Source organism: Gymnoscopelus microlampas, assembly GCF_963454915.1.
Source record: "Gymnoscopelus microlampas genome assembly, chromosome: 15".
NCBI lineage: Eukaryota > Metazoa > Chordata > Actinopteri > Myctophiformes > Myctophidae > Gymnoscopelus > Gymnoscopelus microlampas.
This window is the reverse complement of record NC_139952.1, coordinates 40,164,420-40,308,598: the sequence shown is the minus strand read 5'-3', so window position 1 is coordinate 40,308,598 and position 144,179 is coordinate 40,164,420. Positions and strand designations below refer to the sequence as shown.

The 144,179-nt window shown below is 42.6% G+C and overlaps 4 protein-coding genes across 6 annotated transcripts; 2 read left to right on the top strand and 2 right to left on the bottom strand.

Annotated features, from left to right (window-relative positions):
* Positions 1 to 10,006: 10,006 nt before the first annotated feature.
* LOC311061301 (catenin beta-1-like) lies at positions 10,007 to 24,841 on the bottom strand. Of its 2 annotated transcripts, none has more exons than XM_084079880.1 (17): positions 24,680 to 24,841; positions 22,150 to 22,199; positions 21,021 to 21,230; positions 20,650 to 20,900; positions 20,199 to 20,437; positions 18,096 to 18,297; positions 16,999 to 17,143; positions 16,524 to 16,627; positions 16,169 to 16,303; positions 15,171 to 15,374; positions 14,648 to 14,806; positions 13,883 to 14,002; positions 13,593 to 13,743; positions 12,573 to 12,694; positions 12,432 to 12,492; positions 11,522 to 11,714; positions 10,007 to 11,016 (listed from the first exon to the last, which is right to left on the bottom strand). In XM_084079880.1, exons 2-16 carry the CDS (start codon positions 22,160 to 22,162, stop codon positions 11,527 to 11,529), a joined length of 2,304 nt encoding a protein of 767 aa, XP_083936006.1. In that variant the 5' UTR covers positions 22,163 to 22,199; positions 24,680 to 24,841; the 3' UTR covers positions 10,007 to 11,016; positions 11,522 to 11,526. The 2 variants fall into 2 exon arrangements, with proteins under 2 accessions (XP_083936006.1, XP_083936007.1); XM_084079881.1 differs by lacking the exon at positions 24,680 to 24,841 and adding an exon at positions 24,116 to 24,287.
* A 4,993-nt stretch (positions 24,842 to 29,834) lies between these two features.
* On the bottom strand, positions 29,835 to 48,714 carry dync1li1 (dynein, cytoplasmic 1, light intermediate chain 1). Of its 2 annotated transcripts, none has more exons than XM_084079605.1 (13): positions 48,577 to 48,714; positions 48,227 to 48,300; positions 43,755 to 43,871; positions 43,047 to 43,277; positions 41,804 to 41,952; positions 38,974 to 39,067; positions 37,806 to 37,941; positions 37,039 to 37,150; positions 36,766 to 36,825; positions 36,438 to 36,482; positions 35,841 to 35,931; positions 34,474 to 34,599; positions 29,835 to 31,525 (listed from the first exon to the last, which is right to left on the bottom strand). In XM_084079605.1, exons 1-13 carry the CDS (start codon positions 48,684 to 48,686, stop codon positions 31,416 to 31,418), a joined length of 1,455 nt encoding a protein of 484 aa, XP_083935731.1. In that variant the 5' UTR covers positions 48,687 to 48,714; the 3' UTR covers positions 29,835 to 31,415. The 2 variants fall into 2 exon arrangements, with proteins under 2 accessions (XP_083935731.1, XP_083935732.1); XM_084079606.1 differs by having other exon boundaries at positions 34,474 to 34,596.
* Positions 48,715 to 62,606: 13,892 nt separating this feature from the next.
* cpne4b (copine IVb) lies at positions 62,607 to 102,654 on the top strand (the record flags this gene model as incomplete). The annotated part of the gene is made up of 15 exons (XM_084079934.1): positions 62,607 to 62,741; positions 68,454 to 68,633; positions 74,740 to 74,811; positions 75,628 to 75,702; positions 76,124 to 76,207; positions 76,561 to 76,650; positions 80,269 to 80,367; positions 81,324 to 81,410; positions 81,768 to 81,827; positions 87,033 to 87,166; positions 91,246 to 91,300; positions 91,872 to 91,923; positions 93,321 to 93,454; positions 98,039 to 98,275; positions 102,523 to 102,654. Exons 1-15 carry the CDS (start codon positions 62,715 to 62,717, stop codon positions 102,652 to 102,654), a joined length of 1,518 nt encoding a protein of 505 aa, XP_083936060.1. The 5' UTR covers positions 62,607 to 62,714.
* A 7,756-nt stretch (positions 102,655 to 110,410) lies between these two features.
* On the top strand, positions 110,411 to 127,481 carry mrpl3 (mitochondrial ribosomal protein L3). The gene is made up of 10 exons (XM_084079653.1): positions 110,411 to 110,619; positions 111,748 to 111,935; positions 112,845 to 112,936; positions 116,354 to 116,452; positions 120,173 to 120,272; positions 121,402 to 121,462; positions 122,354 to 122,465; positions 123,875 to 123,952; positions 124,227 to 124,304; positions 127,239 to 127,481. Exons 1-10 carry the CDS (start codon positions 110,537 to 110,539, stop codon positions 127,386 to 127,388), a joined length of 1,041 nt encoding a protein of 346 aa, XP_083935779.1. The 5' UTR covers positions 110,411 to 110,536; the 3' UTR covers positions 127,389 to 127,481.
* The last annotated feature ends 16,698 nt before the right edge of the window (positions 127,482 to 144,179 follow it).

Below are 144,179 nucleotides of genomic sequence, written 5' to 3'. Positions count from 1 at the left end.
ACTAACGTAATGGCAGGACCGCCCCGTGCAACGCATGTTAGCCTGCATTATGGTCATGTAGTAATTTCAGATAATTTCCCTCCGATTAGAGCAGTGTTTATCAACCCTTTCACGCCGCCCCCCCCCCCCCCCCCCCCCCCCCCCCCCCAAATACACGTACTTGATCTGGGACCCCCCCATTCTGTTTGACTCCGTTCCACAAGTAAATATTGTGAAAATAGCCGATCTACAAGCTCGAAACGCCTCACGTTGAGAGGCTTTGTAAGCTTGGAGATCGGCTATTTTCTACATTATTGCCTCTTTCTTACATTCTTTGCCAATGTGGCCCATGTTTTCATAGCATAGTTTATTGACTACTTCTGTTGCAGAAATGGCCATTTCCTTTACTTTCGGTTTTTTATTGTCTCCGCCAGGCCGAAAGGCATGGCGCAAGACTATGTTTCACCCCCTGTCCGTCCGTCTGTGATAGCTAATCTCTCACATCGTTGACTTGATCGCAGCAAAATAACAGCCCGATGTGGAGAGTCAGTGAGAGCTGGATAAACGACGTAAAATGTGTCAAAAGGAGTCTGCACGGCTGACGATAAATGAACACATGACGTCGGTGGGAGAGGACATATTGTGTCTTTTGGACAAACAGCAGCGTGGTGCTGATGTTTGTTGTGTGAAGCAGCTTCATGTCAGAGTGTTTGTGTTGAAGCGCCTCAGTGCGGCTGCAGAGTTCATGTGCAACCTCTTCCAGAGAGACACAGAGACACTAGAAACTCTGCTGGGGAAAAAAAACACTGCTGGCCATTGACTTTCCTATGGACATTGATCTACACACTGCAGGTATATCTGCTACACACACAACATCAAACTACACACTGCAGGTATGATGCCGCGTTTGCATTACAGCCAGCATGCCAGCGTAGTTCCCATATGGTTTCAAGGTGGGCTAAACCATATGGACCCCATGTCAGCAATGTCAGCGGCATCCACTTCAGTCCCAACTGCGATGCCCATGCAGGCTATAAGTAGCTTCTACCTGGCCCTTAGGTGGGCCCCAACTAGCCATGTTTATGTGGGACCAAGGCGGGTCCTAACTGGCTTTGCCCATGCAGGCTTTAACTGGGTTCTACCTGGGCCCTAGGTGTACCCTAACCAACCACAGTGCAGTGCCCATCGCTCCAATTGTTGTGACGTCAGGGCTCTCAATACTGCACATTGGTGGAGGAGGAGGGGCCGCAGGGCGACCGCACACATCGCTGAACCAATGGTAGCCCACGGCTGTTTCCTCTGTGGATTTACAATCTGCCCCTCTATGCCACATATCATCCGCACTACAGGGTCTTCACTGACCGAGCCACGGCCCCACTGACCCTCATGACGCTACGCCACTTAAACGTGCGGCAGCATGCGCTGGGTTGCCAGGTTTGCACAGCCTGCGCCAGAAACAAGCAACCACCTTCATGAAAAAAAAAAAAACACCGAAATGGTCCGCAATGTTCCAGGGGTGTCCCGGCGCGTCCCAACACTCCACAGGGGGTCAGTGGACCATCAGGGGGTCCGCGGACCCCTGTGGACCCCCTGAAACATAACAAATATTATTTCTTCCAATTTTTTCCTTTTTCAAAAAAACTTTTCCACAGTTTCACTCCGGCGATTTGGGTCCCCCAATATACACACGGCCACGCTGGGCCCCGTGCGCGGCTGGGGTTGAGGGGGGCGTAGCCCCCCGAAACTCTAGTGTTAAATATATCCCGATTCAAATGAGGTATAGCCTACCACCCTTCCAAACCCTAACTGAAAATGCATTCCAATCAGACCGAATGGAATAGCCTATTCTCTTCCAATTGAGGTGTTTACATGAGCATTTTAATTCTGAATGAGCAGTCATTCCGAAATGAGTGGAATGTCCCCAGCATTGCATTGCTCATGGGACAGGCTTGCACGCCATGCAAGAACCTACAGGAGCACGCGCAGGCACACGCATAGATTTAAAACAACTTTAAATTCACACCTCAACAAAGTTTACAAAGCCTCCCGACTCAATTAACATAGGAAAATTCTGCGGGTGGAAAACGGAATGCTCGTCCTAAAACACAATGCCGCATTTTTTTTCGCGGGCCGAAGCCGCCGGATAGACCCGGGGCGAGGGTGTTTTAGGAAGACGGTTCTTCCATTTTAGAGAGGTGCGCGAGCAGCGCGATGGAGACCCGCCCGCCAATGTTTCCTTTTTGCTTGATGGCGAAATAAATCATGACTGATAGACATGAGAGAAGACCCTTCACAGCTAATAGAGTTTTACATTTTAAGAATCGGTTCAGAATTGAATGAGTAGCCTACAGCTATAGTTAAATAGCGTGAAGTGTCCTCTTTTTGGGAATTTAATTCAGAATATGATCACCCTATCAGTCCACATATAAATAAATACAATACATTATTTTAAAGATAATCTTTGTCAGTCATTTATAGTAGGCCTAGTCCGTGCACTGCTTTGAGGCATACACAGAGAGAAATTAACTGCAGCTTTTGAGACAGAAGTGCACAATCTATATATACAATTTGAATCCTGCGCCATGTCGGTTGTCAGTATGTATGTATGTAGCCAGTGTGACGTCATATGACATCACGGTCGTGACATCACGATGAGACACGCCAGTGTGACATAATCTCACGACAGCATGACATCACATCCTACCTATAAATAGGTAGGATGCACCAGTTCGACGGCTTCCATGATCCATCCTCAACACAACCCACGCCGACGACCCTTTACACAAATAAACTGCTAACTTCATCTCCTGCGATTTCAACTATCTTTTCACATTGTACACCACTGCACACACATTTTCCGCGCGGAAAATTTTGCGGGTTTGGGTCGGGTCGGGTCACCTTTTGGGGGGCTTTTTGTCACTTTATTTCGGTTTTAGGGTTAGGATAGGGTTAGGTTAGGGTTATGTTGTTTAATTCTTATTTCTTACCCTGGCGGCCGGGCCCTCCAGGGTCGCGGGCCGGGAGGCAGCCGCCTCCCTTGCCTCCCCGGACGCTCCGCCACTGCTAGGTTCACATTACAACACCAGACCAAGAGGGGCAGTCCACTCAGAGAGTGGGCGGGGTCTATGGTATGGAACCAGGCTAATACCAGGTCTGAGTAATCACAAAGTGGGTTTTGGTCATTGGAGAGGTGATGCACGTCACCTCTTTCTGAAGTGGGTACTTTCAAAGCCTGCCGTGGATTTAGGAGAGCACAAAACTCTCTCTCACACTGTGAGGTGCCTGTAAGGTGGCACTGCAAAGTGAACGACGCGTCACGCTAGACGTTCGGGCCGCGTAGTGGCCCGAACTTCTAGTATATTACAATGTATATAATTGTATAATATGCTTTATATCATACAACACAATAAAGCCAATGGCTTTTTGCGGTCTTTTCAGTTACTTTATCAGCTCTATAATTCAGCATTAAATGAGCATTAAATGTGTGTCTGTCTTCACATCGCTTTTTAGTTAAGCGTGTGTGTGTGTGTGTGTGTGTGTGTGTGTGTGTGTGTGTGTGTGTGTGTGTGTGTGTGTGTGTGTGTGTGTGTGTGTGTGTGCGTGTGTGTGTCTATGCGTTATCTTTTTACTCCGGTTTGGAGTGGACCATTATAGACTGTATGATAAAAACTTGGAGAACAGGAGGAGAAAAGTTTGTTCTGCGCCTGCGCTACAAACTATTATAGCCCTGCCTTATCGGTAAAGGGCTGGGCAGATGTTGCCATGTCTGCTTATTATAAGCAACGTTTGTTTTTCTGCATAGTTGCTTGTAAATACTGGTAGCATTTTTTGGGCTTGTTTCTAAAGTGTAGTTGCTTAATATTATTTAAACCAGTGGTTTTCAAATATTTTCATGTCAAGGACCCCAAAATTAATGAGTTTCATCTGTAAATGTTCTGTGCCAAAGGAGCCCCCCCCATACCTGGCTTTTTACCAGTAATGGAAACAAGACGGCAAGGACCTTTTAGACAAAGTGTTTTGACTGTACTGTACTTGTACTGTTTTTTACATTTCTGCCTAATAAAAATATTCAATCAATCAATACCAGATTTATGATGTTAGAATGTTTCAAAAATTGAAAATTGCAGATCTACAAGCTTGTAGTCCGGCTAGACTATTTTCAAATATCCGATGGATACAGACTAGAGTATATAGGTTTAAAGTGCTCAGTCATGTGGCCTTATAGTCGTTTCTTTTGGGCTTGTTTTCCTAGACCTGTTGCTTATTTCTCTCACAAAATCTGGCAAGAATCTGTGACAAGATGTGACCATAAAATAAGGCAACTGCTGGCAACATTATTTATTCCAGCCCAGCGCAGCGCAGAGGATAACAATACACAATGCCTCTCGGAATGTAAGTGCTTTAAAATTATGTTAAACGTTCAATTTAAAGTCATGTGTTTATCAATTCCCAGTTTTCTTGGTTGCTTATTTTAGAAGAAAATGCACTTAAGACTTCTGGGGATTAGTTTCGTTCCATATGTTGAATGCACTTATTGTAAGTTGCTTTGGATAAAAGCGTCTGCTAAATGACTGTAATGTAATGTAATGTGTAATGTACCAACAATGGTAATAAAAAAAGAGAATGAAAATAAAGTAGTTTAAATGTTTGTAGCCTATCTTGTAATCGTTGACTGTATTAACTATGTTAACTTAACTGTATTAACTATTTAGGCTACTATTACTAGTTTAGTAGTAGCAGGCCGACGGTCTACCTGATAGACAATCATCTCTGTAAACTGTTACCTCTACATACTGCATAGGTGTTTCCAACCAAGCGCTACAATAATTAATAATCATGGTTATAAGACATATAACCACAATCACATCTCCTGTGCCCCTGCTTCGTTTACAATATTTCATATACCTGTCCATGTAAACGCAGCCTCTAGTGATTGCATCTTTCAACACATAGCATGTGTAACTGAAAGTTCCGATGACTTGATGACAATTTATTTAAAAGTAACAGCAACAACTGACTTTATTTAAAAGTCAGTCGCGTTCGCGCGAAATAAGCAGGCAGCTACTGAGACCTATTGGCCAGTAGTCGCTGTGATGTCAGCTGTGTTCACTGTTCACTATGGCCAATCACAGCGGGGAGTCACCGTCCTCGCGGAACCGCACATCATAAAGCGGCGAAGCGCTGTATTCAAAGCATTGCAACTCACAGACGAAAGAGTGTTTGACAGCATTTAAAAACAACGTCAATTGTTTACACTTTACCCGGACATCCGATCAAAATAGGTCATATATGTTAATGACAAGCAGGTGTGCAATGTAGCTTAACAGTTTACAGCATTGTATTTTGAATGGAAAACTAGTTTAACACACAAGTAAAATTGAATATGTAGCCAAACAGCTTCTTGCACGAATAGATTGATTAGCTACATTAGGCTACAATTTGTGCATTTTGTGCGTATGCTGCGTGTGGACTGCATAATGATTTCTCAATAATGCTGATGATGCATCATCATCAGTTTATGAGAACACATTTTCTTCAGAATAATGAACAATCAAAAGGTAGGCTACTGCACAAAAATAGCCACTTCAGAATAATCAACGTTGATTCTTGACTCAGCTGACAAGTTCAAGCAATAAATCTAAATGGCTACGCACATCAGGTTATTATGATGGTGGTGGGGGCTGTCCATACATGATAGACACTGTCTGCACTCTACAGCTTCGGGAAAGTTGATTAAGCTGGAAGTTGATTAAGCTTTTGTGGAGATCTTGGAAATATTTTGTGGAGATAGATTGTGTAGATCATTGCAAATGAGTCACAGGCTTTTTTGGTTTATCCTTCTCTGCTTTTTCTTTTGCAAACTGTTAATAAAGTATTCAAATTCAATCAATCAACATGGTGCACTTTACCACTATACTGCCTGGGGCCCCACCACCAGGGGGCCCTGAAGGCCAACACGATTTACCCCACAGCAATGTCTCCACAAGAGCATCGCAGTTGCACAGAATCCGGGTGCCGGAAGTAAATACTCAATGCATTTTTCCCATAGAGACACACGGGCGGAAACGGAAGGCCTACAAATTCACGCCCACTTTTGAGACAGCGCTGCTACTCGGGGTCCGTTACAACGATGAACTGCAGCTCTCAATGCAATCTTTATGAGAGGCATTGTAAAATACCGTCATTTCATTGGTTAACTACTGAGGCTGTAGCGACTTTTTTGGTGTTCTAATAAAGTGTCCCATTTGTTTGATTTGTCCTTTTTAATGTCCCATATCTGTCATCTCGATATACTACCCACAATATACTATAATATACTCCATCAGTATGTCAAAACCGCTAGCATCGGAGATCTAGACTTTAAGTGGTCGCATGGTATATACGTCACGGACGCATCCCTTGAGGTTTTCAATACCCAGAAAACTGGCGAAAGTGGACGTTTTCAATATGTTTTGGTCATTATCTCTGGAACAGAAGGTCCAATCTGCTCAGTTCAAAGCTTGTTGGGTGCGTGACGTTGAGGACATTAAGCACGCAATGACACATTTTCGGGTTATTTTTTTTTTTTTAGGGGAGGCGAGATCTTAGTTGGGGAGGCGACCGCCTGTCCTGCCTCTACAGTGTACACCACTGGTCGGCGCTCGGCGCTCGTAAAGACAGTGATGTCACTGAAATGCGTCTGTCTGCCGTCTACCCTCTGCTGTGTTAACATTATGGGTAACTCGTTAAAGTGGCAAATTAAATGTGAAACACATCAACTATTAAGAAAACAAGAAGATATGTTGACAAAGACACTCCATACATTTGGAAACATATTTTTATTTAAATCAATATCGTCTCCAGTTAATGCAGGATAATTTTAAAAGTAGGCTAATTCTCATATCCTCTCATAGGGAATGCATTGAGAGCTGCAGTTCGTCGTTCTAACGGACCTCGAGTAGCGGCGCTATCTCAAAAGTGGGCGTGAATTTGTAGGCCTTCCGTTTCCGCCCGTGTGTCTCTATTGACTTTTCCAAAAATATTTATATCAATGAATTTAAGCCTAGAATCAAGCCATCCAGGATGCTGGTGAATCATGACCATAAAACCTTTTTTTCTGTGATTTTTTAAAATTTTATATTTAATGATATGATATACTATGTTTAATAAATATCCTTTGTTTTGCCGTTTTCAAAAAAGTTTTTTTCACAGAATCAAACGTTTTATGGTCATGATTCACCAGCATCCTGGATAGCTTGATTCTTGGCTTAAATTAATTTATATAAATATTTTCGGAAAAGTCAATGGGAAAAATGCATTGAGTATTTACTTCCGGCAACTGGAAGTGGGCGGGAACTGCGACGCTAAAAATAAATAAATAAATCAAAAACAAAATAGCCACAAAAAAAAAAGCCAAACTTGTAGATATGCTTTTCTCACTGTTCGAAAAAACTGGAAGGAATTCTGGATAGAGTTTTTTTTTTTTTAAATAAATGCAAAAAAAAATGAAAAATGTAATTCACAAAAGTTCTTAATGATTCTTCTCTCCATATTTGACATAGTGGGAGCGCAGTCCTGTCCTTCTATGGCGTTCGTCTAGAATTGACACACCTGAAGGTGTCAGGTACCGCTTATACCCTCGCAATAGGGGCAGCAGCTCTAATAACAGGGGCACTTGTCCAGAGATGTAAGTATTTCAATGGTGGCATTTCAAAATAGTCAGTTAATATTTGTGATGGTTTAATGGTTTCATATTTGCCATAGGATGCAATGAAAAGATGTTATTTGTTTATTTCAGTTTTCAACCACAGAGCAGGGGCAATTGAGGAACGGGAGCCAAAAGAAAGGGATGCAGTGGAACAGAAAGGACCAACAGAGGAGTAGAATGAAGCAGAAGGTACTTATTGTAGGACGTACCTGTAAAGACATGTCATGCTAAACTTGATGTTAGTTAATAGTTAATTAATAGTTGATGTACAGATCGTGAGTATATAGTAATACTGCCCTCAGCAGGTATTGGGATTGCTAATCTACTTTATATGGACAAGTTCAACGTAGTGAGATATAAATGACAAGAGTAGAATGACAAAAATATGTTGGGACATAAATGTCATAATGAAACTTGGCCATCTTGTCCCCACCTGTTGCCCTGTGTATCACCACCTCAAGAACCTTGCTGGACATGTTGGCTAAAGCTGCCCACACATTAATAACTATTTTGTCAGTAATGTTGCCTTCTGTCTGTGTTCTCTTTCATCTAGGCTCTGAACCAGCTGCACATAATAATCAGACCATCAAAAATGTGCAACCGTTCCTCGAAGACGTTAAACCCTTTTCTTTTTCTTTTAAGAAGAAATTATATCTGTAATTTTGTATTTGTTGCCCCAGAATGACACTTCAAATTGCATTTTGGTCACTAAAATTTCTGGTGTTTTAGGAATCTATAATAGTTAAATGGTAATATATTTTTGATGATTAGAATATAGTGTTAATTGTCAAGCAACTACAATGTTTTTACACTTTTATACAGATTTTTATATATACAAGTTTGTATACATTTGCCAATTCTTTGCACCTTAAACTTTATGTACATGCACTGATACTCTTCTTGCACTAATGTCTAGAACAGATACCAGCTGCTATGCTCATGCACCTTTATCGAAATCTCATGTACATAAATGTTTGTATGGATAAGCTGTGTGTAAATATGTAGACGTTGTCTTTTTTTTCTCTTCTTTTTTTCCTGGTGAAAAAAGATCTTGATCCTGATTAAAGATTACAAAGATTGTTAAACCTTGTTTTGTCATCTTGATCATGATGTGATTCCTTGTGTTATTATTGGTTCCACTGAATACAAATTATATTAAATGCACAAAATACTGATCATAACCTCTAGTGATTCATTATATAACTGCACTGTTATAAACACAAGAGGGCAGCAATGGTCTTTACTCAAGTCCCTGTGTCATACCTTTGTGGATGGAAACAAGACATACAAAATGTATCTCCATGTTATCCTCTGATTCTGCGGCTAAGCCTGCCTTCAGCACACAATTAAAAACATGCGCTGTGCTCAGGAAAAAACATCTTGGTGGACACGGGCCTTAGCCTCAGCTCACTCCATTTATATACGTATGGTGTATTGATCTATTTATACTTTTTTTAATCAATGTAATCAGGGAAAATGAAAAAATGCAATGCTTTTTACTAAAATAAAATAAAACTCAACTGCAATTCATAAGTATGATGTGAAGTACAGCTAACACTTCTTACAGAAACATTATAGCTATCAGGGTCAGGATTAAATAATAGTCCATACTTGGCATAATTGTAGAAATAAGGAACAAGTGGTAGGTCTTCTGTCAAGGAACTCATGAACTTGATGGATCTGGCAGCATCCTCACCGGGGAGTTAATTCTCTTTGCTGCTCCCTGCTGTACATTGAACAAGGTTCGTGTCTACAGGTGAAGAGTCCCAGCTGACCTTCCTCTTCAGTCCAACTGTTCTCTCTGTGACCAATGGGAGAGTATTTTTTCCTGGCGTTTCGCCCAGGTGGACAGGGTTTTGAAGTTAGGTTTAGGCATCATTTCTGTGAGGTTAGGATTAAGGTTAGGTTTAAACATCATTTCTGTTGAGGTCCTCAAATATTTATGTCAAGGACTCTCCAAATTAACACGAAATTGTCCACATGTTCCCTTCTGAAAACATTGTGCCAGCCACAAATAGTACATTTACAAGCTCACAACTGCAACACGTTGCGAGCTTGAAGATGAGCCATTTTCAAATATATAAATTGCTCATGTGGCCCATTGTAGTGGCTTCTTTTGGGCTCGTTTTCATAGACCTGGTTGCTAATTTCTATCCCAAAATCTCCCTTCTCACTATGGTCAACTCAGGGAACCATTCCAGGACAGTAGAATCAGATAAATGTGGTGGAATAAACAGTATTTACCTCTAATGGGGCAAAATAAAAGGCTGTGTTCATGCTGCATTGCAATAGGAAATTGCAGGTCAAGAACTGGTAAATTAGAACAAAAGACAACAAAAGTGAAATAAAATGCCACTTTATTGTTCAGCCGTTGTCATAACCATGTCTCCAAAAGCACAGCAGGACTACAACTGGTTCATCATCAACCTATAGCTACCGTTGATAGCACATAAAACTTGGTTTTATCAGACCACCAACAGTGATAGCATAAGTGACTTTTTTCTATCAGACATCCAATGAGAGCATACAAAATAGTTGTTAACCTACCAGTGATACAGTATATAAAACACTTGACTAGATTTATCCCCTGGCCCACCCTCAATTTGACCCCGTGCCCCCCCCCCCTTTAGAACATTTGACAACTGACATATTTTCTTTATGCTTTAACAAGCACATATTAAGAATGCATAATTCTCCATTGTTGAGATTATATAAAAAAAAAAGAACTACACAATGTTACACTTTTAAGTCAGAGTACGATTCAACTGATTAGTGTTCTACACATTCGGCCATAAACCAAAAAGGAACATTGTATAATACCACTATAACTTAACACTACATAACATACGTTTTTAAAAAAAGACAAAAAAGAAAGAGAAAAAAAAAAAAAAGATTACAAATGATTGGCAAATGAAAAGAAAATTAACAGATGGCATAATGCCAAGGCAAGCTGGGTCAGTACCATAACAGAAAATGAGTAATACAAAAAATGAAATAAAAAATAGAATAAGAAAACAGTAAGAAACAAAAACAATAATGATAAGAATACAGGCAAGGCTAAAACATATGTGATTCCATCTTTTAAGATCCAACTCATGTGCACGCATCCGTCTTTAGGCAACCTGCTCCATAACCACCACTGTGTGTTTCCACGCCTCTTACTAATGCCTTATAAACCCCCCCCCCCCTCCCCTCCGACTTGCTCCAACTTTCCCCATGGTAACCATCTTCCATGTGTTCATGTGTCAGGCACTTCCTAAGATCCCTCCCTCTCCATCACCTTCAGCCAATCACCACCGCAGCTTCAGACGATACAGGCCAATCACAATGCAGGTTCTATGGGAATACACCTGCAAATGGGACACAGACAGGGATAAATTAATTGACCGCAGAAATTTCAAGTTTCAAAGTGTAATAGCCCTTTCATATCATACACCTGTGGGAAATATGTTGTGACCATAAAGGGGTATTTCAGCCTTTTGTGTTTTTTTAGATCTAAATGATGGCACTGTAGAGGCTCATATCTATGTAAAGTCCAAGGAAGAGTTATACATACAGGATTCTCAGACTTAACACATTTTTAACAATGAATTTTCAAAACCTCCAAAGTATTTTACCCAATTTCCAAGTCTATAGCAATCATACGGTGCAATGACGAGGCCCTTACTCCAGTGTGCCATCAATGCCCCAAGACAGACTCACGCGAAGGTGTCACGTGACAAAAAGAACAGATCTACAAACCAACACTGTATCACGGTGCAACATGTTGCTAGCTGGTAGTAGATCTATTATTTTTGTCACATGACGTCCTGTACACATCACATTAGCATAATGTAAATTAGTTGTGATTCTTACCTATCCTACAGGTCGGTGTCGAACCAGGCCAGCTGGCTGCTGTCCATCAGGTCCTGGGTGTGGCCCAGGTCGGGCAGCGGGTCGGTGTGGTGGCCCAGGTCGGGCAGGGCGTCGGCGTGATAGTCAGGCCCGTCCATCATGGGGTCCAGCAGAGAGTCCTGGCCGTAGGCAGCAGGGTAGGCCCGGTAGGCATCTGAATAGGAGATTGTCACGCTATCAATACAGCCAACGTACAGGGTGTCTTTTCTAGGTACTCAAAGATATTTTACAAAATATCTTAAAGCAACAATTCATTTTAAATTTGAATATTGTTAAAAATAGAAAGGTTAAAATAACTGAAAGAGTATTAGGTGGGGAAAGAAAGTCTGAAGCGGTGTGTTTTTGAGGGAGTTTCTTTTAAAAGATGAGGGTGAGGGCTGCTTTGATCTGGGTTGGGTGTGGGACCGGAGAAGGCCCCGTCACACCAGGTCTGGTGCTTGGTCTTCCTAGGGACCACCAGGATGTTAGGATGTCACTGGACATGAGGGAGAAGGACCGAAAGGGACAAAATGGTGGAGGCGGTTGGTTGAGGTAGGGGAAAGCTAGGTTGTCGAGGGCCTTGTAGGTGTGGCGAGTAGAATTTTGAAGTGTATTCTGTGTTTCACTGTGAGCCAGTCAAGGTCAAAGAGGACTGGAGCCAAAGTCGCACGGAAGAACATTTTTATCATCTTTAATGACAAAATCTTGTATGCTGATGGACAGCTCAGTGCAACCTTGTGCTGCGGCTGAGAGGAAGTTTGACAGGAAAATGAAAGTCTGACGAGGCTCTGGGTTTCCCCCTTTGATACTCATGAAAAAAAAACACGCTTCAGGGCTGTGATGTTATTTGCACGGGCAGATGGATCATCAGTGTGACGTCAACAACACTCACCGTCTTGACGGTAGGCCAGAGGGTCTCCCTGAGCCCCCATATCCAGACCCAGGTCTCCAGTCTGGAAATAACACATCACAGATGAGCAAAGACACATTGCATTGTGGAGTACAGTAAATTTGAGTGAGAGTGCGTGCATACCTCATTCCAGGCCATAGGCTCAGTTCTGAACAGGGAGCTAGTCAACTCCACTGACAGGCGTTTCTTGTAGTCCTGGGGCTTGTCCTCAGACATACGGAATAGGACGGCTGCCGCGTAGGTGGCTGTGGGAGAACACACACGCACACGTCAACAAATGTACCACTTTATGTACTTAATCAAACAGATTAAAAAGAGGAAGCAACAGATAAAATGTGATTTTGTGTAGTTACACTTAGTTGTGCAATGAGATTAGCTAATCTACAAGCTCACGTGTCACAATGTCAGCAGGGCATTCATTGAGCGTCGCAGCGCAAGATAACGGGGATATTTGGTTCGAAGGGGCAATCAGGGGTGGCATGGCATGCCCCACCACAGCTTAGATTAGGAGCGATTATCGGGCAAGGTTTTCTTCTACGTTTATTTTCTTCACATATTATTTATCGTTGCTTAGGAGGCCAAACATTACACGTATTGTAAAATTGTGTAGAATAAAAGATAAGTTAAAAAAATTCTGCCAACTAAAATTTGCCTCACAGCATGCGACACATTTATTGGTGAGGCGCCAGCCAGGTGGCTTGTGTAAACAAACCGGTGTGATTCCCTGCTACACATTACATAATGGATTCAAAATGCGAAAAATAACTGAGGAAAGCAGCGAATTTAATAGTTTGTGGACAAGTGACATTGACAGTCACTGCTGCTGGATTACCGGTATGTTTGATCTGCTCCGAGAAGTTATCATATTTAATGAGTGTTCGTAAACATGTTTTTGTATTTAGTCATTTTGATAGGCCAATACACACTTAATAGCCCGGGTTGCCTTCATTGTGAGGCTTAAATATGTTTGCGGAAGACAGATTTTGTATTTGGTCCAAAATCCCTTTTGACATCCAAGGTTGCTGACCGCTGCTCTAATGTGAGCAGTTCAAAGATCCAATATTAAACCAGCTCTAGTTCCTAAATGGAAATCAAGCTCACTTGTAGTGCACAGCGTGTCTAGAACGTTTTGTCAACACTTACCCACGCCCTCGTTGCGGGAGTGCAGAAGCTCGGTGAGTGGTGCGGTGGCTCCTTCGGCCTCGATGGCCTCTGCAGCCTCCTTGTCCTGGGCCAGCTCACACAGCACGCCAGCTGCCACGCGCTGGATGTTCTCCACTGGAGAGTACAGCAACTGAACCACAGAGGAAAAACAATGAATGAGAGACACGGCCAATGAGAAGGATGAAATTAACATGGGAAGCGAGGTGAAACATTCTGACCAACAGTAAATATAAAACGTGACACGTTGCAGATAAATGCATTTCTTATACCTGGACAAAGAGTGGAATGGTGTTGAGTCCTCTGATGACAATTCTGTTGTGGACATCCCTGGCCAGGATGTGTAGAGCCCCTGTGCAGCCCTCCACAATCTCCTCCATGCGCACGCCCTCCTGTGTGAGACACAAAACGTCAACCAAATGGACATCCAACTCCCAACTAGGGATGCCAGAAACTGATCAAAATGTGTACGCCCTAGTTATTAAAAATTTGAATATTCTACAGCCCTGGTAAAGACTTTGACTATTCAAAATTGGCATTTAAGATAGTCAGACATTGCCCTCAGTACCCTCATACATGTCGAACTATTTCTCCAAAGTGAATGACACCCACAACACTAGAGGGAGAGACCATGATCTGGTACCACCCATATTTAGAACAAACATGGGAAACTTCTAATTCTACTACTCTGCCACCATAATGTGGAATGCCCTGACACCATACATCCATTAAAAGATGTGCAACACTGGTTTCTTTCAACAACAAAAAAACTCATCAAGAGACTATAAGGGGGGGGTACATGTAATTTTCCTTCCCCATCCCTTTTGTACATAGTGTTTGTAGATGATATGCATTGTTAATTTTGTATACCATGTTGATGAATTGAATACATGGGACCACAATGGAAACAAGCCCCCATGACTGTTTAATGTCATCCTTTTAGCTTTAATGTCTTACTGTACCACATGCCGTTTACATTTCTGACTAATAAAGTATTCAATCTAAAGTTAAAAACAATGTAGTTTGAGCTCCCATACCACAAACTGCTGCTGGTTGCCTCCCATGCTGGTACGCCTCTGGGTGTCCTGGTGGGCCCTGACCAGCAGCTGGACCAATCGGGGAATGGCTCCTTGTTCCCGCAGAGCGCTGTGATTGGCCGGGCAAAGGGCCAGATTGCGGATAAGACCGACCGTGGCCTGTAACAAAGTTGAATAATGAAGAATTAACATTTTGTAAAACACTTAACTGATAACTTATAATTCCACAGACCATGATATTCATTACCATATATTTTGGCATTTCATCCAATAATATACGCAACTACACACAAGAAAATGTAACAATAAAGAGTCTAAGCAAATAACACAAGCCTTAACGGTACACTTAAAAAAATGCTGTCCTGCTGTCCCATGTTTTGACTTTAAATGAATGAAATCAGACTGTTGAACACCACAAAATACGATACAGTTGAATCATATGCTAATTATAAAAAGCTCACACTGAGCTTGTAGATCTGTTATTTTCAGTGATCCACATCAAGTATTAAGTCTCAGGCTTTACCTTGATGAGTGGCCAGTGGGAGGGTGGATGCAGCAGCTTGACCACCACGGGCAGGCCGTAGTGCAAGCGCACGGCATTCTGGGCCATCTCGGCGTCCTGGTGGCGGGAGGTCAGGTGACGCAGGGCACAGACCGCGGGCTCTGTGATGTCCTCCCTGTCGCCAGCACGCAGGACCGTACGCACCAGGGCCTCGATGCCGCCAACCTGAAAACCAATGCCAAGTCAGGGAGCAGACATTAGACCGATGTGGGGACACCGGCGTGGAGAACGCAAATGCGTTTAACAGAGGACTCAAACTATGGTTGAAATCAAATCAATTGCACTCGCATGAATAGTTTCTGACTGGTCACTGAAATTATTAAGTTTGATTATGTTAATCATTACAATATACTCTTATACTATGATTGATTGGGTTTTAGACTACCGTTATTCTATTTAGAAATGCCTCCTGTGGACAGTTGTTGGAAATGAGCACTTGTGCAATATTTAAACAATGCATGTGATTGTCATGTCTATGTCAAATAAATTAACATAACAGGAGCCAATATATCAGTTTAGTCACTCTGAGAAGACACTCTAGACAGCCATCTTGGGATACAGTCTCTTTAAATTCCTGATAAGGCAAGACATCAAAATGTGTCAGTGTGAAATAGGAGTGTGTGTCGCATGGATTAAAGCAAAACAAAATCTTTTGTTAGATCAAGTGCTAATCTGTGATTTGTGAAACAGCATGAAAATAGCCTCCCCCACACGCACTAGTGCTGCGAGCATGAAAGTAGACCCCACACACACACGCACTCCGTTTCATAAACAATTAACACAATATGCAGAATAATTATGTTTTGATGAAGAAATCGCAGATTGATGCTAAACTCCTACAAAAAAAAGATAATTTGTATTTTAAAACTAAATGCCAGACTCCAGAGGGTTAAACCTTTGCCTTTATGAAATATCTTAGATCATTAGGATTTTCTGGAAGATTGTGTGATCATATGTACCTGGCAGACCATCAGCTTGTTGCTGTAGTTGTTACAGGTGAGGTTGGACAGGATGCCAGCAGCACATGTCACCACGTTGATGTCATCACTGCCCAGCAGCTGAACCAGAGTCCCAAGAAGACCCTCCATTCCCTCCTGGGAAAAAGAAAAAAAGAGAACAAATGTGTGAACCAAAGGAATGCGTCATTTCATGGGCTGTTTTGTGCCATTATACCTCATCAGGTGCTTTTGTACATTAAAAAAAAATGATGTTTTTTCAGAATAGCAGCTCACAAGAGATCAGATGGGAGCGTGTAGAGCAGCCACTTTTGCCATTCATTGTACAACCGCGCATATAGGGCTTAAAGTGTTGTACCTGTTTGGTGGCGGCATCCGACAGGTTCCTGAGGGTCCAGAGGCAGTTCTGGACCAGTCGTTGGCTGGGGTCTGTCAGGTGGAGCCCCAGTGCCTGCATGCCACCTGCACCCACAGCAAAAGATACAAGTGTTCTTATAAAAATGCAATCTTCCTCATAACTGACACGGTGATGCTGTGTGATTAGTCAAGGATAACGCACAACGTGAAGGTTGATTACGCTTCACTCTACAAGAGTGCATTGCTTTTTGCTAAACTCCGAGTTGATTATCCCAGACACATTATGGAGACTAAATATTCTCTGAAAAATAATTTGTATCCTCTGGCCCAATCAGAACAGAGTATTTTCTGCGGCCATGGTATGTCTGTGATAAATTCGAGGAGTTAACAGTACACTTTAGTGACAATACAAGTAAAGAAAGCGCTCATACGATACTGTAGCTTCCAGTAATGGACTATTTTGTATGTACACATACCAGCCTCCACGATGGCAGGCTTGTTGCTGGAGCAGACAGAGAGAACCTTGAGCACCCTGCTGGTGGTCCACAGAAGTTTCTCGTAAGTGAAGGTCCTCATGATGTTGACCAGGGCCTGAGGGCCACCACTGGCCAGGATGATCAACTAGGAAGACAAAAACAGAGAAAGAGTGTTAGTGTCACATCCGTGTCAGCGCCACGTTCACTTCCAGTCTATGCAGGGATTAAAGCAAAACAAGAAGACTTTAATCAAATGTAGATTAGGCCAAGTCCTAAACTGTGATTTGGGAAATGGCGTGAAAGGAGCTCTCACACACAGTGTTTCATAAGCAATTAGCACAATGTATAAAATGATCAAGTCTGGTAGCCATACAGCCAACCAAGTTGAAGAAATGCAGATGAGAAACTTTGCCCTCATGAAATATCAGAAAACGGCTCCACTGAGAGGGCTTTAAGGCTGAATAATGGGGTGAAACTAAATGAAAATTCAGGCTCAGTGTCAGGCTAAGGCTGAACATGCAGTCTATTGCCAGTTTGAACACTTCAAATCTTAAACTAACCAATAACCGAAAATAGTCAGTCTACAAGCTCACAACTTATGCCATTAAGACCTGGGAAGCATCGGTGTCATTTTAGATTTCTTTGGCCATTCAAAAATAGCAGATCTACAAGCTCATAGCTCGGCACCGAGTGCCGTGCTATCAGCTTGTAGATCTGCCATTTTTTTTAAATCTTGAAAATGTGTTGAGTCGGCAATGGGGTTGGCGGCCAATTACATATCATTTTGGGTGGTCCTTGACTTGAAAATGTTTGAGAACCACTGATATATATAGTAACATACGTTTTTCAGAAAACTGAGGATCTAGACATTTTTTGAATCTGCCTCAGGTTAATCGATTTATCAAAAATGTAGTTAAAGTAAATAATCGATAGTTGCAGCCCTAGTTGCTGGTGACGGAGTGATCTGGTACAGGTCGTGCGGAGGCTGTTATGCAAAGATGTGTGGCTGCACCGTGCATATGACGCCGTTATGGGGGCTGGAGAGACGCCAACATGCAAATGCCCGCCTCCACAGAGTGTGAAAGCACTCCTCCTACCTTGCTCTCCTGGTTGCCATAAGCCAGGATCTGCAGGCAGTCGGTAGTGATGGCGAGGAACTTGACGTTGGTGTTCGCCAACAGCGCCACCATCTTCTGCAGACCGCCGGCCAGGCGCACGGCCATCTTGGCCCCCTCCTGGTGCAACAGTAGGTTGTGGAGGGTGGTGATGGCGTAGAACAGGACACTGTCCACCGGTGAGCTGATGACAAACGGAGAAATCCCCATTTACAATGTCAGTTTCAACAATAGTGTTTTCCACCATGTTAGCGTGAGGCTTTACCACTTAAAACCCCTGTAGACTTGGTAAACTGGACAGCGTTGGCCCTGTACTTACTTGGACCGCTTTTTCCCCAGCCTACAACAAATCTTGGCCAAAAATAGCTGATTTACAAGCACAAAATGAGTGTGCATTTGTTTTGTGAGCTTGTAGATCTGCCATCTTTGGCTACTGTTCCCCCCAGAATATGCATTCAACTGGGTTTTATTGTCCTCCCATCAGATCAAAAACCCAAAGAGACAGACGTGATGTGTTCATTTAACAAGGTGTGAAGGATTTCCTTGTGGTTGGGCAGACGTTCCCGCCTTTACCTGCATGCAAAGCCTCAGTGACTAAACCTTCAGCATCTACAGTAACAGGATCATCTCAAGTTTGGATAGTCCTTCCACCTGAAATAGTTTCTCCATCTCCATCACAGCACTTCAATAACACAGATTCCTACTGCACCGTAAGATATAGCAGCCATGTATCTGCAGAGTACCCATAACCACTTAAAACCCTAGATATACTTCGTCGTACGACATATTACTAAAAGCAGCTGCCGCACAAGCTCACAACCCTGCGATTCGTTGTGAGCTTGTAGATTTGTAATTTTGAAAGTCATTTATAAATGTCCACCAATTATGAAGAAAAATAAGGACATCAGGTTGAAAATTGCCAAGAGCGCTGTGTACTCGCCAAGACTACAATTCAAGATCCACCGGTGAACATGTCAAACACAGTTCCTGGTATACTGATGTAGATAAGAACCTCCACTAATGTATTTTTGTTGCTCCACACACACACACACACACACACACACACACACACACACACACAAGACTGTCAGACAGAGCTACAGTAGCCATCAGGAACACACATGGCTACAAAGTGTATATTGTGTACCTGTGCATTATACAGTGAAACCACTAAAACAACCACGTGACCACAAACTTTAATAAATAAATAGTTAATTACTGGAAAGGTAGGTAGAAATAACTGACTGAACTGCATATTGAAAAAGGGATGAGATGTTTTTAGCCAAGCGGAAGCCAATTAGTTAGTTAGCAATATACACAATGAAAAGGAGTATTTCCGACAGGCATTTTATCACTTTTCCTTAAAATCTGTGTGATTAATCATGCAAGGGTCTCCGTATCTGAAGTCGCATCCAGAGTTGTATATCAACACACTATGGTCACAAAACTGAAACTAGACCAAGTTCCACCTAGAGGCCTGTGCATACTACAAAGAAGAAGGCACAACATCGAGTCTTGTTGCTCCAAATGTTTGACTGCTAGCCCAATACTTGAGCCATTAGCATATTAACACAACCGAAATGCGGCTTTTAATCAAAAGCCCATTGGTCTCCAAACTGTTTTCTATGAGGTGCTCCAAAACATTACCAAGCCTGTGCACGCACAATCCCCAAACATTCATAAACAAACGTCCATGCCTCTTGTTTCCTGGGTTTACCCATTAAAACCGGGAAAGCATCCATGTCATATGCATGAGTGGGTGAGTGAGTGAGTGAGTGAGTGAGATATCTATATCACATGTCCATTGTCGAAAACTGTTCATTTTCAGGATTAAAATTCGAACATAGCAAAAGTAGCAGATCTACAAGCTCAAAACGAGCTTGCAGATCTGCTACTTTTGAGTGACGCTGTAGTATGATCAAGTAGGGCATTAATTTACCAAAAAATAAAACACAAAAAGTATAAATATGGAGATATGGTTTCTGACCAACAGCAACGATATACATAACATACATGTTTTTTCAGAAAAGATTTGAAGGCATTTGTAAAAATCGTCCTCAGGTCTTAATGGGCTATGTATCTCACCCCAGCATCTTGACGAGGGCAGGGATGCCCCCGGACTTGAAGATGGCGAGTAGCCCCTCGCGGTGGTGGGAGAGGTTGTGCAGGGTGCCGGCGGAGCAGCGGGCCGTCTCCACGTCGCCGGTGTTCTGCATGGCGCGCACCACGGCGGAGACCATCTGGGGCGAGCGCATCAGGGCGTGGCGCGACGCCTCCTTCTTGGACAGCTGGTGAACCATCACCGCAGCCTTGTTCACCACAACCTGTCAGAGAGAGAGACGGAGTGTTGGTTTATAATTTAACCAGTGTCTAGTCATCCACGGTTTCGCAATTAACCCATTTGAGATTTTAACCTTTAAATACAAAAGGTTATGATGAGATTTGCTCATTTTGGTTTGTGTTCAAATTACTGAAATCAGTCGCGGCGACATCGAACTTTAATCCATGCATTAATTCGTTTCACTTGTGCACCAACCTGGTCCTCGTCGTTGAGCAGCTTGGTGAGCTCAGGAATGGCCCGTGTCGCCAGCTCCGCATCGTCCTGGTAGTTGATGAGGTTGACCACGGCGTGCTTCAACATCTGGGAGGGCTCAGCCAGACGCTGCACCGCTGTGGGGTGAGCCGCGTCCAGCTGGGTGGGCGGGATCTGGATGCCCTCCTCCAGTGTCTCGGGGAACATGGCGGCGCGCACACGCTGTGCCCGGGTCATGGCATAGCCCTCCATGTCTGGCAAAGAAGAGGGGACGATGGATTACCACTACACGTTATACAAGTGAATAAATTCAAAGATGATGACTTCGACTGATCATTTGGTTGTGTTCGTGTGAGAGACGGCAGCACGCATACCTGGAGCCTCGGGGGTGAAGGGCTGGTTGAACTCCCAGTCGTAGAGGCCGGGGTCATCCTCCTCTGCGTCTGGGTTGCCCTTGCCGCTCAGAGATGGTGCTGTGGTGGTCACGCCAGACTGGATGCCAGAGTCCAGGTAAGACTGCTGCTGCCACTGGGTCACTGCAGCCTTGCTGTCCCCCATGGCCATGTCCAACTCCATCAAATCAGCTACAAGGGGGCAAAGGAAAGGGGTGGGGGGTCGAGGAAGGAAAAGAATCATAAGAATTCCAGTTGAACATAGTCAAAAGCTTAAATGTGTATGCATACAATATCGGGCCCCATTTAATACGTCATTGTACAATGGGTGTTTTTTGCAGATTCACAAGCTCACATGACATGTTGAGCTTGTAGATGGCAATAGCGTTTTTGAACATTACACACGTGATTTTAAAATTAATTGGATTAACTGTTGCACCCCTACTATTTGATTGAATACTTTATTAGGTCAGAAATGTAAACCTCAAGTGCTACAGTAAGACATTAAGGCTAAAAGGATAACACAAAAAAGTCTTTGGGACTTCACTTGTTTCCATTGTGTTCTAAGTATTCAATTCAGCAACACTATAATATTTTGACTCAAGCACAGATATTTCTACTTACTTTGTATAATTCTTAAATATTTCTTGTTGCTACAATGTTGAGGAACCAAAACCGAAGAATTTTACTCTAGTGTACTCATATGAGACGCAACAAATAATAAAAAAAACATGAACAAGTGCATGCAACTAGGTAGCACATTTGTCAGCAAACAACTCACATTTATTTGATATACCCAGGTGTTCCGTTTTAAATTGGGTGTGTGAACATCAAATTCCATTTAAATGAATCAAAGCTTTTATCCTCAACTTCAAAAGAACCCAAGTTGGCTAAAGTTTGCTCACTTCGGGCTAGAGACAGATATTAATTCCACTTAATTCCATGTTTTTTGAGGACTTAGAGCTTACCTGAACACACGTTCAATATATTCATAAAAACACAGATAGCGTATTAAGTGTAATTAAAGTATTTTTCAGAAATGTAAACACACCCGAATTTCTACGGAATGCACCGGGAGATCAAAGGGTCCCAATTTTTTTTTCATACTCACACTGGGTAGCCATTGTTCTCGCTTGCCCTCAGTCCGCACAGCTTCGAAGTCTGTGTGTGTAAAAGAAAATTAATTCACACGTGAGAGCGGTGTCTCTAATCGTGTTTGCCAAGGCAAACCTAATGTTTATACATTTCACATCCACACGGGGCTCCGACTGAATAGTCCCAATGTCGTCTTCTGGGGCTACAGTCAAATCCTCAGTGTCATTTATTTATCCATCCAGTTCTACACTCGCAAGCATAAAAAAACCTGCACTTGAATACAACGTTACTTTAACCAGTATGTTAATCCAAATCCAATATAACTAAAACATCTGCAGTGGTTGGAGGTGGTCCAACTAACTACTCTCCCATCGAGAAAGGGTAGGAGAGGACACCCACTGGTTGCCAAGCAGTACTGTCTGAAGCTCATAAGCCCAATGTCTCCCCTGGCAAAATCAGGGATTCCCTCTTGGAAGGAGCAAAAAAGGAAATGTGGTCTCCCACGCAGGGCACCCAAATTCCATAAACGAATAAACATAAACGAATGATCACAGATTTAAACAAACAACTAAGGATCTACCTGAACCAGCTCCCTCAGGTTGATATATTAGTCCTAATGTTGTCTTGTGGGCATTTGCAGCTCTGAGTGATAATTAATTGTATTTGTAACACACTTTATATATTTGACACAAATTATGTGTGATATATGGCATAAAAAAAAAGTAAATGAAAAAAAGATTAAAAATGAGACCCTAAAAAATAAATGAATATTCAGAGCAATGGCAAGAGACCCCCTCCCCGACTATGAAAAAGTTCTAGGCAAATGTCTCGTTAAAGTTTTTTTCAAAGTCCCCCTTTTAAAGACAGAGGAACAAAATGAGTACCTTCTCAGACTCAAATGTGTACCTGTCCTGTGCCACAGTTCTCCCAGACTGATCTCAACTTTGCTTGTGTTTTGCCTAGTAAACGCAGCCCTCTTTGAAGGGGAAATGCCACCTCCTCCACCTCCTCGGTAAGGACGGAGAGGAGAGAGGAGGAGAGTAGTGTGGGGCGGTGGGTATTTCCAGGCCAACGTGAACACAATTCACCATTCAGCGGCACAGAAAAAAAAACATCAAAGGCATATTTGTCCCCCTCCCCCCACCAACCAACAGCTCCACCACGGCCAAGTTCCCACTGAGCAGCAGCTTGGGTTTCCACACAGAGAGAGAGAAAACCCTAAACCCCCTCAATCACTTCCACTACTCCTCGCTCTTAACGTTAACTTACAATGATAATACTATATGCTGAACCTGGTTATGGTTGAGTTAATTCACCCATCATCACCTCCATACGAATGTTTAACCATTTCTCAAGCCCTGGTAAAAACGCATACAAAATAGCAACAAAAAAACACCCTAAAGCCCCCTCAATCACTTCCACTTCTCGCTCTTTACGTTTAACTTCGATAATAATACTATGAACCTGGTTATGGTTGAGTTAATTTACCCATCATCACCTCCATAAGAATGTTTTTAAACCACTTTAAGTCCCGTTAAAAAAAACTAAAAAATAAGACCTAAACCCATGTCGTGATCTTGTAGATACATAGGGCTATTAAACAAATAATAATTACGCATGACAATAATAATACTATGATTAACCTGGTTATGATTGAGTTAATTCACCCATCATCAACATCACCTCCATACGATTTTTTTAACCACTTCATAAGCCCCGTTATTATATGTTTTATAATAGCAGACCTAAAGGCTAATTTGAGCTTGTTAGATAGGGCTAACAAACAAACGCCGCCTTACAATGACATGTCCCAAATAAAGGGACGCAAGGTTGAAAAGTGGTCAATTCAACATTGAACGTTATCCTCCATTAGCAAGCTAACAGGTTAGGCTTTAGCTAACCCGTAGCCAAAGCTTAGGCTAGCTTAGCATTAACTAGCTAACATAAACAAACACTGCTTATAGATCCAAACTCCAGCTCACCAGTTCAACACGACCAAGACGTGTCGTCAAAGAAAAGCAAGAGGGCGACACGCGTATTTAGAATGAAGTGTCTTTCCAACGACGTAGTCAAGGGTTCTTTACATCCACGCTCCAACCAAACAAATGTTTTTTCCCCTTCTAAAAAGGTGTGTTAGCTTAGCAAGCTAGCTCGTTGTGAAAAGTAGATCCAGAACCTGCTGCCTGCCTGCCACCAGTGTTGCCAGATTCTGTGAGAGAAACAAGCAACCAGGCCAAGGAAAACCAGCCCAAAAGAAGCAACTATGGCCCACATGAGGACTTTAACATGTACATCAGCTATTTGAAAATATCAGATCTACAAGCTCTCAACGCGTCGCATCGCGACGCGTTGTGAGCTTGTAGATCGGCTATTTTCAAATATAATCTTGCGGGGAAATTATAATAAACAGATCTGGCAACCCCTGCCTTGCCACCCCGTAGCCCCACAGCGGACAAACGGCGGCTTTTTTTTCCTTTGATGAAGACACCGACTTCTTTTTAATAAAACACGCCGCGAGACAAGCGTACAACTCCGCGTGTTCTTACCAGTGTCGAGTGGCTCCTCCGTCTTGGTTGTCGGGACGATTGTCCTCTTTTCTCCGGGGTTTAAAATTAAAATGGGAGCAAAAAGAGCCTACGACGAGGAGGTAAACCACCCGTAAGAAAAACTGTCCGTCCGCACCACAACCGCGTTGCTGCCTGTGCTCTGCCGAACTGAACTAACTGGGATCCTTCCGCCGCGTGTGCATAATATACGCTCCTCGCAACCAGCGTTGCCATGTCTGTTTATTATACGCGACTTTGGGCTTGTTTTCCCTGTAAAGTCGCTTGTGAATATTGGTAGTTGCAGCAAGTTGCGTTTTTTTGTGGCTTGTTTCTAAAGTGTAGTTGCTTAGTTGGGCTTTAGGTTTCCTAAATGTTGTTTAAACCAGTGGTTCTCAAACATTTACATCTCATGGAAAGGACCACCAAATTAATATGTATTTGTTCCAGACACCCCCCCATAGATATTTTCTTAATGAAAAATAAATAAATAGCAGATCTACAAGCTCACAACGCGTCGCACTCGCATCACGAGAAGTTGTGCGCTTGTATATCTGCAATTTTCAATCAGCCTAGCCCCTAGTAGCTTCTTTTTTGGGCTTGTTTTCCTAGACCCTGTTGCTTATTTCTCTCGCAAAATCTGGCAACACCGCTCGCGACGTCAAGATGGCGAATGTGGAAAAAAGGGTTCTGCCGCACTCGGTTAATATAGGGCGTACTGTTAAAATTAACTTTATTGAGACCAAATTGTCCGTTTTGCACGGATGTCACACTGACCGCAACATCATCCACCGTGTTATTTTGCCGAGAACAATCGAGCATTCAAACTTTAATGTTTTTTCGTCACTTGGTTAATAGCGGTTAATAGTGGGGAGGAAAAAAAAGAGCAATAGTTGCGATTACTGTTGCCATGTCGGCGTATTATAAGCGACTTTGGGCTTCTTTTTCTGTGAAGTTGCTTGTAAATACTGGTAGTTGCGTTTTTTTGGGCTTGTTTCCAAAGTGTACTTCCTTATTTAGGCTTGCTTCAAAATGTGTTTTAATATTATTTAAACCAGTGGTTCTCAAATATTTTCAAGTCAAGGACCCCCAAATTAATTATGTATTTGTCCATAACCCATATCTGAAAATGTGCAAGGGAGCCCCCCGTACCAAATTTGTGTTGTTAGAATGTTTCAAAAAATCTTCCAAATATTCCACATTTTATTGAATTTTGTTGTTGTTGAAAGCATCTACTGTGACCTTGTAGATCTGCTACTTTCAAGCTCAAGTTGCTTATTTTGGGCTTGTAGATCCGTTTGCTTATTTCTCTCACACAACCTGGCAACGCTGCGTTGCGATAGTGCTGTAAAGAAGGGCGAGGTGCATTCATTACATTGGAATGTCTGTGAGCCATGGTGGGCAGTAATCTGAGAAAGGATGAGAATTATGATGCTGTGTAACTCACTCACAAAGACAGTTATCTTCATTCCTGTCATTACTGTGGCAATCATTGGCGTTACTACCATGTCAATCAATTCTCCCCCCCTTCTCTCCATCTCTCTCTCTCTCTCTCTCTCTCTCTCTCTCTCTCTCTCTCTCTCTCTCTCTCTCACACACACACACACACACACACACACACGCACGCACGCACGCACGCACGCAGGCAGGCAGGCAGACACACACACACACACACACACACACACACACACACACACACACACACACACACACACACACACACACACACACACACACACACACACACACAACTTTAATGATTGGATGTAAACATGCTCGCTCTCTTTTTTTCCCCAAGGCCTTGAACTCACATTTGTATCAAAAAGTAGCCCACAGGTGAAGGCTACACTGTCATATCACCTGAGAAACAAATAACACCAGAATGGCTTGAATCAACATGAAATGTATGATGAAGAGACACACATTGACACAAGAATGCAAAAATCACAATTTCAAAATCACAATTCAGTGAGAAACTCAAGGTACCTTAGGTAGGCAATAGGTCATTTAAATTGAGGCAACAGAATATAATCCCATCGTCTTTTATTAATTAATGAATTGATTGATAGACCAAGAAAGAGTGATGTAGCCTAAACCAAAGCCCTATTTATTACACTACAACAAACAGTGAAAAGAGCCAATCTACAAGCTCACAGCAGGTCGCATGGCAACGTGTTGTGAGCTTGTAGATCTGCTATTTTCACCACTTTTGTAATAACATGCATGTTTGTCCTGATGAAGGTCTAAGTAAAAGAACTAAACGATGCTTTTGTAATGAAGATTTTCTTGTAAGTTCTAGAGTGTCTAGACAGTGTGTGGGATCTTTCATAAGTGGGGTCCAGAGACTCTCAGGTTTCCTTGAGCCGTGGGTTCTAAATTGACCGTTACAAGTTTGTAACTGACATTATACAAATGGAACCATAACAGGTCCATTTGGTTCCATTTGTATATTGTCAGAGTTATGGGGGATCTTTGAAATGTAAAAGTTTGAGAACCACAAGGGTAATGACGTAGCCAAAAAATAAGGACGCCAGGGTCAATGTGTTTAAAGCACTGTCAAAATATTATTTTCAGCTATCCATATGTGGTGTGTGTATAGCTCAGCATTTGTTCATCCAGGATAGGTCAAAGTACAGTCACTATCTGAAACGGGGGGTTAATACATTCTAAGTGCAGCAGGACAAGGACACAGGGATTTAGTCTGGCTCATTAATATTACTAGGCCTACGTTATTCACGTAATTCCATCCATATCAATGATAATAAAAAATAGTATGACTGAAATGTGTAGTGGCGCGTGACAAGGCAGAAAATCATGAGTCACACATTTGCAGAGGGAATAAATATAGACACACAGAGTACACATTGTAATGTAAAGGGTTTCAACTCTACTACTTGTTTATAATACCTGAAGTTACTCTACTTCTTGTTTTAATCAAAAATATTAATACTTGTACAGCAGTTTTTATGATGCTTGAAACCAAGGGCCATTGTTAATCGAGCCATTGAAAATTTAGCAAAACTATTGTAATGAGGCAGTCTATGTATTAATTGCCCAAAATGACTCAATACACATTTTACCAATTTAACATCACAACACAAGGTCATTAAACTTGCTATTTGGTGGGTTAAGTTCAAGGTTGAGGTCAGCACATTGCATTAAGCGTAGGATGAGATTGAGTTCATCTGAAAGCTTGTCTCGAGCCATTTCACATCTTGCATTGTTACCTTGAGATGATGCAAGTTAATGATGTAAATTCACATTGACGTTTGGCTTGAGTTTGATTGATTTTGTGGCCAACACCTTAGTTTTAGGCTCTTTTTTATATATATTAAAAAAGGTTCAGAGCCTTGGTTTCGTTTCACTAGTCCACCTTGGAAACAAGCATATAGAGACCTTTGGTGTATTTACTGGTTGAGAACTGCTCGCAGCCCATTCAGGCAGCGAATCGAACCACAGACCCCTCTCAAATGCTTGTTTTTGCAGTACTAATAACCCCATCGGAATATTGCCTAAGCTGGACCTGTCACCAATCAAGTAGTTGCAATTAAGACAGTTCATATTAGGTTTGCTTTGTCAAGATGGTTTATTGTAAACAAGACAAGGAGGGCCAAATTTGCAGATGCTGTGATTTTAGTCACTTTAGTATGCCCTTAGTATGTTTGCATTATCAAAGTCCATTGTCATGCCAGCATCTCTGGTATACAAAATGTAAAATGATATTCTAATGTGACTTACAGTATACACAGTATATGGAGCCTTTCTCAAAGAAACTATTCAGAATTGACAAAAATGGAATAAAGGCATGGCTTATTCAAATGCAAACCTGATGACACATTTCCTTATTCAAAGTCCTAATCTTATGGTGAATGAGACACAACAATTATCAGGTAAATAGATGTGTTTTAGCATGAAGAACACCTACAGCAGCACAAGTTACTTAACCAGATGAACCATATAGCGCCCCTGTTCTGGGCATGTCATACAAGGCCGAATGTTCAGCAAAGCTTGGTAAACATTCGCCAACAATAGCCACTCTACAAGCTCACAATACATCGCAAAACAATACGCTGTGAGCTTGTAGATCGGCTATTTTTGCTGAAACTATTTGGTATCCCTACTGTAAGTATATACTAGGGTGGTTAATTCAACCTAATCATGATGTACATCAGGGGCGACGTACCGTGCAAAGGAGTATTTATTAGTTGAAACATTGGATTTGTGGTTCATATTTCCAGAGTTTAGCATTTACACACAAAGAGATGAGGCGTTACTGTACATCCTACTCCTATACCTAACTGAGCATGGAATGGAACAGTCATGTGCTTGAAATGTTAATGAACCCAACTTAATGCAAAGTCACATGTTGGCAATCATTATGTAATTTCATGCATTATGGACATATTTCATTACCCCCTCGAAAGAAGCGATGCGGGCGCCCATTTAAATAGATTTGTGATACGTGTAATTCACCCAAATGCGCTGCAGCATGGCCTAGAATGATTGGTGGGTGAAATGGATTCATCGTGTCAAAATGATTCACTCCAGATATGTTTTTAGCACGGGTTATTAATCATACACAGCACTGTGGAAATATCAAGAATGCAGCCTGAATAAGCTACCCGTGTGTGTTAAAGAGGCATCCGCGTTGACAGAGACGGGAATTCATTTTTCACGTTTTAAAGGTCGCAAGACCTAATAAATAGCTTAAAACATTTGGAAATGTCATATTAAACAAGTCGCTATCTAGAGATCATCAACAATGAGTACAACAAAGTAGGCTGTTTTTCAGAGACGATTTGGAGCTAATGTGATCGGTTCACATCATTGATGGTTCTGTGTGTATGTCCAAACTTCCCATCAATGACAGTAAAATCCACATGGCTTTTTGCTACTTAAGGTGTTCTGCAACAGAGATAAAGGGTCAAAGGACGAGGAGACTGGCTTGTTGAATCCGAATAAATACACCTTTTAATTGACAGATCTGATTATACAAACGCCAACACGGAGCTCTGAAATAACAGGACCAATCAGCGAGACAATGACTGTACATTCTTGTTGAACGTGACACCCCCCCCTCTCACCCCCCCCCAACCTGAGCCCCCCCCCCATCCTAAGCCCGCCCACCCCACCCAAAGAAACTATGCAGTTGCATCACTAGTGCTCCTATCTGTACAAATAAAGCTGGGCTACCCATCCTCCCTTCCTTCCCTCCCTCCCTCTCTCACCCATCTTTTCTTCAGTGCACCGTCTTGTTGTCTAGAGGTTGAAGCCTTGTGTCGCATGGGGAGACTTGTGTCGCAACTGGGTGCCATAGACCATATTCACGCGGCGGACGGCCATCTTTGGCCGTGCGGTGTGATTATGGTCAATGTTGGACCCAAGGCGTGCACCTTCCACGCGAGACAAGTGCTCGTCAGTTGTGTGCTGTAGTGTGTTTGTTTGTTTGTAGTCATTGTCAAGTTTGGTTCCTGTAGTGGTGGTGGAATGCTGCGCATGGAGAGCAGAGCAGTGTAATGATTCTAATAGTGATAAAAGTGGATGCGCTGTTGTTGTAAGAGCTTGTAGTGTAAAGAGCATTAAGCCATGTTATCTTTTTTTGGTCGACGATGCCAACAGCCAAAATCCCTTGAAGTACAGCTCTAGGTCAAAGTAACTTTCCCCCCATTTTCAGGCGCTCACACACACATTCATTAGCTCATACACACATGCAGGCGCACGCGCGCACACACACACCCACACACGCACACACACACACACACACACACACACACACACACACACACACACACATTCACTCTCTCACATACACTCACTCACTCACACACTCACTCACACACTCACTCACACACTAATACTGGTATGTTTGTTAATCCCTTCTGCTAGCAAACAAGACAAGTTTTGTTTCAGGCAATTTCTTTTTTGTTCTTTCATAATTTCTATTTTCTCAGTCCAAACTACTGGCCAGGTATACAGTACCTCGACCCACATTATGTAAAACGCGTGCGCGCACGCACGCACGCACACACACACACACACACACACGCACGCACACACACACACGCACACACACACAACCTTCAATAGCTCCTACAGTAAAAAGACTAACCATACCATCACACCAGATGGATGGATAAAAAGCATCTCCTTCTCCCCCACTCACGTTCAGTCCTTCCCTCTCCATCCATCCACTTGTCCACACCCCCCCCCCCCCTTTCTCTCTCGCAACTTCATCTTTCTCATCTACCTTCTCAATCCATCTGCCTTTCATCTTCCCTCCTTCTCACACTCTTATTATCCCCCCCTCCAACCCGTACTCCCCATTTCGTTTACATCTTCCCCTCGGAGTGATAAACAGTTCTTCATGTAACAGTGACGGCTGCTCTCCCTCGGTCTTACAGAAGAAAAGAGAGAGAGAGAGAGAGAGAGACAGAGAGAGAGGTGGATGGATAGAGGAAGGTTTGGAGGGGGGGGGGATATGTGGAGGAGGGGAGGAAATGATGCCGCCGCCTCCTCGCGGTCCTGCAGGGTGAGTGGTGGGGGGCCTGGGGGTTTGCAGGAAACCCCCTTCTCCCACGATCCATCTCCGTCTCCGTGATGAGAGGAGGTTGCATGGGAGATGGGGAGGGAGGAGTGGGTGGGTGGGCGGGGTCAGGGATAGAGGGGAATAGAGAGAGGAGGGGAGACGGGGCGGACAGGGCAGGCGGCGGGGCGGGGGGGGGGAGGAGGGGGAGGTTGTTCATGTGTCCTGGCCGTCCACGGCGTCGTTGGGCGGCGGCTCGGAGTCCGACTCCCGGTTGGAGATGCGGTCCAGCTCCGCCTGCACGTCGCTCAGGCCCAGCTTCGAACCTGCACACACACACACACACACACACACACACACAGAAAAAACATCAGTGTCTGATGATCACAGAGGAGACGTGCAGAATCGAGCATGCATATGCAAACACCGCTGTGCATACTTCAGTTGATGCCGGGTCGGGTCGGGTCGGGGGGGGGAGGGGCAGGGGAGAGACGATGATGATGATGCACGGCTGGCTGGCGTTGCGACGTACGAGACAGATGGTTATGAGTGATGTGATGCAGCATGCAGGGAGACCCGGTATGGGAAACGGACCGGGTCGGATTTCAGAGGGAGGGAACTTTGAGATGGGGAGGAGTTAGTCGATCAAAGGTGGTGAGGTGGCGAGGTAGTATTAACCAGTTAGAAGGGTCACTGGCGCCGTAAGAATCTGATATTAGGGAAGAATGGCTATGAAAGAGCAGAGGCCAGCGTCTTATAGACTGTCTTTGGAGCACGGCTCTGAGCGGCGAGCTGGCCACACTGATCCCAGATCCTCACAACTGTATTCTGACCAACAATTTAGGGGACCCCAACTGTTGGGAATTCTTGTTATGCTTGTGTGTCATGCACTCTGAATAGGAGACTCCTGTCACAGCGCTGACTTTCTTTTCCCCCCCTCGCCTGGTTCCAGACCCCAGGAACGCTGTCAGACATTTCCCGCATTGTTTGCATTCACGTGTGCAGCACTCCTTTGTGAACTACAAACCAAAACTAACCAAATAACGAAAAAAATAGATGTAAAAATAATAGTTAAATGAAATAAGTTCTATTGTTTACAATTACAAAACCAACTAAAACAAACTGAGATCGTGGGAAAATGTTCTTGGTTTTCGTCTCTACGTAAGCCCAGTATTCTGTCAATGCATTTGTAAATGGTCCGGTGTTTTGTTGAGCTTTTATTACACACTAATTTCCGGACCTTTTTGAATCTCAGCCCTGACAAATGCTCCTTAGGCCATTTAACCAACATTAAAACTAATACAAATTAAACTAAAACTAAGCCTTTTAACCAAGCCAAAGAAAAAAAAAAACTAGCAAACCCTCTTTGAAAAGTAATTAAAACGCAAAAGAAAGTAAAAGAAAAAAGAATGAAAAATGTAAAACTGTAATAACCTTGCTTACAGACCAGGCCCAGAAGCAGACATTGCTGCCAACGTCAGCCCGCTAATGAGACTGAACTGTATCCTCAAAAGAATCTGCAGCCTACAGCCACCCCTCCCTGAAGGATGAAATTCTAAACTGCAGATGTGGTTCACGGGTCGAGTCTAAACAAAAGTTAATTTGCCGCCAGAGCAGAGGGTGGACCCAGGCGGTGACAGAATGCTGGGGACCAGTGTTAATGTTGCTGGGGACCAGTGTTAATTTAGACAGCAATTATTTTTATTTAGTTTAGTCACAGTCTTTTGAAAAAAAAAATCATTTAGTCATAATAGTCATCTGAAAAGTTTTAGTCTAGCTTTAGTAGACTAAATATCAGTTGATTTTGTCGACAAAAATGTATTTTGGCAGTGCCTTGATGGCGTTGTAATGGCTGATTTTACACTTGGTTGCATGCTGAAATTAGCTGATTTACAAGCTCACAACTTGTCGATCTGCTATTTTCAGAGCGCAACACCCGAGCGCAAACAAACATAAAATGACTCGTCTTTTAGTTCTACTGGATCTCTTCTCCACTAGTCCCTCCCTAACATTTTAGTCTACCGGTAGTTTTTATTTGTTGACGAAAATTGTCAATATATTTAGTCTTAGTCATCATAGCTTAGTTTTCATTTAGTTTTTGTCGAAAAGGTAGTCGACGCACATTTTGTGTCATAGTTTTAGTCGACGAAATTAACACTGCTGGGGATAGTAGGGGGGGAGGGGTTCATGAGGCTGAGGTGGATCAAAGGGTTGGTAACCAGGGTATGAGATGCACAGGCAAACGATGAGAGCGTCCCACACACACAAACACACACCTTAACGTGGCCAGCATCCTCTGACTAGCACATATACACACACACACACACACACACACATTATGAATGATGTTAATGACATGGCATTTTTACGAACACTGTGACTTATGTTGATGAATAAATGGAACTGTCACACACAACAATCACAAATCAGGCATAGAGACCTCATGATGGGTGTGTGTGTGTGTGTGTGTGTGTGTGTGTGTGTGTGTGTGTGTGTGTGTGTGTGTGTGACACAGACAGACAGACTGCCCCGGTCATGGGCCCCTTTACCATGTGTCATTTTCATAAATCTGGAAAACAAAAACAGAACAGGACAGTTGGAAAAACTAAATTGGAGAGTGTGATGGAAGAGGGGGAGAAAAAAAAAAGAGAAGCTTGGCGATGGAGAGAAAGATTGAGGAACGAGAAATCGGACGATTCTTTCAGACACATGCTAAATGGGTGGAATGAATGACCCCTTTTATTTCCTCTGTCATACAAACACATAAAACTTAAGTAAGCAGAACAGCATATCTTAAATCTGCAATCCATAACCTTTTAGTGAATAAAACATTATTTTGACCACGCTATATGGCAGAGTATGTTAATAGATTATAACAGTGGTGTGTAACGGTACACATACCCATACCGAACCGTTTCAGTACGGGGCCGTTCGGTTTGGGTACACGCCCGTGCCAAACGAGTGGCCAAAAAATAAAAATAAATGTTTTGGTGGTTGTAGTTGGTCTTCCTGCTCTTCTATTGAGAATGTGTGGGGAGGTACAGTAGGACCACTACTATTTGACAAGTGGTATTACATGAAGCTCAAAGCACAATATTTCCTGTGCCCAAATGGGCCTTCCTTAGTTTTTCCTTTTTAATTTCGGCGCTCAACCCAGATTTGAATCCTGGATAGGACATAAAAAAAAGGTGCAGACTGCAGCTTTAAACACTTGTAATAACTCTGTGTGTGTGTGTGTGTGTGTGTGTGTGTGTGTGTGTGAGAGAGACCGCACCTGACTTGCGTACAGTCCCTGGAGTGCTGTTTCCCCCGCCGGGCGTCCCAGGACCGCCCGTTCCGGCTTTCTTCGTCAGTAGGCTGTTGAAGAAGTTGGCAAGCACCCCCTCACTGGTCTGACCTGCTGGACACACACACACGTAAGGTAGGGTAAGTGATGGTTCTTCCAGAGTGGAAATCATTGAGAACGCTCCACCTCGCGTCTTGCAATGCGGGGGAAACAACAAAACTTGTGACATCATGAAATGCCAGGAACCGTCAGCTCACGGCGCGTATGCTATTACATCGGTGTAAACAAACAGCTGTGATAGGAAGTAGAACGGAAGTGGTTCTACGCGTGACTGGTCAATCAGGCAGCGCGTCTCAAGTGAGGCCACAAAGAAACGAGCAGAAACACTACAATTTAAGCTGATAAATGGGTACTCTCCTAATTGGCTGAAAATGTGCAACCCACCTGAACATTTATTTTCTGTTTATTAAAGAGCTGGAGAGACAGGGAGACCCCTGTTACTGAACAAACACTCTCACGATTAGTATCATAATATAGAGCTTTCACCTTTTAACAAAAAATCACACCCTGTGTGAAGGAAGCGGTGCCTTTGGGGCGGGGCTTAACTCATTTCAGTTCGTCCCTATTGGTGGTCTGAGTCCACTTACCAAATTTGTACTTGGTAGCATGCTGCAAACTGGAATAATGGCTGTTTAAAGCCCAGCCAATGGGCAGACAGAGGGGGCGGGGCTTAAGTAATTACAGTTTGTCCCTATTAGTGGTTTTAGTCCATGTCCAAAATTTGTACTCCGTAGCATGCTGCGAACTTGAGTTATGGCTGTTTAAAGGCCAGCCAATGGGAAGACAGAGGGGGCGGGGCTTGAGCAATTCATGCTCGGCCCGTATTGGTGGTCTAAGTCCACATACCAAATTTGGACTTGGTGGCATGCTGCAAACTGGAGTTATAGCTGTTTAAAATCCCGTGCTCATCCCGTGCTCATACGGGCGGACGTCCCTGGGGGTCCCTGGACCCCTCTTTGATAACCGGTGGCACGTGTGGCAAATGAGAGGAGAGATGGCATAGGCAATCTCCAAGTCTGTGTGTGTGTGTGTGTGTGTGTGTGTGTGTGTGTGTGTGTGTTTGTATGTGTTGCTTCTTTGCCGTGCTCATCCCAGGCTCATACACACAGACACACAGACACACAGACAGACACACAGACAGACACACAGACACCGAGTCAAAGCCACGTATAGAGCGGTTGGCACCGCTAAAAACAATTCACCTTACCCTACCTTTAATCTGGTGAATGGGTGCTTTTATACAATAGGTAAAGACATCAACATGTATATAAAACGTACACAAACGATTTTAGTACCTGACTGAGGCATTGCGTTGGCTACGTTAGCCGCTGCTGAGCGGGGCGTACTCGTCCGGGGTGAACCGCTGGGCGCTCTGCTAGTGGGGTCCTACGATCAGCAAGAACAAGACATCACTGAGTTCCTTTTAAATACACAGTAAAAACACACAGGCTGCAAGCAGACACTGCCTGTGTCATTTTTAGATTTCAGCTAAAAAGCATTATTATACACTTTTGCTATTCAAAAATAGCAGATCTACAAGCTCATAGTGCGGCATCGAGTGCCGCGCTATGAGCTTGTAGCTCTGCTATTTAAAAAAAAATTGTGAACATTGGTGCAAATCTTTGAATATATATATTTTTGAAGCGAACATTGGTAACTCAAATCTTAGCTTCTGGGGGTCCCTGGAACAAAACATTTTGAAATGGGGGCGGCGGCCAAATACATATAATTTTGGGGGTCCTTGACATGAAAAAGATTGAGCACCACTGATATAGAAACATAAGTTTTTTCAGAAAACTGTTGGGATTTAGTAGACATTTGTAGAATCGGCTTCAGGTCTTAAAGGGTTAAGGACACACTCTAGAGACATAAATGGACGTGAGATAACTCACCACTGGTCGGCCTGTTGTCACAGCAGGCTGTTTGGCTAGCAACGACTGAAATGGGAAAATACACATGGGTGTACACACACATACAACCGGCGTTAAATTAAGCGTGTACAGAACTTTTAAGATATTTCATTTAATTCTCATGTCAACCCAGAATGATCTTAACTTACTATTAACAAAGAGAATACACGGTAAAATCCTCAGTGTAAATCTTTTGAAACTCCAAATTAATTTGTAACTCCAGACCCATAATGGGTCAGAGTTAAATGAACACTGAAGATTTTACAGTGCACACGCAAGACAGACAAAATGAACAGCAAAGTTCTTTCACCTGCAGTTTGACCAGAAACACCTGGTCGTCTTCAGCCTGAATCTCCTTCTCATGGACAAACTGGTGAGATCCGAGCAAAAACAAAACAGAAAACAGAACAAACTCACTTTCATTTCCATCAGTTACAATACAGTAAAAATGGCAAGTTTAAAGTTAATGATTACGCCATATGATAGCCTGAAATAATCTAGTGTACTGTACGGCAAGTCCCAGATTTCTTGCAGTGTCAAAGCGAACCTTGTCCAGTACGGATGGTCTGATGGGCGTCCATACCTTTCTGACTGGAGGTTTGACTATTACTTCCTCAAAATTGTCGTCTGCTTTGAGCGTCTGGAAGTTCTCGTGGAGGATGGCGATTTTCTTTTCATTGTCCCACCCTGATGGACTGGTAAAGGAGAGAGAGACAGTTACATCACACATCTCTCTCTCACACACACACACACACACACACACACACACACACACAACAAAATTCACAGAAACATGCAACTTCTGTGAGTCCTGTCAATCAGCATCAGAATCGAAATGAGATGGACACTGAGGGCTATAAAATTATCTTCATAAATTCTGTTTAAATAATTTATCATTTAAACACCTAGTATCTCGTTTCTGGGCATGTCTAAATAGGCGAACATTTACATTTACAAGCTCACAACGGGTCGTAGCGTGTAGATTGGACATTTTCACAATTTGATGTAAAACTAAGTATTTAGGGTTTAAGTGATTAACAGCTTTCATATTAATATGATGTTATTACACCACACTGTCAGCAGCAACTCCAGGTATAATTAAAGATATTTTTATACACTAATCACTTTATTATAAACCTATGTATCAACTGCCCCTAGAATGTTCACACAAAGGGGAAGATTTGCCCTCAAATTGTTTCACGTGCACACACACACACACACACACACACACACACACACACACACACACACACACACACACACACACACGTAATGCAAAGAATAATGCAAAATAATCTAATAAATCGTACTCGTCCATCCTGAAACAACACAACACAGACAGTCTCTTACATGAAGACTGCGTCTCTCTCCACCACCTGTGCAGGGCAGTGGAAGGGGAAGCCGTAGAGTCTGTGAACCAGGTATTTGTACAACACGTCCAGGTTCTTCATCTCCTTCACCGACGTATAGAGCAGAGACGCCCCGTCTGGCAGGCCTGTCAAGGAGTTTCACTGGCACCAGTGTTACCCAGGGCAGTCAGTAATGACACTGACTAAAAGGACACTATTCCTGCATCATCCAGAAGTATACCTATATTGTTTTTGAGTTTTCACATTCAATAATTGTGGCGACCTGATAGAGGAATAGTTACACTTTACAATTTAGAATTTAGGCTGTCACTTCATCCAGAGCGACTTAAAGTAAGCAAGATAAAAATAACATAACATCAAATGCATAGAGACAGTGTAGTGCCTCAGTAATCTAGGATCACAGGTAAATGAAGAACCTAGTATCAGTCTAACCAGTATAATTTCAAAAAATAAATAATCATTATAAATAATCTGTACATTGAAACTATAAAAACTATAGGATTCCAGGTCAACAATGAATCTGGCATCTGTCTAAATAGCATGTTATCTCAATTACATTTTAACCTATGCATAAGACTGCATGGTTAGGATGCATGGTTAGGTTTTCTATGGAAATGACAACACTATAGAACTTGCACGAAAACAAATTCACCCACTTTTTTACTTCTGTAAACCTGTGATGTGACAATAAAGCTGATTCTGATTCCCCATGGGCTCTAATGCCCGACAGAGCGAGTTCCCTGTTCTTGTCTTTCTGTGTTTCCCGTCTCACTACACTGTATACCTATCAAAGAAAGGCTCAGAAAATGCCCGCCAAAAACACCTCTATGCCGCCCAGACGCCCACAAAAATAAAACGTTTTTTGAAAACTAAAATAAAAAGACACTCAATAGACACCAAACCCTGTTCAGGTGAACACCAGTCAAAAAATCAGCTTCTCTCAACCTGCGGTTTGAGACACAAAAGTGGGCCGTGAAATGCTCTGACTGGGCTACAAACAACCTTTAACAATTAAAAAGGAAATATTGTACTATCCAATACACTTCGGTCCTGACTTCATGGTCAGGGCATAATCCGGGTTCCGGTGCCAATACCAGCTGAGAGCCCCCAGGTGTGGGCACGAGCGCCATGATGACAGCGAAGGATACACTGGAGACAGAACTGTCTGATGTGGGATTGGATGAAGTCCAGGTGTTCATCTCTGTAGTCGTGCTCTTTCTCCAGCGTGCTGATGGCATCGCACTGAGGACACACAGAGGATCAGAGAGTGTATGTTTCAATGCAGTGCATCTGCATAGTGCTGCCGTAGGCTGAAAACCCTAGCTCCAAAACAAAAGTATGATTTCCTTGATGCATAAAACTGAACATCATGTAGAATTCACAAATAGACAATCTACAAGCTCCCCAACACGTCACATCGTGCTAGATCGGCCATTTATTTAGAAATGGTGAGAAAAAGTGAGTCCGAATTTGAGACATTTTGGGATGCTAGGGCTAAAAGGTGTAGTTCACCTAAAAAAAGTATTTTATGTCGCATTCCTAAGCCAATCATTTCATTACCGGTGGAAAGACGCTAATGTATCCGGTAGGAGACTCAAAGGAGACTCTTTGAGTCTCCTACCGGAGAGACCGCCGGTCATCAAATTATTGGCTTAGGAATACGACAAAAACTAACAGGGTGTGTACAGTATGTGTAATTGATAGAAAATAAGTAATTTTTTGGGTGAACTACTGAAGTGGTTAATACAAAAGTTATTAGCACAAAGACAAAAAAAGTGTCTGACCTCGATCGCAACGACCCAAAAGTTAATCACGGCTTTGGTGCAGCCTACTCATTATTCCAACCAAGTTTCAAGAATATCTGCTATGGCTGCACAATACTGTATAATAATGTTTCAGCATCGACCCTACAATGTAAACATATACAATAGTGACACTGCAAAGGATGGCTAAGGCAAATAGGGTCAGTCACATTGTAATAATGTACTTCTTGAAAACTAGCAATGTTCAAATTTATGACTAATAATCTGGAATAAAAACAGTACAGTCCATCTGATAAAATAACAATAATTTAAAAAGTGTAGGGTACGTGATATTTTGTGGTTAAAACAAAAAGTGTTTTGTTAAAAGGTTAAAGCACTACATTCTGAAAGTAATCATTGCTATAGTGTTTGTTCAGTAACAGGCTCCCAGTCTCCCCGTCTCTCTTTGTCGCTCTTTGATGAACAGAAAACTCATTTTCAGGTGGGTGGCTACATTTCAGCGATTTAGGAGGGAGTACCCATTTATCTGCTTCAATTTTATAGTGTTCCAGCTTCAATTTTGTCTGCTCATTTCTTTGTGTCATCACTTCCAATTTCACTTGTTTAATCTGTATTCTGTGCGAGTTCTCTCTCCTAATTGGATATAAAATTGGAATCCTGACCTGAAAATGCATTGTCTGATTTCTAAAAAGCTGGAAACAGGGAGACTCTTGTAACTGAACAAACACTGGAATTTCTACACAACGATTACTATCTATCTGAACATAGAGCTATTTAACACTTATTTTAACAAAAACAGCATCACTTACACTACCTTTAACCCATTAAGACCTGGGACGCATGTGTCATGTTTAGATTTGAGCTAAAAAAGCATGATTTTACACTTTGGCTATTAAAAAATAGCAGATATACAAGCTCATAGCGCGGCACCGAGTGCCGCGCTATGAGCTTGTAGATCTGCTATTTTTGAAAAATCGTGAAAATGTGTGCAAATCTTTGAATATATATATTTTTAAAGTGAACGTTTTTAACTCAAATCTTTGCTTCTGGGACCCCCTGGAACAAAATATTATGATTTGGGGGTCAGTGGCCAAATACATATAATTTTGGGGGTCCTTGACAAAAGATTGAGCACCACTGATATAGAAACACGTTTTTCAGAATACTGTACATGTAGAATCGGTTTCAGGTCTTAATGGGTTAATGACTTCTTGGAAACAAACACATTTTGTGTCATGCAGGTGTTATGTTGAGTCAACCACACTGAAATGTAGAGAAACCAAAATTCCTGCAACACTCCCCCACAATGCAGAGGCTTTTTAGGTACACGGCCAAAGAGTACAATAAAAGAATAGGGAAGCCAGCACTCAGTAGTGTCCGTTCACTAGTTTATTAGCCACAACGGACGCGTTTCGTCTTCATCAGCAGACACACAACGCACCCGTTGTGTGTCCCGGTGAGGCTAATAAAACAGCAAAAGGTCTTCTCTCTTTTTTTCTCACCCGTAATGAAATGCCTAATCATTGCTAGAGTGATACATTCTTTCCAAATGGAGCTACTAAGGTTTAGATATAATTACGCAAATCTGCATAATATCTGGTGAAATTAAGTAACTCCTGCTTTTATACTGCAATGCGCATTGCACAAAACTAAAATAATGCAATGTAAATTTTATTCCAATATAATTCAGGTCTAATATCCAAGTTTTGACCTTGATGTTGATTGTGTCCATACTTTTACTGCACTTCTAGGAGGCGAGCCGTCTAGAAGTGAGTCAGTGAGTGAGTGAAATATACTGAATGAAAGATACAGAATACAGTATATAGCCACCATCTTCAGTGAGTACGCAAGCTGGCCAAGTACCAACATGTAGGTCATGAGTTTACACCTCTGCTGTAGCCACATGTCCTCACAAAAGCTGCATTGTGTCCCGTAGCAAGACACTCAAATTCTACTTGCAAGTTGCTGTGGAGAGTCAACTGAAGTCCTGAAGTATAACATGTAAAAGTGTGCGTGTGTGTGTGTGTGTGTGTGTGTGTGTGTGTGTGTGTGTGTGTGTGCGTGCGTGCGCGTGCACCTTGGTGCAGACCACCACGATGGGAATGCCCAGGGTCTGTGTGAGCGTGAGTGTGAGTGTGTGTGTGTGTGTGTGTATGTACCTTGGTTCAGACCACCAAGATGGGGATGCCCAGGTTGTGTGTGAGTGTGTGTGTACCTTGGTGCAGACCACTACGATGGGGATGCCCAGGTTGTGTGTGAGTGTGTTGTCTCCCAGAGGTAGTAGCACGCTCTCCTCCTCGTCGCTCCTCCTCTGTGGAGTGCCCTCGTCCCCGGGCTCTGTGTATTCCTGGAACTGCCTTACCACTACAGACGGACACACACCCACACACACACAAATGTACAAACATGTAATGCCCTGATTTATACTTGGTTCGGCTGTTTTCCTCCCTTAAGAGTTCATTTTCTGGCCCGGATGGCTAGGGTAGCGGTCCGGGCACCTAGGCTGCTGATGCAGCCTGACAGCATGTTGCGGGTTCTAATCCCGATCTTCCCGGCCTTTGCTGTGTGTCACGCCTCATCTCTCTCCTCATTTCCTATCAGATTACTGTACTATCTAATAAAGGCAGAAAAAGCCCCCCAAAAATATCTTAAAGAAAAAAAATAAGTACATTTTCTTTAAATTAAGTTCTCACAGCTCATTATCCCACCTATACCACAACCACTTGCAAAGTCTCTGTAATGGGCAAAACATTAAATGTCCCGTTAGAAAAGTCTTCCGTGATTGTCTTTCATTCATTCAATATGGCTTTCTGTCACCAGGTGTCGCTAATTATGAACCAGTCTACTGTCTTCCATGAATTAGAAAAACATTGTACAGTATGGTGTTTGCCCATGTGCACATGATGTTTTTTCAGCTGTGAACAAATTCTACACGCCTGTTCTCGTTAGCAGTTTTATAAATAATGAATGTACCTCACACATGACACTTCTTGGCCAACTACAATGACGTAATAATACAAGACTTGGCAGTTTACAGTCACATAAGGTGTGATACTACAATTGTTTTCTATTTGTACGCTTGATATTAGTGTGTTTTCCGAGGGGTTAAAAGGGATTACTCACCCCATGGAGACTTGAATTCATGGATAGTTGGCAGCGGTTCCGTATGGGGACACAAAGGAGACTCTTTGTGTCTCCATACGGCGAACGACGAAAACAAACAAATATCCATGAATTCAAGTCTCCATGGGGTGATTAATCGATAGAAAAAGTTATTGTTTGGATGAACTATCCCTTTAAGTGCATTCACTTCCTCTGAAGAGCTGGGCAGCACTGCAACAATCAATAAGTTACAGTCTCTCTCTCTCTCTCCCAAGCACGTGCACACGCGCACACACACCTGTATAGAATTCCCCCTCCTCCTGTTCTGTGTCGCATTCTATAACATTCTGACTCACGTTTGTGCTCCAGTTCCCGCAGCGTTTCCGGGGGGATGCGCAGTTTGTCGATGTGTTCCCTGGCAACGGCGCCCCACTTCTGCAGCGAGTCCAGCGCGTTCCACGGCCGCGACATGTCCACCGTGATCACCAGCAACGTGCTGTCTATGGAGTCCACGGGCACGGCCACGCCCTGAAGGCCCTTGTGGTACAGGTCCCCGTCCAACACCCACACATTACACCTGGTGTGGTCTATAAACACACACACACAGAACACAAGAAATACATCAGGAGGGTATATAAATACATACATTCACATCATTGCTCTTGGTTACACTATTGTCACAGAGATGATCTAATCTAACAATATTGCAAGTATAAAATATAACAGGGTCTGATAGAATAGTATTTCTTCAACTATTTTCAGATGTCAATGTATGACACGCCATTTGAAAGCATACAATCTGCACTTCCGTATTCTGTAAAAAAAAATTAAACTGTAAAAATGGCCAAGTCCTACTTGTGGCATATTTGATGGCGTTTCCATTTTAGCTTTAAGGAAGTGGATTACTTAATTTATACTTATCTCACAGCGAATATAGCTGATCTACAAGCTTGCATCGACGCATTGTGAGCTTGAAGTTTGGCTATTTTCGCCAGGCAACTAAGACTAAGACAATGAAATCAGGCTTAAGATACAGTCGGGACATCATTCAGTTGCTTGGTTACCGTCAATGTCATCGTCATGGACACTGAAGTAGAGGTATTCTAGGCCACGCCCTTTCATGTACTCTTCGATCCCTTGCAGTTTAGCAACAAGTGTGGTTTTCCCCGATCCGACTTCACCTGCACATAGAAACACACACAAGTAAAAACACACAACGCTTAATGATGATGTAGGGCAATGCGCTCGTCTGAGCATTCCAGGTAATGCTAGAGCAACCTTGGATCAAGACTATCATGTATGTATTTTATTGAGTCTGACTTTTGCTTTCTTATTTTATGCCCTATAGACACTAGAAATCCACGTGCAAAGCCTGACCAAAACCATATAAAGTGTTGACCCTGTAGCCACGGATGTTAACTCGACATTCGGAACCTGTGTGCACTGTATTAGTCCGTATTTTTCAATAGATATGTGTTTTAATCCTGTATGTCTGTGTCTGATTGTGTTACCTGTATTCCTAAGTGGGTGGTTGGGGCGGGGCGCATCAGGTGAAAGCCGGCATTACACTCGATGTAAACAGGACGTTAACGAGGAAATAAAACGGCGTTCAGGCATAGGCGGTGTTAAAACGCATATCTATTGAAAATATGGACTAATACAGTAAACACAGGGTCCTCATGTCGAGTTCACATCCGTGGCTACAGGGTCAGCACTTTTGCGTGCAGGTTTCCAGTGACTATAGGGCCATAGAGAACAAGACAATCATAGATACGAAAGCAAAAGTCAGACTCGATAAAATACATAATATGATAGTCTTGATCCAAGGCCAATGCTACAGTACAGTAAGAGCAGTCCGTTACATAACATGTTATACATCGGCCCAATGCACTTCCCTCTGCTGCAGTCCCTCGCTCTAGATTCCTTCAGCTGTGTCAAGTCTTTGTGCCAAACAAACACCCCTGTGGGAAAATATCACCACGCACATGGTGATATTGTTTTGGTATGGCTGAGATATTGCCTGCTCTGCCAGTGACCTTGGGAGGAAACCAATCACCATCTAGACAGGTCTTATCCTTTTCTGAACATCTATCTAACCTGGCGTCAACACCAGGCTTTCCGCAGTACTTGTGGAAAGCCTGGTTTGTTTCTATTCTGAATCGGTGATCGGTATAGACTCTAGAGCCTGCCTACTCTAAAATATTCTGTGTCCGGTTTGTGCAGCAGTGTTATTGTTCCCCCATGTAAGTGTTGAAACGAATAGTCTCACCAGTTGCTATGAGTTAGAATAAAAACCATGGACATACCAAACAAACTATTCCAAGTAGTACTTCTACCATGAGGCCGGATTCATAAGATTGCATCTTGATCAGAACAAACAATAACACTGCATCTACAACCTGCCAAACAAAGTGATCCCAGTGTCTACCTCTACAGTACCTAATCTCTCAAGACAGATTCTACTGCCCTAAAAACCTAGTGTTGTTGTTAGTAGGAATAAACACAGAAGCACCCAGGAGGAAGTGGACTAAGAAAGGGGAGGAGCCAAACAGAGTTCCTGTTTCTACACAAAAAATAAGGTGGTGCCTCCAGAGTTAAAAACAAAGGAATAGAACATATATATTTATATATTTTTTAACCAAATGGGTTCCCAGATTGCCTGTAGACTGAAAACTGGTGGAAAACAAACCAGAAAAAGCCATATTTTGATTTATGCTTTACACCACAACTGTGCAAGGCCAGGATACATATACAACTAAAACTTGAATGTTGAATTTGCAAAAGGAAGTGGAAGGGACCCATACCCAGACATTAGATTCACAAATCATATGCAATCCATCCACCATGCTCCCTAGGAAGACCACCTAACCACTCACCTACTATACTGTCCAGGTTAAGCGTGATTTTCTTTGGTACTGTGGTTAAAACATGGTTATATATATTGTTTAATTGGGCGTTGTTGATGGGTATAATATTAAACACATTATTATTATTTATTTATTAAGATAATTTGGGGGCCTTTCTGACTTTTACTATTATTATTAGATAGTTACAATACAGTGGAAGAGTGGCAGGAAACAGGGAGTGACACGCAGCAGAGGCCATCAGGCTCGGGAATCGAACCCACGTCTCGCTGTCAGGCTGCATTAGATAGAGCCTATACGTAGTATGCGGCTTAACCACTAGGCCATCAGCGCCCCAACACTACATTATTTTAATCCAAATTAAATGTCCCAAACACTGATAAAACACACCAGATTCAGTTTATGCATGCATAATTAATGCATGCATAACTAAGGATAAATCTAACATATGCATGTCAGTGATGGCATCAAATACACTCTTCGCGCCATGTTTTGAGCTTGTAGATCTGCTACTTTTGATGCTTTTGTGTAAAGACGCTGTAGTATGATCAAGTAGGTCGTTAATTTACGAAAAAACGCAAAAAGTTAAAATATGGAGATAAGACGTTTCTGCCCAACAGCAACGATATATATTTTATATAACATGTTGTTTACGTGCATCACAGCATCGTGATAAGAAATATAGCAGAGCTGTCCTGATGTACCTAATAATTGCTGTAATGCGTTGCCATGGCAACCATGAGCCTGTGTCTGTCAACACCTTCCACATGTGCTGTAATATCTATCATGTCATGTGTAATAATGTGTATCCACAACTAACTAACATCTGTTCTATTTTCTCATGGTAGACTATATTATCTCTCTCTCAACACACACACACACACACACACACACACACACACACACACACACACACATCACACACATACACCCCCACCCTGGGAGAACAGCCACATAGCTTGAATAGTTTGGATATGTTAATAATCCCATGACCACCAGCCGACCACCAGCCATAAGTTTAGTTATTCCATTATTATTAGAAAAAACATGGTAAATTGTCATTCTACTACTCTGCCACCAAAATGTAGAATGTCATCCATTAAAAGATATAAAGTTCTTAAAAAATAAAACAAATAAAAATCATTTATCAGGAGACCACAAGGGGAGATAAATGTTTGTTATTGTGTTATTCTTTTTAATGCTATGTTGATAAATTGAATACATAGGACCACAATGGAAACAAGTCCCCAGGACTTTTTTGTGTTATCCTTTTGGCCTTAATGTCTGACAGTACCACATGCTTTTCACATTTCTGACTAATAAAGTATTCACACACACACACACACACACACACACACACACACACACACACACACACACACACACACACACACACACACACACACACACACACACACACACACACACACACACACAGAAGTTATCAATGCACCTTATTATTGTAAGGGGGCTGAAGGGGCTTGCCATTAGGCCACAGCATTTCCTGCACCATGACAGAATTATGCTGACAGGGGGGGTAGGGTCAATGCATTAGTAACGCAGAAGCCTGCTGCTGTTCTGATAGCTACTCTTACAGACAGGACTGAGATGGCCTGAGATACTGTATAGATGGTCAACCAATGCTGATTAGCTGCAAAAGGCAGCCGAGCAGACAGAGGATTTACCCAGAGAATGATGATGCTACCGGGGGTGGATGAGGTATACTGTATCAATAGTCAAACAGTGATGTAATAAAATAAGGCATAATAGAGCATCTCCAACAGTTAAAACATTTACAGCAGTTAACCTAAGCAACACAACTGTATATCCCAGAAGTTCATGTGCAACTGTGCCGGTAAATTTAGTATATAATTTAAATGAGATGGAGAAATTATTGTATTTATTTGTGTACAGCAGATCTACAAACTCACATTTAGATTTTGTCTCAGTGGTTAATGTAGAAATAGGCTACTATCATGTTAAAATGTGTAGCACTTTGGAATAAACATATGGGCTGGCACACTAGGAGTCCATTAGAGAGAAGATTAAACAGGGATATATTATATATATTATATTATAGACATAAATAAAATCAACAAATAATTCAATGTATACAATTCATATTGTATACATTCAAGTCAGGGAGCAAACAATATCCACCTCATCCACCTCTCAGCATCATCATCACACCTCACATCTCCACGCTGCACATGCATGCTTCGTAAAGCATCAGTGGCTAGAATGACTTGCACTGTTTCAAAGCATCAGGGCCTACAACAGCCCAGTATCATCATCAACAAGCTAGAGGAGGAGGCTGGGCTTGCCGTGGATGGACGGATGCGCTCATATAACGCACCTGTCCCCCGTAGCAGCCCAGGGCAGAGAGAGCCTCATAATATACACTAGGATGGATGAACGCCTTATCAAATCACCATGCAGGCTGGGAAAACAAAAGCACAGCCTGGGCGTGTGAGCTGGCACACACCAAGCTTTACGCTTGCTTTAGCTAGCGATCAAGCAATATTATGGTATAATATGGCTAATGATCGCCAGCTACTGTCCTATATTACCATTATTATTATTGTGTACTTGGCTATGGAGGCCAGCCGAAGCGTCGGCAGTAGCCTATAGCCACCAGACAGACAGGGAGACAACAGACAACAGATACCCACCCATGACCAGGACATTTTTCCCGGACGGTAGCTTCGACCTGGAATGGGTCGATACTTCACTGAGGATGGTCGACCTGCAAAACACAACAACAACAACAAAAACAACACGCCTTTAATCAGAACAAAGAAGCAAAGAACATGGCTCATCATTCATGAACAAAAACGACCAAGGAGCTTGCTTGCTTTGTCACCATCCAGCCCAGCCAGGCTGCTGCTACCCTGTTAGCTAAAGCTAGCTGTCAAACCAACCATCCTCTCCTCTCCCCGCTAACAGGCACAGCCCGCTCCTTCTCTCTTATAATAAACCCTTATAATAAAAACCCCCACACATCTTCCATTCCGTCACCCACCATAGGTTCTGTCCATCGTCGTCCTCCGGGTTGTTCTGGTTCTCCAGCGTGCTCTTATTAGGTCCTGCCGAGGTGGAGGATAATAACGCACTCCTCCCTGAAGTCGCCATCTTCGCAGGCTTGTCAACCCAACCGGGAGCCAGACGCCCGGATGTAGTGCCGTGTTGGCCCGCTGCTTCACACGGCCATGGGGCGTGGCCCTGCCTGGGTCTGGGCTGGGGGGGCTGCACAATGCAATGTTCCATGGAGACCCCAGACAAACACAATTATCACGTCATCTGGCAAAGTGATACATTTATTGGTAAAATGATCGCCTTTTAAAAATATATATTTAAAGATTTGCACACGTTTTCAAGATTTTTCAAAAATAGCAGATCTACAAGCTCTACGAGCTTGTATATCTGCATTTTTTTTTATATAGTCAAAGTATAAAATATGGTTAAAGTGGTTAAAATGATTGTGACACTGTATTAACTAATTTTGCCACTAATTTAGGTGCGAACAATTCTTGAACATACATGTCATGAACATGAATAAACTGGGTTCTCTTGTTGACTGCATGGCTGTTTAAAAAAATATATGATAAAGCACTACTTGTTGACCACTGTCTGCTCATGTCCTGGCATTGTTAACATAATACTGTTCTGTTTTATTGGATTTTATGTTTTTGTTGATTGTGTGTGTTCTTTTTATGTGTAACTGTAAAATAAACTTTTAATCTCAATGAGACTAATCCTGGTAAAAAAAAGGGGAAAAATATATACTGCCTTGTTTATTCCCATGTACGGATATAACTGAAGAAAATTGTCTTAATTTCTTTTAAAATGCTATAGCAGGGTATCTGTCATATATTTGGTCTTAAAGAAGAAAAAATACGGCTTTCAAATCAGCCGAGAAGACGGAACTATTGTCTTACAATATATGTAAAAAGTGCGTTGTCAGCTTTTCCTCCAAATCAGTTGTGTTGACTTGGAATAAACAAACAGAGATAACGGTCCTCCTATTTCAGGACCGTTAAAAAAATTGACTAATAATTGCAGTTCTTCCCCCGAGCCACAAGATGCCGCTATCGCACCGTGTACTGCGGCCACCACCGGTATTCCCTCAGAGCGCGGTGCCCCGCTGGGGCGAGCGGATTACAAACTCCTGTTAACTGGCTGCACTGTCCTCCTCTCCTCCTCCTCCTCCTCCTCCTCCTCCTCCTCCTCCTCTCTCACCAAGAGACACTGTCCTCATCCTCCTCTCCTCATCTCTCACCAAGAGGGAACACCAGGAGGAACAGCAGCACGGACCGGACCGCATCTTCACGTCTGTTCTGGGGGTTGTTGGTGGGGATTTTTAGGATTCGGTTGCTGTCACCATAAAACCCATTGCGAGCTTTGTAGTTTAAACTAAACAACAAAAAAAGGGGGTGCCGAGAAACAAACACCAAAAAGAAGGTGAGAGAGGGAGATGCCAGGGTCCTCCGGAGACTGGGAGACATCATCCGTGATTGTGAAGTCCACCACGGCTGTGAAGTTCTCCTCCTCCTCCGGCTTGGCTCGGATCCTTTTCCCTGGTCTCTGAGGTGAGTTCCTCCTCCTCCTGACCGCATACATGAGATCCTGTTCTCAGGACAGGTAGAAAGGTAGATGGTCTCCTCAGTGCATGAGAACAGGAGCATCATTGGTTGGTTGGTTGGTTGGTTGATATACTGTAATGCAGGGGTCTTCAACGTTTTCAGGCCAAGGACCCCTTGGCTGAGAGCAAGATAAAGCAGGGACCCCCATTATATATTGTATAAAATATCTATTTTTTCCATAGATTTCATCGGCAACTTCATAGACTTGTTTCACAGCACTATCATGTTGGATTCATGTTAATGTGTATTTTCAGACATTTAACCATGCACTTAAACGATACTTAGTAAACCTGACCTTTTATTCTGTACTTTAGTCTGCTCTTTTTTTCCCCCTACACCAAACCACTTTGCCAAAAATAGCAGATCTACAAGCGCACAACGCCTCGCAGCGTTCTCCTCAGAATAGGGATGCTTGGTTGAAGTGGTTAATGTAAAAATAACACGAAGATTTGGCGGACCCCCTGTATTAACTCTGAGGACCCCCTAGGGGTCCCGGACCCCCTGTTGAAGACCCCTGATATACTGTAATGATTAATAGTCATTATTTAAGTCTGCTGTAGATACAAGACAGTGACAAAAAATGCAAAGCCAGAATTTTCTTCTATTTGACACTCCTTATCGACATTTGGCTCTTGTGACGTTATTTATTTTTCAATAATATTAGGATAAGAAGAACACTGGTGATGAACTTGGTTTCTATATCAACCAATAAGTGTTATTATTCAGTAATCCCATGCAGACACATTGTGTTGTTTTTTTCTCTCTGAGAAAAAATATAGCCAAATATTATATTAATCATCACACCTTTCTAATCACCCACTAAGGAAGATGTCGAGCACGGTTACACAAGGAGTATGGGACTATTATTGCACTAAAGAAAGTTGTTTGACCACAGGATGCAGCACGGGTATTATTCAAAAATAATAAATAATATGTTCTCTAAGACAGTGGTTCTCAAAGTGGGGTCTGGGGACCCCAAGGGGTCATTGAGGGGGTTCCAGGGGGTCCCCACCCAGCAAAACGATTGCATCAAAATGCAGTTTTTACCAATTTAACCCTACTTATACAGTACTTTGGCTTGGCTGTTCGAAAATAGCCGATCTACAAGCTCACAACGCCTCTGCGTTGTGAGCTTGTAGAGCGTCTATTTTAAAATTAATTATTTTTAAATATAGAAACATTTGAAGTCATTTTGAGGTAAATAAAATAAAATACACAAATCTTCTCTGATGGGGCCTGGGGGTCCCTGACACAAACTCTTTTCAGATGGGGGTCCGTGGGTAAATGAATTCATATCAGTTTGGGGATCCTTGACATGAAAAATATATGTCTGAGATCCACTGTTCTGTAGGACCTCCATCTATCTCTGAGATAACATGAGGAAACGGCCGGGAAAGAAAGATTCTATCTCTCTGTTCCTCCCTCCCTCACTGATTAAACCTCTATACCTCCCTCATCCTCATCCGCCCTTTCCCATCACTTCCCACTTCAGGTCTTTCTCCCGTCGCCTGTCATTTTCTCTCCTGTTTCCTCTGGTCTCACTCACTCTCCTTCTCTCTCTCCCTCTCCCTGTCCCCCTCTCTCACCCACTCCCCTCTCCACCCCTCCCCCCTCTCTCTCTCTCTCTCTCTCTCCCTTTCTCTCTCTGTCTCTCCCTCCTTCTCCCTGTCCCCCTCTCTCACCCACTCCCCTCTCCACCCCCCCCCCTCTCTCTCTCTCTCTCTCTTTCTCTCTCTCTCTCTCTCTCTCTCTCTCTGTCTCCTTCTACCTGTCCCCCTCTCTCACCCACTCCCCTCTTCCTTCTCTCTCTCTCTCTCTCTCTCTCTCTCTCTCTCTCTCTCTCTCTCTCTCCCTCCCTCCTTCTCCCTGTCCCCCTCTACACCCCCTTCTCTCTCTCTCTCTCTCTCTCTCTCTCTCTCTCTCTCTCTCTCTCTCTCTCTCTCTCTCTCTCTCTCTCTCTCTCTCTCTCTCTCTCTCTCCAATAGTCTCTGTGTCAGATCTAATAACAGTGTGTTATAGGAACACTAGACTGCCTCACTTCTTCTTCTGATAGTCTTCCTCGCTGCATTCTCTCCTGTGCCTGCAGCCCTGCACTCATGCAGCATGCAGCACAGCAGCACACGTTGGAATTGAGTGTTGGCCGTCACTTGTCATGATTTATATTCCAATATCACCTTCACAGTAGCCTGTATGTAATATTACATGCTATATGTGAGGTCACTATGTACTGTATATGTGGCGTTACACCGTTGTCGTATCAATCAATAGCTGAGTAGATAGTAGTGTGTGTGTGTGTGTGTGTGTGTGTGTGTGTGTGTGTGTGTGTGTGTGTGTGTGCGCGCACGCACGTGTGTGCATGCATGTGTGTGTGCGTGCGTGTGTGCGTGTGTGCGTGTGTCGCATGGACCTCCTTGATCTCTGAATCATTAATAAAACACTCACAGCGACACATGCACACCACACACACACACACACACACACACACACACACACACACACACACACACACACACACACACACACACACACACACACACACACACACACACACACACACCACACAGAGTTATGTCAAAGGGTCATGGCGTGATTGAGCTGTGAGCACTGAGCAGTGATTAATGCTGCAGAGTGTTGGAGTGAGGAGTCAGAAGTGACACAGTAAAGAGCCTTGGAAGCGTTTCTTAGGCATCTTAGATCGCCCGGCAATCGGTCAAAGTCACCCTGGTAATTCAATTACATTGATTTACACACCAATTCCAAAGCACACTAACCTTTGGGCCCGACACTACTACAGTCTTGTGTTCTATTCCATGCTCTACCAACTAGGCCTACTGTGACAAGCACTTGGAATTGTAGAATTTAAGAGTTGAGGCAGTTGAGTTAGTTTGACTCGGTTCCACAGATAAAAATTGTGAGAATAGCTGATCTATATGCTTGTAGATTTACTATTTTCAGAATCTTTGCCTCTTTCTCAGGAAATATTTCACAATTTGGCCAATGTTTGACAATTTTTATAGGTATAGTTTGTTGATTACCTTTGACACAGTAATGGTCTTATTTTTTGTCCAAAACGGGGGTGGACCCGTGGTTAATGGGCCCCCATGTGATGGTTTGGTTCAGTTTTATAATGTTATTATCCCCACATTGATAAACGATGCACATTTGAGAGAAACGCTAATAAACATTGTGATAATGGGTGAGATTGTAATTCTTGTCACCTGACCTCCCAGTCAACGTGGGCTAGACTGTTCGCTCACTGGCATTAGGGTGCCTTCACACTCAGACGCTTTAGTTCGATTAAAACGAACCCTGGGGCGTATTGTGGGAAAGTGCGGTTTGTTTGCGCTGGTGTGAACGCTCATACGAACTCTGATACATACTGTACCAACTCTGGTCCCCCCAAAAAAACAGGGTCTTGGTTCACTTCCAGGCGCACCAGAGTTCGGTTCACTTATAGGTGTGAATGCAATCCGAACCAAAAATAGCAAGTGAACCGAAAAACAATCAATAATAATGATTATAGTGCACATACTTTATGATTGCAGTTGCAAATTGAGCTGAGTAAGACTCGAGCAAGAGCAGAACATTCTCATTTACAAAGAGGTCGGTTTATTGTATCAGAATAGAAAGAAAGAAAAAAGTTTCATGTTCAAATGCAATAAAAGGCCATTTTCAAGATCTCGCCCAGTGCCTCATATAGACCAGCTCTGGTGGCTGGTGAAATTCAGGTCTGAGTCAATGACTACATCCAATATTTCTGGCTTGGGTCGTGGTTTTTAGCAATACCGAATCACAGATTCAAGCTGAGCACTAGACCTCTAATCATTTTTCCTTTGCTCCCAAAACTTAACTTAACAGTTTTTGTGTTTTTTTTAGTGTAGAAAGGTCTGGCACATCCCAATCGCTGATTTGCTCGTTGTTCCCAAAGGCTTGTTGTTGCTGCTGTGTTTGCAGGTTGACTCGATCCATTGTCCCCATGGTGACATGTTTATGTAAATTTGTGTTTCATCTGCATAATTATGGTAACATTCTTTATCCCATAATTTGAGCCAGTGGCGGCATGTAGATGCTGAAGAAAAGAATAAAATATGTAGATAAGATGCTGAAAAGAAAGGTCATCAGAATCTATAGTGCTCAAGTCTAGAGCCTTGGGGAACTCATTTTTGTCCACTCAGATTACCTACAGCAGTGGTTCTCAAACTGTTTCGTGGCCGCGGACCCCCATCTCAAAATATTTTGTTCCCAAGGACCGTCAGAAGCTTTTTCAAAAATAGCAGATCTACAAGCTTTGTCAGCTGTTTTTGAATTGCAAAAGTATAAAATATGGTTAATATGGTTACGCTAATTATGCTGGGGACCACCTGGAACCCCTCCAAGGACCCCTGGGGGTCCCCGGACCCCACTCTGAGAACCAATGACCTAGTGTGAACAGGGCCTATATTATATATTGTGTCTGTAACACAATATAGGCCCTGTTCTGATTCAAACCAGTTTAGTTCCGTACCAGAAAGTCTCACCCAGTTTTACAGCAAGTCTAGTATCACTAACTGCAGTATTGAGATCTACTAATACTAGGACTGAAATTCTGCCACTTGTTTAATTGAAGATGTAACTTTATTTTAATGAATAAGATGTAAATTTGTCCAATCTGTATGGTGTTAATACAATATAACTTATATACAATTGGAGTGGTTGTATTTTATCTCCCTGCTTTTCTATTGAGACATTTAGATCGTGTCAAAGGTCATGTCTCACAGGATCTGACACACGAATTTTGACCTGATGGTCAAGATTCAAGATTCAACAGCAAGCAGGCAGGCTCTATTAGCTCAATGGTAAAAATGTCAGCACTTGCGCAGGAAACCGGGTTCAAATCGGAGGTAGAAGAGGAAAGTCACATAGTGTAGCTTTAAGTGGATGTCATTGAAGACCTTAAAGGAGTAGTTGACTCAAATAATGACTTATTTTCTATCAATTACACACCCCATGAAGCATTGAATTTATAGAGATTTTGTCGCATTCCTAAGCCAATAATTTGATTACCGGTGAAAAGATGCTAATGTATCCAGTAGGAGACTCAAAGGAGTCTCTTTGAGTCTCCTACCGGAAATACACCCGGTCATCATATTATTGGCTTAGGAATGGGTCAAAAACTAAAAAAATCTCCACGAATTCAAGGCTTCATGGGGTGTGTAATTGATAGAAAATGAGTCATTTTTTGGTTGAACTATTTCTTTAACAAGGGCAAACTCAGTACTGTTGGTGTGGTCGAAATAATGACTGGATGACATCAAAGTGGGTGTCTCTAGTGGAAAGAACTTGTTCAAGTTGTTGAAAATTTGCTTTTTAAATCATCTTACTTAACAGGAGTTCATCAGTGAGGTCTCAACAGTCTTTTAAAGAAATGGCTCGATGATGATGGCAGTTTTCATGGCGTGTGGGAAGAGACCCGAGAGAGGAGATGTGTTGAAATTTGAATTTCTTTTTTAAAAAGCCTGTTGGCAGAATATCAAGGCAGAGGAGGATTTCAGAAGTTATTCGTAGACCTTCATCGGTCATCATTGGGGAGATTAAAAAACATGAGCATCAAAGGATATGGAATTATAAACCATCAAAACAAATTTAGCAGTCATTTATTGCATATTATTCATACAGTACTTGTCGTGACTCGTGACAGTGTCAGTGGACACTATGAGATTTAAAATATTCCACTGCAGTGGTTCCCACATTGGGGGGGGGGGGGTTCCGAAATTATTTTTGGGGGTCCCCAGATGATTAGCTTAATGTGCAACATTGTTTTCTCACTCAACAGTAAACAAACCAACATACAGTATATATGTGTATACAGGGTATATCTGCACATTTCTAAAGGTATAATTTAATGACTTTTAAGACCTTTTTAATACCATAAATGGTCAAATATTACGTAAGAAAGAGGTGAAAATTGTGAAAATAGACGATCTACAAGCTCACCACGCCTCGTTGTGAGCATTTTGACAATATTCATCTGTGGAACCGAGTCAAACCAAATGTAATGCCTACAATACAAATGCTTGTCAGGGTGGGGGGTCCCTAGTTCAAATATGATTATTTTGGGGGGTCGCGGCACTGACAAGTTTGGGAACCCTTGGTCTACTGTAGGGGTCTTCAACGTTTTTCAGCACAAGGACCCCTTAGCTGAGAGAGAGAGAGATGAAGCAGGGACCCCCAACCCATATTGTATAGAATTGTGTTGCAGATTAAAGTAAATTTGATCTTTTTTCCCTCTGCACCGAACCTCTTTGCCAAAAATAGCAGATCTACAAGCTCACAAGGCGTGACAACACAATGCGTTGTGAGCTTGTAGATCGGCTATTGTTTCTTGGCCAAATATTCACCAAAGAATAGGATCTATGGGGGTTAATGTGCTTAAACACCCAGTAACTTGAGTGCTTATCTAATAATAGGGAGATTAATACCCCCTCCCACCCTCCAGTCATTGTTCTCCCCCCAAAAAAACATTGTTGTTCAAAGTGTCATTTGAAAGGGTAATTAATTCTATTTGAAAGGGGGATTATACGGTGTCAAGACTTCTGGCTTATAGACAACAGTTGACAAACCATTGTCTAATCATGAATTTGTTATGGTAGTTTTTATGAGTGAGACGTGGCTTATATAGTGATACAGCGTTTAAGCATTTAAACGTTTGTCCTGCCTTTGGGGAGGAATTATTAAGCGCTCGGCGGGTGATATCTGATAAGTCTCAGGCTGTATGCCAGTAGGCGAGCTGCAATCTCCTCTCAATGCCGACCACAAATATTCCACTTCTTCCCCCGTCTTTCTCTCTCAGAGTCATCTGCTGTCAACCAGAACAGACAGGCATCTGCTGCTTCCTGCACACGCACACACACACACACGCACACGCACGCACACACACACACACACGCACACACGCGCACACACACACACACACACACACACACACACACACACACACACACACACACACACACACACACACACACACACACACACACACACACACACACACACACACACAGTGTGCATACTGTACGTGCATGCATTAATGCACACACGCACACAAATACACACACGTGCATGGTTATCGGTCATGCACATACAGTACAGTACGCACATTAATGCTTCATATAAACGCACACATGCCCACATGCATTATCGTCTCTGTCGGGTGGAAAAACCTCATATGTCCAAAACTGTTACTTTTCAGGATTCAAATTCAAAAGCATCAAAAGTAGCAGATCTACAAGCTCGAAACGCGTCGCTTCGCGCCACGTTTCGAGCTTGTAGATCTGCTACTTTTGACGCCTTTGTGTGACGCTGTAGTATGGTCAAGTATAGGGTGTTAATTTACGAAAAAAACACAAAAAGTTAGAATATGGAGAGAAGAGGTTTCTGCCCGACAACAACAACGATATGCATCCATATGCATACAGATGTAGTGCCCCCCCCTCCGGACAATACCCGGCCTCTCTCTCTGCCAATGGAGCTCAGCTCTATTGGCACAGTGGGTTGTTTGTGCGTCGGCTTGCCGTGTGGGAGAGTGGGGCTCGCAACCAAACATTAAATGACTTGTCTTAGTTCTACTGGATCTCTTCTCCACTAGTCAATCCCTAACATTTTAGTCTAGTTTTTATTTGTTGACGAAATCGTCAATATATTTAGTTTTAGTCATCATAGCATTAGTTTTTATTTAGTTTTCGTCAGTGAAAAAAGGTAGTCGACGAACATTTTTCGTCATGGTTTTAGTCGACGAAATCAACACTGATGCATGGCCGTTGCGTCCTGTGTCGCCTGCCTCCTCGTGGCGGTGCTGAACGCTGGCTTCTCCTCCTCTTTAAACACGACCACTCAGCCTGCGTGGCTAAAAATAATCACTCAGCCAACACATACACACGGTGGAGCATGAATTATGGACGAGAGAAGAGCTTGAGGTTGTACTAAGAGAGTATACGTAGACAGAGAAAAACCACAGAGGGGGGAAAGAAGGGTCAAGAGGGAGAGAGAGAAAGAAGGAAAGGCGAAGGAATGAGCGAAAGAGTGTGTGAGTCAAAGAGAAAAAAAGACAGGGAGAGGCGACAAAGGTGTGAGACAATGACGTTGATTGATTGATTGATTGACTGATTGATTGATTGATTGATTGATTGATTGATTGATTGATTGATTGATTGATTGATTGATTGATTGATTGATTGATTGATTATTTTATGGATACAGAAGACTACAAATTTTAGGGATAATATGTTAAAATGCAATCCCTTGTTTTCAACATAGTCCTTGTTAGAAGGATATGGATGGATGGGGGAGAGAGAAGGTGGGGGGGGGTGAAGAGAGAGCAAGAGAGAGAGAGAGCGAGAGAGAGAGAGCAAGATAATGAGTACATGTGTGAATGTGGGAAAGACAGCGACAAGAAGGGAGAAAGATCGAACTCTTAGACACACTGAGAGAACGGGAGACCAAGGAAAGGAACAGTGAGAGTAAGTTACCAGCAAGTGCAAGAGAGAGAGAGAGAGAGAGAGAGGGAGAGGGAGAGAGAGAGAGAGAAAGGGAGATGCTGAACAAAAGAAAGAAGGGACAGCTAGTGCACGAAGATGAAGGGAGTGAGACAGACAGACAGAGAAAAAGGCAACGAGACAGAGAGAGAACAACACATGCAGATTTGACGACCATGCAGTCTTATGCAAAAGTTAAAAAGTAATTAAGATACAGTAGCGTGTTATGTAGGCCGATGCCCAGTGGCGTAGCGGAGGGGTAGCAAGTGACGCACCGCGGGGGGGCCCCGCCGCGGGGGGGGGGGGCCCATTCACCGCACCGTACCCAGCACCATCTCCATTGCCGTTTGCGAAAGGGCCCCGCCCTTAGACTGATGATAGGTTCCTGGTTTTATCTATGATCCTACATTACTATCTCTATGCATTTAATGTATTACCTCGTGTTTACCTTGCTTAGTAGACAGACGGACGGACGGACGGACAGACAGACAGACAGACAGACAGACAGACAGACAGACAGACAGACAGACAGACAGACAGACAGACAGACAGACAGACACACACACAGACACACACACAGACACACACACAGACACACACACAGACACACACACACGGACAGACTTTTAAATACATTGAGGTCAGATGCAGACCCAGTTCTACCGTTGTGTACACTATCTCCCAGAGGAAGACACTCCACCACTCCAAGGCATTAATATTCAGCCTCCGGCAGCCAGGCAGCCGGCTCACCACACCATGGGCTCCAGTCTAATCCCCCAGCTCAGAGCTAACTGGTCCAGGGATTGTGCTGGTGGATTCAGAATCCATGCTCCACACATCATTAGCTTACAGAGGACGAGGGGAGGGGGACCCCTACATGAATGATGCATGTTACTGTATATCGTCGCTGTCGGGGCGTAAACCTCCTATCTCCATATTCTAACTTTATGTGTTTTTTTCGTAAATGACTACTTGTTCATACTAACAGAGTCACACACAAAAGCATCAAAAGTAGCAGATCCGCACGCTCGAACCGCGGCGCAGAGCGACACGTTTCGAGCTTGTCGATCTGCTATTTTTTGCCATTTTGGGAATTTGAATCCTGAAAAGTACATAGTCGGACATGTGAGGTTTACACCTGACAGAGACGATATGCAGTGTTTTCATAGTAATAGGAGGATTGTAGCAGTGTCAGCGAAGCCGTGGATTTAGAGAGTGTAACGAATGAGAGCGATTTTAGAGGATGTTTAATAATTATTATTGTAATTTATTTGTCTTATTATTTTGCATAGTAGTAGTAGAATTACTGGTAACCTATTGCAGCTTCTCCTGCTATAACTACTAGTAGTAGAAGGGGAGGCTCTATCAAATATTCAGATTGACTCACAATACGTTAATTATATATTTTTTATAATAAGACATTTACATTCAGTGACTTTTTGTATTCTTTTTTTTAATAATACAATTTTATGCTACATTACAGATGTTTGTCTACCCCTGGGCTGGCACACAACAACACAAACTCCAATCAATGTTTTCATTGACATGGAAATAAAATATTGAATCTTGAATCTTTAAGGCCGGCTGCAGTTCAAACTTGAAGAAGTTTGTGAAACAATTGATGGCTTGGAAACTATTGTTTCAGATTATCCCCACCAGCACTGTGCATGTTTGTTTCTTTGTTAGTTTTTTTTTTAATCTTGAAGGCCCACTGTTAGTGCTGCATGTACACCTGATTGGTTTTAGACTTAATTAGGATTAGGCATTTAGAAGAGTGTGTGTGTGTGTGTGTGTGTGTGCGTGTGTGTGTGTGTGTGTGTGTGTGTGTGTGTGTGTGTGCGTGCGTGCGTGTGTGTGTGTTTTGTATGTGCACACCTTTGTATTTTTTCTGTGAGTGTGTGTCTGTGTGCGTTTGTATAGTGCTTGTGTTTGGATGGCTGTACTGTATTTGTATTCGACTTTGTGTGTGTGTTTGTGTGCGTGCGTGCGTGTGTGCGCGCGACTGCGCGTGTGCTTGTGTCTATGTGTGTGTGTGTGTGTATGTGTGTGTGAGTGAGAGAAAGCATCAGGGACCTTGGCAGAAGCTTCGGCGTGCCTTTGGAGGCCTGACCTTGAGCAGTGTGTGTGTGTGTGTGGACTGCTTACTCAGGGCCACAGAATCTGCTCCAGTCAAAACAAAGCGTTCAGATGAACTGCAGCGCTGGCCATTTTCAGTACAGTAGCTCGGCAGCAACAATAATAAAGACATATCTCTGACCTACAAAAATAACCCATTTCATATCATCGCTGTCAGGCAGAAACCCTCTATTAATTGATGTCTCCGTCTCTGACAATCCATCTTTTTTTATGTCTAACACAGTAAAATCCTCGGTGTTCATTTATTCTTGTGTAACTCTGAGCTTGCACAACTGTATCCAAATGGGTCCTTATAGTTAAGGGTCCATTTGGTTACATTTTGTACAAGCTCAGACTTGCCTGTGTGCCCCTCATCACCATATCTGCATAATGAGTGTATCTGCTTCTCTCTCTCTCTTTATGTATCCACCTCCCATCCATCCCTCCTTTCACCCATCTCACCCAAATTAACCTTGTGGGATTGGTATTTAACCCATTAAGACCGGGAACGCATCTGTGTCATTTTTAGATTTGAGCTAAAAAGCATTATTTTATACTTTGGCTATTCAAAAATAGCAGATATACAAGCTCATAGTGCGGCACCGAGTGCCGCACTATGAGCTTGTAGATCTGCTATTTTTTTAAAAAATCTATAAAATGTGTGCAAATCTTTGAATATATATATATATATTTTTAAGCAAACATTTTTAACTCAAATCTTTGCTTCTGGGGGTCCCTGGGACTAAATATTTTGAGATGGGGGTCCACGGCCAAATACAAAAAAAGAAAAACTGTTAGGATTTAGAAGACATTTGTAGAATCCCCAGAACCAAAGATTTGAGTTAGAACTGTTCGCTTTAAAACATATATATTCAAAGATTTGCACACATTTTCACGTTTAAAAAAAAAAAAATAGCAGATCTACTATATATGTATGTATATCTGCTATTTTTGAATAGCCAAAGAAATAAAAAAAAATTACGCACAGATGCGTTACAGGTCTTAATGGGTTAAGATAGTCAAAGGGACATTTCCCTCAGCGCCCTCAGTACCCTCATACCTGACTAACTGCTTCTCCAAAGTGAGTGACACCCACAGCCACAACACTAGAGGGAGCGTCCATGCATGATCCGGTACCACCCAAATTCAGAACAAACATGGGCAAGTTCTCATTCTACTGCTCTGCCACCAACATGTGGAATGTCCTGAAACACCATCCATTAAAGGATGTGAATCACTGGTTTCTTTCAAAATTGGCCTGAAAAAACATCTATCAGGAGACCACAAGGGGAGCTAAATGGAAATTCCCATCGAAAGGAGGTGTCATTCGACTGCCGCCATTTTTCCTTTTTCTCCTTCATACATACAGTGTTTTGTATGTGTTGATGACATGTATTATTGTGTACATCTTTTATGCTATGTGTATTTTTGAACATTTTTGAAAAACTTAGAATAATATTTTTTCCTTATTTCTTTTTTACATACATCTTCTTTTTTGGGGGTCCCTACTCCCCGGCACAAAACATTTTCAGCTGGGGGTCCGCGGCCAAATATATATATATCAATTTGGTGGTCCTTGGCATGAAAATGTTTGAGAACCACTGCTTTATGTATGCACCTCCCCATCCCTCCATTTACCAATCTCACCCAAATTAACCTCTTCTGTCCGTCCGTCTCTCTCTCCCTCTCTCTCTCTCTCTCTCTTCTCTGCAGTGTGTGGAGGGACAGCCTGTGTGTCCAGCATCATGAGTACTAACATCTATGAGTCCGCCGAGGCCACGCTGGGCTTCATCAGCTCTCCGTGCCTCGCCAAGGTGGAGCTACGAGTGGCTTCCAGGGGAATCTCCGACCGTGACGCTCTGTCTAAGCCTGACCCCTGCGTGGTGCTCAAGATGCAGTCGCATGGCCAGTGGTTCGAGGTAATGGCGCGCCGAGGGACTGACTGAGGTCGGCGGGGGTGGGGGGTGGTCGGTGGGGTCGATGGAACGGGGGGGAGATGGATGTGGGAGGCTATGCGTAGTGATGGGTCGTAATGGATGTGGGCGTACCGTATGCGGTGGTTGAGTGGGTGGGTGGTAGTGCCTGTCGCGATCGGTTTGTGCATGTGTGTGTGTAAGTGTGCGTGTTAGGGTGTTAATGTATAGCGTTTGTATGCATGTGCATATTACCGTATTCACGTGTTGCCAATCAATCACACACACATTACATTACATTACATTACATTACATTACATTACAGTCATTTAGCAGACGCTTTTATCCAAAGCGACTTACAATAAGTGCATTCAACATAGGTAGGGAACGAAACTACTAATCACCAGAAGCATTACTCTTCTAAAACAAAGCAACCAAGAGTATACCTAGCGCTAAAGTAAAAGTGCAATATATCAGCTACCTAATTTCATAAACAGATGAGACAAAATAGGAAAATCAAATGAGCAAGAGCTAACACGCACTCACACGTGCACACACACACACACACACACACACACACACACACACACACACACACACACACACACACACACACACACACACACACACACACACACACACACACACACACACACACACACTTCATGTGGCTGTGTAGTCCAAGCAATCCGTGATCCACACTGTCCCCCACAAACAGAACAGCTAAAGGCCCTGACTGGGGGTGTGGGTGTCATGTTGGCTTCATGTTTCCTTTGACGTTTCCTGGTCCGTCGATCACCTCGGTCCTCCTCGAGCTTGTGCACTCCTTGTTGGAGGAGCTGCCGACCAGATAGAGCGTTGAGCTGCAGTGTCTGTACAGGCTGTACAGGGTCCACGCTTCATAGCTGTAGAGGAGGGTTGTCATAACAACAGCCAGGTAAATCTCTACCTTGGTATGGAGCTTAGGGGGCGGGGGGGTGACCCCATATCCACATTGTCCCCCGGTCCCTGGTTCGATTCCCGGCCCGGCCCGAATCATTTGTGCATGTCATTCCTCTACTCTCTCTCCATGTTTCCTGTCTCTCTATCTACCCCTCCCCCCCACCAAAAAAATAAAAAGAAGGGGCATGTGGTCCTATAATACCTGATGTATACTTGGTTGTGTATTGAGTCACACAACCGAAACTAACCAATCTACTAGCTTACAACGCGTCTCACACCTTGACCGGGTCGTGAGCTCTTAGACAGGCTAGTTTTTCCAATGGCCTGACCACCTGCGCATATCTAAAGGTACATCAGGCTTAACTGCCTGAACCAGCAGTCACCCTGTCATTTTCCAATTTGAACACGTCCCTGTAGGGATTCTACCAGACTCCAGCACCGCCGGGAAGCCCTCAGGCGTGATATTGGATGGTTGATTGGCAAATGACACAAAAAGTAAACAAGGGGCCGTGACAAGTGTTGCCATGTCCGCTTTTTATAAGCGACCGTGGGCTTGTTTTTGTGTAAAGTCGGTTGTAAATATTGGTAGTTACAGCTGGTTGTGTTTTTTTTGGGCTTGTTTCTAAAGTGTATTTGCTTATTTGCCCTTTGTGTGTGTGTGTGCGTGCGTGTGTGTGTGTGTGTGTGTGTGTGTGTGTGTGTGTGTGTGTGTGTGTGTGTGTGTGTGCGTGCGTGCGTGCGTGCGTGCGTGCGTGCGTGCGTGCGTGCGTGTTTTGGAAGTGGGTTGTACATTCGACCACAGTCTGGAAGAGGCATTCCTTACCAAGGTGCTAAAGTACCAACGTCTTAAAGATGCTATTATACTGCTTGGTTACAAGCGTAAACTGCTTGTGTTCATATTTGGAAGCCTCGGTAATGCCTCCATAAATTTGTTGTGAGAGGCCTGCAGATTGCAGGAATGCCCAAGCCAAGAGCTAATAAGGCATTGGCAAAATTCTGTTCAGTGTCTGTGATAATTGGCATCTGTGCCAATTATCACAGCGTCTGTGATAATTATCACAGCGTCTGTGATAATTGTCGCCACATATGGAGGAGACGATGCTTCCTGTATCTTGAAACACTTGTTGTTGAGTTTCCCAAGCTTGTGCATCTACTATAGTTTGTGTTCAAGAATTTCTTGTTAAATTTGAACGCAAATAAATATGTTAAATGTGTGTGTGTGTGTGTGTGTGTGTGTGTGTGTGTGCGCGCGCGCGCGTGTGCGTGCGTGTGTGCTCGGATACAGTCAGAGTTAAATCATCTTCTGAATTTAACAACAGAGGGTTAGGGTTGGGGGGGGGGGGGTGTTTGTATGCGGCTTAGGATAAGCCCAACGGGGCTTATCGTGATGGATGATGGATAGATGTTATCACTCCCTATCACATCCAAAGTTCTTTAATCAGATAACGATATGTGTGTGTACAAGAGTGAAGATAGAGAGAGAGAGAGAGAGAGAGAGAGAGAGAGAGAGAGAGAGAGAGAGAGCGAGAGAGAGAGATGGTGGCAGAAGACAACATGGCTATTCATGCCAACTCCAGACGCAAGGGGAGAGACCGAAATCATTCTTATAGTCCAGGGGCCAAGCCATATTTTGGTACCACCTAAGGTGACCGTAAAGTTTTTGTATTTTTGTCTTCCTTCCTACATGTCTCTAGTTTATATTTTGGTATAATAACCCTTCCAATCTTGTAGCTTAATGGCAGTTATCACTACCTACCGGCTAATGTATCCGGTAGGAGACACAAAGTAGAATCTTTGTGTCTCCTACACCCAGGCATCAAATTATTGCGACAAAAAACTAAATATATCCATGTATTCAAGGCTTCATGGGGTGTGCAATTGATAGAAAATAAATATTTTTTTGGGTGAACTCCTCTTTAGGTTTCCCAGGGGGACTCTCTACCCATTCAGCTATGACCACCCTGGACCGAAGGAGGGTAAACTTTTACAAGCGGAAATGGAAAGCAGTCTTTTTGCAAACACCAAAAATCTGAGAAGTTATCAATTGCACACCCCATGAAGCCTTGAATACATGGATATATTTCGTTTTTTGTCGCAATAATTTGATGCCCGGCTGTAGGAGACACAAAGATTCTACTTTGTGTCTCCTACCGGATACATTAGCCAGTAGGTAGTGATAACTGCCATTAAGCTACAAGATTGGAAGGGTTATCATACCAAAATATAAACTAGAGACATGTAGGAAGACAAAAATACAAAAACTTTACGGTCACCTTAGGTGGTACCAATTTGTGAAAATATCAGTGTTGGCCCCTGGACTATTATTCGTTTTCCAATAATAAGTCTGTGAGTCACACTATAAGCATATACTGTAGGCTTATGTGTGCTAAGCGTTCAAGTCACTGGGTTATCATCAGTACAAAAGACCCAGTTGTTTGTGCTCGCGCTGGATACAGCGCTGAATGATTTTTATTTGCTGTGCTGCTTACTAGACTTCTGGCTGGCTTTACTGTTCGTTTGGTATTCCAAGCAGGCAGCTATAAGGTCCCGAAGCTGGCCAAGAGAGAAGATGAAAAAGAAAGTTGCGAGATCAATGCTATCAGCTGCTGTACCCTCCTCTATTTATAAGTTTGAGGAACAGCTTGCCTGCAGCACGACTTTGTCCAGCTAGGAAAAAAAATCCCCAATTATCACGTCGAGAGGTGCAAGCCATGCGATAATGACTGGGTGTGGGAAATGGCTCACGCTGAAAAGCTACATCCGAGGTGCAAGATTATTCCAAATGAGCTTGGTTGTTTAACACTCATAACACTTTATTGGGGGAAAAGTCAACATTTGTGGGGGGAATGAAAAGGAAAAAAATATATATATATATTATGCTTATTTACTTTGTTTTATTGATTGATATCTTTATTGGTCACGAAATAAATCATTTGTCACATGTACTGTAGCCTCGTTCCCACTCCCAGCCTTTACTCATCTCTGAGGAGAAAAGCCTGGTCACGACCTAATGCAGAGAGTGTCTATTCACCTGTTTCCAAGGCTGTGTGTTTTCCACTTCCTGTCGATTTGATCCAATGAAATCCAATGAAACTGGTCAGATGACCAATGATATCCAATGAAATTGACAGGAAGTGGAAAACACACAGCCTAGGAAACAGGTGAATAGGGGCGGGACTTCCATTGCAGGTATTTCCCCCCGGAAACAATCTTTTACGACCAATCACAACACTAGTTTAAGCTTCAACGTCATTTCCTTGGGCGGTGCTTCCGGCAAATTCCGGTTCTTCCGTTTAGACACTCAACCGGCAATAGCTCTTGCCCAGCGTGTGTCACATGTAACATAAATCTGACCCACCATAATCAAAAGAATGACGCAAAAAATGCATACAGCTTGTTTCCATTGCGGTCCTTAGTATGAGGTTTGTATGATGTCATGTAGTGTGGTGCTGGTGAGGGCATGAATTAATATAGCTCATGATGTGCTAATGTGCTAATGTGTTCCTGGGTACATGGTGAAGAAGGCTCACAAGCTCAAGCTCACAAAAGCATCGTATCGGCGAGTGTGTCAGGAACCCGGGTGTTTTTTGGACCCATGTGCAGTAAACTCAACATCAAAGTAGACTCAGGAAACCAAGGAGGACAGTTAAACAACGACTTTACTTAATAAATGAAGAACAAACCAAGGCAGGGGCGCTGGAAGTCATTTATTCCAAGGGGGGCTGGGCTGGGCTGGGCGGGGGAAAATATTTGTTTGAAATAGGTGATTTCTTCACCTTTTTCACATTTTTTCACCTTTTTCAACAAATATTTTATTCCCCAAAGTTAAATACATCATTGTTTTAATATATATGTGTATGTATAGACTTTTATGTCTATACATACAGAATTATATGTATTTTTTTCATTTACAAAAAATATATATATCATTTTTTATTTGTTTTTGCTTCCCACCACCAGGGGGGCTGCAGCCAAGGTACACCTCACAGGGCGAAACACATAGCAATGGGGAAAATACGGGGACCCTGACACAAGGCCCATATGACACTACAATGATCCAGCATTGAGGGCAGTCACAGACAGTCTTAAATAGTCTCTGAGGCTCGTTAGCCAACTAGGCACGGCTGCCACCTGCAGCTGAGTCCACTCTAGGCAATCAGAGACCAAAAGGGAGAGGGGAGGGGCTGGGGACAGACTCAGCCAGGTCGTGACAGAGTGAGCTTGTACTGTACATCTAGCTCTGATCCATAGCCTAGATTAAGGAGTTCTCCTTAAGGCTATGGGACTTTCGAGTCTTTGCGCCCGCACCACAGGTTGCATAGCCTCTCGTCTGCAGTAAAAAATAGAAAAGTTCCATTGTCCGGATCTGTAGATAACGGAGTAACTTAATAATGTTTTCTTTCCCGTGAAATGTTTAACATTTTGGCCAAAAAGTGTATTTTAGACGTCATGTACGGGCTCAAAGTGTTCCTCAGAGCTCAGAGTTGGCTTTCAACTCCATGAAACCGTCTTTGTTTTGGTGAGTAGCGGAAGCATATTTTTTATTTTTACTGCAGAAGAGAGGCTATGCAGCCTGTGGTGCGTGCGCAAAGAGTCAAAAGTCCCATAGCCTTAAGGAGAACTCCTTCTAGGCTATGGACCAGAGCTACTGTACATCTACCATTTTAGGCGTGTGACAATGCAACAAAATATGAATCAGGCTTCAGTACGATGGGTTGTGTGTTTTTTCTTTTTTCTAAAAATGTTGGTGGCCCGCTCTCTGTTCTGTTCACACAGGTGGACCGCACAGAGGTGATTCGGAGCAGCATCAACCCCGTCTTCTCCAAGATCTTCCTGGTGGACTTCTACTTCGAGGAGGTGCAGAGGCTCCGCTTCGAACTCCATGACATCAGCTCCGGACACAATGGCCTCCGCGACGCCGACTTCCTGGGAGCCATGGAATGTACCTTAGGACAGGTCAGTGCACCCTGGGGGACAGGGGGGGTAGCGTGGGAGTAGGGTTGAGAACCGAGAACCGGTACCGTACTAGAACCGGTATCACCACATCCGATACTCCTGATACCGTACCGAATGGGTACCGTTTTGTAGTGCTGTGTAAGTTGTGTGATGATTTAGGCTGATCTAGAATTAGCACCGGTATTGGATAAAACCCAATCGATACCCACCCCTTCGTGGGGGGGTAGGCGTTGGTATGGGACAGACTGTCGGGTAGAAACCTTTTTGTGTTTTTTTGTTAAATTAACGCCCTACTTGATCATACTACAGCGTCAAACTAAAGCATCAAAAGTAGCAAATCGACAAGCTCAAAACGCGGCTCAAAACACGACTCGAGATGCGTTTTGAGCTTGTAGATCTGCTGCTTTTGCTACTTTTGAATTGAATCCTGAACAGGATAACAGTTTTGGGACAAATGAGGTTTCCACCCGACGATAGGTAATACAAATAATAGTAAAGAAAAAAGACAGAGAAAGAGAAAAACAGGAGCACACATGAAGGTGCCTGCCTATATGCATGCAGACATGTTCTATCAATAATAAATTTCAATTTGTATACAGAGCATATTTAGTCTGGGACAACAAAGAAACAGAAAAATTATTATTCACTGTGGCAAATGCAATGTCGTTATTTATTTTCTTTTTTTAATCTAACAAACAATAAAAATGCAAAACGCACATTGCACAGGCTATGGTTTGCATTTCCTGGGTAAACAAGACCAGACCTAGGTTTGCATCCAATTACAACTGTGAACCTGCCCACAGCCTCAAACTCCAGAAAACTCTGTTCACAAGGTCAATAAAAAATGTATGGTGCATTGAGTGGGCGCGGCACGCTTGCACGGATGGTCACAGCAGCGATAGACAGCATTGTGCGTGTTGTCTATTGCTGACAGCATTATTAAAAATCGAAAAATGGCTATGCATGAAGAAACACACAGTAAAGTGCACATGTTGACAAGTGCACTTTACTATTAGCCTATCATTTATTTCAGGAACCTAAATGTCTCTGCTGTCGGGCAGAAACCAACTAAATTATGTCCAAAATATTAACTTTTCAGGAAATGAAAAAAAAAACTCGATACTGCCTCATCAAAGTTGGTATTCGTGTGACTTTATACATGGTCAGATACTTGTATGTGTCCTTATATTATCGTCACTTTACCCAAATCCATCTCAAGTGGTGTTAGGAGGTTTTCGACCAGTGGATGTGGAGATAGTTGTTACGTCAATCATTGATTAGAATGACAAAGTCAGACGGGGGGGAAAAGAAACCTGGAGTTAGGAGGTTTAGACCGACAGTTTGAGGATCATTAATAACAACACAGAGATTACAAAAATCAACTGAAAGCAAGAGCGAAGAAATAGGTCTTGAGCCGTGCTTTAAAGCTATCTGCAGAGGCTATGTTCACATCACTATCATTACATTAGCCTTGAGTGAACGTGGAACGCGTTAGCCACAAGTGAGTGCGCATGCAAATAGGCGAGTGGGTGAGTGAAGCATGCACGTCGTCGATAAAGGTGAGCACACTCATGAATACAGATGAAGAGTGCATGATAGTGCAGGTGAGCACAGCCAGGACACATAAACACAGCTGCTGTTGATGAGTGCATGATGCTTCCACAGCTGAACGCACGGAAACGCCGTAAAAAAAACGATGAGTGAAGCGGAGCACGCTCGCCTGCATCCATGGTGCATCTCACAGGTTGCTTTGATAAAAGGGAGCGTGTGTAATGTATGCAGCATGCTGGCTTGTGTGCATTGTATGATAATAATAATAATAATACAAAATTATAATACACTTTATATTTGACAAAATGATGTGCTACAGTACATGGCATAAAACGTCAAGAAAATAGATGCAAAAATAAATAATAAATAAAAACAATGAAATGAATGAAATTCAGATCAATGGTACTGTAAGACATTGGTTCTCAAAGTGGGGTCCGGGGACCCCCAGGGGTACTTGAGGGGGTTCCAGGGGGTACCCAGCAAAATGTGTTAATATAGCATCACAATAATTATGACCTTTTATACTTTGGCTATTCAAAAATAGCAGATATACAAGCTCATAGCGCGGCACCGAGTGCCGCGCTATGAGCTTGTAGATCTGCTTTTTTTTTAAATCGTGAAAATGTGTGCAAATCTTTGAATATATATATATTTTTAAGCGAACATTTGTTGCTCAAATCTTTGCTTCTGGGGGTCCCTGGAACAAAATATTTGAGGTGGGGGTCCGCGGCCAGATACATATCATTTTGGGGGTCCTTGACATGAAAAAGTTTGAGAACCACCGCTGTAAGATACCCGCCCTCCCCAAGAATACTACAGCTAAGAAAAAGTAAAAAATGTAAAAACACACAAAGGCATCAATAAGTCCATCTAGGCAAATGCCTTGTTAAAAAGAACTGTTGGAGCTCTCAGCTGGTCAGGGTGAGCATTCCACAGACGAGGAGCAGCTGAGCAGAAGGCCCGGTCCCCCATGGTGCAGCAGAGCTTCGTTTCAGTTTCAGTGTGTCAGAATCTCCAGAGCGTAAGGGAACGGGTGGAGGTCGGTGGTTTGAGGAGTTCTTTTAGATGCCAATCATTAGTGTACAGTACAGTATGTACGATGGTGAGCCGCCCCCACCTTCCATCTGTGTCGCTCCTTCACTAACTTCTTGTCAACTTTCCCAGCGTCTGACTCAATAAAGAGAAAACACAGTGGTCTTGGTTTGGCCACTCTCCCCCCTTTAACCACTTAAGACCGATTTTACAAACGCCTTCTAAATCTAAAACGTTTTCGTGCCGAGGACCCCCAAAATGATATGTATTTGGCAGCGGACCCCCATCTGAAAATGTTTTGTGCCAGGGACTTGTTCGATTTGTGTAAAAAAAATTCAAAGTGATTCAACATTTTTCAAACACTTTCAAGATTTTTCTAAAATGTAAAAGCTGTGAGCTTGTAAATCTACATTTTTTGAGAACCACTATTCTAAACCTCTGTTCTAAATCAATCAATGTTGCTATAGATATAGCTAAAATCTAAAATGACAGAGATGCTTTCCCTGTTTTAATGGGTTAAAGGAGTAATTCACCCAAAAAATGCCTTTCTTTCTATCAATTACACACCCCATGAAGCCTTGAATTCATGGAGATTTTTTTTGTTTTTGACGCATTACTAAGTCAATAATTTGATCTGCTTTTCCGGTAGGAGCCTTTAAAGAGACTCTCTGTGTTTTATACTTTGTCATAATGCGATGAGAGCTTGTAGATCCTCTTTGTTTTTGGTTGCTATTTCTTTCTAAATTTGAGAAGATTTGCTCCCAAAAATGCGAGCGCCAGGCTAAAAACTTTCACAGGAGTATTAGTTACGTAACCTAATGTTACTGTCTGATATAATTGAGACGACACAGTGTGACTTTGAGCTTTGAAGTGGCCTAACCTCTAAAGTGTTTTGGATCTGGATGGATGTTATATCTGGAGACCTGTGGGGTCAGACTGTATCACGTACGTCCACACAGTGGTGTAGCGGGCCGGCTGACATGCCGGGACAAATCCCACTGGGCCGCAGCGTCGGTGTGCGTGGTGAGCTGTCAAAAAAATCCATAGTTTTTATACCGGCTGTCCGGGCCCTGTCTGTCTATCTGTCTCTCTCTCTCTCTGCCGGCCCTCTCTCTCTCTCTGAGGGCCTGTCATTCGAGGTGAGCATGAGAGCGTGTAGCATACGTACGTGTTCTGGGACTGACAATCACAGCCACGTTAACTCTTTAACAGTGGTGGAAAAAGTACTCACATGTTTTACTTGAGTAAAAGTATCAATACTTCAATGTGGAAGTACTCTGTTACAAGTTAAAAGTCCGGAATTCAAAATGTACTTGAGTAAAAGTATAAAAGTATTGGCATCAAAATGTACTTAAAAGTACCAAAAGTAAAAGTTCTCATTGTGCAGAATGTCCCATTACAAGTTTTCAAAATGTATAAAACGGCTCCACCGTAGCCTACTCTGTTGCTACTGTGTTGTGGCTATAACACAGTGGATGCATTGTTTTGAGCTTGTCGCTGCTGTTTATATACTGTGTATGTGTGTTGTATCAGTGGCCTTGTAGTTAGAGTGTCCGCCCTGAGATTGCTGAGGTCGGGGTTTCGATTCCCTAGCCGGGATCATCATACCAAAGACTATAACAATTGGGATGGGTCCCGATGCCTCCCTGCTTGGCACTCAGCATCAAGTGGTTGAATTGGGGTTATGTCCCTGTGGTATGCTAGCGTCATGTCCAGGGGGGGGTGTACTGGAACATCAAGCCGCCTCACGCTACAGAAACAGGAGATAGGCTCCTGCCCTGTGGGCCACATGGCTCGGCAAGGCTTATATTATACTTATTATTTATGCAGCTCTATCATCTGCTGTTTGTTTGTTTTTTATACCCTATACCCGTACTCCCTCAAGAGGCCTTGCTTTTGGCCGGGCCGCCATTGTAAATAAGAATATATTCGACTTAATTGTCTGGTTAAATAAAAGTAAAATACCCCACTGTCTAGACTCATTGAAAACACCCGTCCTTGGTGATCTGGTGACAGATATTGTCCTTCTTCAATTACTTTTTGAAATTCTTTTTATTGTATTTTTAAAAAAGAAATGGAAAAAGTTAAAAAAAAAAAAAAAAAAAAACACGGCCCCCTCACACATTAGAAGGCCAATATCAGTCACCAGAACCAAGGACGGGTGTTTTTCAATGAGTCTAACATGGTTAAATAGAGTTTGAAGTTGCAATGGGTTTGTATAGGAAGGGGGCGTGTCTGATCAAATGAATATCAAATATCTCATTACTGAATCAAGCAACTTGAAAACTGTCTGGGGTGCTCACATAAGCCTGAATAGATGTTAAAATGACCCCAATGTTTGAAAGTTAAATATCCCTTTAATAAAGTGCAGAGGCCCTTTGCATGGGTTTTTACAGTATGTGTGACTGAATATGCTACAAGCATTCCCCAAAAAGGGCGACAAACAAACCTCTATCATTCTTTGACCATGTTATTTGCTCTTTGAAAATTGGGTGTTTTGCTGCGTGCCCAAGGACACACAAGTAAGGGTAAATTGTAAAGAATTGAGACCAGCAAACGAGGGAAGTATGGTCTGTTCAATGACACGAGAGAGTAATTCCTCGGATTTTATTACAGCTGAATTCCAGACTTTGTCAGTTAGAGGTTGTTTAGGAGAAAGTAGGAGAGTTCCAGAGCGGTAACTAAAAGTGCAGTCCCCCACAGTGTGTGGCGAGAGTTTTTTTTTATATTATTAAGTAATTTTCCCGCTGACCCTCAGGCAGGGCCAGAGGGCCAGCGGGCAGAAACAGAGGGATTTTGAAGGTGATGCAGGACGTGATTTTGAGTCAGTGAGTAGCACATAGAAATGGGTCGGGGGGTGCGGGGGTTGGGGGGGGGATTGCACTAAGTGATTTATGGACTTGAGTCATGAATGTACACAGTGTACTTTCCAAATGAAAATTAACTCGAAAAAGTGCTCCTCGGAGCACAGTTCTCCGCCAGGTCAAGTAGAGGTATTGTAGGTTATTGTGGGCCAGCAATGCTCGGAATTCGCCAATCAGGATGGAATTTTAAAAATGTAGTTTCCGATGTCGTCTAAAAAGTCAAATACTGGCGGGAATGAAGGAAGTCAATAAATAAGTAAAAAAAACGTATAAAGAGAGAGAGACTGTACATTGTTACGGTATTTTTATTTGAGTAGTATTTGATGTTTTATTGTACAATGCACTGTTTTTGAACTGTGTTTTTTTTACTGAGGACTTTTAACTTTAACTTTTTTAACTACCAGATTTTTAACTTTTATGTGTTCATCATGCTTCTTTTTATTGACAATCTGTATGAATGGATTGCAACTGGAGCTGTTGAACAGAATACATTTCCTTCGGGATTAATATAGTATGTATCTATCTATTTATCACTACAGTATGGTGTGATATTTTTCTGTGTGTGCGTGCGTGTGTGTGTGTGTGTGTGTGTGTGTGTGTGTGTGCGTGCGCGCGTTTGTGCTCGCACGTGTGTGTGTGTCTTTTGATGTGTATTTCAGATCGTCTCCCAGAGGAAACTGAGCAAAGCTCTGCTCAAGCAGGGAAACACTGCTGGCAAGTCTTCCATTACGGTAGGTGATCAACTACACACGCACGCACTCATGCACACACACACACACACACACACACACACACACACACACACACACACACACACACACACACACACACACACACACATAAGTCTTCCATTACGGTAGGTGATCTACTCCAGTGGTTCTCAAACTTCTTCATGCCAAGCACCCCCAAAATGATGATGTTTTTGGCCGTGGGACCACATCTGAAAAAAATATTGTGTGCAAGCAAAGATTTGAGTTAAAAATGTTCGCTTTAAAATATATATATATATATATTCAAAGGTTTGCACAAATGTTCACGATTTTTCAAAAAATAGCAGATCTACAAGCTCACAGTGAGCATGTATATCTGCTATTTTTGAATAGCCAATGTATAAAATGTGGTTAAAATGATTGTGACACTATATTATCTAATTAACTACCCCCTTAAGGACCCCTGTAGGTCCCCGGACCCCACTTTGAGAACCAATGATCTACTCAACAGACACATACACTCACCCACACACCCACACACCCACACCCACACCCACACACACACACACACACACACATACACATACACGCACGCGCGCACGCACCCACTCACATACGCACACGTCCTTGGCATAGGGATAATTAAGTTGATGATGGTATGTTCCTTTATCATCTCATTGCCCTTCGTGTTCCTCTCCCCCCTTTCACTATCTTTAACTATCTTTTCATCTACCCCTCTCTCTCTCTCTCTCTCTGTCTCTCTCTCTCTCTCTCTCTCTCTCTCTCTCTCTCTCTCTCTCTCTCTCTCTCTCTCTCTCTCTCTCTATCTCTCTGAAGGTAACAGCGGAGGAGCTGTCTGGTAATGATGATTATGTAGAACTCTCCTTCAGCGCTCGCAAGCTAGATGACAAGGTTTGTGTATGTGTGAAAGAGAACTAGCCTGGCATGGCCAGACTAAAGAGAACTAGAGAGAGACAGAGAAAGAAAGAGAGAGAGACAGACAGACAGAGAGAGAGAGGTGGGGGTTGTGAAGGGCTGTGGGACTCAGTGATGTAGCAAACACAGGCACGCACGCACACACGCACACACACACACACACCCCCCCGATTAATTATCTATACATGCTGTGCTTGGAGGGAATTAAGAGTGACGGTGAGGGTATGTGGATGAGCAGATAAACAGGTGAGGACAGACAGGAGTGGAGGTTCATGTAACAGGATTTAAAGAGAGGCCTTGGAGTGTGGATTTGCAGTGATCAAAGCTACCGCCTCTGGGATGATGTGCCTTATACTTACATCATGCCTGCGTTTCCTTCCGTCCTTCCCCTCTGAAGGATTTCTTCAGCAAGTCAGACCCCTTTCTGGAGATCTTCAGAATAAACGACGATGGCACCGGCTCCCTCGTGCACAGAACCGAGGTAACATAGACATCTACGTGGACATGCACTTACTTACACAACGTTGCTGTCGGGGCAGAAACCTCTTACCTCCATATTTTAACTTTTTGTGTTTTTTCGTAAATTAGCGCCCTACTTGATCATACTACAGCGTCACACAAAAGCATCAAAAGTAGCAGAACTGCAAGCTCGAAACACGGCGCGAAGCGACGTGTTTTGAGCTTGTAGATCTGCTACTTTTCCCGTTTTTGAATTTGAACCCTGAAAAGTAACAGTTTTGGACATATGAGGTTTCCACCTGACTGAGACAACATACGTACATGGCGGTGCTGTTGGTTAATTGTTTGCGTGTGTGTGTGTGTGCTTGCACGCAGACGGTGATGAACAACCTCAGTCCAGTGTGGAAATCCTTCAAAGTGTCCTTGAACACACTGTGCAGCGGAGATCACGACCGAGAACTAAAGGTGAGCTCAATATTTTAGACAATGCATAATTTCCTCTGAAACAGGTCCGAATGTCAACCTTAACGTCCTTCCTCCATCCTCCATGCCTCTGTCTTGCTTAGTTTGCAATTTAAGTCCTGCGGTGTCTTCAGTGCAAGGTTGTCAAACCGTATTAAATGAACTATTCCCACTGACATGTAGCCACCTGCTGTTTCCTCTGTGTGCTGAGAGAATCTTAATAATATAACCAGTGGTGGACAAAGTACTCGAGTCAAAGTATAGATAATCTTTGTCTTGGCTTTGTATTTTTTCTTTCTCTTTGTTCAAGCTTCAAGCTTCTCTGTCAAAACAAACACATAGGAACAGACTGGCCTCATGACATAATAGGACGATGTACCTCGAATCACATTGATTTAATATTGACTTGTGTCGACTCGGCACAAAAACATAGACGTGTCGTTTCGAAAGTGATGTGAATGCAGCTGAACAACCAGAAAATGGGAAAGTACTCAAGAGAATGCTGATGTCTTAGTTGCACCAACATTGTGGTTGCGAAGCAGTTCTCACTAATAAGTGTTTAAAATTGCTATTTCCAATAGGTGCAATAGGTGGTCACAAAGTTCAAGCTAGTAATGAGCTGGTGGATGTGTGCAGAGAAATACAGATTTTTAACTCATTTGCTTTTCCTTTTTTCTTTTAGTAGCCAATTATTTTTTGACATCAATTCGTTTTAGCCTTTTTTTCCTCCCAATGTAGTCGTTATTCTCCCCACACATTTCTTTTTGTTTTGCCACTGCTCTTCTCACCTGCCAGTGAGCTCAAGATATGAACATGGGTTGAATATGGGCGAAGTCGCCCTTTAACCAAAATAACGTATCATCTGGCAATCTAACCCAACAGGAAGCTATAGTAAATGACCTAAGATAACCCGCGGTTCATCTTATCTGACCCTATACCATCCATCTCCCTGAAGTTTCTCTGTAGCAAAGTTGTAAACATCTCCGCCGCAGCACTCGCACGGTCCAACGGCAGCGCAGCCACGCTTGCAAATTAAATCTGGCCAGTCAGCTGTGAACGCCCCCGACAAAGATTAAATAACAGTGACTCCAGTGAGGTGCACAAATACGTTTAGCGTGATCAAATGGAAGTGAGATTACAAGTATGAGCCGCCGCCTCACGTCAGAGCGTATCCAATTCCCGGTTATAGCCCTAGCTTGTTTTAACCCATTAAAGGCGGGAACGCATCTGTGTCATGTTAGATTTTAGCTGTGTACCACAATACGTTTTTCAGAGAACTATATAGGATTTAGAACAGTGTTTTACAACAGTAGTTCTAAAAAAAATTGCAGATCTACAAGCTCACAGCGCGTCACTTCGTGCCGCGCTGCAAGCTTGTAAATCTGCTATTTTTTAACATTTTTGAAAAATCTTGAAAGTATATATTTTTTTGCAAGTGTTTTTTTTAAACGCAAATCTCCTCATCTGGGGGGATCCCTGACACAAAATATTCTCAGATGAGGGGGCCACTGCCAAATACATATCATTTGGGGGAAAACAGATTGAGAACTACTGATTTAGAAGGCATTTGTAGAATCGTCCTCGAGTCTTAATGGGTTAAAAACCTCTCTAAAAGTCCCCCAAAACAGCCCAAGGCTGTCTGTCGACCCTGCCCCGCGTGGTTCCGTTAGGGGGCTGGAAGTTCAGAGTCAATATTTTCAGTCTGAATCATGCGCTGTGCCTTTCAGACGCCTTGTTGTTATTTGCCCAGCAGTAGGCCTATAAACCCTCACCTTTTCCAGTCCATAATGTCCCTGCGTGCGCGTATGAAAGAGAGGTGACCGAGCTCACCCCCCAAACAGTTATCCTATTTTTATTTATTTTATTTTTTTGCCATGAATAAACATGAACTCGCTCTTTACTATTCAGGAGCATCTTAACTCTGCATGGCTTCTGACAGCAGGCGAAAGGGCTGTCTCTGCACCACACACACACACACATGCATGCACACGCACGCACGCATGCATGCGTGTGTGCACGTGCGCGTAAACACACATACACACACACACACACACACACACCATCACCCTTTCCAAGGTTTTTCAAAAGTAACAGATATATACAAGCTCAAAACGCAGCACCAAGCGAAGCGGCACATTTTGCGCTTTCAGATCTGCTACTTTTGCTATTTTTTTATTTGAATCCTGAAAAGTAACAGTTTTGGACAGTTTTTCGGTTCCCCCCCGACAGAGATATATCAGAATCGATCTATCTTTCTTTCTTTCTTCCTTTCTCGTTGCTCCGCTCCAGTCTTGTTTTATACTTTGCCTCTACCTGCTGCTGTTCCCATTTATCTCCATGCTCTCTCTCTCTCTCTCTCTCTCTCTCTCTCTCTCTCTCTCTCTCTCTCCACCCATCAGTTAGTATTCACTGAACGGAACGGAGGCCCTTCACTTTTTCATTACACTGTCTAACAGAGCTCTGAGCTCTTGAAGTGGAGGCGAGACTGAATACACACACGCACGCACGCACGCACCTACACCCACAGCCACTCACACACACACGCACACACCCACGCACGCACACACACACACACACACACACACACACACACACACACACACACACACACTCGTGTGCGTGCGCTAATTTGAAATAATATACACACAGTTGTGGACAAATCACACACACTCTAGAAGATGTAGGTAGGCTTAGATCGAGTGCGGAGACAGGAAATAAGGGGATTAACTGCCACTCCTTTCCTGTAATCAGCTATCGTTGAGTCGGGTCTGACTGTCCCTCTTAGCCGCTCAAAAGGTCACTGAGCTGTACAAGGAAATGTCTTGTTTGAAAGCATTCCAGGTGGTTCATTGAGTGCAGGGACGTGTGTGTGTGTGTGTGTGTGTGTGTGCGTGCGTGTGCGTGTGTGTGTGTGCGTGTGCGTGTGTGTGCGCGTGTGTTCCAATGTGCCGACTGCTGTGTTTCTATTGACTCAAGTCATGACTTATCATCGATCGTAGAATTGAGGCCTGATTTATACCTAGTCGTGTGGCGGGTGTCGCACACACACATAAAATAGCACATCAACAAGTTCACAACGCGTGAACGACACTTTGTGAGCGTTGTAAATTGGCTGTTTTAGGCGCACGACACCGGAGCGCGGCTAAAGTGTAACTCAGGCTCCTGTGGCCTTTCAGAGAGCTGTATAGATACATTGTGTCACAATGCTCGCTGCGGTGCAGGCGGCGCTCATTCAAGCCATCAATCTTGTGTTGTACAGTACATCCTGTGAAAGAAACAAACTGTCACGCCTATGTGCACGCACGCACACGCACCCACACACACACACACGCACATGCACACACACACACACACACACACACACACACACACACACACACACACACACACACACACACACACACACACACACACACACACAGGTTTCTACAGCTGAATTCCTCTTCAGATTAATTTTTCACTGCTCCTTTGCCCCCCACCAACACTCGCTCATCAATCATTCAACATGGCATTTCCCTGTGTGTGTTCGTGTGTGTGTGTGTGTGTGTGTGTGTGTGTGTGTGTGTGTGTGTGTGTGCGTGTGTGTGTGTGTGTGTGTGTGTGTGTGTGTGTGGTTTGCAGTGCACAGTATGGGACTGGGACTCTAATGGAAAACACGACTTCATCGGGGAGTTTCAGACCACCTTTAAAGAGATAAGGACGGAACTGGAGGGCAGACAGGTACACAGACACCTGCATACTGCACACACACATGCACGCACACATGCACGCACACATGCACGCACGCACACACACACACACACACACACACACACACACACACACACACACACACACACACACACACACACACACACACACACACACACACACACACAATACCCCCCCCCCCCCCACACACAAAACCCACACACACGCACAGAAAACACACACTATTCTGGCCAAACTAGAAGGAATGTGAGTACAAAACTCCAGTCAATAAAAACGATACTGTAAACTCTCCGGGTGCATGGCTCCAAAAAGTAAATCATGTACAGAATGATTCCCAGCACTCACATTCTGTCCATTCAGGTACTTCACATTTCATGAATGAGGCAACATGACAAAGAAACATGATGCGTTTTGGCTACAAGCCTTCCTCAGCTTGAGGAAGGCTTGTTACCAACACTATTCAGGTGTGTCCCACATGCTGATGTAAACACCTATGTGTATATATGTGTATACTTTCACACACATGTGCATTAATTAGTTACCGGTAGTTAGGTTTGGAGGTTTGAAAATATGGTCACTCTAGTCTGAGGTCCCCACAAAGACAAATAGTAAGACAAATGGTGATGTGGGTGAACGGAACTATCCATGGTTCTGACCTGTACTGAACTGTCCATGGTCCTGACCTGTTGTCCAATATTACTGTACTTTCCTGCAGCTTTGTGTCCTGCCCTTGGTGGCTGGCTTCCAGAATGGTAGACTTATAAATATGACTCTGCTGCACTGTATGTCTGGGACCTGCTTCTGTGTGCGGGCGCGTGTGTGTGTGTGTGTGTGTGTGTGTGTGTGTGTGTGTGTGTGTGTGTGTGTGTGTGTGTGTGTGTGTGTGTGTGTGTGTGTGTGTGTGTGTGTGTGTGTGTGTGTGTGTGCGCTTGGGTGCGTGCATGTGTTTGTGTGTGTAATTACAGATGCAGTGGGAGTGTATAAATCCAAAATACCAGGTGAAGAAGAAGAACTATAGGAACTCTGGTACTGCCATCCTCAACCACTGTAAGGTGAGGAGACACTGCGACACTCTTTTGCTTTTTACATCTACTGTATGCTTCCATTGTATCTGCCATATCGTCGCTGTCGGGCAGATCAACCTTGTATCTCCATATTTCAACTTTTAACGTTTTTGTCCATAAATGAATGCCCTACTTCATCATACAAGTCTGTCTCACAAAAGTAGTGAAAATAGCAGATCTTGCAAGCTCGCAATGAGACGCATTGTGAGCTTGCAGATCGGCTATTTTCACTATTTTAAATATGTTATTAAAATAATAATAAAAAAGGAACGGTTTTGGACATACAAGGTTTTCGCCCGACAGGACCATAGCATGGTCTAAAGTTTTCTTTTTTTCTACTGACAGATTATAAAAATGTATTCCTTCCTGGACTACATCATGGGAGGCTGCCAAATTCAATTCACTGTAAGTATGCATGTGCCGTCTCATTTAGATTCTGCTTTGGTGTGCCCAGAAAGTTTGAAAACCACTGACTTAGATGTGCTGTATAGGGACAGGAGTAACAGGATCAGGGCAGGGCAGTGAAGACTAGTGGGAGTGAACTTGCGTACTGTACTGTATATAGGAAATCCACAAAGATACTGGTTCTCAAGGACGGGTCTGGGGGGACCACTAGCGAACCAAATGGACCCGCAATGGTCCATAAGGGTCCATAAGGGTCCATTTGGTTCCATTTGCTTCCTTGTGTACACTCTCAGAGTTAAATAAGCACTGAGGACTTAAGGGTGTAGATTGGGGTTCCAGTCAGTGATTCTCAAGTCAATCTTTTTAATTTCAAGGACCCCCAGTTTGATATGCATTAGGCCTCGGACCCCCATTTGATACCTATTTATTTTTTCTTGTAACCAAATTGTACACTCTCAGAGTAACAGACCTCTTGTAAGGGTTCATTTGGACCCCTGGTGGTCCCCGGACCTGATGTTGAGAACCAGTAGTCTTAAGATTAGATTGATTATTGGAATGACCTTATGATCGCTCAAACGTGTCACGCTCAGCTTGGGTGATTGGGTGAAGCTCCTCCATCATGACCCCTGTGCTCCGCACAGCACATCAATGCCTAGAAATATGTCTCAAATAGACAGAATGCTAATTTAGCCTTTCCTGTGATCGATGTACCTTGGCAGCATAGCAACTGTTGAGGTTCTTGGCAGCGGCATTGTGGGTAAACAAACGGAAGAAATTCGAAATAGAAACCTGTCAGAGGTAAGAAAATCATTGGTATTGAGTAGGTTGCTGGTACAGGAGTGTGCTGAGAATATTTAGTGAAATGGCGTACAGGCCAGCGTATGGAACTCCAACCTCCCCCGCCAAATCAAACTCAGCTTCTTCTATGCAACGGTAGAGTCTGTTGTCCTCTATGGCAGTGAATGCTGGACCCTGAAGCCAACCCTACAGAAGTCTCTAGACGGGTGCTACACTAGAATGTCGCGTGCAGTACTTTACATCAGCAAGAGTACACATGTTACCAACAATATGCTGTATGAGGGAATGCCAATGGGGAGCGAGAAATTAGCAGCCAGGAGAATGAGACTAGCAGGACACTGCCAAAGACATCAAGAGCTGCTAGCCAGAAAATTGGTGCTGTGGGAACCAACGCACGGACATCGGTCACGAGGACGTCCCACACTAACATATGTGGATGTACTCAAGAATGATGCAGGAGCGCAAAGTACCAACGTACTGGCCAGATGCATGGAGAACCGTGGTGACTCGAACCAACGATGGAGGGCTCGTCTGAGGACAACCTAGAGAGAGCACATTCTGGAGCCTGCAGCCTTCTCCTAATGCTGCGTTCATAAATAAAGCTACAAGCGTGCAACCACATTGCTACAGAGTCGACGAGTCGTCCGTTGAAGCTCAAGCCACAGGGAAATGGTTGACAGCAAGAGTTTATATAAAGTTTTTATAACTGGTTATTGCTTGTTCTTTTATGACATGAATTTATTTATTTAGATTGATACAGTTTTTCTTTTTTGCACTATTTATTTATTATTCTATGAATAACTTGTCTTTAACTGGGAGAAACAGGGAGAAACATAATTTTGTTTTTTTTCCCGTAACAAATGACAGATAAAGCAATCAATCAATCAATCAATCAAGACTAAAAGCACGGTGAAACAAAAACATATATGATTGATTGACGCTTCTCTGCATCACTGGAGCGAAGATTTAAAAAAAAAAGACAACTGAACTTTATTTTGTGGCATTTCACGTTCACGCCTGTCACACAGTGACAAGTTGTTGGGTGTCAGGTTGTAGCTTTATGTCACTGGTTCCCATTGAAAATGATGTGCAGCTTGATGCTTTGTCGACCACTAGTGTGAAGGCAGCATAAGATGACACCTGACATTGGCTTATGTTCAGCTGACTGTTCATTTTATTGCGCTCACTGTCCAGATAGCAAGATACACAATCTCAGATACATTCAACTAGGCAGCCACTGAGCGAGAGAAATAAAGTAATTAAGATGTATTTGCTTCTGCGGATTAGTAGCTATCCGTGACAGGCTTACTCAGGTGGTTAATTAGTGAGCAATATGGGAACCCATCGGCAAAAAGAAGAAAAAATATATAATTTTTCTCCTTTGAATTTGCCCCTGGGGGCACCGCCCAATTCCCTGTGTAGAGACTGGATGTCGGCCCGTTCGTTGTCCTTCAGCCCTCCTGGTCCGGTGGTGCTCCTGTGTTTTCATTCCTAATAAAAACAACTATACACGTTGTAATAGGAGTTGCCGACAGATTCAGCTGCGGAGCTCTGAATCTGTCTTGAGAAATTAATTAGTGAGTTATAATCGTTGTCTATATCAAACCACAAAAGCAACTCCTCAAGAGGCTCAAAATAGCGGCCGGCGATTCTGGTTGTAAGAAAATGTTCGGCACTCTGCCAAAGTGGTGGAAATCCATTTCTCTTCATATTTGTACACAGTGTCTATTCGTCGACTTGATTTCTGCAAACCTAAACAGGTTTTTTCAAAGGTTTCGGACGTCCCATTAGTTTGTGATTGTCAGGTACGACGCGTTTCCGAACGACTAAGCGGGCCATTTCAACCCGGAAGGGTCAGCTGTCACGTTAATCTGTTGCTGAGATCAATACTGAGGTCATTGGTTCAAATGCTGTGTAAGTCAAATGTCAGGGTCTTTATTATCATTCATGCAGAGATGAGGTTAGGTTTGGAATCAGTTTGGGGGTCGTCTTAGGGGAGTGGCTCTAGAGCATACTGGTGGGCTGTGAGGATATTGCAAGTGGACCCCCAACTACAGTAATTGGCGATACACGATTTTACATACGATTTTTATGACATGACATAAAAATATAAAAAAGCTGCACTATGTAACTTTCCTCTTCTACCCCGGATTTGAACCCGGTTTCCTGCGGAAGTGCTGACATTTATACCATTGAAAGTACCCACTTCAGAAAGAGGTGACGTGCATCACCTCTCCAATGACCAAAACCCACTATGGAAGCCGTCGAACTGGTGCGATCTGACGGCATCCTAGAATTTATAGGTAGGATGTGATGTCATGCGTGATGTCATGCTGTCGTGAGATTACGTCACACTGGCGTTGTGTCCATATTCGGAGTGATGCAACGTACATACAACATACTGACAAACATACTGACAACATGCTGTACGTCACACTGGCGTTGTGTCCATATTCGGGACGACCGTCTCATCGTGATGTCAGATTACGTCACACTGGCGTGATGTCAGATTACGTCACACTGGCTACATACATACATACATACAGACAACCGACATGGCGCAGGATTCAAATTGTATATATAGATATTGTATTAACATACTCTACCATACAGATTGGACAACATTTCATTTTATTAATAAAAAAAAAATCTTGTGAAAAAAGTTCCAAAACAAGTTCCACTGATCCAAGCCAGAACACAAATAAATAACCACTTAACACGGCAACCGTGTTAAGTGGTCAGATGGGTGGCCCGCGAACGCTTTTTGAGATTTTCAAGAGGGCATAACCAACTGTTCTAGAGAGGTGTCGTGGATCTATTTCAATAGAAACCAAACCGTGATACGCAGTCCCTGCCTGTCATCTCCCATATCACGGCTACTCTCTCCTGTAAATGAGGTTTCTGCATGTAGGTGCTCCATTTTAAACAGCGCAAAGCATTGTTCAGTCAGACACTTCTCCTCGAGATGAAAACCATTCATATTGCAATGATATTGGATTGTATTTGGCGGCGTGGCTCTTTGCTCCCTTGATAATGCAGAATAATTTGCACAAGCATGACAGACTATATGAGATAGCAAAACCTCCTTGAAGCAGAGCCTAAAGACACACAGTTATTACATCTACACAATATGCATAAAAAACCCTCGTATAGGGCAGAACATAAAGACATACAGAAATGAATACATGATGATACTATACATTTTATGAACCTGGGTTGAATTAAATGTTTTCATTTAAAGGGATAGTTCACCCACAAAATGTCTTTTTTTCTATCGACTAGTCACCCCATGGAGACTTGAATTCATGGATATTTTTTTGTTAAGCCAATAAGCCAATAATTTGATGACTGGCAGCGGTTCCGGTAGGAGACACAAAGAGTCTCCTTTGTGTCTCCTACCGGAACCGCTGCCTACCGGTCCGCTGGTCATCAAATGATTGGCTTAGGAAAGAAATATCCATGAATTCAAGTCTCCATGGGGTGACTAATCGATTATTTTGGGTGAACTATCCCTTTAACAGATGACATGCCGTCATAGAGAGAAAACCTAAATGCTACTGCAGGAGGAGGCTGGGGAGGTGGAGGGAGTTTGATCACTGATAAGCTGTCATTGCGGTAGCAGCAGCGAGATATATTTAATATGAAAGAAGTGAATGTCGGCCCTCCTAAATAGACGTCATAGATTGAACCATTAGGATTGTGGCTGTGTGATGATGTGTGATTAGGCCGTTATGAGTGTTCTGTGCCTGCCTGAACTACAGCGATTGCCGCATTTTCATCACAATGTGCGTTTTGATGAATCTGCACATTTGCCTATTAGCACAGTGAACAGTCCTCTGTGACTCCACATAATTTACGTGGTCATTCGAGCTGTGTGTGTGCCTGTGTCCATCAGCCCTGTGTGTGTGTGTGTGTGTGTGTGTGTGTGTGTGTGTGTGTGTGTGTGTGTGTGTGTGTGTGTGTGTGTGTGTGCATGCGTGCGTCTGTTTTAGAGATAGCCTGCACTTTCGACCCTAGCGTAGAGGAAGCTTTTATGACCAAGGTCATTAAATACCAACCACTTCTACATGCCATCTCAGAGATTGGCTTTTTATATTTGGTAGCCTAGGACATAACCACAGACTGGTTGTTAGAGTATTTCAACAACTTGGGATTCCCAAAAAGGAGGCAAAGAGGCTGGAAAAGTACTGTGCTATCCCTGCCATAATTGGTAGCGCCACATATGTCCGGAGACACTACTTATACCCATACTGAGTGATATGCTTATTTTATCATGAAGACACATGCCATGATTTTGTGAAGGTAACCTTAACTGTACATATATAATATTTGTGTCCTTGAATGCTCTCCTTTATGTGAACACAAATAAATTGTTAAAATGTGTGTGTGTGTGCATGTGTGTTCCAGGTGGCGATAGACTTCACGGCATCAAACGGGGACCCCAGGAACAGCTGCTCCCTCCACTATATTCACCCCTATCAGCCTAACGAGTATCTCAAAGCTCTGGTGGCAGTAGGGGAGATCTGCCAAGACTATGACAGGTACAAACCACTACAACAACCTTAAAAGCCCTATTTTATGCTTTGTCACTCGGTTCTGCAAGCAACATCATGTATCACTCTCAAGTTGTACTACAGTCACGAATTGTGGCAAAATCTGACACGATGCGATTCCCCTGTTTTTAATTTAGTCATTTTTCAACGCTCGGGTAGTCGTGCCGTTTTTTTCACTCCCAACTCGCAATGGGTTGACACACACGTCCGCTCAGAACATTTAAAACAAGGCAGGCGCGCCACCAGAAGTGCGTTGGAGGCCCGAGCAAGCCGCTGTGGTGAGCGAGTAGTTGCTAATCAGCGCCTTTGGAGTTGCATACCTATACGCTTGGAATTGTAAATCAACCGTCCTCGTCAACATGCTACGAGTTAGGACCGTCCTGTTGCACCAGTATCTGCCGCATTTTTCAAATCCTGTCCCAACTTATCACCCATTTTGATGCAATGTGTGAGAATGTGTTGCTGCAAGCTAAGTCTGTTTGTCAGTGTGTGTGCGTGCGTCCGTGCGTCCGTGCGTAATTTATTAAAACGCTTATCATGAGGATTTAAAAAAGACTTTAAACTAGTGATTGAAAACATTAAATGTTTACTAAGTATAATAAAATAAAGTTTAAAGTCAGGACAAAACCTCTTCCAGCTCTATTGAGAGATTATATTGCGACCGGTAGAAGTTGAAATAGCGACATCTGCTGGGCCATTAATGCATGCTGTAAGAGAACCCGGAAGAGAGCTTCAATTCCAGCGCCGATTCCTCTGGGCTTGGTCCAGAGATGATATCCTAAATATCCAGGACATGTTCACCTACAGTATATGCCCTCCATGCCCAAAATAGGGACTCCAGGTTGGAAGTGTTTAATCAATCATCCTGTCACATAGCTGTTGGAGCCACATTTGAGACATTTTAGAGGCATACTGTATGGCGTATGATATTGTAGTCCTGGGAAGGACAGGTGATCTGTTTTCTGATTTTAACAAGCGTCATCCTACTGTATACACTGTCAGCTAAGACATTATTTTCAATGAAGGTGAGATAAGATGGACCTTAACAACTCAACTATCAACTTAACGTATTGATCGCCCAGGTGAAATTGGGCATGGTAAAATGGGAGACATATCCCTGTCAAGGACAAAGCTTTATCCATTCACTGTCTCTGCAACCAGGTGTCCTTCAGGCTGTGCCCTGCAATCCATCAATTATCACTCAATAATATCAACATGATTGATTGCGGTGTCTGAAGGACACTCGGTTTCCGCTACACTTAAATCCGGTATTGATTTTCAACACTCGATGTTGCGGTCAAAATAATACCCCCCGGCAGTAATTATTGTCACGGCTAGGCGTGTTGAAGGGCAAAGGTGAAACATTCAAAATCACTTGGCTCTCGTCTCTCTTGTAAAATAGCACTTTTTTCCCAAGAGCACTTCCATTCTTTTTAAAGTGAAGATGTTTATGCTTATTTCTTTAATTTTGTATTAAGCACTTAAAGCCCGATATACTTCGTCGTATAGATCAGTATGACAAAATTAGTGGTTAATAATTGTTATTATAATTTTCACCAACATAATTGGGGTTATCATTTCAGTCATAACCGTGCAGCTCTACAGTACATGTAAGGGAACAGGGTGTTTTTCCCCTTTCATCTGGTGATCAAGGCTTGTTAATATGAATTGTGAGAGAGGCACTGTAATAAAACTGTAATGTATTCATAACCGATAATATTGACATTGTCAGCACTGTCAGCAGCTTCCATTAGGTATCCGTTCCGATGCATAAAGAATAGTATAATATTCTCATCATGAACTCTGGAAAAAACAGTGAGACATACCTCACTCAATATTTGAAGTATAAAAATAACACTTCTTTGCCCCCAGTGCGCAGAATTCAAAACATGTTTTCAGAGATATGGCAGCTGATTTGTGTGGAGAAACGATACGTGCTGAAGTGCGCAGCACATCCATTACAGTAGTCGTATCTACTGACAATAAAACAAGGACATAAAACACATACTGTCTGCCTAGAATTCGATCGGCTGAGTCTCAGCCAGAAATTGCTTTGCTTCTGGAGAGTAGGAATCCAGCTGTGAGCTGTCAGCTGAAGGCTACTGTTTCATCTGCAACACACACGCACGCACGCACGCACGCACGCACGCACGCACGCACACACACACACACACACACACACACACACACACACACCGAACCGCAAACCAGCACTCTGCCACTTCCAGTGGTGGACGCTAACCAAGTACATTTACTTGAGTACTGTACTTAACTTTACTTGAGTATTTGTATTTTCGGATACCGGATGACTTTCACTGCACTACATTTCAAAGGCAAATATTGTGTACTTTTGTCTCCACTACATTTCTAGGAAGGGAAAAAGTACATTGTGAATTAACCACTTAAGCCCTATTTTAATGATAGTGAAAATTGCAGATCTACACGCTCACAACGCATTGCAATGCGACGCGTTGTGAGCTTGTAGATCTGCTATTTTCGCTCTTATTTATATTATTTGAAAATGTCTGGAAAATCTTTGAAGGTTTCGGGGGAAATGTCAACATTTGAATACAGCAATGCATTGACAATAAAAAGAAAATGTACTTTGTAATTTGTACTTTTGAATACTTAAGCATTCTTAAAAGCAAACACTCCAGTAGTTTAACTCAAGTACAAATTTGACAGAGCAACTTTCACTTAATATTTGACCAGGAGTATCTATACTTTGACTCAAGTACTGGACTTGAGTACTTTGTCTACCACTAGCCACTTCTGTGACGGTGTGTACTGTATCCACATGCACCAAGAGGCCATTAGAATGACCCCAAGCAAGGCTCAAGTTCAAACCACTTAAGCCCTAAAGACTTCCCTCACGATAAAGTACATGGCCCACTTGCCCCCTTGTCTCAGGTCCTGGCAGTGTTATTTTATAGTTTAGTCTTTGAGCACTTAGAAAAGCGCTATATAAATCCCAGATATTATTATTATTACAAAAATAAATACGATACGATATTACCTTATGATCGGCTCACACTGAAATGTGTCTTGTATGCCATTGGTTCTCAAAGTGGGGTCCGGGGACCCCCAGGGGTACTTCAGGGGGTTCCAGGAGGTCCCCAGCTAAATGATGGATAGTTAGGAACCAAATGGACCCTTATTGGTCTGTAACTCTGAGAGTGTACAGGTCCATTTGGTTCCATTTGTACACTCTCAGAGTTAAATTAACATTGATTTTACAATATGAGATTGGGGTCTCAGAGATAGAGATGCCATTAAATGGGGTCCGTTGCCAAATGCATGTCAAACTGGGGGTCCTTGAAATTAAAGTGGTGGAGAATCACTGCTAGAGCCGTGATTCTTCTCTTATGGGGGTCCGCGGGCTAATAAGTGTCAATGGGGGGGTCCTTGACATGAAAACGTTTGAGAACCACTGTTGTATGCAACACATAATTGACACATTTGACATAACACAGAAACACATACTGTACATAAAGACATGAAGACAAGAGCAATGTCAGCCTACCCCTACAGACTCTATAAATTAAGCCTCAAAGTCGACTGATGAGGACAAAGGACTTCTTCAGTCTGACCATAAAATGTAATAAAAAAAAACGCTGATGGAACGCTCTGTGTCTTCAACACTGTTTAGAATGCTGTGCAGTAGGACGATCAATGAGATTAATTTGATTGGCGTGCGGTGTAATGGAGTGTCAAACATCGTTTGGCGTAAAGTATGGTTTTTATGGATGCATATTGGCACAAGTACAGCATTCATAAACGCCATTCGATGAGGCGAAATATTCCAGAGTGTTCTCCCTTCCCCTCCCATCTTAAACTCCAGCCTGTGGCATCCTATGTGTTTCCACCTGTCGTGAAATTCTGGATCAATCAGTAATTGCTGAGGCAATAGGAGGACACTATTCTAGGTGGTGATGGTTATGCACAGATCAGTGGTAAGGTAGTTCATATCATAATGTATTATATAAGTACTATAAGTGATGGTAAAATATAAAACACCCATAATAGCATAACATAATTTCTTCCTCACACCCCTCTCTACTTTCTAGCGATAAAATGTTTCCCGCGTTTGGTTTTGGAGCACAGATACCGCCTGATTTCAAGGTAAGTAAAAGACATGTGTTGTTTTACATCTGCATGTGTGTCTATTGAGAGATGGTTCTCAAAGTATTCAGCAAATTTAATTAATTTAGCATCATAATCATTTTAACCACTTTATCCATTTATACATTGGCTATTAAAAAATAGCAGATGTACAAGCTCACAGTGCCTCACCTTGTGCCGTGTTGTGAGCTTATACAGCTGTTATTTTTGAAAAAATATTTAAATACAATTTTGAATTATTTTTACATAAATCTTCCTGGCAAAACCTTTTCAGATGGGGGTCCGCGGCAAAATATATATCAATTTGGGGGTCCTTGACATGAAAAAGTTTGAGCACCAGTGCTGTATAAGAGGTGGTGGGGGAGACCGGGGGTGATGATGTTGAACTGTTATTTTTTGGGGGGGAAGATCTGTGTGGGCTCTTTTGGATCCACAAATGAGCGTGTAGCCTGTAGTGAGATTGCACCTGTCAGCCTGTAAATTGAAAATGTTTGCGTGTTGAATGTTTTGGCCTGGGCCATTAATAACACACAGCTGTGATCTCCATCCATCCCCTGCTTCCTTCCTCAAGGTGTCACACGATTTCGCGGTGAACTTTGACGAAGACAATCCAGAATGTGCTGGTGAGTGGCACACATGCGCACGCACACCCACACACACACGCACACGCACACGCACACGCACACGCACACGCACACGCACACGCGCACGCACACGCACACGCACACGCACACTCGCGCACACACACACACACACACACACACAGCTGTCACTAACACACGTTAATGCATATTAAGATGTCGTGACGCCACCTATCTCATTTCTCTCTGTCAACCCCATACCTCTTCCTCTATCTCTCTCACGCACATTACAACACACACACGCACGCACGTGCACGCGCACGCACGCACGCGCACACACACACACACACACACACACACACACGCATCACTCACACGTTAACGCATAATAAGCTGTCGCCGAGCGGCGTCTCTCATTTCTCTCTGTCATGGCCGTATCTTTTCCTCTATATCTCTCTCTGTCTCCTTTCATGTGTCTTTCTCGCACACTAGAGTGAGTGTACCGCATACCACACACACACACACACACACACACACACACACACACACACACACACGCACACACACGCACACACGCACACAGACCCATGGACTTCTGGGCGATTTGTCCTTATGCAGCAGGAAGTCCTTTTGGCTGTAAAAAGAGACAACACTCATCTGTATGTGTGAAATGGACCACTCTGCTCTCACACACCGCCACAGAGGTGTGTGTGTGTGTGTGTGTGTGTGTGTGTGTGTGTGTGTGTGTGTGTGTGTGTGTGTGTGTGTGTGTGTGTGTGTGTGCGTGTGCGGCGTGCGTGTGTGTGTGTGTTACTAAATGTAATATAGAATTTCAGAAACAGAAGTGAGTGAGAAGTCAACCATTTTCCTTGTCCTCACAAGAGAAATTGATTGTTTTATGGTTTTAAGGATTAGTCAGTTAGAGGTTATAGGTTAAGACTGTTTGATCCACAGAGGCATTAACCCATTAAGACCTGGAACGCATCTGTGTCACTTTAGATTTCTTTGGCTATTCAAAAACAGCAGATATACAAGCTCATAGCGCGGCACCGAGTGCCGCGCTATGAGCTTGTAGATCTGCTATTTTGGGATTTTTTTCAAAAAACTGTTAGGATTAAGATTTTTTTTTAAGAATCGCCTCAGGTCTTAAAGGGTTAAAGTCTCCAGTGTCCTTGGGCATAATCATGTACCGTACAAATCGTTGGTGTCGGGCAGAAACCTCCTATCGCTCCATATTTAAACTTTTTGTGTTTTTTCCGTAAATTAACGACCTGCTCGATCATACTACAGCGTCACATAAAAGCATCAAAAGCAGCAGATCCACAAGCTCAAAACGAGCTTGTGGATCTGCTGCTTTAGCTATTTTTTTATATGAATCCTGAAAGTGTGTGTGTGTGTGTGTGTGTGTGTGTGTGTGTGTGTGTGTGCGCGTCTTGCAGGGATCCAAGGAGTGGTGGAGGCGTACCAGAACTGCCTGCCTAAGATCCAGCTGTACGGACCCACCAACATCGCCCCCATCATCCAGAAAGTGGCCTCGTCCGCCTCCGAAGAGATGCACACCAAGGAGGCCATGGTGAGAGACAGAGATGACAGAGCCAAACAGACAGACAGATAGATGACAAAACATTTAGATGAGACGAGAGAGAGAGAGAGACAAACAGACTTTGTTTGGTTGCCTATGCTGTTTTTATGCCATGTTTTTAAACCCTGTAGCACTCTGAGATTCGCAAGAATATAAAGTGCTTTATAAATAAAATGCATTATTATTATTATTAGATGAGAAGAGGTAAAAGAGGGAGGGGGTGAAAGACAAAGAAAGGCAGGACAAGAAAAGTGTATTTGCAAGGAACATTCAATGGCAATTGAAAGTATGCTTTACACCTGCTGTTCCCAAACAGATTAGAACATTGTTTTCTCTCTCAACAGTAAACAGACCAACATATACAGTATCGTAGTAGTAGTAGTGTGTACAGGGTATCTGCATTTATACATTTCTAAAGTTACAATTGAATGACTTTTAAGGCCTTTCTAATACCAAATTGTCAAATATTTTGTAAGAAAGCGGCAAACACTGTGAACATAGCCGATCTGCGAGGTGTAGCGGCTAGTTTCACAATATTTATCTGTGGAACCGAATCAAACTAAATGCAATACCTAAAATTCCAAGTGCTTGTCAGGTTTGGGGGCGGGGGGGGGGTCCCCAGTTCAAATGTAATTATTTTGGGGTGTTGCTGCCTAACAAGGTTGAGAACCACTGCTTTACACTATTGTACTTTAAGCATTAAGAGTTAAGACACAGCATTAAGAGTATAATAAGTGCAAAAGAAACACATTATAAAAGGACATTTGAGGTTATTAGATTTGAAAATAAAAATAAGCTAATAAAACTGAGAACAGTGGGCTCAAGAAATGTATCAAAAACCTCAGCAAAAAAAGCAGTGGCAAAACAGAAAAGTCAGCTTTAAGCTTTGTTGTAGAAGAACTGAGAGATGTACTGTATCAGATCAGCAGTTTTCTGGGAGTTTGTTGCAGATACGTATTGTGTGGTGGTGCATACAAATGAAACGCTGCATCTCCACATTTTGTTTTGTCTCTGGGTTCAAAGAAAGCAGATGTCTGGGTGGTTCATAACAAGAAAGATCAAAAATGGATTTGACCCTGAACCATTTCAGTGCTTTATAAACCAACAGTAGTATTTTGAAAGCAATTATGAACTGGTCGAGCTCACTGTCCTGTCGGAGGGGTGGGGAGGTGGGGTTGGGGGGGGGAGTTGGAGGCTGCTAACGAGCGAAAACAAGCCAAGTTTGCCGACCTGGGGATGGAGTGCGGGGAGGCTGGCAGTGGTGTAAAGTAACTAAGTACATTTACTCAAGTACTGTATTTAAGTACAATTTTGAGGTTTACTGGAGTATGTACAATTGTCTATACTTTTACTTCTACTCCACTACATCTCAGAGCCAGATATTGTACTTTTATTCCACTACAATTATTTGAAAACTTTAGTTACTAGTTCCTTTGCAGATATACATTATTACATTATAAAACATACATTAACCACTTTAGCCCTATTTTATACCAAGGCTATTTGAAAATATACAAGCAATCTACAAGCGCACAATGCATCGCATCGTGACGAGTTGTGAGCTTGCAGATCTGATATTTTCAAACGTTTTTGTACTTTTACTTTTGGTACTTTAAGTACATTTTGATACAAGAATGGCATTAATTTGGAGCGTGACTTTGGCTCTGCCTCCCTCAGCATCTCCCACGCCTCTCGAAGTTAAATTAACTCTCAGGATTTCACGGTGTACCAACTACAAACATCACAGTCGCTCTCCAGTGTACTGGTGTGAGCTTTATTCAAATTGGAATACAAATAAGTCCGCACTGACAGCAGCTAATAATAATAATAATAGTGATAAACTTTATTTGTATAGCACAAATAAAGTGTCACTTTCATGACATCAAAAGCAGCCCAAAGTGCTTTACATAAAAAGAACAAAATGAGAGCAAAAGAAAATTTTACTCAACATAAAACAACAATCTAAAAAAACTAAAACATGATCAAGAATAATAAAATAGATAGCAAAATCAAGTTAACACTAGGAGAAAATAGTAAGAACAAAACAAAGGAATCAACTAAATCTAATTAATTCATTTAATGGAGATTGTTCCAAACCGTCGGCCCATTGAAGCAGAAAGCTGCTGTGCCATGTTTTTTTTCTATAATTCATATTTGGCACAATGAGTCAGCACTAGCTGTCTGTGCAGACTTATTTTATTCTTGTTACGTATCTTTTTTTGTCCTGCACCAGCGTTCACATGGATGTGTTGTGCATAACAACTGCTTTTGATTCTTTATTCAAATTAGCTTGACTTACTTAAGCCCTTTGCTCCTCCAGGGTACATCAGTTGGTTTTTAGCGGTTCTTTCGAGATCTCCCCAGTTGAGCCCACTCTCTGCTATTTCTGCCTCGACACTTCTTCTCCAACTGTTCCTGGGGCGACCTCGTTTTCCTTTTCCCTTGGTGGTTCCATTTCAGGGCTTGTCGGGTGATGTTTGTAGCAGGTTTTCTGAGGGTGTGGCCAATCCAACTCCACTTTCTCTTTTGGATTTGTAAATCAATGGGATCCTGACTTGATCTTTTCCACATGGTCCACATTGCTTACTTTGTCTCTCCACCAGATGTGTAGGATTCTCCTGAGACAGGTGTTGATGAATGTTTTTTGTTGTTCTCCAAGTCTCAGATCCAAATTCTCAAATTAGCCCTCAGGGACAATGACCATGCCACTTTCAGCGACATCAGAGCCACATAGCAGCCATTTCTTTGCCCACCCTTCCTATAGGGCTGTCACGTTGGTCATGTCATTTAAAATTGCAATTCATTGTCATACAAGACTTTGACAGGGGAATTGCAGCCTCCTGAAGGTGTTTTTTTAGGGCAAATTCCACATTTTTGTTGCATAGCATGAGAAAGAGTTCATTCCCTTGTTTGTGCCAAATCTGGGTTGAACATGATCAATGGAGCTGCTTCTGGTGTCACCACCAGTGGGCTCTGCTATTAGTTCTGTTCCCCATGGTGGGGTTGTTATTGTATATCTATCTCCCTGCTCTTAATGGTTAATGATGGTTGTCTAATTGTGCTGAGCTGGGAGAAAAATGTAGCAGAGCCTGAACGCCAAGATCAAATATTATATTCACACTGTATTTACATTCTATAATAAATGATTGGTTCAATCTATTCGTGAGTTATCTGACTGAATTGCGATTAATGATTCATAGTTAGGGTAAGTGACATTTTCTCATTAAACTAAGTGTTAAATAGCTCTATATTCTGATAGTAATCATTGCTATACACAGTGTTTCTCCAGTGACAGGCGTCTCCCTGTCTCTCCGGCTCTCTTCAGTAAGGAGAAACTGCATTTTCAGGTCAGGACACCAATTTTATCCAATCAGGAGAAAGAACTCAGGATAAACAAGTGAAATTGGAAGTGGGGACACAGTAAAATGAGCAGACAAAATTGGAATTGGAACACTATCAAATTGAAGTTGATAAATGGGTACTCTCTCCTGATTGGATGAAATAGGCAATCCACCTGAAATTGTGTTTTCTGTTTATTACAGAGCTGGGAGAAGGGGAGACCCTCTGGACTCTAGTCTATAGCAATGAATACTATCAGAATATAAAGTTTTAACTTTTAACAAAAACAACTTTTGGCATTAAACTTTGGAACATACAGTATAAATACAAATTACTTTTATGCATTGTGAACAAAACTTGCACAGGGCAGATATGACAAATAAATTGTAAATGCAAAGCCTATAACTTTTTTTTTTTACTTAACATTTTTATCCCACGATTTTGTAACCCCATTTTTTACACCCAGTGCCAATTGTCTATGTAATCCTGGGCACTACCTTCCCTCTGCCAACCTAGGGAGGCCAGGGCCGAGCTCATGCCTCCTTCAATGCATGAGAGCCAACTGACCTTCTTGTCACCTGACAGGGGGGAGTTTCCCTGGTTGGACGTAGCGCGTGGAAGGAACACGTTATTCCAACCAGTTCCTTTCCCCTCCATCAGGCGCTGGCCAGGGGGAGGCAGTAGAGTGACCAGGATTACTGCATGTTTTTGTGAGGGTACCTACCCTAGGGAACACGGGGAGAACATGCAAACATGTTCACAGAGCAAAGCCTATTACTGAAATAGACAGACAATAATCCAAAATGAATAATATACCAAAACAGTAATAATGATCTGGAAAAATGACAACACTATTAATTCCATCCAACTGTTCTTATACAGATTCATGGAAATTATTGTAACGATTATGCAAAAATCATTGTGATCAGAAGACTATGTAATAAATCGTGACAGGGCTACCCGTTCCCTATCTCTGTCTCTCTCTCTTTGATTTGATTTGATTGATTTGACAGTATTAACCATACAAAATGTCAAGTGTACAGGTTAAAGCCATCGAGGATAAAACACAGTGAGGACCACCTTATGTGAGGTGGTCCTCACATAAAAACAAGCCTAATACAACTAAGTACGTTAAATAAACGCTTTCGTAACAAAAGACGTAACATATCAGAAGAACACAAAAACATATGTCTCGTCATCTCTCGTTCTCTCTCTCGCCCATTCATTCATTCACAGGAGTACTTCATCCTGCTCATCCTGACGGACGGCGTCATCACGGACATGGCGGACACGCGGGAGGCCATCGTGCACGCCTCCCACCTGCCCATGTCCGTCATCATCGTGGGCGTGGGCAACGCCGACTTCACCGACATGCAGATCCTGGACGGCGACGACGGCATCCTGCGCTCGCCCAAGGGCGAGCCCGTCCTGCGAGACATCGTCCAGTTCGTCCCCTTCAAGGACTTCAAGCATGTAGGTGACATCAAGGCTATGTGATAGAAGAAGGTATAGGGTCAGTCCACGGGCCAGTCAGGCGCCATTGACGCGCATGGGAGGCAAAACTGGATCCGGAAGTTCGGTGAAATACATTTGAGTCAATGTATTTCAAACACTATTTCTGAACGATTGTGTCCTTTGTCAGTTAATCGGTTCAGGAATATAAAAGAAGACACATCACAAGTCCTTTTCTAATCACTTGTTTCTCAATGTGCACAGTGTATAATTTTATCGAGGCTATCTAAACAGCGCCTTGTGTCGCTTCTGGCTCGGCAGTATCGCGAGATTTAGTTGTCAGGCTTGCGTTGTCTCGTGATACTTTGGCACGTTCAGAAACATAAGTTGTGCTCTTTAGATACCTCAATAAAATGATACAGTGTACGCATCGAAAAAGCAACACAGAAGAAAACAATGTGTAATATGTCTTCTTCTATTTTCCTCCGCCGAGTATTTCACAAAGGTCACAGTCGTTCAGAAATAGTGTTTTTTTCATGAGCTGGTCCACCTGTCTCTCATTGACTCCAATGTATTCCACGGCTGCAGTTTGCCTCCCAGTGCGAGGAAACTGCCGGCTGGAATTGCTGGATAGCGAAAATGACGTAGATGACCGTACCTTCTTTTTAAGTACCTTGGGTGACAGTGGGAGGGGACAGTGGGGTGCATGAGGGACTGGTAAAAGAAGAAAAAAACATAGGGATGGGGGACATTTTCTTAACCACTAAAGCCCTATACTATATATATACTTCTTTGTACAACAAATAGCAACAATAGCACTGACAACGCATGCTGACAATGCATGTGATGCGACCCACCAGTGTAACCATATTATAAATGTATGTGATGAATGTGTGTAGTGGAATTAATGTGTGCGTGTGCGTGCGCGCGTGTGTGCGTGTGTGCGTGTGTGTGTGTGTGTGTCCACTGGTTTATACTGTGTGCATAATGCATATACTGCATGTATATAGTACATGTATATAGTACATATATACTGTATATACAGTATGTGTATAATAAGCCAGCCATTGTGGAAGCCTGCTGCTGCTGCTGTGTCTATCTCTTGTTATTCTGCAGGGTTTCCCAAACATCTCCTCAGGGAGGAGCAGAGCAGTAGTGCAGCAACAGCATATGGAAAGACAGTGGTCTGTCTGTGTGTGTGTGTGTGTGTGTGTGTGTGTGTGTGTGTGTGTGTGTGTGTGTGTGTGTGTGTGTGTGTGTGTGTGTGTGTGTGTGTGGTGTACAATGGTGTAAAAAGTACTTAAATTCTTTACTTAAGTAAAAGTACCAATACTGCAATATAAAAATACTCTGTTACAAGTAAAAGTCCAGAATTAAAAAATAATAATTGAGTAAAAGTACAAAAGTTTTGGCATCAAAATGTACTTAAAGTACCAAAAGTAAAAGTACTAAATATTTGAAAATAGCCGATCTACAAGCTCACAACGCGTTGCCATGCGACGCGTTGTGAGCTTGTAGATCTGCTATTTTCAAATAGCCTATGTATAAAATAGGTTTAAAGTGGTTAATGTATGTTTCATTATATCATAATTTATATCTGAAAAGTAACTAGTAACTAAAGTTTTCAAGTAAATGTAGTGGAGTAAAAGTGATGTAGTGGAGTAGAAGTAAAAGTATTGGAAATTGGAAATACTGAACTAAAGTACAAATACCTCAAAACTGGGGACCCCCTGGAACCCCCTCAAGTACCCCTGGGTGTCCCCGGACCCCACTTTGAGGACCAATGGTCTACACATGGGATCAATCGATCTTTTTTTTTTTTTACTTAAGTAAATGTACTGTGCTTGTTGAGCTAGTCAGAAAACATCAGCTCGCTGTGTGTGTGCGTGGGTGTGTGGGGTGTCTGTACGTCTCTCTGGAGGCCTTAATTGTCACTGACTTCGACAGCGCTTGGCTGACTCTGTTATGGTGACTCTGGTCTGTGACAGGGTGAGAAAACAACCAATTACATCCAGGCTAAATGGCGCGAGAGAGAGAGAGCGAGAGAGAGAGAGAGAGAGAGAGAGAGAGAGAGAGAGAGAGAGAGAGAGAGAGAGAGAGAGAGAGGGGGGGAGCGAGAGAGAGAGAGAGAGAGAGAGAGAGAGAGAGAGAGAGAGAGAGAGAGAGAGAGATCATGGATGTGTGCCAGATGAAAAAGAAATAAAAAAAATCCACAATAAAGGGATGGAAGGAAAGAAAACGGATACAATCAATAAACAGAAAGAATTAGAAACAAACAGGAAGAATAATTCGTCCTCCACTGGGCGAATGGAGGAATGATGAGGAGGTTTAGAGGGATGGAGAAAGAGGGGGGGGGGCTGAAAGGCAGCGGGCGAGACAGAGAGAGAGAGAGAGAGAGAGAGGGGGAGAGGGAGAGAGGGAGGGAGAGAGAGAGAGAGAGATGAAGGCGACGAGAGTCGCGTATTAAAAAGAGGAAACAGGACACATCTGCTAAAGACAAAAGGGAGCGAGGGAGTTTGTGACAGAGGTGGGGAGGTAATTTTCTGGTCCGTCGTTCCTTTTCAGAGGGGATTAGCAGGACAAAGTGGCCGTGTGACAGGCGGAGTGAGGGGAAACAGGTAGATAGGGGAGAGAGAGAGGGGACAGGGGGAGAGAGAATGAGGAGAGAGAGAGAGAGAGAGAGAGAAAGAGGCAGGAAGGATGGAAATGAGAGCAGGGAATTATGCGATGCAGCAAGCATCTTGGGTGTGTGTGTGTGTGTGTGTGTGTGTGTGTGTGTGTGTGTGTGTGTGTGTGTGTGTGTGTGTGTGTGTGTGTGTGTGTGTGTGTGTGTGTGTGTGTGTGTGTGTGTGTGTGGCCTGCATGCACGCACAGAAATGGAGATGAAGGTTTTTGTTTTTTAATCCCATTCATGTGCTGATGTGTCCTTTATTATGTATTGGTGGTACTTGAGCTTTCAGTCGTCCATTACCAAGAAATTGCATATCTTTGCTGTCGGGGCAGAAACCTCGTATCTCCATATTCTAACTTTTTGCGGTTTTTTTTCTAGTAAATGAATGCCCCTACTTGATCATACTACAGCGTCACACAACAGTATTAAAAGTAGCAGATCTGCAAGCTTTTGAGCTTGCAGATATGCTACTTTTGATACTTTTGAATTTGAATCCTGAAAAGCACGTAGCAGTTTTGGACATATGAGGTTTTTCCACCCGACAGAAGAAGCGATTTCCTGAATGTTGCAGTTTGAAAGCAAGTGTTCTGCTGCTTTTTTCTCATACATTACAAGTGATTCAGGAGGACCGCAAATGTTGATCACCTTCTGAGCCATTACTCCATTGATTACTTTGATTCATTGAATAATCGAGAATTATGTCAACAATTCAATACGAAAAAAAAAGCAAAAATAGCCGATCTACAAGTTCAAGGCGTCACATCGCAACACATAGTGAGCTTGTAGGTTGTCTACACATGGGATCAATTGATCTTTTTTTTTTTTTTTTTTTACAACCTTTATGATTTGAGAAATGCGGCAAATGCGGCATGTAACCGGATGACTACTCCAACAAGTCACCTTTAGATACATTTAATACCAGGTTTTTGAACATGCATATTTGAGCAAAACAAAAGAAAAGGAAGCACTGCCTGGGTTCAGTCACAGTGGACTCAAAAAACAGCTGCTCTTCAGTGGAACAGGTATAGGAATAGTAGCAAAGAAACCCAAAGTTCTGCTTGTGGTGAGGCAGACTATAGGGAAAAAGTACTGAGGCACTCCGTCTTCAGGTGAAAAAAAAATATATATATTTAGCAGATGAGTAAGGCAACAGCTGACCATGCATACTTGTGTGAGTGCGTGCGTGTGTGCGTGCGTGCGTGTGTTTTCGTGTGTGATAGGGAGAGATAGAGAGAGAGAGTGTACGTGTAGCATAATGTTGCTGTATCTGCATTTCTTTGTTGATGCTGCTATTTGGATTTTAAGCAATCTGGGAACTCATTCTGTTAAAACATAATTACAATAAATTCCCCTTTGTTTTTGCCTCTGGGGACACCTACTCCTTTTTTTGTGTATGTTCCACACAGTGACAATAAACATCTTATCTTAGAAATGCCATGCTGCTGCACTGTGCATGTGTGTGCATCATGGATGTGTTTTTGCACTGTGCATGTGTGTGCATCATGGATGTGTTTTTGCACTGTGCATGTGTGTGCATCATGGATGTGTTTTTGCAGTGTGTAGTGACCTTTCTCTCACTCTTGTGTTTTTTCCCCAGGCCTCTCCTGCTGCGCTGGCTAAGAGCGTCTTGGCGGAGGTCCCTAACCAAGTGGTGGATTATTACAATGCTAAAGGCATCAAACCCAAGTGTTTGTCTGACTTCGAATCCAACAGGCCCTTCAGCCCCTGATGACCATGGACTAAACACACCAAGACACACAGTACAGTACAGTACAGCAGTGGTTCCCAAACTGGGGTTGGGACCCCCCCCCCAAATTACCTTGGGGGGTCCCCAGATGATTAGCTTACTATGCACTCAACAGTAAACAAACCAACATACATATAAGTGTATAGAGGGTATCTGCACATTTCCAAAGTTACAATTTAATGACTTTTAAGACCTTCTTAATACCAAATTGTCAGATATTACGTTAGAAAGAGGCAAACAAATAGCTGAACTACAAGCTCACAACGTCTCTGCGAGGCATTGTGAGCTTGTAGTTGGGCTATTTTCACAATAATATATCTGTATTTTGGGGGGTCGTGGCCTAAAAGGTTTGGGAACCCTTGCAGTACAGTACAGTACAGTACAGTACAGTACAGTACAGTACAGTACAGTACAGTACAGTACAGTACAGTACAGTACAGTACAGTACAGTAAAGTACACACACACACACACACACACACACACACACACACACACACACACACACACACACACAGATACTGTACATGCGCAGTGCATAGACAGCGTACAAGCAAAAGTGCTAAAACAGACACTTGCAAAATGCACAAACATACATACGTATACCTACCTACCATACTTAACAGTAGCCTAGCTCAGAGAATAGTCTTACGGTGATTTGAAAACTATTCCATTTATGACTATTGCATGTTTGGCCACGACGATGGCGTCTCCTGGCAAAAAAATCATTACTATGTATATGAGAGATATCTTTATAGAAATAAGAGCAGCATGCAGAGTGAAACTATAGCTGGCACAGATAAAATGACACTCTTACCTTATTTAGATAACTAGCAAGTACAGTACAGTACAGTGCAGTACAATAGAACGATAGCTCTTTGAATAGCAAGCCAAATTACTGTGTTTGTGACTGCATAGCCTCCAAAAACGTAGAATTAGCATCCCAAACTGTAAACAAATGGGATTAGTAGCATCCCCCGCTAGCTAAAGAAACAAACATGCATGCATAATGCAACTATTAATCAAATTTACAGTAGCTGCTTGCTAGTTATGAAATAATGTATCTTTGTCATTTGAGAGACATCCGGGGGTGCATTGGGTTCTTTTTTTACCAATTTGTTGAGATTTTGCTAAAATGAAAGCGAATACAAAGAAAAAAGAATAATTGTAATAATTTCTTAACCTTCTTACATTGTAAAGAGTTTGAGGAGGGAGAGCCAAATGTGTGTGGTATAGACACTCATCTGTGTGCTGAAAACAGACAGTTTTTCTCTGTATTCTGCATGTTTATTATAATAAAGACACTGGTTTTCTCCCTTGGGTGTTGTATGATGTTTGTGTGTGTGTGTGTGTGTGTGTGTGTAGGGTGGGGGGTGGGTATGGTGCCTATCTATCCACACATCTCTGCATAATGGTCCTCCTGTGTGCCTGCATTGATGAGGAGAAGGGCAGAAAGAAAAAGTGCTTCTCGGGGGACAGGTCTCCGCCAGCAATGTTGATGGAATATGATTAATCGGACAGATTCATCTTGATCACACATGTGTACTGATTTGCATGATGTTTGGACACAATTTGTAGGAGTAATATTTTAAAAAAAAAGGTTTCGCAGAAATCGGCCTCCTGGTGGCACTATAATAGGGCAATGTTAAAAGGGTGGCATTTGTTCCTCAACGTAGTGCGAATGTATGTGCAAAGTTTCACCGCAATCAGATGCTGCATTCATGATTTGAGACATTTTGTTCAAAACTCCTGCAAACTTTAGATGTCAATCTTAGCCAATCAGGATGGAATATGAAAATTCCAAATAATAATAATTAAAAACATTTAAAAAAGTGAAATAAAACAGTACCATAATTAAAAAGCTACAGTAAGGTGCCTTTTGGCCAGAGGGTGTTGCTGGAGGAAAGAATGTGAGGTCATTTAATGTTTAGAGCTCATCCTCCAGGGGGCCGGGGTGAATACTAAGCAAGATTCATGGCAGTCCGCCTAATATATTTTGACACATCTTGCATGCAAGTGGAAAACTTGGACTATGGTTGGCACTAGAGCAGGTGTCTTCAACGTTTTTCAGGCCAAGGAGAGAGAGATTAAGCAGGGACCCCCCACTACGTTGCATAAAATGATGTTGCAGATTAAACTTTTTCATAGATTTCATAGATTGCTTCATAGACTTGTTTGACAGGATGTTGGATTCATTCATGTTAATGTGTATTTTCAGACCTTTAACCACTTAAAGCAGGGGTCTTCAACGTTTTCAGGCCAAGGACCCCCTAGCTGAGAGAGAGATGAAGCAGGGACCCCCTCTATATTATATAAAATTGTGTTTCAGATTATACTTTTTTTGTTTACTTGATCTGCTCTTTTTTCCCTCTACACCTATATACCTCTTTGCCAAAAATAGCAAAGTAACTCTGAGGACCCCCCCTAGGGGTCCCGGACCCCCTGTTGAAGACCCCTGCACTAGAGTCAAGGCTATGGTGCCACCAAACTATAAGTAGAGTTCATCCTCTGTGGAGCATGACGGTGCGCTGCACAGCAAATTTCATGGCAATCCGGCCAATAGTTTTCCAGCTATCTTGTTGGAGACCTGCAGACCAAAGCATCGGACAAACTGAGTGAGCAGCATTTCAATTCAAGCCCCGCTGCCTGCCATTAGCAGGGCTGAAAGGAAAGCAGGTTGCAAGTGCAACCTAGTGGTTGGGATGGAGGTAATTTGACTCTGTGTCTGCCTCTGTCCTACTCAGTGGTGAAAGTGGTTGACATTTCTTGCCGGAACTGACACACGTGCGCGCGCGCGAAGCGCGCGCGCGTTTTTTTTGCGGTTTCGGGTCGAAAAATGTGCGGGTTTGGGTGGGTTTTGGTACTTTTTTTCCTTTACTTTATTTCGGTTTTAGGTTTAGGGTTAGGGTTAGGTTAGGGTTACTTTATTTAATTCTCGTTCTCATAAATAAATCCTGTCCCTGGGCCCACCCATGGCTGCACCCCTGATACACATGATGAAAACAGAGCTATATTGTCCAACTTGACCATACTGTACAATATGTACATTTTCAAAAAGCCAAAGATTAAATGGGGCTGAAGCGGTTTATGTATGTTTTGTCATAATAATTAAAATCCACAAAGTAACTAGTAGTATTAAACTAAAGTTTTCAAATAATTGAGGTGGAGTAAAAGTATAATATTTGCCTATGAGATGTATTGGAATAGAAATAAAAATATTGCAAATTGGAAATACTCCAGTCAAGTAAAATTACCTTAAAATTATACTGAAGTACAGTATTTGAGTACATGTACTTAGTTACTTTCCACCACTATCAGCATTAGATAAGATGAATTACTCACCTTCTGAAAAGATGAAAGAAAACACACTTTTGTTCCATAGCCCCACATTGTCTTGGTTTCAGAGATCATGGTTGTAAATATGTCGAACTTTTGCCACAAAGTATTTATATTCCATAATGTCCCATGACCCACGTCCGTGTTTACATTTTTTGACGATGCACGTTAGTGTGGAGCTGTGTTCCGTGAGCAGAAAGCTGTCAAGTGGCCTCCAGAAAATAAATCTGGTTTCCTTTCAAAACGATGTGCATTTCAGAATAAGAGTTTTTTTAAAACTCTATCCTTGTTTTGTTACAATTCAACACACGTTTTATTTTGAAATCATACTACTGGAAGTAGAAGTACCCAGGTAGCCTAGTTGAAACTACTTAACTTCACGCGAAAGCAACAGTTTATGCGGAACGGGGGGAGAAAAAAAAAAGAAGTCAGGGGAAATCACGGATCTGTGAGAGTGTCCCGTCGTACGCACAAATTAATGAATGGTTGTGACGCCCTGTATGTTAATCTGACGTTAGTAGATTATGTTTTATTCTTGAACATGGCCGTGGGTCTCCTGGCAGGTTATTTAATATGGGATTTTCACAGCTGCCTTTGACTTTTTCTTAACGGAACGGCGTTCCGGGACCGAATCTTTTACCGGAACGCCGTTCCGGACCGTTCCGGCCCACTTTCACCCCTGGTCCTACTGAGTATTCAGGTTGTGCTTCTGTTACTGAAGGGGAACAGGTACATCCAGCTAATACCACTCTTATGGACATGTATTGTAATGTGAATGGACTCCATAAATGCTTCAAATGACAGTAGCTACTCATCATGTGTGCAAGTGTGCACACTCACAGACAATCATGCTTTCATCACACCATGTTTTCTCCCACACACTCACACTCTGACACATGCTATTAAGGACATGCATTGTGATGTGAATGCACTTCTCCATAAATGCTTCAAATGACAGTGCTCATCACGTGTGCAAGTGTGCACACTCACACACAGACAAACATGCTTTCATCATACCATGTCTCTCTCTCTCTCTCTCTCTCTCTCTCACTCTTCTCCCACACTGACACATGCTATTAATCCATTAAGACCGGGAAAGCATCTACGTCATTTTAGATTTTTAGTGTTGGCTATTCAAAAATAGCAGATATACAAGCTCATAGAGTGCCGCACTATGAGCTTGTAGATCTGCTTTTTTTGAAAAATCGTGACAATGTGTGAAAATCTTTGAATATATATTTTTCAAAGCGATCATTTGTAACTCAAGTCTTTGCTTCTGCGGGGTCCCTGGAACAAAATATTTTGTGATGGGGTCTGCGGCCAAATACATATCATTTTGGGGGTCCTTGACATGACAAAGTTTGAGAACCACTGATATTATAGCAACATACGTTTAAAAAGGTTTTAGGATCTAGAATACATTTTGTATAATCGGCCTCAGGTCTATAGGTCTCTGTAAATGTGTTAAATGCTTGTGTAGGAATAGCAAGGGTAACAAGTTGGGGTTCAGGATCCCTATACAGGTGCTTCGGCCTCTGACAGCCATCAGTATTCCAATCACAGACATGTGCTAACTGCTTTTCCCATTCTGCTCATCTCTTCGTTTCTCTGCCATCAGAAATGCCTCCAGAGTAATAAAAATCGAAATGGGAGTTGGTACTTCTTGTGGCCTCTCGCCTCCTTATCAGCCGACAAACTATTTATATCCAGACACATGAAGCAGCTCAGCAGAGTGTGCTGCAGATCAATTTCCATGGTGTTTTTGATGCCACTCAGTCTTTTACCCATACAGCAAAGAAATATGTGTATTTCAGTTTTTGTAATCTTATTATTATATAATATTTACACACATGGGAGAAAATATATGTGTAGGTGGACAGAATTTATGCTACATATCGTTGCTGTCGGGCAGAAACCTCTTATCTCCATATTCCACTCCATAGGTTTTTGTGTTTTTTTCTCGTAAATTAACAGCCCTACTTGGATCATACTACAGCGTCACACAAAACCATCAAAAATAACAGATCCACAAGCTTGAAAAGCGGTGCGAAGCGACGTGTTTCGAGCTTGTAGATCTGCTACTTTTGCTACTTTTGAATTTGAAACCCGAAAAGTAACAGTTTTGGAGTTTTATGAGGTTTCCACCCGACATAGACAGTTGAATTCTATACATTTTGAAACATTTTGTGGTACGAGCTTGTTTACAGCATGTGTTAAGGGTGGTGGAGAAAGGGGGACAAGTCCTCAGAAAATGCAAAAGTAATCCTGAATTTACATTTCATATTGCTATAAGCTGATTCTTGGCCTACTGGTAGTGTGGTGTGCACAAGACATTTGGTGCTGATCAGTCCAGCAGTTTGCAAGATTAGGCCCGGAGACAGACAGACAGACAGACAGACAGACAGACAGACAGACAGACAGACAGACAGACAGACAGACAGACAGACCATTTGTAGATGGTTTGCCTCCTAGGTAAAGAAATAAAACAAAGCCTTATGCAAACTGCATTTTTGTGTTGCTTTTTTTATTCCATTATTCTTTTAAAGGCCTTTTATGTCCTTTAATGCCCTTGTATGCCCTATATCACTTTCAGTGGTGTAAAGTAACTGAGCACATTTACTCAAGTCTGTACTTAAGTACAATTTTGAAGTATTTTTTACTTTAGTGGAGTATTTACAATTTCCAATACTTCTACTCCACTACATCTCAAAGGCAAATATTGTACTTTTACTCCACTACAATGATTTGACAACTTTAGTTGCTAGTTACTTTAATTGAAGATTTAGATATTTATTACTAATCATACATTAACCACTTAAGCTCTATATATATTTTGGCGATGCGACGCGTTGTGAGCTTGTAGATCTGGTATTTACAAAAGATTTGTATACATTTTAAAAACTTGAAATGGGAGATTCTGCATAATGTACTTTTACTTTTTGTACTTTAAGTATATTTTGATGCCAATACTTTCTTACTTTTACTCAAGTAAATTCTGAATACCAGACTTACTACTTAACGGAACGGAATGAGTACTTTTTCCACCACTGATCACTTTGAATTGCGTGCTATAGGCCTACAAGTAAACTTGCCTTGCACATCCATAGATCCAACTATCCATCTTCTGGCAAGTTTTAGGTGCAGTCTGAACACATATTGCTGTCGCTGCATATGCCTGCATCACAGACAGACAAATCCAAGAACCAGTCAGACCCAAGACCCAAGGCATCATAATTTCACTGAAAAGTTACTTTGCTCATCATGATAGATTAGATATCAAACTAATAAAATAAGTCTCTTCCTACATTTATTCTGTACTCAATGGAAAAAAAATCACTTGTGCCCTGCATGGAGCTCAAGATTGAAGGTGCTCAAGAAAGAATAATAGTTCCAATTCACAAGGCTGATGATCATCATAACTTAACTATTAACCATACATACAGTATTTGTATAGCTAATGTACCCACTGTGCCCAAGCTCCTAGAAAAGAGTTTTATACCGTCATTATGCCTCATCTTTCAATACATCTATAAATCCTATCACGTTCAATAGACTTTTGCCATAACATGGCCATCTGGCCTTTGGTCCTTAGGGATTTAGGCACGTGCCACATTTAATGGTAGTTACACAACTTTCCTGGCGTCAGACCTTGTTTGTTCCCTTATTCCCTGCACCATCTAAAGTTTGATTAGGCACGCTATGACCTTCGTCTGGCGTGCCACCCCATCATTAACTACCAGACGTTCATCTATCTGGTGAGGTCCACCTGGATCCCTTGATAATTATAGAGTAATATTATTACTCTATTTTTCAAACGCTTCCAACCTTGTTCTCTACCAAATAAATAAACTACAGATTGCTCAGTTTATCCCTAGATGTTTTTATTTTGACTTTGATTAAAAACATCAACCTTTCACAAACAATTACCATCAGCTTTGTCCTGACATGTCTACAAAATAACATGCCAAATTTTGAATCTCTCAGAAGTCTCTGAATGACCCTACACAGTCAATTTCTCCTGATTAAATCCCCCCCAAAATATGTAGCCAATTAAATGTATCTTTATCTCTCTTGAAAAAAGAAATCTTACTTTTAATACACACATAATAAAATGTATTGTACTCAAGGGTAAGCTTCTTTTTTTGGTATTGTGAGAATAAACAAATAATTAACCACTTAAATCCCAGCATCAGTATTGTGGGGAAAGCTTTCGCTGAAAATAGCCAATCGACAAGTGAAAGCCTTCCCCACAATAACATAAAACATAAAATACACTAGTATTGAGCCCCGAGGGACTGCAGTTGCCCATAATGGGATTTGAGGGGTTAAGCGGAACCTTTGTCGCTATGCCCCCTCCCAGCATCGGACGTATTTTCATGCCGTACCGGATGCGCCGTGACTGAGGAGGAGGGTGACATTTCAGGACAAGTTGGAAGGCATGGGTCTCGTATAGGACGTCAAAACATCTTTATTCTTTACAGAAACGTTGTATTTATTTTTTATACTTTAAGTGTGTACATAGACAACAGAATGGCGGCGTGGACGTGTCGACTGCTGCTTCAGCGAGGAGGAAGCCGTGTGTTTGCTACGAGACTGAGCACTGCGTCTGAAAGGTATCTAGTCTAGTGCTAACATTCCCATAGTGCAGAGGGACGGCTGCGCTTTGATTGGGCCAGTTATACAATTGAAAACTATTATTTCTACAGAGCATTTCTACATTTCAGGATTGATATTTTTACTTTACTTAAGAAAGAAATGTGAGTTTTTTTCTCCCCACCACTGTCGTGTCTATTTATCCTGATTATTAGCCTGAAGCTGCGTGCGTGCAGTACACTCAGAGAGTGGTTGGGATGGTTTGGAACCAGTCTAGTTGCATGCAGTCCATTGTTGTCCATGACAACCAAGTAGCCAATCACAACTTGACCGTCCCTCCAGGCAATGGGATGTAGACTCCAGTCAACTGGATGCTGCTAGGTCAACTACTGAAGCTAATTGTAGCATATTATACAGTAGATGCATGCAAGTTACATCATTTACTTTGTTAAATATAGTCTGTTTATTTGTTTTGTTTTGTTTGTTGGTAAATATTGACAGAAACCTCAATAGCTCAATTATTGAAGCATCTTTAAAAAAAATAAGATTTGCATTGACTTTTTTTGTAACCAAAATTACATACAGTACACTATCACACACATTCATACACACATACCCTTGCACTTGCATTATTATCTAAAAAATAATAAGAATGATAAATAGATTAGATAAATAATAAAGAAATAACATTGTTTACAATGTCTTTACCATATGAAATATAGTTTTCAGTTTCCTTTTCTTTAATGGTCTCCATAGCATTCATGGGTGTTTCCCAAAGCTGGACAAAATCGTTCTGTTTACCCCTAACTATATATGTTCCAGACCGATACAGTTCATGAGTTCCCTGTGCCACATCCTTAATGTTTGGGCATCCGTTCAAAGTCCAAAGTCCAAGATTTTAGTCTGGTTTTCTGTTTGTGTGAAGTTCTTTTGGATATGTTCCAAGTACACAGAGTTCAGCACTGTAGTTTTACAAATTCTGACACTTTATGACTTCATTCCAAAATACTTACATCTTGGGACACTCCCACATACACATTATTGAAGCATCTAATGAGAATAGGACAGACATTTTGGGAAAGAAGACTCATAATACAGGATATCCATACATACATTAAATTAATCGTGTTTCTCTCTCTCTCTCTCAGTCCCGTGGCGGTGCTGGGTTGTGTTCGGACAGTCACGACAGTGTCGAAAACGTTTTTCGATGAACACCTCACAGAGGAGAACCAGGAGTACATGAGGAAAAGCATGGGTCAAGAATACAGACAACAGTTAGCCGCCAAACTCAACCCCCTCAAAGACGAGCCCTGGCCGAGGCATGACTACGGTGAAGGTGGGTGTCATTGCGCGTGCGTGCGTGCGTGCGTGCGTGCGTGCGTGCGTGCGTGTGTGTGTGTGTGTGTGTGAAAGGGCTTTGGTAGGTCTGAGTGTGTGATAGCTCTGTAATGGTACTTCCAAGTTCTGAGAAAATACAGTATCTGCTCTGTTCTAACAGCCCTGTGTCTGAACATGCATTTATTGCGTAAAAAGGACCACAAGCCACGCTAAATAAAAAAACATTTATTAGACTTAAAGTCTAATAAATGTATGTCTAATAAAACATTTAAATGGTCTTTAGAGTAATGGACTTCTCATGAACAAGAACGGTGCATTTTATGTTCATATCGATATTCAGTAATCTTTTAAAAGCCTCTAAAAACGCAGAGAGGTACATACTAGACTAGTGATAATAGCCAACATTGCTTCGGTGTTTATGTGCCCAGCATCAACAAGGAGATTAATGGCCTCTACCCTCACTAGAACATTTTCCTCAACACCAGCTTAATCTTTTCATGATGATGAATTGAGTACAATGGACCACAACAAGATTACCCGCCTACAAAAACCTCTGTTAGGCTACTTTTTAGCATGGCTTGTGGAAGTTTTTACTTGATAAATACAGGGCGGGGAGGGTGATATTTGTCATCACACGTAATACTACGGGGCTGGGGTGGGACCTGTCAGCTGGCAGTGTTGGGCGGGAGGAGTGCTAGGACGAAAGCTCTACGTCCTCCTGGTGGGGGCTCCTCACTGGCAGCTCAGTCAGTAGGATACAACCGAACCGCAGTGACAACACACATATGTTTGTGTTGGGAGAAATCAATTGGCATAACGACTAAATTGAGGAGAAAAAGTGTGTGAGAGTGGAAAGAATACTTGTTTTCGTAATTAATAGAAGTTCTGTTGACCCTGTTCTCCTCAGGTAGCAGAAGAGTTGGGTTGTTAGCGGTGAAATTGGGAATGATTCCCGTGTGGACGAAAGAAGGGGAGAGACATGCAGTGACCATGTTACAGGTAACACACATGCATACATTTTTTGTAATTGTATGCTTTCTATGGAGCATGAGTCTGCAATAAACACATTAATTAATTCATTAATTTATACATACAGTATTTCTACTCCTGCATAGTGTGTGACTAAATGTGATTTAGTAAGGTTGGACTAAAGTATTGGCTATATATGGACATCAAAAGGTGCAATAATTTCTATAATGTCAAACTTTATTTTCCATTTTTCCTGGCCAGGTTTGACACATGTAAAGACAAAGCATCCACCTTCATTTTTTAGGAATTTCAATTAATAGAAAACAAAGGCTTGGCTTTGCAGTACAGTGAAGAAGCAAGTTATCGTCCAAACGGACATAACTAACAGGTCATAGCAACAATCATTAAATTGGATTGTTTCGAGACGTGTTTCGTATTCTATAAAATATTGAGCTGGTTTGAGTTTGACCCGTAGCCTTTCATTCTTCATTATGAGTTTGCCGTTGTAGCGTGACGGCCTATAGCCCCCTCAGAGGCAGAGCAAGGTCTGGATGGAGTGGGATTTAGTCTTTTATTTCACACAATCGAATGCTGCTCAAAGCTTGATGGCCATTGGCCAACCGACGGGCAGCGTGATAGAATGTATGTATGACCTTTCTTTGCATTGTCAAGAAGGAACGAGTCGAGAGAGGGAATAATAATGTGATCAAAGTCAGATAAAAAGAAAAATAGAAGTCTGCACATTTGACTTTGCAAAAGCTTCCAATCAAGGCTTTATTGTAGATAAACGTTTCGACACAGTCTTCTTTAGAATGAGGCTTAGGACAAACACACCACTCCTTAACTCTTTAACTGCCAGAGTAAAAGTGTAATAGTGTCACCCCAGTGCCAGCGTGTTTTTACCTACCTAATCCTGGAATATTTTCCGTTAACACCGTCCGCACGGAGATCGCCTCATTACACGCACGTGCATCTCGGGAGTCATCTAGGGATTTTGGTGGAAAACCACTGAAAAGCCCCAACACGTCTTAACGCGTCCATGGCACTGTGGACTAAGTGCCAACGGACGCGTCTACACGTCCATGGCAATCAAAGAGTCAAGTAGTAACACCCCAGACTAGCCTCCAATCAGTGCTGTGCTGCAATGATCACACGGATGCAGTCAGTGTGCTCCGAGTGTCGGTTGACTTACGCAAGTTCAAAATAGCCTATAGTAAGACTGAACTATTTATATATAATTATACAACATCTAGAATACAAATACAAAGAATGCAATAAGTATACAAAAAACATTTGATAGACCAAAGAACATGTTTATGTCGGTATACTGTATGAACATTATAAGACAGCGAGTAATTAAAACCATAGATGAAGGTCAATACTACACTGAAGTGAACAATAACAACAGGACCATATCACAACACAGGCCTACACTTATTTTAAGATAGGCTAAAACCAAGAACCACATTGGATGTGATACAGTCAAGTCAGGTGGAGACTACCAATCTGATACACAGGCAAAGGAAGACCCATTAATAGAAAAAGGCACACGTAGAATGACATGTTACAGGAACGGTCTGATATAAAGGGCTTCATATAGGCCCTTATTGTTATTACAGTGTCTAATGTAGAGATCCAAAATGCCTCTCTCCTGAGTAGTAGTGTGTTGATGTCACCTTTGACCTGTTCAATGCCAATATACTTTAATGAAGAAATACAATGTTTGGCTTCTGCAAAAATTGCACCACTTTCCGCACCCAAGCCGTGCTACTCATTCGCTGAGTTGGTGGTGCCTGGGATCGAAAGAGGCGAGTGCTCTACCGACTGAGCTACCCGGACACAGAATGTACTTTAAAAGAGTCATCTGTACTACAGATTCTGCGTATACGTTTGAATTGACCAATGGGTAAACCATCCTTAGTAGGATGATAGCTCTCAGCATGAAGTAGAGAATTACGGTCTGTGGGTTTTCTATATACAGTAGCTCTGTGCTCAGATGGTCATCCACCTTTTTAAGATTATAATGTCTAGAAAATTCATTTGGTGAGAGTAAGAAGTCATAGTGAAATTCAATATCATAGACATTATTTTTCTCAGATAACCTTGGGTTAATATACTATTCGTGAAATTAATCAGACTCAGAATCAAAAAACAAACATTTCTTTGATTGCCTAGTAAGAGGTTCAAAAAAGATATCTTTGGGGACACAACACAAATGAAAACAGCTAACGCAGGAGAGGCAGTGCTTATGATGAGAAAAACAAAAGTAAGATGTTTGCTTTTGGCAATTTGTACGTATAAGAAGGGAGGAGGAATAGTATTGGTAGTGGTACTGTTGAAGTTAACAATTCAGCTGCTCTTCACAGATGATGGGCAAGTAGTAATGTGAATAATGGTTCAAGACGGTGACTGGCCAGCTCACGTGTATTGGAAGTCCATGGTGGCAGTAAAAGAAAAACAGCATCCGAGACACACTGATTAAAATGAAAATCCTTTATTCAAACAGGGACACAGATGCGTTTTGACTCAAGGAGGCATCATTTAACCCAGATGGACGGAACATAGTGTCCCTGTTTGAATAAAGGAGTGACTTGGATGTGGATGCTGTTTTTGACTGTCTGCCACCCTATATACCAGGGATTTGCAAGAGAGCTGGACAAACAGTGTCTTTTTTATAATTAACCACTTCAGCCCTAGCGTTCCTATTCTGGGCATAGTAGTAGGCGAAGATGTTTGGTGTAGACTAGAGGGAAAACGGGAGGGGGGCAATGATAGACCCATTTTAAGGGCAGCCAGTCAATGAAGTAAATAGGGTTTAAGAAAAAGAAGAGTTTGCCCAGAATGACATTCCAGGTTCACCAGGGCTAATGGGGTCCGTAATTACTGGCTTTATTTTCAGACCCCCCCCCCCCACACACAAAAAAAAGTGATTCATGACAGAATGAGTTTTCTTGCTAACTCCTGACTCCCCCATCACAGTGTGAGAGTCAGAGTTCTTCCACCATCCAAATTACAATTTACAATTTGTCAATTGAGGCATTTAGCAGACACTCTTAATCCAGAGCGATTTACAGTAAGCAAGGTAAACCCAAGGTAACACATCAAATGCATAGAGACAGTGTAGTGCCTCAGTAATCTATAGGATCATAGGTAAACCAAGAACCAATCTGTACATTGAAACTATACAAACTATAGGATGCCAGGTCTACAAATGCCTGGCATCTGTCTAAATAACATGCCATCTAGATTACATTTTAACCTTTGCATAAGACTGCATTGGTCGTCAAGGCTAGGTCAAGTGCTACGGTCTGAAGAGGTGAGTCTTCAGATTACGGCGGAAAATTGGGAGTGAGTGCAGTTCTAACTGCGAAGGGGAGTTTGTTCCACAGTCTGGGAGACAATTTAAGCACTGCTTAAAGATTTTTCCTCCTGTGCTGCTTCTTCCAGGTGCAGGACTGCCATGTATTGAAGTGTCTGTCCAAAGACGAATACGATGGCAACACCAGTGCCTTACTCGTGGGAGCAAAAAACGTATCGCCTTTCCAAGTAAGAACACCCCGCATGGCTGCAGTGAAACTGGCTGAGACGACACACATTGAGTGATTTTTTTTTTTGTTGAAAACATTAATCCCCCAGGTATCATATTTAAGATTTGTGCCTTAATTGTGGTCCAATTTCTCTGGCCTGATTCAGCAAGGACCAACCCTTACTGATCTTTATAGAGATGTTAGACTGGTACTGTAGAAGGGATAGTTACATGTCGACCCTTACCAAAACAACTTTGATTTCCCATTCATTCTCAATGGTAGTGCTTTCATTTTGAGGGCGTGATTATAGGTCCTATGTAATTATAGGTCCTGTGTGTCCTGTATGCTTTTAGTGCAGACTAAAAGATAATACTGTAAGGCAAGGGTCATCAAATTGTTTTGAAATGATGGGACCAAATAAAGCGATGAGGAATTAAAAGTGTAGATGGAGAAAACGGCGAACGAAAACGGCAGCAGAACATCTGCTAGTTTGAGGCGCAGCAGTGGCTAATGTAGCAAATCACCCATCCCTTCGTGGTACGGTAAATATTTGCTTTGTATCGCACTTTATTTGAATAGCTGAAGTATAAAATAGGGCTTAAGTGCTTAATGTATTATATGCTCAGTAATAATCTAAATCTACAAAGTAACTAAAGCTGTCAAATAATTGTAGTGGATTAAAAAGTATAATATTTGCCTCTGAGATGTAGTGGAGTAGAAGCATAAAGTATTGAAAAATGGAAATCCTCAAGTAAAGTGAAAGTACCTCAAAATGTTACTAAATGTACTTAGTTACTTTCCACCACTGGACGTAATCTCAGGTGGAAATGGCATTTCTTGACAATTGCATAGTGTTGGCGAAGGCATGCATTCGTTAATGATGTTGGGAAATCATGTTAAAAAGGGGCAGGGCCAGAGCTCATGAATCGCTAATCATTATTCTAATTAACTCTAAATGGACTTTGTACCTTCTGCGATTCATGGGATCTGGAAACGAGGTTAGCGCATTTGTGTTCCATGGATCATTTTTTAACCCATTAAGACCGGGAACGCGTCTGTGTGACTGATATAGCAACATAAGTTTAAAAAAAACAAAAACTGTTAGGATTTAGAAGACATTTGTAGAATCCCCAGAAGCAAAGATTTGAGTAAAAAATGTTCGCTTTGAAAAAAAAAGAATATATTCAAAGATTTGCAAAAATAATCACTCAGTGCCGCGCTATGGGCTTGTAGATCTGCTATTTTTGAATGGCCAAAGAAATCTAAAAATGACACAGATGCGTTCCCGGTCTTAGTGGGTTAATCAGTACCTGTCCCCCAAAGTGTATTTGAATTAAATTCATATCCTGAACTAATTCAGTACAAGAGAAGTAATTTCAACCGAATGAAGTGGGTCCAACTTTAGCCCTCTCTGTCTGTGTGCCAGGTGGCATTTCTCCCCTTCGCCTGTGAATATTTCTGACACTGCCTCAGGCATCATCATGGAATTCTGTTCCAACTGACTGATCGCTATTCATACATTGACGTCGGTTCTGCTCAATTACGGCAGAAATCATAATTGTTATTTGTTTATCACGATTACTCATTGATTGGAAACGGCATGCATTTCTTTGAATGTAAAAAAGGCTGTATTTCTGACTGTGGATTCACTTTACTTTATTTGTTTATTTAGACGGGACACCGCATATTAATGAACGATACATATAATTGTAAAGTAAATACACACACACATATACGGATTTAGCAAAGATTTAGAAAATGTGCATCCGCAGTGCCCACAAAAAACAAGCAGACAATAGTATTATAATTACATAACATTACACAGGGAAAACAAAGAATAAATACAAAAACAGGTGCAAAGTATATCTACTAAAACTAATTTTGACTTGGCTCAAGAAAATAACGGTATTTTAGAGGGGTATTTTTTTGTATACTAAAGTGAGTTGTGTATAAAGTGCAGTATTACCTTCAAGTAGTGCACGATACGTTGTCAAATAAAGTGCAGGATTGATTATTAATGGGAACTTTACTTTTTCCCCCTCCTTTATTTTTTGGTCATAGACTAGTTTGTACAGTATCTGAATTGGAGATGATTAATCAAGTTTGTCGTATTACGTTGTGGTGCAGACACTCACAGCACCCTGTAATAAATCATCCACAGTATATTTGTTGTTGTTGTTCCCTATGACTCCTCGAAACCAAAGTGTTTCCAAACAGTTGAAGTGGTTTTACCTTTCCTGTTGATCATCAAAGGCTCACTTTCCCTCATCTTGGCTCTAGCTGAACTAAACAGATTGAGTTTGGGCTTTTTTTAGGGAGCGTAGAGAATGCACAGTGCTGTGAAGGAAAGGAGGTGAGATGAATTCATAACACAAGGCAACTAGAGCAGTTTGTTTCCCCCCAAACTGGGGGTCCACAAATGATTTTGGTCTTGGGGACGGTCTGGGGACTTGTTTCCATTGTGGTCCTCTGTATTCAATTCATCAACATAGCATTTAAAATATTACACAATAAAACATGCCATCAACAAATACAAAACACTATATGTACAAAGGAGAAAAAGGAAAAAATGGCGGCAGTGAATGGCAACTCCTTTCTATGGGAATTTGCATTTACCTCCCCTTGTGGTCTCCTGATAGATGATTTTTTTTCAGGCCAGTTTTGAAAGGGGCACTGCCCCTTTGACTATCTTAAATACCAATCCCATTTTAATCTGCCGTCTTCTACCCTGAGCCATCCTGGACTAGAGAAGTGTGATGTAAAAGTCCCTATCCACATGTCCACAAGGTGTGGTTTAAATCCTCTCTGTTCAATAAATGAACAGTGATGATTACTCCCCACAAAACGCTCTATATTTTCCCCAATCTTTTGCCCTCAAAATTGTTATCCCGTCCTGAAAATAAATGTTCAATAAAGAGCTAGAGAGACATGGAGACTCCTGTCACTGAACAAACACTCTGTAGCAACGAGTACTCTCAGAATATAGTTATTTAACACTTATTTTAATCAAAGAAAATCACTTACACTACCATACCTTTTTAATGCTTTGGAGATATGCGGAGCACAGGATCTCCACGGGTAGGCTTCAAAAACATGACATTTACGGGGAGTGGGTCTTTTAATCTATTTGCTTCTATCGGCAGATTTAGACACTGCTTGATGGGGCCCCGTGTGAACGATTCACTGGGCTGGCATACAGCGTCCCGGCCCTTTAATTAGAGGGACTGACTGTCTCAGTGAGAGAAATCACTAACAGGGTGACTTTCAGAGCTGCCAGAGAGAGAGAGAGGTAGAGAGACAGACAGACACAGCTGAGAGAGAGAGTTTACTGGAGGGAATGAGATGAGAATGAGATATATGAAAGTGTGTGTGTGTGTGTGTGTGTGTGTGTGTGTGTGTGTGTGTGTGTGTGTGTGTGTGTGTGTGTGTGTGTGTGTGTGTGTGTGTGTGTGTGTGTGTGTGTGTGTGTGTGTGTGTGTGTGTGTGTGTGTGTGTCCTCACAGTCGTAGCAGGTCCACACAGTTAATTTTAAATGCCAGATTCCCAACTGCTGTTCACTATACTGATTGTTTCTACTGTCTCTCTCAATCCCCTCAATCTCTCTCCTCTATCTGTCACTTAATTCTTCCTCCATCCATCTGTCTGTCTCTCTATCCATCTGCCTCTCTCTCTCTCTCTCTCTCTCTCTCTGTCTCTGTCTCTGTCTCTCTCTCTCTGTCTCTGTCTCTCTCTCTCTCAGAGGACTGACGACAGTATGGAGATGTTTAGGATGGCGGGAGTTCCTCCAAAGCAGAAAGTCTCCACGTTCAAAGTGTCGGACGATGCCATCATCAAACCAGGTTCACAAGCTTACAACAATGCATGCATGCGCTTTGGTCTGCGTTGCAGAAAATCTATTTGAAGAAGACCTTTCCAGGTCGAAACGTTGGTACTTGGTACTCGATGAATTATGCTGCATCGTGGCTATGAGTGTGTGCGCGGCCTTTTCTTCACTTTTAGTCTACTTTCAGACATGCAAAAGTGTCACTTTTCAGCTACAGTCACCTTTTTGAACCCAAATAGGGCAATTGTGTGACACCTGACCCGAAAGAAAACAACATGTTGTCACCTTTTTCACCTCGGGGCTGTTTGCATGCCTGTACTTTAGGTCAGCAGCACCTCATCAATACTGGTGTGCGCTCTTCTCCTGATTGTTTGCCAGAAAATCTATTTGGACCATGTTTAGAGAGTTTGCCGTTACCGCGTGGAATTGCCTTTTTGTTGACTACTTGGACAACATGTGTGGTTGAACCACTTTCAACTTGAGATCCCTATATTGGGCACGTCATTATGTATAGCACTAAGTGCTAATTTTCGACACTTGACCACAGGAGGCTTTTCTAAATAGAATAACACTAATTTAAAAACCAATCAAGTACAAGGAATTAAACATAATTATAATCTAAATTAGACCCACCCAAATACATTAACTGCGAAACAAAAGCAACGTAAGCATTCCAATAAGCAGTCAGAATCTATTCATGTGAGCACCGTTGATTTGGTTTTAACCATAATTTAAGTTTTCTGTTAAGCTGCAGTGTGTAACTTTCCTCTTCTACCCCGGATTTAAGCCCGGTTTCCCGTGCAAGTGCTGAAACCTTTACCTTTGAGCTAATAGAGTATTTCTGCTTGTTCAGGGGATAAATTGAATCTTGACCATCAGGTCAAAATTCATGTCAGATCCTGTGTCTAGGGGAGACATGACCTTTGACACAATCTAAATGTCTCAGTATAGAAGAGCAGGGAGACCAAATACAACCACCCCAATTATAGAAGTTATATTGTATGAACTACTGTACCATACAGATTGGACAAAATGTCATTTTATTGATAAAAAAAAATTACATACAGTAGTGCCGCTTTAATCACATTGCCATCAGTCTCTAGTGTGTAACCTTAAGTGATTAACCTTGTTCATTGTGTTTCCAGGCACTCCTCTCTACGCAGCACATTTCCGTCCGGGACAGTTTGTTGACATCACGGCCAAAACGTAAGCTCCGCTGTGTGCCCTGTTCTCCTCACCTTAACCCATTTAAGACCTGGAACGCATCTGTGTCATTTTAGATTTTTTAGCTACACCCATTGTTTTATACTTTGGGCGATTAAAAAATAGCAGATATACAAGCTCGTAGCGCGCTATGAGCTTGTACTGTACTAGAGGTGCGGGTCGCTACGCGACCCTTCCGTCTAGTCGCTGGCGCGAGGCTCTCGTGTAGCATGGTGTGTGTATTTGTTGCAACCTTTATTGTGAAGGAACCACCGGAAGTGCGAAGCTATTCATTCCGTTCCGTGTTACATAACACTCTGAGATGCTACATCGTGACATAGTGTCACAGAAAGCCACAAAAGTCACCAAAATAACACTGTTCAACGGGCTAATTAGTTAGCATTGATGACATTGACCAGACTAACGTTCATACAGGTTGTTGATAAGATGTTTAACGTAGCCGTTTGAGTGACGTTAGTGTTAGGCGCATGCTAACGCTATCATTTTTGCGGAGGCGTGGGTTGGTTTGTTGTGATGATGTAGCGTAAAGTTTCAGACAGACACTATTTGGATGGGGGGCAGGGTTGCCGGGGTTGCCATGTCCAGGAGTTGTAAGCGTGAAGTGGCGTGTAATTGGTTGGGGAAAGTGCTGCGACGCATGCGCAGGGCGGTGTTTTTGCATCAAGCTGGTTGCTTGTTGCTCGCGCGCAATCTGGCAACAGTGATGCAACTTACACACAGGCAAACGTTCGACACTGGATTCAAATTGTAAGGTAGATGTCTGCTGTAAATCTGCTATTTTTTCAGAGATTTTATTTTGCTTTAATCCATGAACAAGCAAGGACACTTAAAACATGTGTGTGTGTGTGTGTGTGTGTGTGTGTGTGTGTGTAGGATTGGTAAGGGCTTCCAAGGCGTAATGAAGCGATATCATTTCAAAGGCCAACCGGCGTCCCACGGTTCAACCAAGACACATCGCAGACCTGGAGCCTCGGGACCCGGAGGGGTGAGCAGTAACACAACGCACGCACGCATGCATACATACACACACAGAGGAAACTGTTTATGTATGGAAGTGAGGAGCGTGAATGCAATCAGCAGGTTTTCACTGCTATCTGACCACTACTAGGTTTCGACATAACTTTGAGGTTGATATTTTGAGCCTAATGGTGACATTAAAGGAAAGAAACCACCTTGGGTTTGTCAGAAAATGTCAAACTTTTCAATTTTCCGTAGCGTTCATCCTTGGTGAGCGCATTAACCACTTAAACCCTACATACTTCATTGACCAGGGTCTCCGGGGGTCTATAGCAGATACAGTGATAATTTCAACCTTTTTCATCCCACGGGGGATGAAATAAAAATACGTTAACATGGTACTCAAGTACAGTTCTTGAGTAAATGTACTTAGCTACTTTACACCGCTGTATTGGTTATATACAAACTGTAATGTAATGCCCATTGTATGACAAAGTTGCGATTACAAAGACCCAAAACTCGCAGTATTTACAGTATGTGTTGATAGCAGGCGTAGACTAGCCTGCTTCCATATAAGAGAGACCAGAGCGGCACGGAACACGATTATGAATACCAAGGACAGATTTCCAAAGTTCTTAGTTACACAATTTACAATTTAGGCATTTGGCAGTCTTATGAAGCAGCTTACAAAGTGCAAGAGAGAGAGAGAGAAGAATTCCCAATTGATAATACGCTTAATGCCAATTTTATGCATAAATATTGGGGGTATATTGGGCAAGTTACAAACTTGCAGTTATTGCACGAGGGGAATTGCTTGAACTTATGTATTATGTGTTGCTAGAGGCACTGACTATTGCATTCTCATGCAGCACACAGCCACCGAACACAGAAATAAACTGTGCTGCAAAGTTGGTTTCAGCCTTCATCAGAATCTGATGAATGAAGGGAAGCCGCCTGGGAACAAAAGTCGTGTGTTGTAGTTGAACTGACAGGGTTTGACCTTGATGATTTATTCTCTCCTTTGGTCTGACACCGCACCTACGCACGTGCACACGCACACGCACCAATTCAACAAAGATCTGAAATCGCTTCTCTTATCCACCAAATGCTTTGGTCTACCTAGTTATCCTGGGTCCACTCAATATTTTCCCCTGAGGTTTAGTTTGTGTGCCTATGACATGACTCTTTTCCTTGGTATATTTTAATGTCCATATTGTTTTTTTTTCCATCTGTATGACATGTCTATTAATGTTTTATTTGTAATAGATGTGTGTATTTCACACTGATGTAATTTTATCCTACAATTAGTAACGTACAAAAAATCCCGGAGAATGAGAGTCATGGCCTGTTATTGTTCCTAATTTGCGATTTTGGTGTGTTGTGTTGTGTTGTGTGCATACTGTGCTCTAATTTTGGGTCCTAATCTTCCATGTCTAGGATCCAGCAAAAGTCTGGAAAGGAAAGAAGATGCCTGGCCAGATGGGCAACATCTACAGGACAGAATTTGGCCTCAAGGTACGCGCGCATACACACACACACACACACACACACACACACACACACACACACACACACACACACACACACACACACACACACACACACACACACACACACACACACATACGTGTGCATGTGGACATACACAACACGGTTTTGATCTTGTGTGTCCTTGATGGTAATTTCAACTCATTTGCAATCATCTGCCACCTCTTCTGTGTAATTTCTAACCCCCCTCCCCCTTATCTCTCTCTCGCCCGCTCTCTCTCTCTCTCCCTCCCTCTCTCAGGTATGGAGGATCAACACCAAGTTAAATGTAATCTATGTCAACGGCTCTGTCCCTGGATGGAAGAACTGCTTAGTGAAGGTAAGACCAGCATGTGTATGTCTGCCTGCACACACACGCGCACACACACACACACACACACACACACACACACACACACACACACACACACACACACACACACACACACACACACACACACACACACACACACACACACACACACACACACACACACACACACACACACACACACACACACACTCACACACACTCACACTCACACACACAGTGTCTGAGGCCTAAGGTGAAGCACTTTCAGAACGTTTATTGTTTACAGGTCACCTTGCACCTGTAAAACACACACACACACACACACACACACACACACACACACACACACACACACACACACACACAGCTGATACAGCAGAGCATCAATGAAGATGGATCGCGCTGCCCTGAAGGCGTGTGTGTGTACTTTAATGATGTTAGTTAGTTATATATCCAGAGCATCCATCACCGTACTCAGCATGTTTTGCTTGCTAGATTGTGTGTGTGTGTGTGTGTGTGTGTGTGTGTGGGTGGTGAGTCTCCTTCTACTTATTAACACAGACAGGCGATAATGAATACAAATGTATGTCATGTTTCACCCTGCTCAGCTCATTTTTATCTTGCATGCATGCGGACAGACGCACGTGCACACACACGTGCGTGCGCACACACACACACACACACACACTCACACATACACGCACACACTCACACATACACGCACACACACACAGAAATTGAAATTGAGAAATTGAGAAAAAGAGTTCAGAAATATTACTCCGGCTGGCCTAAATACAATTTAGTAATATATCGTCACAGTTGGGCAGAAACCTTATTTCACCTTTTCCGTGTTTTTTTTCTTCATAAAATGAATACCCTACTTTATACTTCATAATATGACAAGGTTGAGCAAAAGTAGCAAAAATAGTCAGTCTATAAGCTCACAGAGATTTGAAAATCTTTGAAGATTAAATGATTATTCTTTGCCTACAATGACATGCCGAAAATAGATACGGCAGTTTGAACGTGGTTGTTTTGTCTGTCTGTGAGTTTTATAAATATTCAACCAATGAAAAGTGTTAACAAGAGCTTGTGACTAAATAATATTTTCTGAAAAGTAACAGTTTTGGACATACAAGGTTTCCACCCGACAGCGACCATATCATTGCTGTCGGGCAGAAATCTCTTATCTCCATATTTTAACGTTTTTTTTTTGGTAAATGAATGCCCTACTTCAGGGGTCTTCAACGTTTTCAGGCCAAGGACCCCCTAGGTGAGAGAGAGATGAAGCAGGGACCCCCTCTGTGTTGCATAAAATTGTGTTTCAGATACATTTTTGCAGCTCTTTTTCCCCTCTACACCTATAACTCTTAGCCAAAAATAGCCGATCTACAAGCTCACAAAGATCTGCTATTTTTGGCTAAAGTTCACCTCAGAAAAGGGATGCTAGGGGTCAAGTGGTTAATGTAAAAAAAAACATCCTATTACACAAAGTTTTGGCGGACCCCCTGTAGTAACTCTGAGGACCCCCTAGGGGTCCCGGACCCCCTGTTGAAGACCCCTGCCCTACTTGATCATACTACAGTGTAACACGAAAGCATCAAAAGTACTTGTGTGTATTTAACAGGGGCAAGGTGACTTGTCCCTGTAAACACTAGTTTTTGACATCCTCACGAGTATAATAAGACGTGTGCGTGCGTGCGCACGCAAAAGAGCAAAGCCAAACAACTTGCTAAATATTTTCAGCCGTCATAGTAGTCAGTTTGGCTGTGTGGAGGTGGAGAAGGTGCTATATGCACCCTTAGCTGCCCATGAACTGTCTAACCCCCCCGGTACATTTGTTTCCCTGTACATCCTCCTATAACTCAGTGGTTCTCAAACATTTTCATGTCAAGGACCCCCAAATTGACACTTATTAGCCCGCGGACCCCCATTTCAAAAGATATGCCTGGGACCCCCATAAGAGAAGATTTTTTTACGGCTCTAGCAGTGATTCTCAACCATTTTAATTTCAAGGACCCCCAGTTTGACATGCATTACGGCTACAGACCCCCATTTAATGCCATTTCTATCACTTGGGCCGCAATTTATATTGTAAAATCTATGTCAATTTGTCCATTTGGTTCCATTTGTACACTCTCAGAGTTACAGACCCATAAGGGTCCATTTGGTGCCTAATCTATCGTTTAGCCGGGGACCCCCTGGAACTCCCTCAAGGACCCCTGGGGTCCCCGGACTCCACTTTGAGAACCAATGCTATAACTCACCATTGACCATTACCATGTGCACGGAACACCGAAGCCCGCTTTTCGCTTTCCCCAATGTCAGCTGTTTGTTATCGATTTTGTGTAAAAGAATGTCGCCATGGTTACGGCTCAGTCGCCATGGTTACGGCTCCCCAGCTGTGGGATGGCCTTCCGAACTACGGGACGAATGATCAAACTGTGCACACGCAGTGTGGGGGGTGGGGAGTGGCGGGGGGTGTTCGTGTGTGTTCACTGTGGGTCCAGGACGCCGCGACGGAACGCACGCGAGTCTGCGTTATAAGACATGGATGGCGCTTTGGATATCATCTTCACCACTATAAGGTACGCCACTGCCACGCAACATCCCAAAGAAAACATGAATAACCACGTTCACGTCTTCAGATTAAACAACAACGGAGTTGCCAGGTTTCGCGAGAACAAGGCGTGCGGGTCCGTCGTGCACACTAACAAAACATTATTACGGTTGTGTGTGTGTGTGTGCACTGTGGGTGCGGGTTGTGCGGCCGTGTGAGTGTGTTCACTGTTCACGACGCCACGGGACGCGTGCGCATGCAGGTTTCACTAAGCATACCGCCTACTGTGTATAACCCCACGTTTGCAAATACTTTTGACTGTGCACTTCACCGGGTATGGACTAGTTAATATTAATTTGTGGAATCAAATAAAGAATTAAAATGTGTGTGTGTTCTTCCAGGTGAGGGACAGTGTCCTACCAACCAGGAAACCCGCTCTGGTCCAGCCTCCATTCCCCACCTACTACACTGAGGAAGGGGAGACGCTCGACGAAGATCTGTATGACGAAGATCTGTTTGTGCACACCGATCCCTCACTCACACTGGACTAATGGACACACACACACACACACACACACACACACACACACACACACACACACACACACAGTCTGTAATCTATGAATAAATACTCATTCTCTGTATTCCCTTGAGTCCCCCTCATTATTCTGTGTGTGTGTGTGCGTGCGTGCGTGCGTGTGCACGTGACAGCTGATGGAGGCATCTCGGTGATCAAAACCGTCGCTGAGGTCCCTTCATCCTTGAAACCATGGTAACCACAGGAGTCACGGGAGGATCCCCCCCGAGCTCGCTAAAATAATAAAATGAAACGGAATAATAGAAAGAGAGCGAGAGAGAGAGAGAGATACAATAGAGGTATTCTGTTATGCAGAGTAAACTGTAAAAACCCTTAGTGTTAATTTGTCCCCAAAACATGCATTAACCCATTGAGACCTGAAGCCGATTCTACATGTCTCCTAAATCTCAACAGTATTCTGAAAAACGTATTTTTCTATATCAGTGGTGCTCCATCTTTTTCATGTCAAGGACCCCCAAAATGATATGTATTTGGCCGCGGACCCCCATCAAAATATTTTGTTCCAGGGACCCCCAGAAGCAAAGATTTGAGTTAAAAATGTTCGCTTTAAAATAATATAAATATATTAATTTGCACACATTTTCTCGATTTTTCAAAAATAGCAGATCTACAAGTTCTTAGCGCGGCACTCGGTGCCGCGCTATGAGCTTGTATATCTGCTATTTTTGAATAGCCCAAAGTGTAAAATAATGCTTTTTAGCTCAAATCTAAAAATGACACAGTTCCAGGTCTTAATGAGTTAACTGTGTGTGTGTGTGTGTGTGTGTGTGTGTGTACGTGTACGTGCACAGAATGGAGGGATGTAAGGAACGAGAGCCAAGTACAATAGATAACTATAGGGCCAGGCAGGACGCAGAGGAGACCGGAAGGATAGAACTACAAACGAGAGACGGAGGTGAAGCATTCATGGAAAGAAAGAAAGAAAGGGGGAGATGTGGAGGAGGCAGGGAGGGAGGCATGGGGAAGCAGGCATGTGGGTTGACAAAGGTTGACATTTGTGCATAAGAGGATAAATGAGGGCATTAATGTTGCAGCAGGAACTGCTGGGCGATTAAGTGTGTGTGTGTGTGTGTGTGTGTGTGTGTGTGTGTGTGTGTGCGTGTGTGTGTGTGTGTGTGTGTGTGTGTGTGTGTGTGAGGCCGTGTTTAAAAGAGTACTTCTCGGGCAATTAATTATTGAACCTCTTATATGAGATGCCATTTAGGCCATAATTCATATTTTGTCGCACAAACAATAATAACCTCACAGACAACTATGCTCTCTCCATGACACTGTTATAATACCCTCTTACTGTACGTAAACAATCATGCTCACACAGTACTTTAATTAATAGACTCTATCATTCTCACTTAATTAATAGACACTGTCATTCTCACTTAGAGACACCATATTTCTATGCCAGAGACTGTCAGGAAATTAAGCTTCTAGTTGGTGCATCTAAGATACACTTTGTACACTGTATGCACATGTTGGAATTATTTATGAAAGCTGCAAAGCCGACGTAGACATATTTCTTAGATGTGCAATTTCTGTCAATAATATAAACTTATACTATGTGTTGGTTGGGTTGACATCGGGGTGGGTCTATAGGTCATGGTGTCACAGACTCATGTCCATGTCTGGAATGGTCTGGTTAGGGTGATTGGTCACAGAGAATCACTGGGGGACACTCCTACAGCATTGGTTCTCAAAGTGGGGTCCGGGGACCCCCAGGGGTACTTGAGGGAGTTCCAGGGGGTCCCCAGCTAAATGATGGATAGTTAACCATATGTACCCTTATGGGTCTGTAACTCTGAGAGTCAAATGGACCCTAACGGGTCCATTTGATTCCATTTGTACACTCTCAGAGTTAAATTAACATTGATTTTACAATAGAAATTGGAGTCCCAGAGATAGAAATGCCATTCAATGGGGCTCCTTAACCTAATGCATGTTAAACTGGGGGTCCTTGAAATTAAAATGGTTGAGAATCACTGCTAGAGCCGTAAAAAAAATAATATGACTCTTATGGGGTCATATCTGGCATATCTTTTCAAATGGGGGTCCGCGGGCTAATAAGTGTCAATTAGGGGGTCCTTGACATGAAAACGTTTGAGAACCACTGTCCTACAGAGTAGTGCGATTGTCTCACCTGTGAACATGAAGGGGTGTGTATAAAGTTTCAAGCATGCACCCTCGTTGAACCTTTCCAACGTCTCCATTGGCACATCATGGATAGTGCAGATGTTCCCAGATGCATCTTTTCTCTTTGTTGAGAAAGTCCTTGAACTCGGCAGCGGTAAATTGTGCATCATTACTAGTTCCCTTTGGATTGCCCCCTCTCGTGGGATGATCCCTGTTTGGAGATAATAATTGTTAGTATTAAAAGTAGGATAAGTGATTTTATTTTGTTAAGATAAGTGTTAAATAGCTTTATATTCTGATAGTACTCATTGCTACTGCATAGCGTGTTTGTTCAGTAACGGGAGTCTCCATGTCTCTCCAGCTCTTTATTAAACAGAAAATGCATTTTCATGTCGGGATACCAATTGTATCGAATCAGGACAGAGAACTCAGTCAGGACACAGATTAAACAAGTGAAATTGGAAGTGATGACACAAAGAAATTAGCATATAAAATTGGAACTGGAACACTATATAAAAATCACACCCTGTGTGAAGATAGCGGCGCCTTTGATACATTTTGTCATCGATATGTGTTTATAATGTGTTTATAGCCATGTGTCACGTGAAGCTTGACCAATCACTTTGTTGACAGGTCTGACCAATCAGAGCGTTGACGGGTCTGACCAATCAGAGCGTTGACGGGTCTGACCAATCAGAGCGTTGACGGGTCTGACCAATCAGAGCGTTGACGGGTCTGACCAATCAGAGCGTTGACGGTGAACACGGACAAAGTCAGGTATAGAGCAGGACCCGCTCTATACCTAAAGGCTCTACTATACCTAAAGGTATAGAGCGGCTAGCACCGCTAAAAAACTTACCTAGAAGGAGACTTTAGCCAAATGAATAATAAAATGAAATTACTAAATATTTCTAGATATTACTCATTGTTTATTTAGTCATTGTTTATATAGACATCTAATTCTATATTCATGACATCATAGTGATGTCATGAATAGTCCCCTTGCCTGACAAATCAGAACCTTGACGGGCCTGACCAATCAGAACCTTGACGGGCCTGACCAATCAGAACCTTGACGGGCCTGACCAATCAGAACGTTGGCGGACCTGACCAATCAGAACCTCGACGGGCCTGACCAATCAGAAGGTTGACGGACCTGACCAATCAGAACCTCGACGGGCCTGACCAATCAGAACGTTGACGGACCTGACCAATCAGAACCTTGGCGGGCCTGACCAATCAGAACGTTGACAGACCTGACCAATCAGAACGTTGACGGAAAAGCCAGGTATAGAGCAGGACCGCTATACTATGTATAGTATAGTATGTATAGAGCGGCGCCAGCGCCGCTAAAAATGAAGCTGATAAATGGGTACTTTCTCCTGATTGGCTGAAATGGAGAGACAGAGAGACCCCTGTTCCTGAACAAACACTATAGCAATGAGTACTCTCAGAATATAGTGCCTTAACCCTTAAAACTAAAACCTTGTTTTAACCCAAACAATTGCACTTACCCTACCTTTAATATTTGTGACAAAAGTCTCGGTGTGGTGCGAGTGTCAAAAGCCGCAGGTAATGGAACAGGATGTAGTGGAATATTTTGACAGCTGACTTTTTTTCAGACTAGAGGTTCGGCCGGGTTCAGGCCGCTACGCGGCCCTCACATCTACGTCGCCCCACCAATCCGGCTGATATGTCCATATATGGCCCATAATATGCCTATATATAAGTGCGTATCGGTTGGATCGGCGGTTCTAGACAACAGCCTATCCGACCGACTTCGATGCCGGGAATGGCCTCGGGTCGTCTGTGACGTGCGCCCCGAGTTTGACGTCGGACTGTCGGACGGACGGACGGTCTCGAGACAACTACAGACGGGTTTTTAGCATTTAATGTAAGATATATCTCTACTCACAGTATAAGTTCTTGCATTGGTCTTCTTTTTTCTTCATTGGACATAATGCTCAACAGCTCATTTTGGATGGCATGATGGCATAATGTCTCTCTCCAACAACTGTGAAAACCCCAAGAGAAAAGATTTGCTTGGAAAATAAATAAATAAATCACATTTTGTTTTTATGTTACAAAAATTACACATTATAATATTTAAGATAATTCAATCAAAATACAGGCCAGTATGAAAAATCTAAATAAATAATTATTCAAAAGAATCTGAGAACTGAATCAAAGTTCAATTTAAACTGAAGAAACCTTTGTATTTTTATAAAAGTTTCAAGATCAAAATGTGCCCTTCCTCTTTAAAATCGTAACGGTGCCACATTTGTCATTGTCTTTTCTTTCTGGTTAAACCGTTTGGGGACAGTTACTCACTCACTGATGGCTTTTTGATTGAGGACTTTCATCCCGTAAAACACAACACACCTGTGTCCCTATTCCCTATACAAATCATGGCGAGATGACATGTCCCTGTATACCCCGGAAAAGATGTTTAGTGCAAATGTTGGCTAATGTTGTGTGGTAGTGGACTACAGTCTTTACAGTTCTGAGCTAGAGACAATCCAAAGCATACAATTTGCTCAAAGTGATGCGCAACAACATTGTAAAAAGAAAACGATTGTCTTAAAAAAAGACAGTTGGGTCCTTGATATGTTTATTTGTTTATACAGATCCCCATTAGCTGACACCTTAACGTCAGCTAGTCTTCCTGGGGTCCAAGACATTAATATACATTAATAACAATAGAAAATATTGCAGTGTATCACAAAGAAATACTAAAGTCAACAACAACAACACAACATTTGACAAAAGTCAAGTGTAAAAAGAGATACCAACAGGGATTGGGAACAGATTTTAAAAAGTAGCACTATACATCTGGTATGTAAGACAGATGTTATTGTAGGCTATGTTTTGAGTGTACAGTATTTGAAGTGTAAGTTACCTTTTAAAACAGGATTTGATTTAATTTGTGACAGTACAAAATACAAGAAATGCAATAATTAAGTGCCAGGAAGAGGTAAGAAACACAAAGGGCTTATATGCGAGGGCTTATACCATGTTCAGAGCTTTGAAAGCCTGAGGGGGAAATAATGGTTTCTGAGTCTGTCTGTGCAGTTGGCTTTGTGGCAGTAAAAGCCTTTTGCTAGACTGCTGAAGCACAGACAGACATTGCTGGGGTGATGGGGTCCTCTATAATCCATCTTATAGCTCTGCTGATGTACTGTACCTCCTAGAGCAGAGCTTCCAAAAGGTTTTTCAGCTCAAGACCCAAAAGAGAAACGGTAGATCTTTTGTGATTTAAGAATGTTTCGTTCCTGAGTTATTAATCCCGGAAGAGCAAATCTGTGAATCTCTTTCCAACTTTACTCAACTAAGAGAAATTTGGTTTGTCCCGAGGACCTGAACTTACAAAAGTATATAATGAATCAATAGGCCCTTTAAAAAAATATATATATATTGTTAAAATAGCCAACAATAAATTACAATAAATGCACAAAATCTCCGTCTGTCCATCTGTAGTTCATGTATCTCGAGAACTTTTCTGACCAACCGACTTCAAACTCGACGCAAGCCTTTTGAAATAAGATAATATAAAAATAATAATAACATTTTTTTGTGGAAAATTAAAAAAGGGATATTTAATCACAATCGCAACCCATACAAATGGGTGGGTTCGTGACCCAAAAATCGGTCCCAACGTATTGTTTGGGAAACACCATTCAAGAGACCTACTTATGAGAGCGGCAGGGAGGGAAGTGAAGTCTCCATGGCCCGCAGAGGAGCTATTTCCATACCAAACAGTGATGGCCCCAGACAGTAAGAGTGCTTTGTGTACAGACAGACTAGAAGGATTTCAGGTTGTTCTGGGACACTTTGAATTTTCCGCAGTTGTCTGAGTCGTGATTCACATTATCTTCCAGCCACTTATTGTGTTTAATAAACTTCAGAATATGTCATGTGACAGACACAGCCTTGGCGTCATAGATTCGTTTGACAGCTCTACAAGCTGTGTAAATAAAAGTTTAGTTTGTTGCTTTGTTAATAATAGTTGGATTCATGCTAATGTGTATTTTCAGACATTTAAATGGCTCGAACCCCCTGTTGACCCATGGTGTAGGCCCTACAGCAGGGGTCTTCAACAGGGGGTCCGGGACCCCTAGGTGGTCCTCAGAGTTAGTACAGAGGGGGCCGCCAAGTCTTTGTGTTACTGGAACTTTTTTTTCTACATTTACCACTTGTACCCTAGCATCCCTATGCTGAGGGGAACATTAGCAGAAAATAGCAGATCTTCAAGCTCGTGCAAGGCGGTGTGAGCTTGTAGATCTGCTAACTGTCTGAAAATACACATGAATCCAACATATTAATAGAAAAGATCATGTGTAAACAAATAAACAAACCTGAAATCTATGAAAAAGTTTAAGCTGCAACACAATTTCATACAATATGTAGTGGCGGGTCCCTGCTTCATCTCTCTCTCAGCTAAGGGGTCCTTGGTCTGAAAAACGTCAAAGACCCCTGCCCTACAGCATGGGTTTAAACTACAGTGAGTGTAGGGTTTTTAAGTGGTAAAACTTATATTCAGTTAACTCACCTCTTCCTCGACTTTGAAGCCCATCTACTGACATACTGCAGAGTTTGGGGTCACATTCATGGCTAACATTAAGGCTATAGCTTCTGTTAAGCAGCACCATTGCTGCTCCAACTGTGAAGATCTGTCACATGTCCTTGTCAATGGCAGCCTTTTAGAAGTCATGCTCTTGGAGGGTGTGGTGTTTGATCCAGCATCTCTCAATCAGTGATGGAAGAAAGCAACGCTTGTGAGCTTGTAGATCGTCTATTTTCACATTTCCAAAGTATAATGTATATATATGGGCCTGAAGTGGTTTTGTAAAAATAATCAAAGGGTTGAGTAATAGTGCAATATTTGCTACTTTTGCTATTTTTGAATTTGAAACCTGAAAAGGTGTGTAGTCTGTGTACGAGAGTGTGATGGTGCCTTTAAGAAGATATTTGTATAGGTTAGGGAATAGCAATAGTAAGTATGTAATAGTATGACAGTAAATAAAGCATGACATGTATAAGAGGATATGGTTGTGTGCTTGGAAGTACAGTATATAGTGGTATACGTGTGGGATTATGATGATACATTATGACACAAATATGAATTATCCCTCATGGGACCTCTTATAAACCTCGACTATATGGTCCAAGGTGTTTAACTGCAGAAATGTTTCTTCCGAGGGCCTTCCTGGATGTGTTGTGCTGGCTCTCTGCTCCGTATCTATCACATCACTGATGACAACAAAGCACAGCGGCCGTTTGAAAAGCTGCCAGGGGTTGCTGGCAGCGTTTCTCCCACAGGAGATGCTGAAAAAGATTTCAGACAACAACACGCTCGCAAGCACGGCTGCGAGCCTGCACAAGCGCAACGCATTCAAAGAAATGCACGCAGCAACCAACAATGTTCCTCCCTAATTGCTGCAGTGCGATACAATGTTCCTCCCTAATTGATGCAGTGCAATACAATGTTCCTCCCTAATTGATTCAGAGTACTTGTTTTACGCAACATGCAGACCTACAAGAAACAGCTAGGAACTGTAGAAAAGTTTTTTTTTTAAAGAAATCGAGGTAGATCATGAGATAAACAAATGACCTGGAACCCACAACTTGCCAGAGCCGAATGGCTCTATCTGTGGGATGACAGCAGGCGCTTTGAAATGGTAATGATAGCAGTTGAAAGTCTGCTGTGGAGCCTGCACATAATATCATCATCCTCTTGTGGGGGTGGAGGAGATAAGCAAGGAGGCAGTGGTGGAAACATTACTTAAGTGAAAGTATCAATACTGCATTGTAGAAATACTCAGTTACAAGTAAAAGTCCCGAAATCAAAAATGTAAAAGTACAAAAGTATTGGTATCAAAATGTAGAAAGTACTCATTATGCAGAACGTCCCATTTCACAAGTTTTCAAATGTATAAAATGTATAAAAATCTTGAAAATACAGCAGCAATTGCAATGCGATTGTGAGCTTGTAGATCGTCTATTTAGAACAAATCACACAGAGATTATACAGTAGTAGCCTATAGAACCTCCTGCTATCTGTCTAGCATATTTCCGTTTGGGAAAAGACATGGTTTGGGACACTCTTTGATAAGGCTTGCATTAGTAAGTATTAAGTCCATGTTTTGTGTGTGCACTCTAATATATTTTTTAACTATTTTATCTTTGTCTTTGAAGTTGTAGCCTACATGAATAAAAGAAGTACTGTAGCTACTTTGGTTATTCATGTACACTACAGTATGGGTCTAATGGGGTCCTCACACCTTTCTGCTTTAACTGCTCCCTGCTTCTCTTGAATATGAATGTTTATCCTACACTGTATTTCTGCTTGCACAAACATGTTGCTTGCAAGAAATACACCATGTACGCATCTCTCTCACTCACATGCACATGCGTGGGTCTGTCTTTTTTGTGTGTGAGAAAAGGGGCGAGACAGTGGAACAACAGATTTGCACACTTTTAGAGCATATCTTTGTCTTTGGTCAATCTGGGGACATGATGCCAAAGAAATTGAAAAGAAGAAGTTGCAACTCAGGTCTGTTTTACGAGGAATAGAGTGTTTAAGTCTTTAAGCAAACAGGATTGAATAAATAGATTACTGTACAGTATGCAATTTTGTAGGACTTTTCATAGGACTCCCTGGAAAACAGTATAGTTACTGAGTGGACTATCCTGGTGTTGAACTGAACTGAACCTAACCCTTCAGTTATACACAGTACAACGGCCTACAGCATGTTTCCCAGTTATTGACAACCCAAAGAAGATGTGATGGCACTTCTGGAAAGCCAACTGGATGACAAACATATAGAGCCCTGGGCCAGAGAATTATTTTTTTCGCTCAAAAACAATACTGTGAGATATTGAAGCACATGCCTTGGAGCTGCCCAGAAACCCCCTCTCAAAACTCATACTCTGTCACACCCAATCAAGTCCCAGTGGTGGAAAAATTATTGAAATGTTTTACTTAAGTAAAAAATATCAATACCACAATGTAAAAGTACTCTCTTACAAGTGAAAGGCCTGTGTTCAAAATATTACTTGAGTAAAAGTAAAAAAAGTATTGGCATCAAAATATACTTAACCCATTTAGATCTGAGGCCGATTCTAAATCCTGACCTAAGTTTTCTGAAAAACTTCATATATTTATTAAAAAGTTACAACAAATGTATGTTGCTATATACTGTACATAGCAACAAGAACCCTGTTCCCGTCCTGAAAGGTATAGTTACAAATAGGGGTTCCCGCCCAAAATGGGTTAAAGTACCAAAAGTAAAAGCACTAAAATGTATGAAAATAGCAGATCTACAAGCTCACAACGTGTTGTGATGCGGCGTGTTGTGAGCTTGTAGATCGGCTATTTTCAAATAGCCTATGTACTGTATATCATAGGGCTAAAGTGGTTAATGTGTGTTTTATAATATGATCATTTATATCTGCAAAGTAACTAGTAACTAAAGAGTAAAAGTATAATATTTGCCTCTGAGATGTAGTGGAGTAGAAGTAAAAGTATTGAAAATGGGAAATACTCCAGTAAAGTAAAAAAAAATCCTCAAAAGTTTACTTAAGTACAGTAATTGAGTAAATGTACTTAGTTACTTTACACCACTGCCAAGTCCCCAGTCACCTACTCACTATTGCAAAGGCAACACCCGAGGGGAAATTAGGGATATACATAAGCAACCAAGGCATATTGTAACTGCCCACTATTCACTTAAGACCACTCCCCTGATGCCGTCCTGTCAAACATACCCCCACCACAGCACATACGAACAAACACAAGAGTAAAATGACGGTGTAGAAGACATTATTAAAAACCTCTGTGAAAGGCAGCAAATAGAAAGGTCTTCTGCTTTGTTCTATCTAGCAGACCTGCTCCAGGTCCAGATGTGTGCATGAAAACCGAGTGCTGCTTCTCCGTGTTTAGTTCTGGGTTGGGAAAACAGACCTGTCCCAGGTGTCTAAATAGAGAGGCTGGAGGGCACTAATGGCATTTTGAAAGGGATGCCTAGGGCAGTGCTTCCCAAACCAGATAATTAGCTTAATGTGCAACATTGTTTTCTAACAAACAGCAAACAAACCAACATACAGTATACTGTAAGGGTATTGATGTGCCGTGTCTGACCTGTCACTCTTGGTTCAATAAACCCTAAAGTCCAGTTTATAGACGACATACACAGAAATGACCGTTCACATGCGCAAGGCATCTTTATTGATAAACACGGGAGACTCCCTTTATACTATGTGAATAAAAGAACAGCAAATTAATGATATTAAAACAATACGACCTGATATATCACGAAGGCAATTCGCTCCACATCTAGGTCTGCATGCAAACAAGCGTTCGGTTGAGCGCTTGGAGAATTCTGCCGTTCTTATCTATAACATTCAGTATATCAACGCTGTGGCTGTCAAGGCCTTCCTTCTTACTAGAGCACAGCTACTGCACTCTATAAAGTAAAGGTTGACGGCCCACGGTTCCACAATGGACCATCAACTCCTCCTTGGGTACGAATTTAGTACCCACAACACAACATTAAAATGTGAACATTATTTTATAGCAATTACTTTATAGCAATTATCATCTAGCATAACATATTGCATGTTAAAAAAAATCAGGTCCCATTTTTTCTTTTTGAGTCATGTGAGCCGAGGAAAACCCTTTTCTTTGAAGGGGAAACTCTGAACTAGGCTGGGGCAGTCCCAAACCTACCATCTGGACATGAGCTCTTATTGGGGACAATTACAACACATCATTTGAATCCAACAAGTGTATTGCTAAACTTAGGGTCCCTCAGTGGGGCACTCCCACTGAGTTTTCCTTTACAAGCACTATTCTAACATGTATATTATTATTTTTTAATTCGTTTTTTTGTAATATGCGTGTATTTTGGTTTCTTCTTCTCCAATTCCTCCGGTTGAGGTGGTCACTTTTCCGAGCCCGGAGGAGGAGGTTCCGACAGAGTCCAAGACTAGCCCCCCCCCCCCAACCCATCCAGCGCCATTAACGAATGTACTTGGCACTGAATGAGCCGGAGGTCCCATTCCCAAGCCCCCGGGTCCGTACCCTCCTGGGGCGGAGGAGGTTCCTACCAGTGGCTGAGACCGGAGCCCCCCGTATTATACACAGGGGCCCAAACCCCAAGCGCCAGTCAGATCCGTACCCTCCTTGAGGTCAAAAGTCGGGGCGCAAATATCATGCAAGTTCATCATGGGGGCCCAGGTGGTGAGTCTTTGATCTGTGTATGCATTGGACTGTGTGTGCGTGTCACTGTCTCTCCTTCCTTACACTTAAGTGTCAAAAGCAACCATTGAAAATGACAGATTGATCGAGAGGTCAACTATTTTGCATATATACATATCTATGCATGGCGAAACATCACATCGATATACAGTATATATAGATAAATACTAACAGTTAACCTGCTCATCAGCTGCACTGGTCAATCTGCCATAAGTCTAAGCACATTAATTTAACAACGGTTAAAGGCAACATTACATACTTCGACATGAATGCTTCTACAAGTATGAACTTAGTATAGACACTTAACATTGTACTACTGTCACTTAAGTCCTTCGGACCTCCCCACTCCTGTGCCTCCTGCACCAGGGCGCAGTCCTAGGCTAGACCCCTTTCCACTTGAGGTCTACACCCAGGTCACCCTGGATAGAGAGTTCAAGCCTCCTGCTTCCCGGCGTCTTCTTTTCAAAGCCCACCGATCACAGGAGCATCACTCGCTTACATGACTGTTGCACTACGGCGGTCGCTTTGAGCTTGTGATGGCCTGACTGTACATTGAGCCGGAAGCAGCGACCACACGTCTCCTGTCGGGGAGCACGCCATGGTTTTAATGCTTTTTGCGATCCGACCGGCGGGTGACCCAGTCGATAGCGATCCCTTACCCGTTGGCGTGGTTGGCGCCCCAGGCAGGAAACCGACGGTCTTGTCCTGGCCCCGCTTGGCTACGGGAACCAGAATATTAACCGTTTTCACCCGCCTTGCCTGTAACCGGTGAGTCACGCAGCTCCCGTCCGGTTAGGTGTGGACTGTCATCCACGCACCATGTGCTGCCAACCCTAGGAGAGAGCGGCAGTCGGCACACCGACTAGACGGTTCCACAGCAGGATGTTGATTCATCCTTGACAGAACACGGGGGCCCTTCAGTACTTCTACCCAGCACTATAGTATGTCTTTAACGTGCCCTGGGAGCCTTGCGACCCCGCTGCCGCCTGTTATAGACAAGGGATTGGGTGGCCTACCCCCTAACCTCATCTATATAATACTATACTATCTCAATTATACTATACATTTGCTATCATACTATTTCCCTCCTTGACCTGCCACCCGGCGGGGCACACAGCATAGGAATTTTGCAGAGGCCAGGGTGCCACCCTCCTTGACCTTTCACAACATGTAATAGGAAACACAACAAAACAACTTTCCTGTGCCTTATGCACAGGTCAATCGACATTATTCTCGGGCTGTACAAAATTGTACAATTCTCTTCTGCACCCAATGACCTGTTTCAGAGAAATGGAGGGTTAACGACAGCAAAAGTGTACACGTCTCTCCTGCAAGCAGTCGACCTATTTTAGAGAAATGGAAGGTTAACCACAACATAAACAACCTTAACACACTTAAGTCTTTCGGACCTCCCCACTACCCTTGGTCAATCAGTGGTCACCTGGCAATAGAAATAAAAGTTAGGTCAATGCTCAGCAACGTAATTGGATACATTTTGCGCCACGATCGATGCACTTAAGTCCTTCAGACCTCCCCACCGGGGCGCAGTCCCAGGCTAGACCCCTTTCCACTTGAGGTCTACACCCAGGTCACCCTGGATAGAGAGTTCAAGTCTCCTGCTTCCCGGCGTCTTCTTTTCAAAGCCCACCGATCACAGGAGCATCACTCGCTTACATGACTGTTGCACTCCGGCGGTCGCTTTGAGCTTGTGATGGCCTGACTGTACATTGAGCCGGAAGCAGCGACCACACGTCTCCTGTCGGGGAGCACGCCATGGTTTTAATGCTTTTTGCGATCCGACCGGCGGGTGACCCAGTCGATAGCGATCCCTTACCCGTTGGCGTGGTTGGCGCCCCAGGCAGGAAACCGACGGTCTTGTCCTGGCCCCGCTTGGCTACGGGAACCAGAATATTAACCGTTTTCACCCGCCTTGCCTGTAACCGGTGAGTCACGCAGCTCCCGTCCGGTTAGGTGTGGACTGTCATCCACGCACCATGTGCTGCCAACCCTAGGAGAGAGCGGCAGTCGGCACATCGACTAGACGGTTCCACAGCAGGATGTTGATTCATCCTTGACAGAACACGGGGGCCCTTCAGTCTCTCCCCAGCACTATACATACGTCTTTAACGTGCTCTGGGAGCCTTGCGACCCCGCTGCCGCCTGTTTTACACAAGGGATTGGGGAGCCTACCCCCTAACCTCATGTAAAGTATGGACTCTTTTGAAGACAGTGTAGTTATCAGCCAGTCCACCGCAACTGGCAACAAACTGCAACGCAAATGTCCACTTAAGTCCTTCAGACCTCCCCACCGGGGCGCAGTCCTAGGCTAGACCCCTTTCCACTTGAGGTCTACACCCAGGTCACCCTGGATAGAGAGTTCAAGTCTCCTGCTTCCCGGCGTCTTCTTTTCAAAGCCCATCGATCACAGGAGCATCACTCGCTTACATAACTGTTGCACTCCGGCGGTCGCTTTGAGCTTGTGATGGCCTGACTGTAAATTGAGCCGAACGCAGCGACCGCACCCGCCTCCTGTCGGGGAGCACGCCATGGATTTAATGCTTTTTGCGATCCGACCGGCGGGTGACCCAGTCGATAGCGATCCCTTACCCGTTGGCGTGGTTGGCGCCCCAGGCAGGAAACCGACGGTCTTGTCCTGGCCCCGCTTGGCTACGGGAACCAGAATATTAACCGTTTTCACCCGCCTTGCCTGTAACCGGTGAGTCGAGCAGCTCCCGTCCGGTTAGGTGTGGACTGTCATCCACGCACCATGTGCTGCCAACCCTAGGAGAGAGCGGCAGTCGGCACATCGACTAGACGGTTCCACAGCAGGATGTTGATTCATCCTTGACAGAACACGGGGGCCCTTCAGTCTCTCCCCAGCACTATAAATACGTCTTTAACGTGCTCTGGGAGCCTCGCGACCCCGCTGCCGCCTGTTGACGTCAAGGGATTGGGGAGCCTACCCCCTAACCTCGACGTCTAATTAACACTACAAATGTAATATTCACCTACTATAAAAATGTTTTAACTTACTCTTCCGACACTACCCACTAATCAAAGTTTGGCACTTAACACATTGCCTGCCAGAGTTTTTTCAGATTTTTAGCTGTTGCCTGCCAGGGTTTTGCCATGTTTTTGGTACCTGTTCGCGTAGCCACAGATTTTTTTCCTCCAGTATGATTGATCCCCAGATGGTTTCTAATCACAGATGAGATTCAGGTGTGGTTTCACAAATGTCAACGAGGTCATTTTGACCTCGTTGACATGTTTGGTTGATGTTTCAATATAGCTCAAAAGCAGTAGTTTTAAACCAAAAAACAAAGTGAATTGTTTGTCCGTTTGAATTTTAACATTAAAGTGAATGGAGCAGCAAATCTTCGAACATTTTTAGCTCCTAATCTGTTCATAATTCGACAAGGGTTGAAATTATAAAAAAAATGCAATCCTTTTTTCCAAAGACGTATATATACGTCTTTGGCAGATAACAGCTGATAATTAAAAGACGTATATATACGTCTTTGGCAGCTAATGTGTTAAGTAATATTTTTAGTCATATTGTTGTATAATTTTATAGCAGAACGAATTGTGTTCTAGATAACGATACGACCAAGCACTCATAGCTCTGGTGTGTGTGTCTCTATTGTATCTATAAACATAAATCGTATTGTGTCCTCTCCAGATCGATAGAAATGTATGTGTTTGCACATGTCGAGGCCACAACAACAGAGAGTAGGCAAGAGGTCAACCCCAGCTGCGTATATTCCACTGGCTGAAGAGACGAGAGGTCATGTGTCCGTGACCATAGAATAGTAGTGAACTGATGTAAAGTCTCTGAGACATTCAAAGTCTGAGCAACCCAAGCTTCCCCAAGGCTTGATGTCTGTTCCCCATAGGTGTCATCAGAAGTGAGTTTCATACACGTATCAGCTTGTATCTATTGCTGGCCCTCTACGTCATGTCTAGAACGATGGTTTATGTTGTGGTGTTTCACTTGTAGCGCACACAGCACAGTTTGTTGTACAGTTCCATGTTCCATCAGGTCATAGCTGGAAGTGAACCTCTGCCATTCATGTTGCAAGTTAGCGTCGAATGTGGAATCAATACATCTCTAACTTCTGTGAAGGTCCATTTTGGGAATATGTATGTATATTAATGTGTGGAATGCCTACAGGCACTGTGTCTGTGGCACTTGAATGTAATTTGATAGTGCAGTCTGTGTGGCAAATGTGATGTCAGTAAGGCCTCTGTTCTGCTCTTGGCCTTCATGTGCGCGTGCTAGTGACATGTTTGGTCTATAACAAAACTAATGTTTTATGATCATCGCACTCTATAAGCGTTTGGGCTTTCTGCCCACTTACATTCTTAAAATTATTATTGTTACTAACGGTCAAATTGGCGTAGTTGTTTATTTAGCTTTGTTTGTCTAGATTGGTTTCTGCTGGCTGGTCCTCCTAAGAAAGTAACACTTACATGTTGTACACCATAATTCATTTTAGCGAAAAAATATAATTACACAATATAGTTGCCCCATCACTTAGTAATACGGAATAGTCAGAATAGTTGACAGGGGGAGTGGGGGGAAGGGGAGTGACTCACTTACTGTATGGAAGCTATACTGTTTTCTTTATTTGTGCAGAATTTTTCTGAAGCAACTAATTTATTTGAACGTCATATTTCTCTCCTCACCTCTGACCTCACCTTTTTCTTTATAACTGACTCCAATCATCTAATCTTACGGGTTACATTCCCTAGTTAGCTGTTTCACCCAATCAAGAGCATCAACGTTGCCATGTGGAGGTACTCTCCTGCAAGCACAGCATTCTAAATTTGCAATGAGTCCTAAATATCCAAGGTTCCCAGTAATTATACTGGAGTAGATGTACAACATTGGCCTCTGAAATGTAGTCGAGTATAAGTAAAAGTATTGATAACTGGAACTACTCTAGTGCAGTACAAATGGAAAACCTCAAATGTACTCAAGTAGGACACTTGAGTAGATGTGCTTTGTGACCTTCCAACACTGAGCCCCATGTGTTATCTTCCTTGTTTGCATTCCTAAATAGAACAAAATCACTAAACAAAAGTGCTCACGGAGCAGACTACACTCACTTACATGTACTTGGGTCAAAGTACCAAAAACAAACGCTGGTATCAGAGTGGAGTGAAAACCCACAGTTAGAAAAGTAAAATAAGCAGCCTGTCCCCGATCACAATTTCTCATACCTGACATGCACAATTTCCCCCTGAAAATAGCAGATCTACAAGCTCAAAGTGCTCCAGATGGAAGGGCTGGTGAGCTTGTAGATCGGCAATTTCCAAATGGCTGAGCTGTATGCATGGCTGCCTTTTGTGATTCATTGA

Coding starts and splice junctions, on each gene's coding strand:
- dync1li1 (XM_084079605.1), bottom strand. CDS start 48,686: ATGGCGACTTCAGGGAGGAGTGCGTTATTATCCTCCACCTCGGCAGGA. Junction 41,953..43,046: donor GCGGGAACTGGAGCACAAAC/GTGAGTCAGAAT, acceptor GTCCGTCTGTAG/TGGTAAGGCAGTTCCAGGAA. Junction 37,151..37,805: donor GAGAGAGACGCAGTCTTCAT/GTAAGAGACTGT, acceptor CTCCTTTACCAG/TCCATCAGGGTGGGACAATG.
- mrpl3 (XM_084079653.1), top strand. CDS start 110,537: ATGGCGGCGTGGACGTGTCGACTGCTGCTTCAGCGAGGAGGAAGCCGT. Junction 110,620..111,747: donor CTGAGCACTGCGTCTGAAAG/GTATCTAGTCTA, acceptor TCTCTCTCTCAG/TCCCGTGGCGGTGCTGGGTT. Junction 121,463..122,353: donor GTTGACATCACGGCCAAAAC/GTAAGCTCCGCT, acceptor GTGTGTGTGTAG/GATTGGTAAGGGCTTCCAAG.
- LOC311061301 (XM_084079880.1), bottom strand. Junction 13,744..13,882: donor CCATTCCACTCTTTGTCCAG/GTATAAGAAATG, acceptor TCTGTGGTTCAG/TTGCTGTACTCTCCAGTGGA. Junction 12,493..12,572: donor AGCCTATGGCCTGGAATGAG/GTATGCACGCAC, acceptor TGTTATTTCCAG/ACTGGAGACCTGGGTCTGGA.